General features: G+C 30.1%; 10 protein-coding genes across 24 annotated transcripts; 8 read left to right on the top strand and 2 right to left on the bottom strand.

Annotated features, from left to right (window-relative positions):
* Nucleotides 1-13,333: 13,333 nt before the first annotated feature.
* Nucleotides 13,334-15,520, top strand: LOC119609896 (protein bric-a-brac 1; the record flags this gene model as incomplete). The annotated part of the gene is made up of 3 exons (XM_037964921.1): nucleotides 13,334-13,391; nucleotides 13,457-13,878; nucleotides 13,948-15,520. Coding segments are annotated over 3 exons (1,602 nt in total), but the record flags the coding sequence as incomplete, so codon positions are not given.
* An 8,929-nt stretch (nucleotides 15,521-24,449) lies between these two features.
* On the bottom strand, nucleotides 24,450-26,013 carry LOC119609895 (oxysterol-binding protein-related protein 11). The gene is made up of 3 exons (XM_037964919.1): nucleotides 25,518-26,013; nucleotides 25,066-25,462; nucleotides 24,450-24,988 (listed from the first exon to the last, which is right to left on the bottom strand). Exons 1-3 carry the CDS (start codon nucleotides 25,603-25,605, stop codon nucleotides 24,802-24,804), a joined length of 672 nt encoding a protein of 223 aa, XP_037820847.1. The 5' UTR covers nucleotides 25,606-26,013; the 3' UTR covers nucleotides 24,450-24,801.
* Nucleotides 26,014-29,929: 3,916 nt separating this feature from the next.
* Nucleotides 29,930-78,280, top strand: LOC119609890 (triple functional domain protein). The gene is made up of 19 exons (XM_037964903.1): nucleotides 29,930-30,193; nucleotides 33,228-33,774; nucleotides 33,835-36,707; nucleotides 36,773-36,885; nucleotides 36,946-37,803; nucleotides 37,866-37,987; nucleotides 38,053-38,256; nucleotides 57,972-58,242; nucleotides 58,401-58,461; nucleotides 66,626-66,728; nucleotides 69,351-69,563; nucleotides 72,249-72,308; nucleotides 74,549-74,740; nucleotides 74,815-74,933; nucleotides 75,010-75,126; nucleotides 75,222-75,411; nucleotides 75,496-75,633; nucleotides 75,695-75,946; nucleotides 77,580-78,280. The coding sequence occupies exons 1-19, from the start codon at nucleotides 30,015-30,017 to the stop codon at nucleotides 77,850-77,852; spliced, it is 6,885 nt and encodes a 2,294-aa protein (XP_037820831.1). The 5' UTR covers nucleotides 29,930-30,014; the 3' UTR covers nucleotides 77,853-78,280.
* On the top strand, nucleotides 45,156-53,222 carry LOC119609891. 7 transcript variants are annotated; one of them, XM_037964906.1, is made up of 3 exons: nucleotides 45,156-45,218; nucleotides 50,112-51,037; nucleotides 52,808-53,222. In XM_037964906.1, the coding sequence occupies exons 2-3, from the start codon at nucleotides 50,570-50,572 to the stop codon at nucleotides 52,874-52,876; spliced, it is 537 nt and encodes a 178-aa protein (XP_037820834.1). In that variant the 5' UTR covers nucleotides 45,156-45,218; nucleotides 50,112-50,569; the 3' UTR covers nucleotides 52,877-53,222. The 7 variants fall into 7 exon arrangements, with proteins under 7 accessions (XP_037820834.1, XP_037820833.1, XP_037820832.1 ...); XM_037964905.1 differs by having other exon boundaries at nucleotides 45,194-45,691; XM_037964904.1 differs by having other exon boundaries at nucleotides 45,194-45,857.
* Nucleotides 53,194-53,775, top strand: LOC119609892. The gene has a single exon (XM_037964912.1). It carries the CDS (start codon nucleotides 53,266-53,268, stop codon nucleotides 53,758-53,760), a length of 495 nt encoding a protein of 164 aa, XP_037820840.1. The 5' UTR covers nucleotides 53,194-53,265; the 3' UTR covers nucleotides 53,761-53,775.
* Nucleotides 78,281-82,275: 3,995 nt separating the features above from the next.
* On the top strand, nucleotides 82,276-85,048 carry LOC119609887 (ubiquitin carboxyl-terminal hydrolase 5). Its single transcript, XM_037964901.1, has 2 exons — nucleotides 82,276-82,919; nucleotides 82,984-85,048. The coding sequence occupies exons 1-2, from the start codon at nucleotides 82,433-82,435 to the stop codon at nucleotides 84,933-84,935; spliced, it is 2,439 nt and encodes an 812-aa protein (XP_037820829.1). The 5' UTR covers nucleotides 82,276-82,432; the 3' UTR covers nucleotides 84,936-85,048.
* Nucleotides 85,049-85,192: 144 nt separating this feature from the next.
* LOC119609888 (alpha-1,3/1,6-mannosyltransferase ALG2) lies at nucleotides 85,193-86,849 on the bottom strand. Its single transcript, XM_037964902.1, has one exon. The coding sequence runs from the start codon at nucleotides 86,725-86,727 to the stop codon at nucleotides 85,441-85,443; it is 1,287 nt and encodes a 428-aa protein (XP_037820830.1). The 5' UTR covers nucleotides 86,728-86,849; the 3' UTR covers nucleotides 85,193-85,440.
* A 461-nt stretch (nucleotides 86,850-87,310) lies between these two features.
* Nucleotides 87,311-89,253, top strand: LOC119609886 (ribosomal L1 domain-containing protein CG13096). The gene is made up of 2 exons (XM_037964900.1): nucleotides 87,311-88,038; nucleotides 88,112-89,253. Exons 1-2 carry the CDS (start codon nucleotides 87,392-87,394, stop codon nucleotides 89,154-89,156), a joined length of 1,692 nt encoding a protein of 563 aa, XP_037820828.1. The 5' UTR covers nucleotides 87,311-87,391; the 3' UTR covers nucleotides 89,157-89,253.
* Nucleotides 89,254-90,374: 1,121 nt separating this feature from the next.
* LOC119609885 (hippocampus abundant transcript 1 protein) lies at nucleotides 90,375-108,045 on the top strand. Of its 4 annotated transcripts, none has more exons than XM_037964899.1 (9): nucleotides 90,375-90,984; nucleotides 101,033-101,128; nucleotides 101,201-101,533; nucleotides 101,601-101,792; nucleotides 101,855-102,063; nucleotides 102,136-102,222; nucleotides 102,295-102,392; nucleotides 105,065-105,334; nucleotides 105,416-105,542. In XM_037964899.1, the coding sequence occupies exons 1-9, from the start codon at nucleotides 90,904-90,906 to the stop codon at nucleotides 105,493-105,495; spliced, it is 1,446 nt and encodes a 481-aa protein (XP_037820827.1). In that variant the 5' UTR covers nucleotides 90,375-90,903; the 3' UTR covers nucleotides 105,496-105,542. The 4 variants fall into 4 exon arrangements, with proteins under 4 accessions (XP_037820827.1, XP_037820826.1, XP_037820825.1 ...); XM_037964898.1 differs by having other exon boundaries at nucleotides 90,380-90,984; nucleotides 105,407-105,568; XM_037964897.1 differs by lacking the exon at nucleotides 90,375-90,984 and adding an exon at nucleotides 95,520-96,794 and having other exon boundaries at nucleotides 105,416-108,045.
* A 3,718-nt stretch (nucleotides 108,046-111,763) lies between these two features.
* Nucleotides 111,764-134,990, top strand: LOC119609893 (prominin-like protein). Of its 6 annotated transcripts, none has more exons than XM_037964913.1 (11): nucleotides 111,764-112,050; nucleotides 130,881-131,460; nucleotides 131,529-131,673; nucleotides 131,750-131,878; nucleotides 131,974-132,161; nucleotides 132,220-132,384; nucleotides 132,447-132,571; nucleotides 132,680-132,703; nucleotides 134,371-134,536; nucleotides 134,638-134,807; nucleotides 134,877-134,990. In XM_037964913.1, the coding sequence occupies exons 2-11, from the start codon at nucleotides 131,151-131,153 to the stop codon at nucleotides 134,988-134,990; spliced, it is 1,536 nt and encodes a 511-aa protein (XP_037820841.1). In that variant the 5' UTR covers nucleotides 111,764-112,050; nucleotides 130,881-131,150. The 6 variants fall into 6 exon arrangements, with proteins under 6 accessions (XP_037820841.1, XP_037820846.1, XP_037820842.1 ...); XM_037964914.1 differs by having other exon boundaries at nucleotides 111,767-112,065; XM_037964917.1 differs by having other exon boundaries at nucleotides 111,775-111,853.
* The last annotated feature ends 10 nt before the right edge of the window (nucleotides 134,991-135,000 follow it).

Here is a 135,000-nt window from a genome sequence, read left to right as displayed (position 1 = left end):
AAAAATTCTGCCAGACATACTTTCGCGAAGTTTCATGCAAAATCGGATCATATATAACGAAGATATGAGCAAAAATCCTAGACAACTTCTGAAGATTTCATCAAAAATAAGATTTTTTTGTGCATGCTTCATATGATAAACACAAAACGGAGTAGAATCTAGGTATAAAGCTGTGTGTGTTTTATTGTTTTGTTAATGCTAAAATCAAAGATGGGAAATTCTGTGTGGGGAAAGCAGTGATGACAATGGGGAGTTATTTGTAACTCCGGTACCAAGAACTATTCTTTGGTACTTTTTCGTTCTTCAAAAGTACTTCTTGAATTTTCTATAATATTGAACTTCAAATTAAACACGTCGAGTCCAGAGTAAATGAGAACCTATAAAAGGGGACTTTTTGGTACTTTTTTCTTCGGTACTTTTTGAATTTTTCAATAATATTGAACCTAAAAACATGAAATTAAGCATTCAGAGTACTGAGTGAACGAAAATTCGTAGGAGAGGATTATTCTCTGATTGAATAAAGATTTATAAAAGGGGAGTTAATAATACTTTTCCTTCATTGAAATGGTACTTTTATAATTATTATAGAATCATACTTATAGGATCTTAATAGAATATAAATTAATAATAGTAAACTTTTTGGGACATTTTCATTCTTCAAATGTTACTTTTTGAAACTGACATTTTTTTTGTAATTAATTCCCTATACATGCGTATGTATGTATATCTATAATAACATCAAGTGTATGTATATGGTCGACAATGCCTCAATATACTTACTTATTTTTATATAGATGTGATCTGAAACAAAAAATTAAAAAATTATTAAAAATTAAATTTATATTTTACAAAAGGAATATATTTTCAATATAACAACTCAATATATATAGTTCAGTTCTAGTTCAGTTCAGTTCTAGTTCAGTTCTAGTTTAATTCTAGTTCAATTCGAGTTCAGTTCTACTTCAGTAGCTCCTATTTTAGTACTTATAAAAGGTTTGGTCCTTGTACTAATTTATTAAATGTTTACTGAACAACCCATGATCATAATATAGAACTCATTGTTAAAGTTTTAGTTAAAACCTTGAAAATTCCTAAATACTTCATGTTCATACCTCGTTTATAAATACTTAAATAAATACTTACATATAGTTATGAAAAAAAAAACGTGCATATTAAATCGGAAACAATAACAAAATGCATACCCACTCTAAAACTTAATACACTCGGAATACTCTTAGTCCAAAAGTAACAATTTTACCAGTTTGTTGCTGTTGTGTTCTGTTCACTTCTATGTCAGAGTGTTGGAGAGTAATAATTTTAAATTGTAACATTTGTTTGGTATAAAGCACGTAGTTGGCCTCAAGTTGAAAAACGTTTAAAAGGAACAAAAAGGGTCTTGACGAGCAAGTGAGTGAGTGCAAGAGTGTTTCTGTCCGTCCGTTCGCCTGTCTTTGAAAACAGGAAAAGTTATATAAAACAGGCAAGTAGCACTTAATGCAATTGTTTTATTATTTGTTAAAGTACATTTGAATAGTGTAAATCTTATACTACAAGCACACAAAGTCTTATAAAAATTCATAAATTTAAGGGTGCATGAGGTAAATTGTTTGAGTAAATAATATTAATAAATATAAATATATATGCAATATATGTCATGATTTATTGATTTTTTTAAGTCTACTGATTGTTCAATACTACCATCATTAACTGACTGCTATTACTTTTAATTTGTTTAAAGGAATTTAATGTTCCGTTTTAGCTTTGTGTTCTAGTTCAGTTCTAGTTCAGTTCTAGTCAGTTCTAGTTCAGTTCTAGTTCAGTTCTAGTTCTAGTTCAGTTCTAGTTCAGTTCTAGTTCAGTTCTAGTTCAGTTCTAGTTCAGTTCTAGTTCAGTTCTAGTTCAGTTCTAGTTCAGTTCTAGTTCAGTTCTAGTTCAGTTCTAGTTCAGTTCTAGTTCAGTTCTAGTTCAGTTCTAGTTCAGTTCTAGTTCAGTTCTAGTTCAGTTCTAGTTCAGTTCTAGTTCAGTTCTAGTTCAGTTCTAGTTCAGTTCTAGTTCAGTTCTAGTTCAGTTCTAGTTCAGTTCTAGTTCAGTTCTAGTTCAGTTCTAGTTCAGTTCTAGTTCAGTTCTAGTTCAGTTCTAGTTCAGTTCTAGTTCAGTTCTAGTTCAGTTCTAGTTCAGTTCTAGTTCAGTTTTAGTTCAGTTCTAGTTCAGTTCTAGTTCAGTTCTAGTTCAGTTCTAGTTCAATTCTAGTTCTGTTCAATTCTACTTATATTGTTGTCTCAATCACAACATCATTCAGATAATCGTTTAAATTAAAAAATGAATAATTTCTCTTATAGTTATAAGCATTGACCTTTAACCTCAGCAGTTGGGGAACTAGTAGCTAACTCATTATATAATGTGGGACTAATCCTATGGGCCGTTGTAAAACTTTTAACTATTAAAAACTTACACCCATATGTGTATGTCTAAATATTTACTCCTATTTGTTTTATATGTATGTATTTCTATGATCGAATAAACATTATTATCTGTTAAATCATGTGTGTTTTAATTTAAACAAAATCCCAGTAAAAAGTTAAGCTTTCTTTTCGGTCCTCTCCTCCCATTATTTCTTTGCCCATCGTCTCTTAATAGACGCAATAATAATGTACAAATCAAGCGAATAAAATCAGAACAAAAACAACAACAAGTCAGATTTATACAACTTTTGACTCTTAACTGCTGCAATCAAATTACGTAAATTATTATAGTTTTTTGTTTTTTAATAGTTGTTTTGTTTTGAGTAATTCGCAGGGAAAAAGTTTAAAAACTAATACAATTCCATAGATTTATTTATACAACATTTATACATACATTCATCATACAATATAAAACAATACAACATATGCATACTTAGTTAAACATGTAAAAATACTATGTTTATAATCAGAGTTTGTTTGTATGTTGGAAAAAATATGTACTTATGTTTCAATGAATTTCATCATTTTCAAATTAGAACTAAATAACAACAAAATGCGTTTAGATTTCCGAACAGCACACAGTCAGTAAATAGAAACGCATACATGTTCGTGTGTACAGAATAAATTACAGTATGGCAAAAAACATAACATGCTTCTCTTAATTTCCTTTTTTGACAATAAGCGAATCTTTCAGTATTAACTGATTATTATAGCATTTCTGATTTGTTTTTGTAAATTCTCTGTCAGATGTTCAATTGTTTAACTTTTAAATTTAAAGTGATTTAATTGATAGAAACATACCTTAGTTTTGACCACTACTGTCTACATAGTACGAGTAAAATCAACACGCGTATAAACAGACCACCTCATTTCTCCCTCTAACAAGTAATTATTCTCACACATACTCGTGCATACATTAAAGTACCGTAATTGCCAAAGTGAAGACTTTGAGAATAAGTAATAAATACGTGTGCAGTTCGAATCGTATGTAGAAGGGCTGCCCCCACCACTCAGATTAGGACTCGTAACTAGAAATCTAACTAGAAACAACTAATTTGAATTCGCAACTTTCTGCGCGCTTTAATACATGTGTTTATTTACAAAGTTTTAACTAATTTAACATGAAATTACAAATAGTTGAAACAAATAAAAAAAATAAATAAAAAGATATCAATTGTTTAAAAACAAAACATTACGAGTACCAGGCTATTAACTAGTAACTACTGTAATAAACTAAAAACAACGATAATTTTTTATAAGTTTCATGAGGTGGAAATTTATTATTAGAAAAAAATGTGAACTTTTAACTAAAGAACATTGTACACTAATTGCATTTAATTATTAGACTTAGTACAGGAATTGTTTTTGCCAAAAAGTTGCAAATGAAACCATAAAATAGCTTTAGAACTGAACTAGAACTGAACTAGAACTGAACTAAAACTGAACTAGAACTGAACTAGAACTGAACTAGAACTGAACTAGAACTGAACTAGAACTGAACTAGAACTGAACTAGAACTGAACTAGAACTGAACTAGAACTGAACTAGAACTGAACTAGAACTGAACTAGAACTGAACTAGAACTGAACTAGAACTGAACTAGAACTGAACTAGAACTGAACTAGAACTGAACTAGAACTGAACTAGAACTGAACTAGAACTGAACTAGAACTGAACTAGAACTGAACTAGAACTGAACTAGAACTGAACTAGAATGAACTAGAACTGAACTAGAACTGAACTAGAACTGAACTAGAACTGAACTAGAACTGAACTAGAACTGAACTAGAACTGAACTAGAACTGAACTAGAACTGAACTAGAACTGAACTAGAACTGAACTAGAACTGAACTAGAACTGAACTAGAACTGAACTAGAACTGAACTAGAACTGAACTAGAACTGAACTAGAACTGAACTAGAACTGAACTAGAACTGAACTAGAACTGAACTAGAACTGAACTAGAACTGAACTAGAACTGAACTAGAACTGAACTAGAACTGAACTAGAACTGAACTAGAACTGAACTAGAACTGAACTAGAACTGAACTAGAACTGAACTAGAACTGAACTAGAACTGAACTAGAACTGAACTAGAACTGAACTAGAACTGAACTAGAACTGAACTAGAACTGAACTAGAACTGAACTAGAACTGAACTAGAACTGAACTAGAACTGATAGAACTGAACTAGAACTGAACTAGAACTGAACTAGAACTGAACTAGAACTGAACTAGAACTGAACTAGAACTGAACTAGAACTGAACTAGAACTGAACTAGAACTGAACTTGAACTGAACTAGAACTGAACTAGAACTGAACTAGAACTGAACTAGAACTGAACTAGAACTGAACTAGAACTGAACTAGAACTGAACTAGAACTGAACTAGAACTGAACTAGAACTGAACTAGAACTGAACTAGAACTGAACTAGAAACTAGAACTGAACTACTAGAACTGAACTAGAACTGAACTAGAACTGAACTAGAACTGAACTAGAACTGAACTAGAACTGAACTAGAACTGAACTAGAACTGAACTAGAACTGAACTAGAACTGAACTAGAACTGAACTAGAACTGAACTAGAACTGAACTAGAACTGAACTAGAACTGAACTAGAACTGAACTAGAACTGAACTAGAACTGAACTAGAACTGAACTAGAACTGAACTAGAAACTGAACTAGAACTGAACTAGAACTGAACTAGAACTGAACTAGAACTGAACTAGAACTGAACTAGAACTGACTAGAACTGAACTAGAACTGAACTAGAACTGAACTAGAACTGAACTAGAACTGAACTAGAACTGAACTAGAACTGAACTAGAACTGAACTAGAACTGAACTAGAACTGAACTAGAACTGAACTAGAACTGAACTAGAACTGAACTAGAACTGAACTAGAACTGAACTAGAACTGAACTAGAACTGAACTAGAACTGAACTAGAACTGAACTAGAACTGAACTAGAACTGAACTAGAACTGAACTAGAACTGAACTAGAACTGAACTAGAACTGAACTAGAACTGAACTAGAACTGAACTAGAACTGAACTAGAACTGAACTAGAACTGAACTAGAACTGAACTAGAACTGAACTAGAACTGAACTAGAACTGAACTAGAACTGAACTAGAACTGAACTAGAACTGACTAGAACTGAACTAGAACTGAACTAGATCTGAACTAGAACTGAACTAGAACTGAACTAGAACAGAACTAGAACTGAACTAGAACTGAACTAGAACTGAACTAGAACTGAACTAGAACTGAACTAGAAAGAACTGAACTAGAACTGAACTAGAACTGAACTAGAACTAGAACTGAACTAGAACTGAACTAGAACTGAACTAGAACTGAACTAGAACTGAACTAGAACTGAACTTGAACTGAAATAGTACTGAACATTTTTGGAATAAAAAAATTTACCACTTAACGATATCTTCCAATTTAAGCTAAAGTTCGTTTAATCTCAAAGATTTGAGCTTGATTATCAAACTAATAATAATTCTTTAAAAAGAGGAAACAATATCCTTTGCACTGATGAAGTCAACTTAAAAAATAATTTTAATTAAATTAAACTTGTTTCGAAATAACAAAGAAAAGCCCTTATATATAAAAACTGCAATAAACCTGTAAATTCAAGCAAGAATCTAAAGAAATCGAACCAGGAAATGGGAGTTTTATGGTAAAAATTTGATGCTTTAATCAAAGTGCAATTGAAACTTCTCTTTTTGTCAATATCGCCCACCAACAAGTGAATTGAATGAAATTATGTACAATTCTAAACGCAAAAACAGGGAACTTAAAATTGTTTGTTTTTTTTCATGATAATAATCGTATCCATATTATAGGATACACCCACATAAACACAAACAGATTTCCAAAGAAACAAGCTTACACACATATGTATGTAGATATATATTTATTAATGTATGTATAAGAATGTGTATATATGTATCTGTAGCTACCCTAGTGACTCTGTATTATGTGTGTTTGTAGCTTTAATATTTACGCATTTATTGAGGCGTGAAACCAGCAATTGAGTGTAAAAAATCAGTGTTTTTTTTTTTTGTAATATTACGACTCTGCCATACTTAATAATTTTTCATCTTTTTCGCTTGACTTTGCGGTGATATTAAAGTGCACTTGATTGTGGTGACTGGCTGAAGTTGTTGTTTTTTTGTTGTAATTGTCGTTCGGTCGTATATTTATACAAATCTGCTTGTTGATTTTTTTACAACATACCAAAAATTGCCTGACAGGGTGCCTTAGGTAGTTTATATTTATGTGTAAGCTGTTTTTTTCGGAAAAAGGGGTTTATTCCTTTAGTCTGATGGCAAATACAAATTTTATTAATTCTCAGCAGGAAGCAACAATTTTACTATGACTTTAAATATCATTCAAAAGTATGAGAGTTATGTTTTAAAACACATCATCATACTTGTAGTTTTGCCAACAGTTAGTTGTTAGTTGTTGGTTAAAAAAAAAACAGCAAAATATTTATAAATAATAATGTTATTTCTGGTAATATTTATTTTAAAGAAAATTATTAAGGAAATTATCAAGTGGCGGTTTTTGGAATTATAATGAACATTTTGCACAAGAGTCAAATCTAAGAATTAATTAGCGTAAAAATATTGCAATATACAAACGTTGTTAGGCTTGGATAAACACACATACACTGTATACATACACATGTTTGTATATGTGTATTAGTATACATGACCATGTGTGTGTAAACCCAATTTAATGGGTAACAATTTCCTTCGGATATGACTAGAAAATGTCGAATTCTATATTTTCGCACTTTAGTAACTTGCTTATGTGCTTGTCATACACATACATAAATACATACATACACATACTGGTATCCACAGTCATACACACATACATATTCATCTACATATGTATGTACTTCCTTATGTATATAATATAATAATATAAAATCAATACCAGTATGAATCTTCATACATACATACACATTTACATATGTACGTATGTATGCCTTGCGAATACATTAATAAGTATTCACAAATATCCAATAAATATTTTGGTCTGAAATTGTACTTTATTCGCGTTAATAGTTTCTTCAATTTGTAATTACATAAAGGAAATTAAATTTTTGTGTTTTTATATATTGCGTTAATTTAAGTTTAATTATAAATATGTATATTAAAGACTTTATTTTGATTGTCATTCTTACGGTTACCACGATATCTAATTTCGCTGGTTCGAAGGACCATTAGGTATTAAAAACCTTAAGTTGGATTTACTGATTGCGTTTTTTGAAACGAAAACCGCATATTTTGTAATTTACTACACAATAAGTAATACTGTGGTTCACAAAAATATTAAGGGGATTGTAATTGAATAGTAATTGCTGTCACATAAAGTCATTATCTCAAGTTCTTATAAACAGTTGTTCAACTAGCGCCCAGAGAATTTTGTCTTTCAAAATATGCCTTTGTACTTAGGTTTTTAGGCTTAGGTTTATAGGCATTTTATGTTTGTCAGATTGCATGATCTTTATCCACTACCGCTGATCTACGAGTTCAAAATTACGCCGGCTGTTATATTAGCATTTTGCTTAATGATCGTACTACGGATCTTTGGTCTTGTGATGTGTCCTCCTAAGATGAATGTACATTGGGAATGGCAATTGTTTTCCCCATTTATCAGTTTGTAGGTTATCTTAAACAGGTCCTACTAATTGGTCTTGTAAATGTGAACTTCTTTAACTCCTATCTTCTTCCGTCTTCCGCTGACTTTTTCAGTCAACCAAACACGAGATCTGTCTTGTTTTTTCGCTACGACAGTAAAATGTGGTGAACTATTGGCATTTCGATCAGTTTCCATCCATATTGACCAGTCCTCCACAACAACAACAAACGGTTCCTATAATCAAGGTCGCTCGGTGAAATGAAAATGTTACGAACCCGTCAGTCTTTTTGATTCATAGGCGGACGCGTATTTAGGTCCATCCTTTCGGTGTCTACGTCCGATCATAAACTACCCTATCCAGTTAACCAAACACGAGATCCATCTGGTTAGTCGTAATCACAGTACAATCCTGAGTCCGAATTACCCCATACGTGATCTAATAAGCATTCGCATTAGTTTTCGAATTCCATGAACTTAAAAAGCTAATTCGGTCTCTATCCTGATTCCTGTGGTATCCGCGTGAGTACCCACGTTATTCTTCTCCATACCAAAGACACTGAAAATGTCGCTCTTTGTCCGTTACTGACTCTAAAGCAACTAATTCAGATGCATCCTGGATTTCGAAAATGGACTATCAGCCACCCTTAACATAGAGAAACAAACGCTGTCTAGTCGCCCATGACATAGAAAACAGACGATACTTTTTCTAGGTTAGGTTTTATTAAAAAAGAGAGGATTAAAAGCATTAAAACTAAACTAGAATGAAACCCCTTAGTAATAAATACATGACTAAAATTTGGGGTTTCTAAATCATTTGTTTAGAACTGTCTAATGTTTTAAAAACTCCGTATTTTTCTATTTTTATGCAAAAAATCTTAAAATTCTTAATTCGTATTAATAATAATTTTACAACAAAACACAAAATCCTTAAAATCTTACAGCGCAAATTTACTGTCTTTAAAGTCTATTTAAAAAGCGCTAAAAACAGCCCAGCGGCCCACATGCATTACTGTTATTAGTCCAGCCGATCTGTCGCCTATATAATGAGGGTATGAGTGATAAAAGTACGTGTGTGTATGAATGTATATGTCCAGTTACAAATACTACAGTATGTCGTATTCTCTAGTATTATTTAGCATATAACGTAATCATATACACTCACATACTATAGTATCTATGTATTGTGTTTTTTCCTAAGAGTAACCGACAGTGTTTGGAGTTTAAGAGGTATTAATCTTTAACATTCGTGGTTACTTGCAAAGTCTTAAAATGGTGTATTTAACATAGACATTTACTAGCTATTGGTGGCTGCTTGGTGGCATGTAATTTTTCAAATCATTGTAGGAAAGGAAATGCTGAGAGAAGTAAAGAATTAAAAATTCTCTAGGAAATCCTTTCGAAATATAGTTGTTGCTATAGCAAAGGTGAACAATGATATTTTTAAAACCTAACGGGCAGTTGAACACTCGAATTTACATATGTATGTCTGTAATATTATGTCTAATATTATGGTGTATTTGTATACGCCATTTATGTGACATTATTTGAATCGAGGTGCAATCATATTCGAGTGTTGGTTTGTAGAAGTGCATCTAAATCTATACGAAACTACATACATGCACTAGAAATATTTGGGTTCGTATGTGAGTGTGCATCGTGTGCATAATTTCGATAATTAGTGAAATACTTTTCTCTAATGGGCACAAAAGAGAAACATTCTGACTGTCAAATATGTATTTAAATGCAAGGGAATAGAATACAAATCTAATTCCATAAAGGGCCACTCAACTCTGTAACATTTGATTTATTCGTATATCACAACAAGAACAGACATGCATTAATATTTCAAATGTTATAATCCGTAGAAAATTTAATTATATTATATTATACTCTTTACTTAACTTTACCAACATAACTAACGCAACGCAACACATCACAGGACATCAAATATTGCCTATGAAGCCCCGTTCTGTCGTACAATTTCCGACAACGAATGCTTAAAATAAACAACAACAAATGCATAAATATAAATATATGTACAAATGCCCCTTTACATAATTTATATGTACATTTATTTATTAATATGTATGAATAGACGTTATATAAAATTGTATATGTTCGTATTATTTATGCAATATATTTACTTGATTCAAAGACTTCTGAATCCATCTTAGCGCACAACACCTTCTTTTGTGCTCTACGGGTGAATGTCAACTACAAATAAAATTATTATTACTATTATTGATGATAAATAAATAATAATATTAACAATATCTTATTATGGTTATATTAAGAAAATTAACATTAAAGCTGTACCCATATAGTTTAAAAATTTACGTAACAATGAAATGTCATGTTTAAAACTAAAGATTTATCATTATCCTTCCACATTTAGATTCAATTTGTCAAAATATATTCAATATACCAGCAAAAAACATACTTATTGCAAACGAATTGCTGCTATTCGTTATGCAGTAATTCGTTTGGATTATAGACTGATAATAGTCAGATAAATACAGAACTTTTAAGAATGCCGAAATGTACCGATATACAGGCAGCCCCATTGCCAAAGCTTCCAGACAAAGTAAATGAAGGGGCAGAGAAGCAACGTCTCAACATGGATGGATTGCATCATTGATATTATAATAAAAAATCTTCATTTGAATATAATAAATTAATTTCCAAATATATTAACCAATTCGGAAAAGCAGGACTCTACATTGAATACCCGCCTTTTATCTAGAACTTAAACATTCTCTGTCGATTGGCCAGATTAATGCGCAACTATAGGAAGCAATCTTCTATATGTGAAACAAACTTTCTACACAAGTATTTCCCATAACTTTTATATCCACAAACCTAAGGATTGATTCAATGGAACGTTTAATTCTAGTTCAGTTCTAGTTCAGTTCTAGTTCAGTTCTAGTTCAGTTCTAGTTCAGTTCTAGTTCAGTTCTAGTTTCAGTTCTAGTTCAGTTCTAGTTCAGTTCTAGTTCAGTTCTAGTTCAGTTCTAGTTCAGTTCTAGTTCAGTTCTAGTTCAGTTCTAGTTCAGTTCTAGTTCAGTTCTAGTTCAGTTCTAGTTCAGTCTAGTTCAGTTCTAGTTCAGTTCTAGTTCAGTTCTAGTTCAGTTCTAGTTCAGTTCTAGTTCAGTTCTAGTTCAGTTCTAGTTCAGTTCTAGTTCAGTTCTAGTTCAGTTCTAGTTCAGTTCTAGTTCTAGTTCAGTTCTAGTTCAGTTCTAGTTCAGTTCTAGTTCATTTCTAGTTCAGTTCTAGTTCAGTTCTAGTTCAGTTCTAGTTCAGTTCTAGTTCAGTTCTAGTTCAGTTCTAGTTCAGTTCTAGTTCAGTTCTAGTTCAGTTCTAGTTCAGTTCTAGTTCAGTTCTAGTTCAGTTCTAGTTCAGTTCTAGTTCAGTTCTAGTTCAGTTCTAGTTCAGTCTAGTTCAGTTCTAGTTCAGTTCTAGTTCAGTTCTAGTTCAGTTCTAGTTCAGTTCTAGTTCAGTTCTAGTTCAGTTCTAGTTCAGTTCTAGTTCAGTTCTAGTTCAGTTCTAGTTCAGTTCTAGTTCAGTTCTAGTTCAGTTCTAGTTCAGTTCTAGTTTCAGTTCTAGTTCAGTTCTAGTTCAGTTCTAGTTCAGTTCTAGTTCAGTTCTAGTTCAGTTCTAGTTCAGTTCTAGTTCAGTTCTAGTTCAGTTCTAGTTCAGTTCTAGTTCAGTTCTAGTTCAGTTCTAGTTCTAGTTCAGTTCTAGTTCAGTTCTAGTTCTAGTTCTAGTTCAGTTCTAGTTTAGTTCTAGTACAGTTCTAGTTCAGTTCTAGTTCAGTTCTAGTTCAGTTCTAGTTCAGTTCTAGTTCAGTTCTAGTTCAGTTCTAGTTCAGTTCTAGTTCAGTTCTAGTTCAGTTCTAGTTCAGTTCTAGTTCAGTTCTAGTTCAGTTCTAGTTCAGTTCTAGTTCAGTTCTAGTTCAGTTCTAGTTCAGTTCTAGTTCAGTTCTAGTTCAGTTCTAGTTCAGTTCTAGTTCAGTTCTAGTTCAGTTCTAGTTCAGTTCTAGTTCAGTTCTAGTTCAGTTCTAGTTCAGTTCTAGTTCAGTTCTAGTTCAGTTCTAGCTCAGTTCTAGTTCAGTTTACAAGACTTTAGAAGACTCCTTCTAAGTAAAGCAGACGGTATGTAGTAGTCATTGAAAAGTAAGTAACAAGTCTTAACATGTTTTTGCTAGGTAACTATAACCTCTTCTGGTTCCTGTTGTCCCTGAAAGAAACAAAGTTGATTAGATTCTTGAAAATAGTCCAAGCTTAATTTTACGAAAGAAATTTCGTAAATACTTTTTTTTTAATATTTACGAAAATTTTGTGAATAGCACGGTATAGTTATAACGAATTTCTATCAAGAACTTCAAGGTAGTTTTCTGTGATAAAGCCCAGCCAGAGTACTTTCGTTATTTCTCTGTAATATACATAGTTTCGTTCATGGACGATCCGTTAATTTCGTATTCGTTGGCAATTTAATTTCCCCGAATGCCCAAAGGTCCGAGAATCGATAGGAAATCGACAAACAATCGCCTGGTTTCCAACAGGGAGTGAATTAAATTTAGAGGATATTTCCTCCAGATAAGGTATCATATAAGTTGTAAGCAATTGATGAATCCATTTTTTTTTCTAATATTTCAACATTTATGAACAAAATGCATTCTGCTCATTGACGAATGTATTTTGTAAGCTCCCAGCAAACACTCGCGGACTTCAATTTGAAAAGTAAAAATTCGAAATTTTTTGCTTTTGATTCGAACACCCTTGAGTTAGATTACCTAGTTAAACGAAAATGCTCTTTGAAATATCTTTTTATTAACATTTAACTCAAATAATATTAAAATATTTATGTCTGCTGGGTAAGCAAAACTTTTTAGATTCGAACAAGTATCAAACTTAGATGACAAACGAGAGGAGTACACAATCACAACTAAACATATACATATTTCTCTTATAGAGTGTGCGTTCACGAAAGATTCCTTTTAAATACAGGTCAAATTAGCAAGTCAATATATTGAACAGTTGCATAAATATACATACATATACCAAATAGAGAAATATTCAAGGCTTAATTGGGTTTGAATTTGAATATTCTTTGTCTGATGTTGACTAAATAAGTTTTTTATAATAAATATATGCAGACAAACTAGATCATTGTTTAAAAAACTAAGAAAAACATTTTATTTTCAGGCGAAAATGTTGGAAAACTCGCATGCATGGATGGGAGCTTCAGGTTCCTCAATAGCAGGTTTGCATATTTAAGGAAAACTCTTGAAAAACAAAACATATTTTCGATTTTTTTATATTTATTAGCAGACAGTTATCAATATCAACTACAGTCTATGTGGCAAAAATGTTGGAACACCAATCAGAGTTTAATGCATCATTTGCGATTTCGTGAAAGAGGTCCCTTAAAGTCATGGCGACCTGAAACGATGGCAGAAGCAATTTTTAGTGTACTAAAAGAAGGTTTGTCACTTTCACAGGCGGCACGAAAGTATGATATACCTTATCCCACATTTGTTCTCTATGCCAATCGAGTGCACAATATGTTGGGACCTTCGATTGATGGAGGCCCCGATTTAAGACCGAAAGGCAGAGGACGGCCACAACGCATACTGCTGGGCATCTGGCCAGATGAACATATCAAGGGTGTCATAAAAACCGTTGTCTTCCGTGATGCCAAAGATCTAAAGGATGAAGGTCTGGCGCACATGCCCTATGGACGGCATTCGGTAGGTGATGTTGAAGAGACAATTCACTAAGAGCAGACATTGCATGCTAACTCTTGTTATTGTTTTTAGCCTGTTTTTCCATTTCAGGAGGGACCATTGAGTTATCCTGGTGTAGGTGGTCAATGTCCAAATGGAATGCCGGGGGCCACTGGTGATCAAATGTCGCAAGAGGCAACAGCCGCAGCAGTGGCGGCGGTAGCTCATAATATACGTCAACAAATGCAAATGGCGGCGGCGGCTCAACAGCAACAGCAGATGGGCGAAAGCCATGGTGGTCCAAATCTATTTAATCTTCCGCCTCATATGACTAGCGGTGGACCCATGTCGGGACCACCTGGTTCGGGAGGAGTACCTCTTCCCAAAGCCAGTATTTCTCCGGCTCTAAGCTCCTCATCGAATACCGCTAGTATGAGCGCAATGATGGGGCCAAGACATGTTCCTTCACCTTGTGGACCCACTTTACCGGGCATGCCACAACTGCCGCCTGGTATGGCGGTAGCTTTGCATATGGCCGGCAGTGGTCCTGGTGGTCGATGTGATCCCTCTTCCGTTTTAAGTCAACAGCAACAACATCAACTCCAACATTTGCACTTACAACAGCAGCACGCTCTTCACCAGCAGCAACAAAAACATCAACAGCAACATCAAATGGCATTTGGTCCACACGGCACTTCCTTGAGTCATACATCTGTTGGCGGCACTCCCTCACACACGGTCGTTCATCCCTCACTACAAAAATCAACGACGGCAACCTCAACAAAACCACACTCTTCCACTTCATCGCCGTCCAGACGTAACAGTCCCCACAGTCTGACGCCCTTACATTCTCCCCTCACGGAACTTGGTCTAGAAATGAGTTTTAAACCAACCCGACCATTTTCACCCTCCCGTCTATTTTCCGATGATATATCCGATATTGTTGGTGTTGCGGCCTCACCCTTACGATCTCCCTCAACGTCAACACATCCGTCATCCTCTCTAGCAGCAGTTACGACAGCAACAATAACTACCACTAGCAGTATTAATACAGCCACCGTCAGAGCATCTTCCTCAGAGCCATCAGGATCCGCGGCTACATCACAAACAACAACGGCGACATCAGCCGGAGCTATTGATAGTACAGCATCCGCATCAAGTAACATAAGTTCCACGGGGATTAAACTCGAACCTATTACGACAAGTAGCGATTAAGGAGATAGAAATAGATGATACAATACATACATATACATATGCATATTTATGTATTTATAAATACTTTTACTTATGTATGTATATTTTTTAACAACAGATCGAGCAACAAAAACAACAACAACTATAAATAATCATCCAGTTCCAGTATTTAAGTATTTTATACATCACAATTGTCCAATTCACTATCGGTTTTGCATCGTAGTCATAAAAATTAAAAACAAAAATGTGGAAACAAAACAATTATAAAAATATTATCGCCAACGACGATACAACGATACGACACCGATTGTGAATAGAACTAATAAGTTTTATTTGTATGTATGTCAGTTAAGATGTTTCGAAGATTTCTCTCTTTTCTTTCAAAATCTAAATTTCATATAAATATTCATATTTATAGTTACAAAAAGCCGAAAGACCAAATTTCTGACGAAAAGTCGAAATTTTAGTTTGAGTTCTGATTCAGTTCTAGTTCAGTTCTAGTTCAGTTCTAGTTCAGTTCTAGTTCAGTTCTAGTTCAGTTCTAGTTCAGTTCTAGTTCAGTTCTAGTCAGTTCTAGTTCAGTTCTAGTTCAGTTCTAGTTCAGTTCTAGTTCAGTTCTAGTTCAGTTCTAGTTCAGTTCTAGTTCTAGTTTCTAGTCAGTTCTAGTTCAGTTCTAGTTCAGTTCTAGTTAGTCTAGTTCAGTTCTAGTTCAGTTCTAGTTCAGTTCTAGTTCAGTTCTAGTTCAGTTCTAGTTCAGTTCTAGTTCAGTTCTAGTTCAGTTCTAGTTCAGTTCTAGTTCAGTTCTAGTTCAGTTCTAGTTCAGTTCTAGTTCAGTTCTAGTTCAGTTCTAGTTCAGTTCTAGTTCAGTTCTAGTTCAGTTCTAGTTCAGTTCTAGTTCAGTTCTAGTTCAGTTCTAGTTCAGTTCTAGTTCAGTTCTAGTTCAGTTCTAGTTCAGTTCTAGTTCAGTTCTAGTTCAGTTCTAGTTCAGTTCTAGTTCAGTTCTAGTTCAGTTCTAGTTCAGTTCTAGTTCAGTTCTAGTTCAGTTCTAGTTCAGTTCTAGTTCAGTTCAGTTCAGTTCTAGTTCAGTTCTAGTTCAGTTCTAGTTCAGTTCTAGTTCAGTTCTAGTTCAGTTCTAGTTCAGTTCTAGTTTTCTAGTTCAGTTCTAGTTCAGTTCTAGTTCAGTTCTAGTTCAGTTCTAGTTCAGTTCTAGTTCAGTTCTAGTTCAGTTCTAGTTCAGTTCTAGTTCAGTTCTAGTTCAGTTCTAGTTCAGTTCTAGTTCAGTTCTAGTTCAGTTCTAGTTCAGTTCTAGTTCAGTTCTAGTTCTAGTCAGTTCTAGTTCAGTTCTAGTTCAGTTCTAGTTCAGTTCTAGTTCAGTTCTAGTTCAGTTCTAGTTCAGTTCTAGTTCAGTTCTAGTTCAGTTCTAGTTCAGTTCTAGTTCAGTTCTAGTTCAGTTCTAGTTCAGTTCTAGTTCAGTTCTAGTTCAGTTCTAGTTCAGTTCTAGTTCAGTTCTAGTTCAGTTCTAGTTCAGTTCTAGTTCAGTTCTAGTTCAGTTCTAGTTCAGTTCTAGTTCAGTTCTAGTTCAGTTCTAGTTCAGTTCTAGTTCAGTTCTAGTTCAGTTCTAGTTCAGTTCTAGTTCAGTTCTAGTTCAGTTCTAGTTCAGTTCTAGTTCAGTTCTAGTTCAGTTCTAGTTCAGTTCTAGTTCAGTTCTAGTTCAGTTCTAGTTCAGTTCTAGTTCAGTTCTAGTTCAGTTCTAGTTCAGTTCTAGTTCAGTTCTAGTTCAGTTCTAGTTCAGTTCTAGTTCAGTTCTAGTTCAGTTCTAGTTCAGTTCTAGTTCAGTTCTAGTTCAGTTCTAGTTCAGTTCTAGTTCAGTTCTAGTTCAGTTCTAGTTCAGTTCTAGTTCAAAGATTCTCCCTTTTATTCCAAAAATTTAAATTTCTATCAGATATTTCTAAATAACTATAAGCCCACAGATCACATTATTGTGGAAAATTCGCATTTTTAGTGAAAATTCTGATATTTAGTGAAAATTCAGATTTGTGGTAAAAATTCAGATTTTTAATAAAAAGTCCAATTTTTTATGAAAAATCGGATTTTTAGTAAAAAGTCGTATTTTTAGTAAAAATTCGAATTTTTAACGAAAAATCGGATTTTTTAGTGAAAACTTTGGTTTACGTGAAAATTTGTATTTTTGAAAAATTCGAATAATAAATGAAAATTTTCATTTTTGATGATAAGTCGAATTTTTATCGAAAAGTCGCGTTTATGGTAAAAAATCGAATTTTTAGTGAAATTTTTTTTAGTAAAAATTATATATTTACTGAAAAGTTAGAAATTTTGTGAGAAGTCGAAATTTTAATGCAAAGTAATTGAATGAATCATTGAATGATGCTACTAATTTCGAATACAAAATTTAATTTCGGAACAATTACATACATACAAATTTACACAGACATATGTAAATATTTTAGCAATACTAATGCAATAGAATGATGGTGATAAGATGAGACCACGTAACTGACAATATATGAATGAATTTTCTAAGAAGAGATAATAATAAATCTAATGCTAGAATGAAATGAAAAATATGGTCAGTTACTTGAAATCACCAAATGACCATTCATCAATTAATGTAGATTCATTTCAAAATAAATAAATAAATATTTTTTAAAATAAACTAACCTAAAAAGAGATCTCTACAAAATGTATTACTTATTTAGTTAAAAATATAATTTTTATTTTATAAGCATTCCAACTTAATTAAACTGTAAATTAAGAAAAAAAATTTAAAAAAAACACAAAAATTTAAAAGAAAAAAAAAAACAAATTAAAACACGAATCAAAATGAATTTACGAAATGTGTGCCCAAAATTATACTTCTATGTATTTTTTTACTTATAAATTATTTTTTATATTTTTAAATTATTAAATTGAAAGAAAAAAAAACAAAGAAAATGTACAAAACTGAGAAAAAAATCTTTTTGGATAAAAAATAAACATTTAGGAAAACAAAATTAAATTTTAGGACATAACAAACAAAATTAAATGAAAAAATTAAATTAAACAACTAAAAATGCCTTTCGGAATAAAATTCAAAAATTACACACTAGAAAAATATAACGAAGAAAAAGTTAAACTCAAAAAAAAAAACAAAAACAAATATATTTATATTAAATCGAAATTTAGAATAAGTTTTATATTAAAAAAATAATATGTATGAGTAGTGGCGTGATAATGTTTAGTTGCTATTCCTTTAAGTCAGAGTTGAATGGATACCTTCGTTTGTGGAAAATCCTTCATTCGTCCTACATTCTCATCAAGCTGGATACTTCGGCTACTTAGATTAAAATAGACTAGACTATAGACTAGACTATAGACTAGACTATAGACTAGACTATAGACTAGACTATAGACTAGACTATAGACTAGACTATAGACTAGACTATAGACTAGACTATAGACTAGACTATAGACAAGACAATAGACTAGACTATAGACTAGACAATAGACTAGACTATAGACTAGACTATAGACTAGACTATAGACTAGACTATAGACTAGTCTATAGTCTAGTCTATAGTCTAGTCTATAGTCTAGTCTATAGTCTAGTCTATAGTCTAGTCTATAGTCTAGTCTATAGTCTAGTCTATTGTCTAGTCTATAGTCTAGTCTATTGTCTTGTCTATAGTCTAGTCTATAGTCTAGTCTATAGTCTAGTCTATAGTCTAGTCTATAGTCTAGTCTATAGTCTAGTCTATAGTCTAGTCTATAGTCTAGTCTATAGTCTAGTCTATAGTCTATCTAGTCTATAGTCCTAGTCTATAGTCTAGTCTATAGTCCTAGTCTATAGTCTAGTCTATAGTCTAGTCTATAGTCTAGTCTATAGTCTAGTCTATAGTCTAGTCTATAGTCTAGTCTATAGTCTAGTCTATAGTCTAGTCTATAGTCTAGTCTATAGTCTAGTCTATAGTCTAGTCCTATAGTCTAGTCTATAGTCTAGTCTAGTCTAGTCTATAGTCTAGTCTATAGTCTAGTCTATACTAGACTATAGACTAGACTATAGACTAGACTTAGACTAGACTATAGACTAGACTATAGACTAGACTATAGACTTGACTATAGACTAGACTATAGACTATAGACTAGACTATAGACTATAGACTAGACTATAGACTAGACTATAGACTATAGACTAGACTATAGAACTATACATAGACGAGACTATAGACTAGAAGACTATAGACTAGAATCGACTAGACGTATAGACTAGACTATAGACTAGACTATAGACTAGACTATAGACTAGACTAGACTAGACTATAGACTAGACTATAGACTAGACTATAGACTAGACTATAGACTAGACTATAGACTAGACTATAGACTAGACTATAGACTACTATAGACTAGACTATAGACTAGACTATAGACTAGACTATAGACTAGACTATAGACTATACTATGACAACTATAGACTAACTATATACTAGACTATAGACTAGACTATAGACTATATACTAGACTATAGACTAGACTATAGACTAGACTATAGACTAGACTATAGACTAGACTATAGACTAGACTATAGACTAGACTATAGACTAGACTATAGACTAGACTATAGACTAGACTATAGACTATAGACTAGACTATAGACTAGACTATAGACTAGACTATAGACTAGACTATAGACTAGACTATAGACTATAGACTAGACTATAGACTAGACTATAGACTAGACTATAGACTAGACTATAGACTAGACTATAGACTAGACTATAGACTAGACTATAGACTAGACTATAGACTAGACTATAGACTAGACTATAGACTAGACTATAGACTAGACTATAGACTAGACTAATGACTAGACTATAAGACTAGACTATAGACTAGACTATAGGACTAGACTATAGACTAGACTATAGACTAAGACTATAGACCTAGACTATAGACTAGACTATAGACTAGACTATAGACTAGACTAAGGACTATACTATAGACTAGACTATAGACTATACTATAGACTAGACTATAGACTAGACTATAGACTAGACTATAGACTAGACTATAGACTAGACTATAGACTAGACTATAGACTAGACTATAGACTAGACTATAGACTAGACTATAGACTAACTATAGACTAGACTTAGACTAGACTATAGACTAGAACTATAGCTAGACTATAGACTAGACTATAGACTAGACTATAGACAGACTATAGACTAGACTAATGACTAGACTATAGACTAGACTATAGACTTAGACTATAGACTAGACTATAGACTAGACTATAGACTAGACTATAAACTAGACTATAGACTAGACTATAGACTAGACTATAGACTAGACTATAGACTAGACTATAGACTAGACTATAGACTAGACTATAGACTACTATAGACTATACTATAGACTAGACTATAGACTATACTATAGACTAGACTATAGACTAGACTATAGACTAGACTATAGACTAGACTATAGACTAGACTATAGACTAGACTATAGACTAGACTATAGACTAGACTATAGACTAGACTATAGACTAGACTATAGACTAGACTATAGACTAGACTATAGACTAGACTATAGACTAGACTATAGACTAGACTATAGACTACTATAGACTAGACTATAGACTAGACTATAGACTAGACTATAGACTAGACTATAGACTAGGCTATAGACCAGACTATAGACTAGGCATTAGACTGTTTAATTACACTGCAGTATTTACACTGTAGTCTACTAAGGTCCAGAAAAGTGACTAATGAGATTGAAAAGTAAAGCGGCAATTGAAAAGCTTTGAACTGATTACCCTACAAAATACCTAAGAGCGGCAAAAGTGGCAAGGGAGTCTAAATAAATCATATGCAATATAAATTTTAGATCTTAAATTCGTTCAATTCTTAATGAAAACAGCAACCAAACGTTAAATCTTAAAAACACTCATACATATTAAATATTTTATTTAAATATAATATTGTATATGATTTTAATATAATTAAGAAAGTAAATTAAACAATTGCAAACAATTTGAGCTCATAAACAGTAAGCAATGTAAAACAGCTTATCTTTTAGATTTTTCGAAAAAAAGATTTATTTTAAAAACATTTTTTAGTATGACTTTACAGAGTCTAATAGGAAGTGCCTTCTTTTTCACATAAAATACAAAATAATTAATAAAAAAAAATATTTAAGTTTTTAGCTTAAGACGACTACTGAAGACGACTGCTTCTTTTTTTGGAAAATATTTAGAAAGGATAACTTTTTGAAATAAATTTTCTTTAATTATAAAAAAAGACCAAGACCAATTATTACACAGTTTACAGTTTGTTAGCACAAATTGTTTGTATTCCATTGCATTTATTTTATTTATAAATAATTAATTTTTATCGTTAAATAAAACTTTAGGAAATAAATTTTTGGCAAAATGTTGATATTTTATGTTAATTATAATTTATATAAATTATTTTCTTTTCGTAAAATGGAAATTAAAAGCACACAGTTTCTATTAAATCATGCAAACATTTTGTGAAACATATAACACATCTTAGGGGTAAAGGGGAGTATGCAAAACTTGAATTGAAAGTACATAATAGAACTCGTTTTTGAAAACTTGAAACTGAATGAACTGAAACTAGTTATTTAACTAATTACCTAGAGTTACTTCTGTTTACTTTTTTTTTATACATTTATAACTTTCGAATCAAGTTTTCGAAACTCTTCTAAACTCTACCAACACATACATGAAATAATATAACAAAAAAAATTAAAATAATCAAATAATTTGTAACCATTTAATTTAAAGTCTACACTTATCACAGTGTAAACATTTGCTCTATTCCTTTAATTTTCCGATTTCCGGATTTTAGTCAAAATTTCTTTATAATTTTTGTTTTCCATTAGTTTTGACTTAAACCTGCAAATTGGAAAAATCTAAAAGAATAAAGCAATTAATAGATGTTTCAATTTAAAACGAGAAAAACAAATATAAATATTTAACAAAAAAAATACTATTACATATTATTTTCAAATAGTCAAATTCCAATTACATTCAAATCAAAATAAACAATAAAGCAAAATAGTAAAAAACCCCAAAAGAAATTAACTAAAATATAATGTGAAAAAAAATGATCATTTAATCAAAGACATAAATTCATACTAAATTACATAAGTGCTTGTGTTAGTGTGCTGTGGCCGTAGGCTATTAGACTGATCTAAAATTAAAATTTCTTAATTTCAAACTAATCGGGTTTATTTTAAAACCACATTTAATAAAACTTCTCTGGACATAAACTTACTGCAGTCTAATTATTGACCAACCACGGCCCCAACACCTCCCACACACACCCACAACCATTTATGTAACATAAATGTATGAAAGCAATAAAATAGCCATAATTATTTATTATTATATTGTATACAAAATAAATGTAGTTTGTATTTAATATGTGGACTTTTGATTCTATTCAATTTGTTAGTATGTACGTTGTATCAAAATATTAATTGTCTCAATAATATGTATTCAGCATTCATGTATTATTACAATTATACAAAAGTGTAATTTTAAATTTTCTTTTATTTATTTCTAAAGCTAAACAAAAATAAAACAAAATTATGAAAATAATAAATAATAAAAATGTGAATGAAAATAAAACTGATTGTATTGCAAGAAGTACGTCATGTCCTACAAACGTACTTGTTGAGTCCTGCTAACAATTAAACACCAAAGTTCCTAAACAATATCGAAGGGCAAGAGGATTAGGATCGACTGACATAAAAGTTTAGCAAGAATAATTTTTTACAAACACAAATTGATTTCAATCACGCACGATCTTAGAGAATTTTAATGATAACAATAAATATTTGATTAACATTTTTTTAACTTTTTCATGTATATGGGTAAGTATCGTTAATTAAAAGTTTTTACACAGGTAATACAAATCAAATTCGACCACAATTACAATTTTCATTATATTGGGAAAGTAACTAGCTAACCAGTTTTGCTCTAGTTCAGTTCTAGTTCAGTTCTAGTTCAGTTCTAGTTCAGTTCTAGTTCAGTTCTAGTTCAGTTCTAGTTCAGTTCTAGTTCAGTTCTAGTTCAGTTCTAGTTCAGTTCTAGTTCAGTTCTAGTTCAGTTCTAGTTCAGTTCTAGTTCAGTTCTAGTTCAGTTCTAGTTCAGTTCTAGTTCAGTTCTAGTTCAGTTCTAGTTCAGTTCTAGTTCAGTTCTAGTTCAGTTCTAGTTCAGTTCTAGTTCAGTTCTAGTTCAGTTCTAGTTCAGTTCTAGTTCAGTTCTAGTTCAGTTCTAGTTCAGTTCTAGTTCAGTTCTAGTTCAGTTCTAGTTCAGTTCTAGTTCAGTTCTAGTTCAGTTCTAGTTCAGTTCTAGTTCAGTTCTAGTTCAGTTCTAGTTCAGTTCTAGTTCAGTTCTAGTTCAGTTCTAGTTCAGTTCTAGTTCAGTTCTAGTTCAGTTCTAGTTCAGTTCTAGTTCAGTTCTAGTTCAGTTCTAGTTCAGTTCTAGTTCAGTTCTAGTTCAGTTCTAGTTCAGTCCTAGTTCAGTCCTAGTTCAGTCCTAGTTCAGTTCTAGTTCAGTTCTAGTTCAGTTCTAGTTCAGTTCTAGTTCAGTTCTAGTAAATCTTAAATTTATAAATGTTGTAAAGAAATTGGTAATCAGGTACTCTGAATAAAAAAACAACATCTTCCAACTAGACCAATGGGATGCATGACGGATGGCAAACATTTTCATTTGAAAACTTTGTCCAATTTATATCTTTCTACTACATAATCCATCTTATCTTCCACTCATATTTTAAAAGCAACAACAGTTTTCAAAGACCAAACGTCACTGATAAAATGTGGTCATTTGTACATCTGTACAAAAACATTTGTAATAATCATTACATTAAGTAATAAGTTTAAACTATATTAAAATCTATTTACTATATATTATTAAATAATTTCAATCTTACCGACAATGCAACTGACTCCCATGAAAAAATAAAGTTACAATTTTAACACACAACATTAAAGATAACAAATAAAATATTACATGAAACATATACTTTTAATAGTTCTTTTACCGAAAAACATTAAGCAAACATTTATCATTTTATAAATAACCTTTTTTTTAATAAAAGCACTTTTTTCAAGCAAATATTAATAATTTAACAATTTCCAATAAGATTCACATGTTACTGACACTTTAATTAAAAATACACTAATAAACAGATCAAATCCTTTAAGAAATGGAGGGAAAAACAAATTGCATTTTTGTTGTTGTTATAAAGTGTCAAAAAGTAATTGTCGTGCTTTTAAGTATAAACAACAACAAAAGGGAAGTAAGAAAAAATTGCAATAACAGAGATGTTTTCACAATAAACAGTACGAAATAAAATACATTTTTTTATCTTACAATTTAGGGAGTTGATTTTTTTTATTAAAATATTAGTTTTTAATTAGGAGTGTTTCACAATCAAAATATGTGTACATTTGTACAAATGAAATAAATAATACATTTTAACATTTTAAGCACTTGATTAGAGACATTTCATTTTGTGAAATTTACAGACGTAACCAAACCGATACGTATTGCTTAAAATATGCTCTTGGAGATAATGATGGTGTTTTTTTTCGTTTTGTTTTGTTGTGGAATTGGGAACTTTAACTAACAGGTCAAAATTTACAAGTAGTTAAGACGTCGTAAACATCCTTATAGTCATATTAATCAGTAGTTTTGTGCAGTTTGTTTAACTAATTAACACTTGTTGTTTCGGAACGCGGCGTATTGATCTCTTGGTGACGTTGCAAAAGACTCAGGCACTGGTGCAGGCATTGCGTACTGGCGGTAGATATTGCTTTTAGTAAAAGTAAATCAGGATCCGTGGGCGAGAAGGCTTCACAATCGACATTTTCTATGGCACGAGCCAAAGAAGCATTGCTAAAAAAGATAATAGGTACAATAAATACAAATAACAAAAACAAAGATAAGCATAATAAAGAAAATGAATGAATCACCATTGTTCGGTTAAATAAAGTGCCTGGCGAGCAGAGACCATAGCGTCCGATGCCGCTAATAGCTCACGTGGAGGCAATGGTGTTGAATTGCTTATATCCATGGCCTTTGTGTGACTCTCTACAACAGCACGTAATCCATCTACCCATTCCTGGCGTGCTCTAGCATCGGCTGCTCTCAACTTAATGGTATCGCCTGAGGCACATCCAATAGAAAAAGTTCTAGAATCTTCATCACTGGGACAGACCACAGCGCCGGCTAAATGGACCTGTCCCCGTGGAGAGCTAGTTAGTACATGTGCTGGTGGTGGTACATCATCACCAGCGGACGTACAGTCCGATAAATAATAACTTAAGATGCCACTTTGGGGATCAACCGTAAACCATCTATACTGCCAACCTTAAATGGAAATCATTTGTTTACCCAGGTTCTGTAGTATATTTATCACCCTTACCTTTCATAACATTAGTGTATTTACACAGCAGACCATTTAGCTGATGTCGTACACCCTGGTTTAACACCTTATTTAGGTTTGTTTCCATGGCTTCTTCAAACACTGCTAATCCTTGGCCACCAGTTATCGTTTCTTTATCAATTATTTCTTTGTGATTGTCCTGGTAAGCACTTTGTGCTGGATATTGTTGCTGGAGACGATAATTTTCGCTCTCAGTCACACTTTGTTGTTGTAATAAATTCTGTGAAGTTGTTGTTCCTGATGCGTTTATTGATGTTGTTGGTTGCGTTGTAGTTTGAGACTTTAAACGTGATTTATTTTTACGATGTTGTAAAGTAGACTTTATTTTACGCAGAATTTTTGCAATTTTTTCTAATAACTATAACAAAAGAAAAAAAGGAAGGAACGAACGAACGAAACAACTTATCGTGTAAAAAGTTGTGTATGGCCTGGGATTCAACTTTTTTTTATTCTATCGATGATAATAACAGCTGTTACATTGACAGTTAAGAATGTCGTGTAATGTGAAAATGTCAAATTATTGCGGTTTCTGTATATAGATGAGAAGAGTAAGGTTGTGAACTTAGCTAAATGGGAAGAGAACGAAGAATGAATGTAAAATTATTACAGTAATGTCAACAATGTTATATCAATAAGAAAAAGAAAAAAATCAAATATGAATAATGAAAAGAGTTGAACAATATTCAATTTTGAAATCTAAATATATTGAATCATTTTAAATATAATTTTAAAAGTCTTACATTCTAATGAAATTTGAATTTCTAATAAAATTTAAATATTTTGAGAAGACTAAAATTTCGAATATCTACTAAAATTTAGATTTGCTATGGAATTTCACCGAAAATTTATCATTTCTAGTGAATTTTAGAACTTAAAGTAAAAATTTAAATTTCTAATGAACTTGAAATTTTTATTGAAAATTTTTACAGAATTTTCATGTCGAATATCGTACATCTAACGAAATTGTTAATACATAGCAGTAAATTTTATAAAATTTTGCTGAATAGCTAGAAAATTTTTACATATTTAGTGCAATTTTGATTTTTTAAACAAAAAGCACCAACTTGGCATTATTACAAAACAAATAAATACAACTCTGTGCAAAAATTTTGCTGTATATCAATCAAGGCGGCTTCACATAAGGTGGTGGCAGTTCGGCAACAACTATTTTTGTAATTAATTGACGTAGATGTCAAAACAGTAAGACGTCGAATATATTTTACGAACATTTTTGTGAGATTTGTATATTTTATTAAAAATAAAAATATTAAAATTTGTGAGGAAAATATATCTTAAATTGAATAATGTTTGTTTCAAAATTCTATTCTGGCAGATAAATTTGCAAACTTTAAGTATATATGTGCCTGAAATTATATAAAACTTAGTTTTTCTCTTAAAAATAAACGAATAGATAATTCTACTCCGGCGGAGCTGCCGGCGACCGGGAAAATATTTCATATGAGTTTCGTTATATAAAGCGTTCCGGAGCAGATTGTTTTTAGTTAATAATGTTATCTACCTATTGAGTATATAAAACAATACTGTTTAATTTGTTAACATTTAATAACGTAAAAGTGAGCTGCCACCGGCTGGGAAAATACTTCATATGTATTTTCTTATATAAAATGTTCCAGAAGAGATTTTTTTTAAGTTAATCATGTTATCCTCCAGTGTTAATGTAAAATACAAAGCAATATTGTTTAATATATACATAAATATATATATAATTAAGTACTAACGAAGTTTGTTTCTGTCTTAACGGAAACTTTTAAATATAAAAATGTAAACAATAACAAATTTTGACAGCTACGTAAACCAGGAGAATTAAGAAAAAATTATTAGTTAATTGAATAGCACTACCTTATGTGAATTTGCCTGGCAACTACGTGAACCAAATGCAAAAACAAAATACATGTAAAATGTTGTTGTTGCTGAACTGCCACCACCTTATGTGAGTTCACCTTGATGTCAACTCTGTTTTTTGTTGAGTACTCACAAAAAAAAACGTCTGTCAGACGTCGTTGTCGTCGCGTAGGATATTTTTGCGAAATTTAGCGAATTTATAATAATTTTAAATTGTTTTTTAGTGAAATATATGTGTTTACTTGATATGTATAACAGTTTTATTAAAATAAAGTGAAATATTCGTAAAAATTTGCGTGAAAATGTAGTTAAAAGTTAGTAAAGAAAGTACAAAAAAGAAGAAAAAAATCAATGAGCATCATTTGAAGAAGAACAAGCAGCGGGGCACCAACACTCATTCAAACACCAGTTTACACCAACACACAATAAGAAAAAAATTCTTGGCTTCTCTCGGTGTTTGTGTGTATGACTGTGTTTTTTCTGCCAGTGTTTGTGTGTGTTTTGTGTCTTTTTCCTTTCTTTTACAAAATCTTATTGAACAAGAAAAGAAAAGAAGAAAAATATGTGAAATTTCATAAAAATATTAAACAAAACTAGCAATTCTTGGAAGTTTAGTCATAACGTGTAATATTATAATGCAATTATAAACAAATAATGCATTGTTTAATTTCCATCTGCAAAATTGATTTTCATTGATTTATGACGTTTTCCCAGAGGGGACGCATTAAAGTGCTTGAATATTGGATTGGTTTGGGTAAAGAAGAGGAACCAGCAGAGTGACAAAGTAAAAAAATTATGCCGTGTATAATATGATCATCATTTATCTGTGTATATTTGCTGTAACTTTATTGTCCACTGCCATATTTGTGCCATTCTATATGGTACAACGAAATCACATGTATGTATGAATGAGTTCATACATCTGTATTCCATTTTAATTAAGTTCCCTTTTTCTTAATGGTCTTTCTTTTGAAATAATTATTTATACACATTTGTGCTTATTTTATAACCCTCAGACGGTCGGTCGGTCAGTTGGAATATTGAAAATGCACTTATTCTATGTGTGAGTGTTTGTATGCAAAGGGGGTGGATATTACAATAATAATGCACCATTTCGATAAATGTCAGCCATATCAATCAGTTGTAGAGGCAAGCAATGTTTGTTGGTTTGTTTGCTAAGTATTCCATCTTCTCTCCAAATCATGTCGTCAGCAGTGCTTTTTTCATATAGAAAGAAATATTAAATAAATTACTTGTGTGAAAGAAAAATTTAAAATATATTTATGTATTATTAAAACAAAAGAACAAAAACAACATACTAAAGTAATATGTAGACAATAAAATTTAATTGCAGAATTATTTCTGTTATTGTCTATAGCGAGACATTCAATACCCTACATCAATATTGTGAGTACTACACCCTCTTTAAAATATAGCAAACTATTAACGTAAAATTTTTTGTGAAATTTTAAATTTTTAACTAAATTCCAAATTCTAGTGAAATTTATATTTTCTAGTCAAATTTCTTGTACAATTTTCAATTTCAAATTTTGAGTAAAATTTTGAATTCTAGTCAAATTTCCAATTCGATTTTTTGAATTTCTGAAGATAAATCTAATGTCAAAAATTTTCAATTTTTAAAGTTATTTCTAGTAATATTTGACACGCAACGATCCTAGTAATAATCGAACAAAGATATAAATATCACAAAAACTTTATAACAATTGTAAAGTACTTTGCGGTCGTTCTTGACCTACCATATATTATAATTTGTTTTATTTTCTTTCACCCAACCAAACAGTATACTTCCAATAATATTCAATATTATAGATTAGAAAGTAATAGAAACAAACAATTAACAGCAGAACTAATTGAACAAATAACTAAAGAGTACTATACCACTACTACACTTTATTAAAAGCACAATAATAAAATAAAAAAATAAAAACAAAAGTATTAAAGAAAAGCAAATAGTTGCTGATGCACATAGATTCAGAGTGTTTTGTTGTATTGAATGCTGTTTGTTAGGTTTAAGCCCACATCGTCGTCATTATTTTTCTGAATACTGTTGTCGCTGACGTCGTCATTATAAACAACATTAACAAAAGCAAAAAATTAAAATGAAAGAACTTCATTGCGTGGATGGTGGTGTTGACTTTAGTCTGCGGTATTATTATATGTTTAAAAATTTTATGTCTTTCATTTATACTTTTTCATTCTTTTGTGATTTTTATTTTTGCAATAACCTAGTAGGTATTCAGTGTATTAGAAGCAAAATTAAAATTTCTATTTGGAGAAAGAACGAAACAATAATAACAACAACAACAACAAAAAAGAAACAAATGTTGACCATGAAAATGTTTGCCAAATATTTGTATAAATCGATAAACAACTTATCCTATGAGCTAAAACAAAATTCACAATTACTCTACTAATATAATTTTAAAATAATAATAACAACAACAAAGAAATTCTTAAGAAAGTGAAATATTAAAAGTATTAAGTGAAAAAATATCCAGAAAGAGAAAAAAAAAAACAAAAACAATTATCGTTTACAAGAACACAAAAAGTTAAAAGAATTTTTAACATCACCATTATTCCTTTAACGTCAAAATGGATGGTCAACGCGCTCGCGACATACTCACATTGTTGCAGGAGCGCGTCGTTTTCCTAACCGGTGGTCGTGATCGTCGTGGTGGTCCTCTACTATGTTTTCCGGCTACACCTAGACGTGATCGTTTGAAGCCAGATGACTTAAGGCGTCTTTTGAGTTATCTTATAATGATACCGAGGTAAGTGGGATTTTGTTTTTATTTTGCAATGTTTTTTTTTAATAATTTTTAAATATGTATAACGGAAGTGAATTAGTGGAGTACGAAATACATAGTCGTAATCCAAAAACAACAATTTTGCCATTACTGAATGAATGTATATCAATTTATATAGATTTCTTTGAATCGATTTAGCCGTTTGTGTCCAACTTTAATAATACTAAGCATCTTTTATGGTGTCAAAGGTGAAACCTAGAATACCATTTTCTAAATACATATCAATTAATCTCGTATAAATCTCCTTAAACAGAGTCTATGCATCCGTAAAATACGGTGAGGGTGAAGATAATCGTCACTTTAGTTTCCTCTTCGTAAGCGAGAGAGTGGACACTTGTATGTCTCTTCGTAATCTATGGGGTGACGACTGACTTCCTCGTAGTACAAGCACATGTTAAAATAGCTAGTCAACTGGTCAGTCGGTGGCTAGGGGAAACTGTCCGACCGAACAGCTGGGAAATATATAATCATCATAATCGATCTTTAATTGATCAAAGATATGATATGAGGCCCTTTCGAAAATATCTTTAACTCACATAGGTCACTATGTATGTACACGACTCCTACGATTTCCAAATTAATAACTTTATGTCGATGATCGATTTCACTTTCTTATCTGTTATGAATACACCTATTATTGCACTTCAAGTGAGTTTTAGCGGATAAAACAATCTAAGCAATTAATATGTTCCTGTCCTAGGTAGGAATCAAACTCTAAATTGCATATGTTTTGGCCAATCGCTTTATTGTTAATTGGTTTTAGATTGTTAGTTGGACTTATAAGGTCCAACATGCAAAAAAATTCATTATCTTAGGACTTCTCATTTAGGCCGTATAGTGCTCTCAATTTTGAGATAGAAGGAGGACCAAAAGTTGATCAGTATTAGCCGGGTTTGCCACGTATACTGTAATCGGTGCAGTATACTGAAACTTAAAAACATTGCTGTTTTTACCATCTCATTTCTGAATCGATTTCGTTTAACTTCTAGGGGATGTCATTCTTTTCGTTTTAAGAGCCGATTGCAATGTCTGTGAAAAGACAGTTTCAGAATTTTATAGAATTCAGAAGTTTTTTAACATATTAGGGGTCTATTATTCTTACAACTAATATAGAAACTCAGTGAAAGAAACAAAAAGTTGTTTAGCAATATCTATAGTTATACCAAAACGCAGAAAAACTACATACATATTATATTTTATAATATAAAAACACATTACTTGCTGTCCCTCCTTGTTTTGTTTTTCTTTAAAACACTCATTATTTATGTTTAATTTTGACTCTCCCTAATGTACTTAAATAAGTAAATGTTTGTATTTCTGCTTATTATTCATCGACACTATTCTAATTGCATCCCATTATTATAAGCAAACAGCAACTACGCGACATTCAGTTACATATGAATACATATTGTACTTTGTACTGCAAAGAAAACAAAAACTTAAAAATATGTACTTCATTTTATATAATAATTCAAAATGTATTTTAAAGCCATATTCAAAAAATTTTGTAAAAGGGAGATAAATACAAAATGCTTCCCTAACAGCTACAAAAAAATTCTTAAAATTATACTACAAATTTAAAATATTTTTAAATGAATTGCAAAATAATTGTATTTTTTGTATAAATTCTTTTAAAATTATTATTAAATATTTTAACACTTTAGTTTGCTGGGAAATATTTTATTATTTTTGTTGATGAAACTCTTAATGCCTTGTTTTTTTTTATATATATAATTTTATTGCAATGGCGACTAATTTGGCATATTTGCGACCAAAAATGAAAACAAAAGTTTTACTTTGTTTTTTAATTTACATAAATACTATGTGTGTTTATATAAAATGAAACTTACGCGTACATAAAAAGAATATTTTGTTTACTTATATGGAGTGGTATGCTTTTTTCTTAAAAAGAATTTATAAACAGTGCGTGACTCTCTTTAGGCTTAATTTTTTTTCCACATTTCAGAATCATTTATTTTGGTTGAATGTTGACAATGTTTGTCATTATATTATCATATATACCTTTAAATGTATATTTAAGTTAAATTTTAATTAACAAAAAAAAAAAACACTTTCCAATGCGAATATTTAATACCTACTATAGAATTTCATTTTTTTAAAACCAAAACTGTTTAAGAGATTTTTGATAGACGGTTGTTTTCTGTCTACAGTAGTTTTTTCTTTCTTTCCAAAAACAACTTTTCGAACAGTTTTCTTTCTAAAGATTGAACTTCGAACTATTGTCATTCTGTAGAAAAATAACTCTTATTAATTTTTAACCTAGAGACTTTTCTGAAAGATTCCAATCTGGCCTCAGAATTGCATCAGTTTTTCGACCGGGGTTTTGGCCATATTTAAGCCATTTAAAATGTTACATGTTTTGGTATTTCTGCTCCAGACAGGTTTCTGTTTATAGAAGTTTTAAAAACATATAGTTTTCATTATATGAGCTGTTTTCTTTTCAAAGGTTGCCTTTTTTAAAAGGAATTTTCGAAGAGTTTTCATCTTAGAGAAACATTCTTTTAAAAAGTACTTTTCGAAAAGTTTTCTAAAGACAGATATTCGAACACATTTCTTTGTATAAAAAGTTTTTCGACAAGTTTTCTTTTGACTAAAAAAATATCAAATATTCCAAAAGTTTTCATTCTATAGAAGCTATTCAGCAGTTATAATTTTAAATGATTCCATTTGCTTGCTCTTTTAAGGAAACCCTTTATATAGATAACTTTTAAACCTTTTCATTTTGTGTAAAAATTTTCATAAAGTTTTGTATAAAAAACTATTTTCCTCGTCCATATTTTTCTGAATACAAGTTTTGAAACAGATTTCTTTCAATAGAAAACTTTTCAAAACTGATACCTTTCTATTTTCATTAAAAGACATCTTGTTTTGTACATTTTTCATAAAAAACCATTTGAATTCATTTCCTACATATCATTCACCACATTCTGTACAAAACAAATTCTAAACATTTTTCTCACTTTTACTCCTCTTCCAGTGATTCGGCAAAAAATTTGGGTTTCACTGTCATTATTGATATGCGCGGCAATGGCAATTGTTCGACAAATGTCAAGGCCATATTGAAAGTGTTGCAAGAGCATTTCAGTGCCAACATACACAATGTTGTCATCATAAAACCGGATAATTTTTGGCAAAAACAACGCGCCTCAATATCCTCACACAAATACAAATTCGAAACTTCAACAATATCGATTGAAGCTCTAAATAAGATAGCCGAACCAAATCAGTTGACTACAGACTTTGATGGCAATCAAGTGTATGACCATCAACAGTGGACCGATTCTCGTTTGGCCATAGAGGATTTCTTTTGGCAGGCTAGTGATTTGGCCGATCGTATAGATGATTTACAGGAGGATTTGCAGCGTAATGACTTTGCCGAAGATGTTAATGGTGCGCGTCATGCTCTGGATCATCATAATGAAATGAAAAAGAAAATACTCAAGTTACCGATTGAGGATTTGGATGTGCAGGGCAAGAAGTTGTTGACAAAGATTAACATGAGCAGTGGCTGCAGTGCAGGAGCGGTGAGTTTGTTATAAAACTAAATTGTACCATGTAGTAATTATTTTATTCTAATTTTGCAGGGTGCCAGTGGTGGTGATTGTGGTGGCAGTGATTCCGGTACTTCCTCTCAGTCTCGTGTACCCACTAATAATCCCGATATGTCGGCCGCTATTAGCAAGGCCTTAAGGCAAATTGATCTTATACACTCTGGCCAGCAGCGTTTACTTACCTTGTGGCAGCATAAAAAGGTGAAACTAGATCAATGTTTCCAGTGGCGTTTATTCGAACAGGATTGTGAGAAAATGTTCGATTGGATTTTACACAATAGAGATGTGTTTCAAATGTCTTATGTGGAAATTGGTCACAACTATTCGGTGGCCAAGTCATTGCAAGATGAACATCAAAAATTTGCCGTAGCCTCTATGAATGTCTCGGTCAATATTGATCGCATATTGGCCGTAGCCTCTAGACTTATTGAAAGTCAACATTATGCCGCACAAAATATTAAAACTTTGGCTACACGTTTAGATCGCACCTGGAAAGATTTTGCTGCTGGCTTAGATGAGCGTACCGCTGTGCTACAACTAAGCGTGCTGTTTCATCACAAGGCTGAGCAGTATTGCAATAGTGTGGCATCTTGGGCTGCTGCCTGTCAAGCTTCACAACCATTGCCTTCGGATATACAAAGTTTGGAGACGGCTATACGTACTCATCAGTCTTTGTATGAGGCCATGTGTCAGGCTTATACCGAAGTTCATTCTACCAGCAAGAAATTACTTTATCAATTGGATCATTTAGTGCAGGTGTGTAATCAACCACCTCCACCTGGCGTTCCAGATCACCGCAAGAATAGTACTTACAACAAATATGGTCGTCAAAATCCTGCTGCTGATTATAGCGAAGGTGCTTCTCATGTTCTGGCAGTTATACATCAGATACTGGGTCATCATCGTTCTTTGGAATCCAAGTGGCATCAAGAAAAAATACGTTTGCATCAAACATTGGCTCTTAGACTGTTTCAGGAAGATGTAAAACAGGTTCTGGACTGGCTAAAGAATCATGGTGAAGTGTTTGTGCGTAAAAATACAGGAATTGGCAGAAATCTACAAAAGGCTCGCGTTTACCAAAAGTCCCATGAACATTTCGAGAATGTGGCCCAAAATACCTATAGTAATGCTGAAAAACTGTTGGCAGCAGCGGATGAACTGGCACGCAGTGGTGAGGCAGATCCCAATGAAATTTATTCGGTGGCCCATGAGTTGGAAATACAAGTTGCTAGTTTTGCCGAGCGGGTGGAACAAAGGAGAAGGCGTCTAGACATGGCCGTCATTTTCTATACACACGAGAAGGAGGTGACTGCCTGGATTGATCAATTAAGGGCAGATGTTTCCACAGATGAAACCATGTTATCTCAAGAAAATCTAGAAGGCATAGAAAGACTTTTGCAGCAATATAGAGATCAGCAGGATAACACGGTTAAAGGCTGTATGCAAACAATTGCTCAAGGAGAGGCACTGCTGCAAGAAATGCGATCTTTAGAGTATTCAGACAATACAGGTTCCCTATCGGCTTTAGAGGCGGCTCTTGAAAAGCTGTCAAAACAAAAAATAGAGCTTGAGGAATTATGGTCGGCACGCAAGTTTCGAGCAGATTTAATATTGCGTTTACGTTACTTTGAACGTGATGCCATGGAACTGTCTTCGCAGCTAGAAATATGGTCTGAAGAACTGCAGCATGCAGATCTATCACGTGACTACCAAAAAGCCGAACAACTAATACGCATGCACAACGAATCGGTTAGTGACATACAAAATGCCACCTATGAAGTGCTCGAGCAGGGACAGGAGCTTTTGCAAATGTTTGAATCTGCTGGTTTTATTTCCATGGCCGATGCCACCCACACAGCTCAAGCTCGCATAGAATATTTGCTAAACTTTTTACGTGAACGTGAAATTGATCTTGAAGAGTTGTCTGAAGCCAAACGCGCTAAATTAGAACAGGCTGTGCAACTGTGTCAGTTCCAAAATGATGCCAACCAAGTTATTTCTTGGATACGCAACGGTGAGGCCATGTTGGTGGCCAGTTTTGTTACACCCAACAGTTTGCAGGAGGCAGAGCAATTGCGTAAAGAACATGAGCAGTTTCAGGTAGCTATTGAAAAGACCCACACTTCCGCCGTACAAGTCAAATACCGGGCCGATGCTTTAATCAATGCCAATCACTATGATCCCCAATCCATACGTGAAATATCCGATGATGTCACAAAAAAGTGGCAACAATTGGTTACATATGCCGAAGAACGTCATAAACTGGTCACAGCCTCCATAAACTTTTATAAAACAGCCGAACAGGTTTGCTCAGTGTTAGACAGTTTGGAAAGGGAATATCGTCGTGAAGATGACTGGTGTGGCGGTGGCGGCTCCAGCGATAAAGCCCAAACAATTGTGCAACTAATCTCCAAGCATCAAGAACAAAAGGAAGCTTTTCTAAAGGCCTGCACCCTGGCCCGCAGAACAGCGGAAACTTTCCTCAAATACGCCAATCGATCACAACAGTACTACGAATATCAATCTCAAGGCAATTGTGAAAATCGTGTAAAAACCATTTTGGACAAGTTGCTTACTCAGGAAAATCAAGTGCTGGAATTTTGGACACAGCGTAAAAAGTCATTGGATCAATGTCAACAATTTGTACTCTTTGAGAGAAGTGCCAAACAGGCCATCGAATGGATACATAATACAGGCGAAGCCTATTTGTCATCACGCACTAATCTAGTGGGTAAAACTCGTGAAGAAACCGAAGGTTTGCTCAAAGAGCACAACGAGTTTAGGGGCACAGCAAAGGAGACAAGAGAGCGTGTTAAGCTACTAATACAATTGGCCGATAGTTTAGTGGAAAAGGGACATGCTCATGCGAGCTCCATAAAGCAATGGGTTGCATCTGTTGACCAAAGGTAAATATTCAACAAGGAATCTTTATTTTATGGAAATTTGTTTTATTATTTTTTCTATTTTTAAGGTACAAAGATTTTAGCAACCGCATGGATTCCTATAGGGAACAATTGGAAAAGTCGTTGGGTATGTCTATGGTAGCAGAATCTGATGCCAACACATCTATTAGTTCTATAACCGGTAAGTTCTTTCCTTTAAAAAGCAATGAAACAAATTTCCATAATAAAATTGTTTCTTTAGGTTCTTCTACATCAACCGACCGACACTCAGATCCTACACTTGAAGCAAAATTGACAACCTCTACTACAGTAGCGGCCAAGGAAATTAACGAAGAAAAACGCAAATCAGCACGCAGAAAAGAATTCATTATGGCTGAACTAATGCAAACCGAAAGAGCATATGTTAAGGACTTGGAGACATGCATTAAATGTTTCCTCGAAGAATTTCGTTCAGGCCAGGGTGCCCCAGCAGCTCTTTCTGGCAAGGAAGATATTATTTTCGGCAATATACGAGAAATCTACAATTTTCATCATAAAATATTTCTACGTGAACTGGAGAAGTATGAAACTATGCCTGAAGATGTGGGCCATTGTTTTGTCACCTGGGCCTGTAAGTTCGACATGTATGTACACTATTGCAAAAACAAACCAACATCGAATAATATGCTAGTACAACATGCGGGCACATTTTTCGATGAATTACAACACAAACACAAGGTAGAACATCCCCTGCCGGCTTATCTAATCAAACCCGTACAACGTATTACCAAATATCAACTGCTACTCAAAGATTTACTCTCCTGCTGTGAAGAAAGTCATGGTGAAATTAAGGAAGGTCTTGAGGTAATGTTGAATGTTCCGAAAAAGGCAAATGATGCCATGCATTTGTCTCTACTCGAGAACTGTGATGTTTCCATAGATGGTTTGGGTGAGGTAGTTTTGCAAGATGCATTCCAAGCCTGGGATACTAAGCAATTGATAAGAAAGGGAAGAGAAAGACGGGTATTCCTATTCGATATGTATTTATTATTTGCTAAAGAAGTCAAAGATTCGAATAATTCAGTAAAATATCAATTTAAGAGCAAGCTAATGACTACAGGTAACTATAAATATGAAATTAAAATAAAATGGTATTAATACATTTACTTTGATTTATTCTAGATCTTGGCATCACGGAACATATTGAAGGTGATGAGACTAAATTTGCTGTTTGGACTGGTAGATCACCCATGCTATCCGACTGTCGCATTGTACTTAAAGCCAATAGTTTGGAAACAAAACAAGTAGGTTTTAATTAATCCTTTAAATGTTTCACTTTACTTTATATCTTATTTTTTTTATCATTCAGATTTGGACTAAGAAACTGCGAGAAGTAATGCAAGAAACCTGCTTCTCTAGCACCTCACTTACTTTACCCAAATCTCCAGCGAAGAATTCTGGTTCATCACAACGTTCATCGAGAGATCTAGATGATCCTATGACCGAGAATGACCCCGATAGATGTTCTCTGGCTAGTTTCGGTTCTGGTAATACAACTGACAGTGACAATAAGGTATTTATTATAATTTTATTTAGTTTTTTTTATTATTTAATAAGTGATAATAAGCAGAAAGCATTAAAAAAAATAGCTCAATGAAGTAAAAGCAAACAAGATAAAATATTTCAATTGAAACGGTTGAATATAAACCTAAAATGGAAAAGTAAAGAAAACATACAAATTTCTATAAACATGAAAAATAAAAAACTTTTTAAAACCGTTCAATAACTCAAATAAAAACAAGTAAGAAAGTATAGTAGGGCGTGGCCGACCATATGATACCCTACACCAGTTATGAATATTAAATGTGATTTATTTTTCATAATATCGCATTTATCTTCAATATTCCCTTGTTCCGATACATTTAAGCAATTTATGGATGAAAAACTAATTTTCTGAAAGAGGCTTTATATGGGGGCTAGGGGCAACTATGGACCAAGCCCGATAAATTGATATTTACATAATATTTTATTGTGCTGAATTTCATCGCGATATTTGTGTTTATAAGTTAATTTGGGACATTCAAGTAATTTTCTGGAGGGGACTTTGTATGGGAGCTAGGGTCAAATGGGGCCCGATCTTTATGAAATTTGGCAGGATTATCAAGACTTCTATAAAACTTAGTTGTGCCGTATTTTATCGATATATCTGTATATTTAACATAATTATGAGCTTAGAAGCCCTTTTCGGGGAGTTCTGTTCTATGGGGGCTAGGTGAAATAATGGACCGATTTTAACCATTTTCGTCCTTGGGTCAAATAAAACGTCGGTGCCAAATTTCATCCAATTATCTTGAAAATTGCGACCTGTACCTTGCGCACAAGGTTTACATGGACAGCCAGACGGACGGACGGACATAGCTTAATCAACTCAAAAAACGATTCTAAGCCGATCGGTATACTTTAAGGTGGGTCTAGGACGAATATTTTTGTATGTTACAAACATCAGCACAAATCCAATATACTCTACCCACTAAAGTGGTGTAGGGTATAATCATGTTAAAGCAACTTTGAACACATAAAAAGTGAATAATAGCTTTAAAGATCAAATCTGTCTGAATTTTATTAACTGCAACATTTACTTTGAACAGTAAAATCTTATACACGATAGATCCTTCTTAAGTAAATTCTATAATATTGAAGGGACATTAATATTCGTTCAGTATTTAGTATACGAAATAATCAAATAGGCTTCGTCCTTGGGTCAAATAAAACGTCGGTGCCAAATTTCATCCAATTATCTTGAAAATTGCGACCTGTACCTTGCGCACAAGGTTTACATGGACAGCCAGCCAGCCAGACGGACGGACGGACATAGCTTAATCGACTAAAAAAACGATTCTAAGCCGATCGGTATACTTTAAGGTGGGTCTAGGACGAATATTTTTGTATGTTACAAACATCAGCATAAATCCAATATACCCTCCCCACTAAAGTGGTGTAGGGTATAATCATGTTAAAGCAACTTTGAACACATAAAAAGTGAATAATAGCTTTAAAGATCAAATCTGTCTGAACTTGATTAATTGCAACATTTACTTTGAACAGTAAAATCTTATACACGATAGATCCTTCTTAAGTAAAGTCTATAATATTGAAGAGGCATTAATATTCGTTCAGTATTTAGTATACGAAATAATCCAATAGGCTTCGTCCTTGGGTCAAATAAAACGTCCGTGCCAAATTTCATCCAATTATCTTGAAAATTGCGACCTGTACCTTGCGCACAAGGTTTACATGGACAGCCAGCCAGACGGACGGACGGACGGACATAGCTTAATCGACTCAAAAAACGATTCTAAGCCGATCGGTATACTTTAAGGTGGGTCTAGGACGAATATTTTTGTATGTTACAAACATCAGCACAAATCCAATATACCCTCCCCACTAAAGTGGTGTAGGGTATAATCATGTTAAAGCAACTTTGAACACATAAAAAGTGAATAATAGCTTTAAAGATCAAATCTGTCTGAATTTGATTAACTGCAACATTTACTTTGAACAGTAAAATCTTATACACGATAGATCCTTCTTAAGTAAATTCTATAATATTGAAGGGACATTAATATTCGTTCAGTATTTAGTATACGATGTAATCCAATAAATATCTAAAAAAAACTCTTTCTCAAAAACATCTTTACCCGGAGTTCGTTATAATCGAGTTTGACTGTAATTACACTTCTAATGTCAACATACAAATAAAAGGAGTATTTAAATATAACTCCTACTTTTGGAATGTTTATAAATTAGATTTAAAACATTGTAAATACCCATTTTAAAATGAACTAACCGAAAACTTCCCCACAAATTACAATCAAATTACAAACACAACAAATATTTATAATAAACACTTGAAATAAGAGCCTCTTTACGGATATGTAAATAACCGTGATTACAAAACAAAGGTGTTTGAGAATTAAACATTCTCTTCGATATAATGAATATAGTCGTGAGTAGAAATTATAACTAAGATTATTGTTTTATAAACTTTGAAAGTAAACAAATGAACAATTTGTAAGTTTACAATAATACAGTAATAGTTTTGTACCATTCAGATTTGCTGGTATTTAGTGATATCGCCATTATTTCTAGAACTCGTTCTCAGGAACATTGTTGTGATTCTATAGTAATTCTAAACCAGTTAACGGTACCTGTCATTTGGTAGTAGTTACATATTGATCCTAAACCTGTTTAAACAAGCTCCTCTTTATCAAAATAATTCAAAATTCAACAAAATATTCAAAATTCAACAAACAAATTCATAGATTCCCATAAATTTAACAACGAATGTTGAAAATACACCCCTATTCTGCATTTCGATTACGTTTTCGCATTCAGTTACGCTACGAAAAAAGGTATTCCAACAAAAAACGAAATCGTAAGAAAAACAGAAGCAATACCATTTTATTTCAATGCTTAACGATCGCGTGTTTTCTGCATTACGATCCTAACTACGTTTTTGTAAGTTGTTATTTCAGTGACGGAGCTTCAAATCGAAATGCAGAATACCAAAGTTGCGAAACGGAGAAAATTTCGATTTAAATTAAAGAGCAGAATAGGGGTGATTATAAAATATTGCTTTCAGTAACTTTTTTCAAACAACAATCGCTGAAAAACAAACTAGTTCATGATATGTTCCAAAGTAGATGTATGTGTTATATAAATCTTCCTTAGAACTAGGATGACAAATTCGAACAAATATAATTGATTAAAGAACTGGTTCCCGAACTGTTCCAGAGAACGAATTCACAACACTTCCATAACGACGCTTTCAAACAAACACTATAGATATCAATGAATAAATAGAACGAACAGAACTAATGTGGAACTAATAAATTTTTTTCTGGGAGTATGTGATGGATTTTCATTTCATTAACATGACTAGATTTCCAGCATTTAGGGAAAATTTTCCTGTTTTTTAAAGGCTTAACGCTTCTAGAGTTTTAATCCAGCTTATTGGTAATAATAAGCGAAGTTATAAAAAGATAACTAGGAAAAAATTCTTTTTTATGTTTCTTCCCTTTAAAATATTCAAATAGTTATTACAAAATATCTTAACAAATTTAAAAAATAAGCTTTTTTCGACATTTTCTTCAAAATGCAGCTTTATTGCAATTTTAGTTAAAAGTTTTCTTGATCAGATTACTTAATGGGCCTTTACACGATCACACTTTACGTACGTAAAGTCTAATGAAAAAGTAAAATGAAATTCCATCTGTATAATAAAAAAGACAATAAAAGTTTTATGATTTATATATTTTGTGTTTACACGATTGGTATAAAACAATAACAAAGTAAAATGGAAACAGCTGTTTCACTTTTTTTGTATATGCTTACATAAAAATACATCCCTGATCTAATGCGACTTGCTTGAGTTTTGAATCATTTAAAAAATGAAGAGAGCCATACGACTGTCAAATTTTGCATTCGTATTTCTCTCAATCATATCCCATGATCCCATCCGTACTCTTCTATACAAAATTTTTACTGATCATATTACTTGTGTGCTCGTGTAAAAGGGTCTTTATCAGTTCTATGTGAATGAAAGTTACAAGAAAAATATGCGTATGAGTAATATGCATATAAATTTAATTGTAAATTTTATTACTCATACGTTGACATCACGATTACAAAAAATACAATACGATGAAACGCTAACATATACTACAAATGTAAGATTTCTCTCTGTTACTTAACTTCTCCATTTAGTAAAATCTTCAATATGTTATAGCAAGGAATTACTTAGAGATTAAAAATATTCCACTAAGAACAGAGGTTATGTAATATAACAAAACAAAATTTTGTAATGAGCGGTCGTATTAGTAGATCTTAGTCAAACTATTTTGTAAGATACATATTTTGCAATCTATTTGTCTATAATAACTTTGACTTTTAACATCTTACTGAGAGAAGACAAGGATTCTTCTAAAAGTTTTAATGCCAATCGATGTCTACACATACTGATGTATGCCACTTTCAACCCTTCGATCACTTCGTTGAGACATCTCTATAGGGGTCTCCTATAATTTCTAATGTTTACCAAAATTCTATGTCCACACATTATAGTGCTTTCATTAACTTGTCTCTTTCATTTGTTCCTAAATTTTCATATGTCCAAAGCACTGTGTTGCGATAATCGTAAACTGTCAAAATTTGAGTAAGATATTATAAATTATATACCTTTCTTCTATAGTAGTTTAATATTTTATTGTACACAATATTTTATGATAAACGTTAGGTGTACACTACATAAATGTTTTCAATTTGAAGTTCATATATGAACATGTAGTTTCGTATTTAGATATCTAATTGAAAGAAACTTTGTGTAACACTCGAGCTATAATCGCTATTGGAATTGAAAACAGAATTAAGGCGACTTTGCGATGATTTGTATATAAAGTTCATATTACATCAATTTGAAATTTTTTAAACAGAAAAATAATTTGCATGCTGTATTTTTGCAAATACTTTTAAATTTATTTATGACTAATCTTCCGGCAATAGCTGTTACTGCAAATATTTCTATGAAAATTATTTAGATTCCTGTTCTATTTTCACTAGAATCATTAATGAATAAAAAACTTTACTATAAATAAAAAATTTTAGCAAATAAAATGAATAATGTTTTTAATGAGCGTTGTATGTATGTAATTAACTTGATATCAACTTAACAATTCTTAAAAGTGATTGGCATTCACAAGAAAATGTTAGATTTATGTATCAGTTGTTTATTAAAAACCATTTTATCCTTTTCATTTTCTCTTTTTCAAACATTCATATTTGTTTGCTGGGTAATTTATATAAATGTATTTTTATATACATTCCCGTTGAGTAAGACAGTAATAACACATATACATACATGCCTTACTTTATAAAATGTTGAGCTTTTTATATGTTTTTTGTGTATGTACTCTTTTATTGCTTAATTTACTCTCTCAGAATATTAAAGAGAATTTAAAAAAATGTCCTTACTTATACATACACATTATTGTTTATGAACATTACGCAAAAGGTCTCAATATAAAGGGTATTGTGCGAGTACAGGCAGTGATGTCTACAAGGTTTATTTAAAGTTGAAAAAAGGACGATTTTTTGTATGAAAAGGATTTGGATAAAAAATTTTTAAAGCTTTCAGATTAAATATTTTTGAAATTAAAAAAGATTATGTACCAGCCCAAGAACCGATAAAACGAAAAATATAAAGAGAACGCAATCGAAGCCATTGAAGAGATTAAATTCAAAACTGATTTGCAGCATAAAAGTGAAATTCCATGAAATACATCAAATTTACTTTCATAACACGATAACCAGAAATAGGTAATGATATAGAAGCCAGCTGACTCAAAACGCGGACTCTCTTGGTCCATGATGGATCCCTTTTAACTTATCTGTAACGGGCAAGTATATGTCTATCTTCGATGTTAAACAAATCTGTGATGCGAATGTCCATCTTCGTGCTGGTTTCTTAAAATATTCAGGCCAATGAGTGGTATAACATAAACTAAAATTCGGACGAATTCCAGCAAAACATGTACTTGTCCTACGAGGAAGTCAATCGTCACCCCATAGATTACGAAGATACAGACAAAAAGCTTAGGTTTGTTTTTTTAGAGGCCAGTCTCTCGCTTACAAAGGACATTAAAGTGACGATTATCTTCAGCATCGTTTACAAAGAGTACATCCGTGACGAAAGACGAGCCAACCAGGATGGTTAGACGTTAGTGCAAATCACTATCTTTTTCGGACTCATTAGATTGATAGCAGATTTTGAAGTTATCCATCATTCTCTCACTTATAGACTTGGATCAATCTATGTAGAACACAAATGTATAATTCTGAAAAGATGATGACCGATATATAAATCCTTAGTCAGGGCTGACAGTGATAGAGCAAACATCATAGCGGTATAACGCTTTTTTATAGCCCAAATTTGAACCTCTCAGTCTTAGCCTTAAAGCCTACATCTGACCTAAAACTATCGCAGAAGAGTATGTTTCATCCATACATTAATATTTCGAGAGCAAAGACAGCGAGAGAGTAATAATCTTGCTCCGACTTTTTGAGTTTAAGAAAAATTAATAAACATGAACGGAACTCGACGATACTTCAAAATACTTAATTATTAAATTGATTAAATCACCAAAATTTCCAAGTTGACATCACTGTTTAATCAAAATTATTTCTTGCAACTTTCTCTCACTCTCTTATATTAATCTTACGGTAGCTTTCTATTGTTTGTTATGCAGCAGAGCTTTTGTGTTTTAATAAATATTATACTATTTGAAAGCTTTTATCGTGTAGCTACTAAACTCTTATAAGAATATTTTAGATATTTTATTATACCTATTGGCAATATTCCCAGAAGAGAAACCCAAATAATAATAAAACACACAAAAAAGCCACCGCTACCGTCAACAACAACCCACCTATCACTTCTGTTAAATGCTTCCAGTCGCTACTCACCGTTTATAGAAAAAGGTTCAAATTGTTGAAAATAAAACAAACCAATTTTTATCCGTCCTCGGACGCTCGATAACATAATATCTTCATTCTCTCACGCTTTCTCAAAACTATGTCTCTATATATAAAGGACAGTCGGTTGGTCGGTCAGTCGGTCGTTTAATTTCTTAAAACTGTCACAAAACGAAAGATTTCAAAAAATACTATTTTATTACTACGTACTAATTTCACTCTGTGAACTAAAACTCTTACTGAAAAGCTCTTCAAAATAAAAACATTTTTATAGATAAATAAATATAAATAAGAAATATTTATTAAAAAAAAAATATATATATAAATTTAATAATTAAAAAAAAGTTTAGTGTGTTTCGTTTTCAAATTCAAAACTCTCGTATCTAATCTATAACCTTAAATAAAAATAAATAATCAAATACATACTGAAGGGAGACTAAAACAGAAAAATATTTAATAAAATACTTAAATTAATAAATGTAAATGTTTTAGCGAATGGTGTTTGATAAAATTCAAACCCCCCCTCGTCTATGTCGTTTGTAGTTTTTAAATAGTTTACTTTAATCTTAAATAAAGTGTTTATCAATAAATAAATTAATTACAAATAAAATAAAACAAAAAGAAAACAACAATTTAAATACACAAGTACAAACAATTTAGCGTTTTTTTATACTTATTATTTTAAACAAATAATTTCTTGCAAATGTGCATATATCTACATACACAAATCCACAAAAACAATATACATACATAGAAAATATAATGTAATGTAATAGAAAAAAAAATATCTAAAAGATGGAAATAGAAAACCTCTGTTATGAATGTTTGTAAAACCACAGCTTCTCTTTATGTAACCGTAAACAACAACAAAAAAACTCTATTCAGTTGATAAATCAAAATGAAACCGAAATTTTCATACAACAGTGGCGCTTTTCTGTTTACATGTGTTTTTTTATATTTTACGGAAGAAAAAAAAAATAATGGAAAACTGTTTATAGCCAGCCCATCTTCTCTTTTTGCTATAAGTATTTTCCACTTCATTTCAATGGCCCACAAGGGCAAACGATAAATTTCACACATTCGCACTTTGTTTGTATACATACGTACGTACATACATATTTACATATTTGAAATAATTAGGGTCATTTGAGTGACATTTTTGAAGTTCATTACAAATTTATAAGTTTAGCTACATTTAGCAGGATTTTGATGGATAAAGGTCAAGGAATTAATGTCTTAATAATGTCTTTTTGTTGTTAATATTTAAAAAGTTTCTAACTTTTTTATTTTTTGCCTAAGTTTAATAAGATTCAAAAAGCAAAATATCAAATTACTTCTGTTTAGTTTTAGTTCAATTTACATTTAGTACCTAATTACATATTTATAATCAAAATTGTTAGTTTCATGTCATACGAGTACCTATACAATTGTGTGCTGCTGGCCCTTGCCTGACAAGCTATTAAACAATTTTATTAAAATTTATATGTATGTTTAATATTATAAAGTAGTGTTGTGTGTACTCTCCACACCATACACTAAGCTAAACAAACTATAACTTATGAGGGGCAAATATATGGCTGCAAAAAAAAAAAAAAAAATCCCCTAGAGTGAATGAAGAAATAAAAATATTATTTTCTAATTGCAATAAACATGTTCCAAACATCAAAACAAAAAAGTTTGTGGTATATATTTTTTTCACTTTAGAAGTTATACATTTTAATATTTTTACGAGGGCAGTGCTGAAAGTCTTTGAAGAAGAGTTTTTATCAATATAATTAATTTACAAAATTTTTTATTACGAATTACTATGTTCACACGGCACATTCGTAATATGAATTCTGTATACTTAAAGTTGTTTATGTAAAAAAAAAAACTTTTTAGTAAAGAAAACTTTCTTTAACATAATTTTGCAAGTTCAAACTTTCAGTAAGAAATAGATAAAAAAAAGTTTCTAAACTTTTCTATTTCATAACTATTCTGAAGGAACTTTTCAATATTGAAATGTTTGTATAAGAAGCTTTTCAATATTATATGTTTTTTTATAAGAAACTTTTTAATATTAAATGTTTTCTATAAAAAGCTTTGTAATATTAATCGTATTATATAAGAAGCTTTTTAATAATTAACGTTTTTTTGTAAGATTTTAAATGTTTAAATTGTAGAGAACTTTTCAATTTTAAAAGTTTTCTCTAAGAAACTTTAAAATATTGAAAGTTTTATATAACAAGCTTTTCAATATTAAAAGTTTTTTATAAGGAAACTTTAATTATGGAAAGTTTTCTATAAGAAACCTTTTCAATATTAAAAGATTTCTAAAATAATCTTTATAAAGTTGAAAGTTTTATATATAAAAGTTTCACTTTCTTTTCAATTAGAAAAGTTTGCTGTAAGAAATTTTTCCATAGGAAAGAAGCTTTTCAATATTATTATTTCATAATATATCAATTTCAAAAGTTTTTTGTGTGAAAAGTTTTCTCAAAGAACTATTCAATATTGAAAGCTTTCTATAAGAAGCTTTTTAATATTAAAAGTTTTTTATGAGGAACTTTTTTATTTAAAGTTTTTTTTATAAAACTTATCAATGTTAAAAGTTTTCTTAAATAAGCTTTTCGAAGTTAAGTTTTATATATAAAACTATTCTCTATAGAAAATTTTCTTCAAAAAAACTGTAAAAAACTTTTCAATTCGAAAATTCGCTGTAAAAAACTTTTCAATATTGAACGTTTTCTATAAGAAGCTTTTCAATATTAAAAGTTTTTTTTATAATATCAATATTAAATGTTTTCTTTAAGAAACTTTTGCAATATTAAAAATTTTCTAAAAAAAAGCTTTTCAAAGTTAAAAGTTTTATATATAAATTTTTTTTGCAAAAAAAAAAAAACTTTCAAAAGTTTTCTCAAAGAACTGTTCAATATTGAAAGCTTTCTATAAGAAGATTTTTAATATTAAAAGTTTTTTATAAGGAACTTTTTTATTTAAAGTTTTTTTCTTTGAGAAACTTTTTCAATATTAAAAGTTTTCTAAAATAAGCTTTTCAAAGTTAAAAGTTTTATATATAAAACTCTGTAGAAAATTTTCTTCAAAAAAACTGTAAGGAACTTTTCAATTCGAAAAGTTCGCTGTAAAAAATGTTACTGTAGGAAAAAAGCTCTTTGATATTCCTATTTCATAATATATTGACAGTGTTATATAAGTTTTTAAATGTTATTGATATTGAATATAATATTAAATTTTTTTAATAACGAACTTTAAATATTTAAAGCTTTTTAAAAGTTTTCTTTAAAAAACTTTTTAATATTAAAAGTTTTCTAAAATAAGTTTTTCAACGTTTAAATTTTTATATATAAAACTTTTTATTATATTCCTATTTCATAATATATTAACAGTTTTCTATAAGCTTTTAAATGTTCAAAGCTTTTTTTTTTAACTTTTCAATATTTAATATTTCCATAAAAAACTTTAGGCAACTTTTAAATTTCAAAAGTTTACTCTAAGAAACTTTTTAATATAGAAAGTTTTCTATAAGAAGCTTTTCAATATTCAAAGTTTTTTTATAAAAAACTTTTAATATTGAAAATTTTCTATAAAACTTATCAAGTTTTCTAGAGGAAACTTTTCAATATTCAAAGTTTTTTTATAAAGAACTTTTAATATTAAAAGTTTCTCTGTAAAAGCTTTTCTTTAGAAAAGAACCTTTTCACTATTCAAAGTTCTTTTTAATATTTAAAGTTTTCTATAAGAAAACGTTACATTAATGAAAGTTTTATGTAGGAAACTTCTCAGTTTCAAAAGTTTTCTGTTAAAAATGTTTCAATATTCAAAGTTTTCTTTAAGAAACTTTTACATTAAATCACTTTTTCTTATTTTATGAGGATCGTCCCCCATATAAAGCCGCTTTGAGAAAATCGTTTTTCATCAATAAATTGCTTAAAATTTACATATTAATTGAATGTTGGGTTTGCGAGATTCGAATACTTGTTGTTTTAAAAATAGCTTTAGAATTCACTTTTGCAAAATGCAAATTCTCTACACACAAGTTCTTTTTTTTTAATATGAATGAATTTAAAAAATGTTCACAATTAAAATTAATTGTTTCACAAAATTCATTTATAAGTCCTTTTAAAAACGGAAATACCACTTGTCGTTGATGAATAAGCAAAATGTCAAAGTACTTAATCATGCCACAAACCAAGTGAAATGTAAATTTGCAATAACTTTTGCTGCCACCCTCGCATTAAACATTACATAGTAATTTAATGTAAACATACTCGCCGCACATGTACATTTGTGTGTTTATAAACAAAACACTTTTGTTACTAATTAGTTGTACTCAACTGTTTTGTATTCACAATAAAATAACATTTAAACAGAATGTTAGTGGCTGATTATTCCAATGAATTGCGGTAAAATCTATTTTCTAAATATTTAATTACTCTAACAATACCAAAAAAAAAAACGCGAAAAAACGAAACAACAAATAGAAACATGACAACAGAGAGATGTTAATTTTTTTTATACAAATATTTTTTGTTATAATACACCTGCTGCTGGTTTTGATGATGATTTTGTATAAAAATGACGAGAATAAACGAACGATACGCTGCGATGACGATTAAATCGTAGTATGTACGTACGTATGTACTACATATTACGAAGACTTAGATATACAAAAGATTCAAGTGTGAAACCACTTTGGAAAATATGTGAAAATGCAATAAATAAATTAATCATTGGATTTTGTGGGAAATACTTATTAGTTCGTTGTTTCCTTTGGTAAACATATGCATGTTTATAACAAAATAACAAATGTATATTGTTTATGTGTGTGTATGTATGTATATCATTCGAATGTCTTCTTTTAAATGTAATAAATTTTATATTTATTTTACTCTAATGTAGTATCGACTACATTATTTAGAATCCCTTAGAGAACGCACAACAACAACAAAAAACTTTAGACAACTTTAAAAATGACAAAATAAATAAATAACATCTATACAATTTGAATAATTAAAACGTTTTTAAAAACACTCCAAGTAAACACAAACACACATAAAAAAGTGCTATAAGAAAACAAAAAAAGAAGGACCCATAATCATGATGCCAAATCCCAATTTACTTTATTTTACATTCAAATGTTTACGACTGAGCTTTATAACAAGTCATAGTATAGCCTTAAGATAGAGTGATTGTGTCTGTGATTTATATTAGTGATAAGGAAATATAACCAAAAATAAAGAAAACAAACAAAAACACCAAATTTATGCCAATTGTGCTACAAAAAAAAAAAAAAAAAACAAATTTACTTGCCGTCCTAATACAACGGAGCATATAATGCTTTAAAAGGATATCTCATCATGAAGAGTGTTAAGAATTTCTTTATTGAACGTTTACATAGCGTAGACAATTCGGAGCAGACAAATTCGGGTAGCTGTAAAACCAAAGAGAAGACAACTACATCAAGTAAAAGCACTGATGGTAATTCAACACCATCGGCTAATTCTGTTTCGGGCGAAGAGTCACCCTCCAACCCCTCGTTATCGGCTCAAACTCCTTCGCATGAGGGTGTTAATTCAAATGTAACTTCACCCACCACTGATTTATCAGCTGACAAAACCATATCATGTCCTTTCGACTTCTCACCAACAGCAACAACAGCAGCTGTAGCATTAGCAACAAATCAAAAACAAAAAAATCGCCGAAAGATTTCTTTACCCTGGGGTCGTCAAAGTAGTATTGCCAAAAATTTGGGCTTAGCGCGTCAACATACCATCGATACGCCCAGTTCTTTTCGTATCTTTCGTCAGTCGAGTAGTAAATTAAAGGTTTGTTTGTTGCATTATTGTTTCTGACTTTAATCTTTAAATAAGATCTAAATGAATACTTGCTTACCTTTGTCCGTTAATCATGATCTTAGAACTATAATTATAATACTCGACCCGGTCTAGTCTATAGTCTAGTATATTGTATAGTCTATAGTCTAATACATTGTATAGTCTAGTCTATAGTTAGTCTATAGTCTAGTCTATAGTCTACCCGACCCGGTTTAGTCTATAGTCTAGTATATAGTCTAGTCTATAGTAGTCTAGTCTATAGTCTAGTCTATAGTCTAGTCTATAGTCTAGTCTATAGTCTAGTCTATAGTCTAGTCTATAGTCTAGTCTATAGTCTAGTCTATAGTCTAGTCTATAGTCTAGTCTATAGTCTAGTCTATAGTCTAGTCTATAGTCTAGTCTATAGTCTATAGTCTAGTCTATAGTCTAGTCTATAGTCTAGTCTATAGTCTAGTCTATAGTCTAGTCTATAGTCTAGTCTATAGTCTAGTCTATAGTCTAGTCTATAGTCTAGTCTATAGTCTAGTCTATAGTCTAGTCTATAGTCTAGTCTATAGTCTAGTCTATAGTCTAGTCTATAGTCTAGTCTATAGTCTAGTCTATAGTGTAGTCTAGTCTAGTGGTCGTGTCACTGTCCCACACAAAGTAATTATTTTACTCACTGCTTAAAAGTTGTTATTTATACCTTTAAAAATTAAAAAGCAAATTAAATAACGTTATTAGCTGATAGACCATACCATATCATGTCCTTTCGACTTCTCACCAACAGCAACAACAGCAGCTGTAGCATTAGCAACAAATCAAAAACAAAAAAATCGCCGAAAGATTTCTTTACCCTGGGGTCGTCAAAGTAGTATTGCCAAAAATTTAGGCTTAGCGCGTCAACATACCATCGATACACCCAGTTCTTTTCGTATCTTTCGTCAGTCGAGTAGTAAATTAAAGGTTTGTTTGTTGCATTATTGTTTCTGACTTTAATCTTTAAATAAGATCTAAATGAATACTTGCTTACCTTTGTCCGTTAATCATGATCTTAGAACTATAATTATAATACTCGACCCGGTCTAGTCTATAGTCTAGTATATTGTATAGTCTATAGTCTAATACATTGTATAGTCTAGTCTATAGTTAGTCTATAGTCTAGTCTATAGTCTACCCGACCCGGTTTAGTCTATAGTCTAGTATATAGTCTAGTCTATAGTCTAGTCTATAGTCTAGTCTATAGTCTAGTCTATAGTCTAGTCTATAGTCTAGTCTATAGTCTAGTCTATAGTCTAGTCTATAGTCTAGTCTATAGTCTAGTCTATAGTCTAGTCTATAGTCTAGTCTATAGTCTAGTCTAGTCTATAGTCTAGTCTATAGTCTAGTCTATAGTCTAGTCTATACTCTAGTCTATAGTCTAGTCTATAGTCTAGTCTATGATGATTTTGTATAAAAATGACGAGAATAAACGAACGATACGCTGCGATGACGATTAAATCGTAGTATGTACGTACGTATGTACTACATATTACGAAGACTTAGATATACAAAAGATTCAAGTGTGAAACCACTTTGGAAAATATGTGAAAATGCAATAAATAAATTAATCATTGGATTTTGTGGGAAATACTTATTAGTTCGTTGTTTCCTTTGGTAAACATATGCATGTTTATAACAAAATAACAAATGTATATTGTTTATGTGTGTGTATGTATGTATATCATTCGAATGTCTTCTTTTAAATGTAATAAATTTTATATTTATTTTACTCTAATGTAGTATCGACTACATTATTTAGAATCCCTTAGAGAACGCACAACAACAACAAAAAACTTTAGACAACTTTAAAAATGACAAAATAAATAAATAACATCTATACAATTTGAATAATTAAAACGTTTTTAAAAACACTCCAAGTAAACACAAACACACATAAAAAAGTGCTATAAGAAAACAAAAAAAGAAGGACCCATAATCATGATGCCAAATCCCAATTTACTTTATTTTACATTCAAATGTTTACGACTGAGCTTTATAACAAGTCATAGTATAGCCTTAAGATAGAGTGATTGTGTCTGTGATTTATATTAGTGATAAGGAAATATAACCAAAAATAAAGAAAACAAACAAAAACACCAAATTTATGCCAATTGTGCTACAAAAAAAAAAAAAAAAAACAAATTTACTTGCCGTCCTAATACAACGGAGCATATAATGCTTTAAAAGGATATCTCATCATGAAGAGTGTTAAGAATTTCTTTATTGAACGTTTACATAGCGTAGACAATTCGGAGCAGACAAATTCGGGTAGCTGTAAAACCAAAGAGAAGACAACTACATCAAGTAAAAGCACTGATGGTAATTCAACACCATCGGCTAATTCTGTTTCGGGCGAAGAGTCACCCTCCAACCCCTCGTTATCGGCTCAAACTCCTTCGCATGAGGGTGTTAATTCAAATGTAACTTCACCCACCACTGATTTATCAGCTGACAAAACCATATCATGTCCTTTCGACTTCTCACCAACAGCAACAACAGCAGCTGTAGCATTAGCAACAAATCAAAAACAAAAAAATCGCCGAAAGATTTCTTTACCCTGGGGTCGTCAAAGTAGTATTGCCAAAAATTTGGGCTTAGCGCGTCAACATACCATCGATACGCCCAGTTCTTTTCGTATCTTTCGTCAGTCGAGTAGTAAATTAAAGGTTTGTTTGTTGCATTATTGTTTCTGACTTTAATCTTTAAATAAGATCTAAATGAATACTTGCTTACCTTTGTCCGTTAATCATGATCTTAGAACTATAATTATAATACTCGACCCGGTCTAGTCTATAGTCTAGTATATTGTATAGTCTATAGTCTAATACATTGTATAGTCTAGTCTATAGTTAGTCTATAGTCTAGTCTATAGTCTACCCGACCCGGTTTAGTCTATAGTCTAGTATATAGTCTAGTCTATAGTCTAGTCTATAGTCTAGTCTATAGTCTAGTCTATAGTCTAGTCTATAGTCTAGTCTATAGTCTAGTCTATAGTCTAGTCTATAGTCTAGTCTATAGTCTAGTCTATAGTCTAGTCTATAGTCTAGTCTATAGTCTAGTCTATAGTCTAGTCTATAGTCTAGTCTATAGTCTAGTCTATAGTCTAGTCTATAGTCTAGTCTATAGTCTAGTCTATAGTCTAGTCTATAGTCTAGTCTATAGTCTAGTCTATAGTCTAGTCTATAGTCTAGTCTATAGTCTAGTCTATAGTCTAGTCTATAGTCTAGTCTATAGTCTAGTCTATAGTCTAGTCTATAGTCTAGTCTATAGTCTAGTCTATAGTCTAGTCTAAGTCTAGTCTATAGTCTAGTCTATAGTCTAGTCTATAGTCTAGTCTAGTCTAGTCTATAGTCTAGTCTATAGTGTAGTCTAGTCTAGTGGTCGTGTCACTGTCCCACACAAAGTAATTATTTTACTCACTGCTTAAAAGTTGTTATTTATACCTTTAAAAATTAAAAAGCAAATTAAATAACGTTATTAGCTGATAGACCATACCATATCATGTCCTTTCGACTTCTCACCAACAGCAACAACAGCAGCTGTAGCATTAGCAACAAATCAAAAACAAAAAAATCGCCGAAAGATTTCTTTACCCTGGGGTCGTCAAAGTAGTATTGCCAAAAATTTAGGCTTAGCGCGTCAACATACCATCGATACACCCAGTTCTTTTCGTATCTTTCGTCAGTCGAGTAGTAAATTAAAGGTTTGTTTGTTGCATTATTGTTTCTGACTTTAATCTTTAAATAAGATCTAAATGAATACTTGCTTACCTTTGTCCGTTAATCATGATCTTAGAACTATAATTATAATACTCGACCCGGTCTAGTCTATAGTCTAGTATATTGTATAGTCTATAGTCTAATACATTGTATAGTCTAGTCTATAGTTAGTCTATAGTCTAGTCTATAGTCTACCCGACCCGGTTTAGTCTATAGTCTAGTATATAGTCTAGTCTATAGTCTAGTCTATAGTCTAGTCTATAGTCTAGTCTATAGTCTAGTCTATAGTCTAGTCTATAGTCTAGTCTATAGTCTAGTCTATAGTCTAGTCTATAGTCTAGTCTATAGTCTAGTCTATAGTCTAGTCTATAGTCTAGTCTATAGTCTAGTCTATAGTCTAGTCTATAGTCTAGTCTATACTCTAGTCTATAGTCTAGTCTATAGTCTAGTCTATAGTCTAGTCTATAGTCTAGTCTATAGTCTAGTCTATAGTCTAGTCTATAGTCTAGTCTATAGTCTAGTCTATAGTCTAGTCTATAGTCTAGTCTATAGTCTAGTCTATAGTGTAGTCTAGTCTAGTGGTCGTGTCACTGTCCCACACAAAGTAATTATTTTACTCACTGCTTAAAAGTTGTTATTTATACCTTTAAAAATTAAAAAGCAAATTAAATAACGTTATTAGCTGATAGACCATACCATATCATGTCCTTTCGACTTCTCACCAACAGCAACAACAGCAGCTGTAGCATTAGCAACAAATCAAAAACAAAAAAATCGCCGAAAGATTTCTTTACCCTGGGGTCGTCAAAGTAGTATTGCCAAAAATTTGGGCTTAGCGCGTCAACATACCATCGATACGCCCAGTTCTTTTCGTATCTTTCGTCAGTCGAGTAGTAAATTAAAGGTTTGTTTGTTGCATTATTGTTTCTGACTTTAATCTTTAAATAAGATCTAAATGAATACTTGCTTACCTTTGTCCGTTAATCATGATCTTAGAACTATAATTATAATACTCGACCCGGTCTAGTCTATAGTCTAGTATATTGTATAGTCTATAGTCTAATACATTGTATAGTCTAGTCTATAGTTAGTCTATAGTCTAGTCTATAGTCTACCCGACCCGGTTTAGTCTATAGTCTAGTCTATAGTCTAGTCTATAGTCTAGTCTATAGTCTAGTCTATAGTCTAGTCTATAGTCTAGTCTATAGTCTAGTCTATAGTCTAGTCTATAGTCTAGTCTATAGTCTAGTCTATAGTCTAGTCTATACTCTAGTCTATAGTCTAGTCTATAGTCTAGTCTATAGTCTAGTCTATACTCTAGTCTATAGTCTAGTCTATAGTCTAGTCTATAGTCTAGTCTATAGTCTAGTCTATAGTCTAGTCTATAGTCTAGTCTATAGTCTAGTCTATAGTCTAGTCTATAGTCTAGTCTATAGTCTAGTCTATAGTCTAGTCTATAGTCTAGTCTATAGTGTAGTCTAGTCTAGTGGTCGTGTCACTGTCCCACACAAAGTAATTATTTTACTCACTGCTTAAAAGTTGTTATTTATACCTTTAAAAATTAAAAAGCAAATTAAATAACGTTATTAGCTGATAGAGTTTTTCCAATAATATAAAGTATACTATAGGGGATTACCGATAAGATTTTAATACCTAGAGAAGGTACACGTTTAATTAGTGTTCCCGCTAAAAAACCAAATATGTAAAAATATTGCATTAATAACATAAACGATATCACTAATTAAACCCCTAATAACTCGTGTGACTTGTACGGAAACTCATTTTTGCAAATTGATATAAAAAATTAAAAAAAAAAAATACAAGTGAATTTAGTAATTAGTTAACATGATAATACATATTTTCCTATATTCTTCCTCATTCATTCATTCATTCACTCACTTACTTGCTTTCCTTTATTCATACATTCGTTCCACTTGAATGCACAAGCAATTAAGCATAATCGAATACCAAGTATAGATAAATTCCTTCATACATATTTACATACATATTCATTCATTCATGCTTTCCTTCCTTCCTTACTTTGGAACATGTAGGGAATACTAGACAACAACAGCAGTGGAACTTTTCTAATGGTAATTCAATGTTGGTGATTGTCTTAACGACCAGCCAACGTTATCGACGACACTGCACTAATATATTTAATATATCATACATTAGGGTTGTCCCGCCCAAAGTAGAAGTTATTGAAGCTGATGCTGTTGCTGTTGTAAATGAAACTTTAATTGATTCTAAGATATTGTTTCTCAAATTTTTTGTCTTGATGTCAATATTTAGTGAACTGGATCCAAGGACTAAAAGCTCTTTTTTAAGGTGTTTATAGGCGCCTCTAAAGCCTCTTTCACATGATATCAATCAAAATTTCATATCATTCCTTTGCGTAAAACATGAAAAAATATTGAACCCAGGAAAAAAATGTTGAGAAATTATATCTTAAAAGAAATCTTTTATTTTCGGTATTAACATCAGCACCCTATTTTTTACCATATAAACGGTGCCAACCCATTGTACATACATACTTATACTTATTAGAAATTTTTAGCTTAATTAAACTTAATGCAATAAATATACTTATACAGACTAATAGATGTATGAAGGATGAATACTGTGGATTGAAATACCAAATACAAGATATAGTTTTTGACTTTAAGAGAATATGCTGATCAAATGTCTTTGTCATAGCAAGCATTTAATTTTAATATTTAAACAGATTATTAAGATTTTTTTCCATATAAATGAAATTACATTTATTATTTAATGGGGCTATTTATTTTAATAGCCCCACTGTGCCATAACTTATAACTAAACAAACAACCAATAGAAAATCAATAAATAATATTCCTTAAAAATTCACTAAAATTTCTATGAAGGATGAACGAACGAACAGCAAACAGAGGACAAAATAAAAAACTGGAAAAAGCAAACATATTTACTCGTATTATATGCAAATATACACAAGTTTAATGGCTTGTGTTAAAAATATATACCAAATATTGTTGGTCTCCTATAAAAGGATTGTTGCCTCAAGTATATTCTATACACAAAATATAAAATAAAAAAAAATATGAAAAATTAACAAATAAATTCATTAGAGCGATAAATATATTAGATGAAATTATATTTATATAATTTATTGATTTCTTCACAATCTTCCCATCCCATTACAGATTGGCACACATGAAGCTACTTGGGTTATATCCGATTACATTGCTTCGCCTGGATCGAATGAACTTAGTGTTAGTAAAGGACAACAAGTGGAAATAGTTGAACCGCCTACAGCAAATGAACCAGATTTCTGTTTAGTACGTCTCAATCCACAGAGTGATGATGCGGCTGTACAGGAAGGTTTAGTGCCAGTGTCTATACTTAAACCACCACCTGGTTCTCAGAAGACAAGCTCAAATCGTAAAGATAAAGGTGATGTCATACAAGACCAAAGTGAGTATTTTTTTTGTTAATGTTGTTGTTATTGTTATTGTTTGTGTATTTTTATATTATGGAAAATATTCTGTACAAACAATGCATAAGCTTGAACGGACAAATAAATATGATTGATTTATGTGTCTTTCTTTCCCTTGTTTTATTTTCTTTTATAGCCAATAATCGTAGTAAACCAGATTCCCTTACATCGTCCACTAAAAGGAGAGGCCTTGGAGGGTAAGTTGTTTATTTTTTATTTTTTGTTATTTATTAATATGTATTTTGTTTAACATAGTTGTAGTCATGTATGAATAAAAATCATTAAAATATATATTTACACTGTAAGAAAAGTATAGGGATCATTTTAGAAAAATTAAGTTTTAAAGTTTACAATTCGAGCCTTTTTGCAAAAATCTTTTGAAGATTTATTTGAAAATTATCGACAAAACTTCTATATGAACAAATTTAAGGCATCTGTTTCTTAACTAGAGAGATTTTCTTGAATATTTCTCCTTATTTATCCTCTTTGTGCTGAAACCACTTTATGACCTTCACTTTATATATATTTGAATTTTAAGTGGGTGTGGCACATCCCACAACAAGAAGAATGATGTTTGTCTGGGAAGCTACAAGCTAGCGTTCACAGAAATATTTGGGAAAAATTACGCTTACTATATGTAGTAAATAAAAAAATTAAATAGACTATAATAGACTCTAGACTAGACTAGACTATAGACTAGACTATAGACTAGACTATAGACTAGACTATAGACTAGACTATAGACTAGACTATAGACTAGACTATAGACTAGACTATAGACTAGACTATAGACTAGACTATAGACTAGACTATAGACTAGACTATAGACTAGACTATAGACTAGACTATAGACTAGACTATAGACTAGACTATAGACTAGACTATAGACTAGACTATAGACTAGACTATAGACTAGACTATAGACTAGACTATAGACTAGACTATAGACTAGACTATAGACTAGACTATAGACTAGACTATAGACTAGACTATAGACTAGACTATAGACTAGACTATAGACTAGACTATAGACTAGACTATAGACTAGACTATAGACTAGACTATAGACTAGACTATAGACTAGACTATAGACTAGACTATAGACTAGACTATAGACTAGACTATAGACTAGACTAGACTATAGACTAGACTATAGACTAGACTATAGACTAGACTATAGACTAGACTATAGACTAGACTATAGACTAGACTATAGACTAGACTATAGACTAGACTATAGACTAGACTATAGACTAGACTATAGACTAGACTATAGACTAGACTATAGACTAGACTATAGACTAGACTATAGACTAGACTATAGACTAGACTATAGACTAGACTATAGACTAGACTATAGACTATAGACTAGACTATAGACTAGACTATAGACTAGACTATAGACTAGACTATAGACTAGACTATAGACTAGACTATAGACTAGACTATAGACTAGACTATAGACTAGACTATAGACTAGACTATAGACTAGACTATAGACTAGACTATAGACTAGACTATAGACTAGACTATAGACTAGACTATAGACTAGACTATAGACTAGACTATAGACTAGACTATAGACTAGACTATAGACTAGACTATAGACTAGACTAGACTAGACTAGACTAGACTAGACTATAGACTAGACTATAGACTAGACTATAGACTAGACTATAGACTAGACTATAGACTAGACTATAGACTAGACTATAGACTAGACTACAGACTAGACTAGACTAGACTATAGACTAGAATACCAACTACATTTTGTTGAAAATATCTCCTTTTTTGCTACTTTTTTCCCCAAATTTTCCAACGCTAATTCTACTACTAAATGTTATTAAAATAATTAATAAACAGGGCATCAAATTTGTAACCCAAAATATCCTTGAATTAAAATTTCTCTTTCACATTAAGTTTTTGAAATATCGAGCCGTTAAAATGGGGGGTTTCCATTTTCATGTCAATCATCACAATTTCTACATTTATGAGTAGAAATGACATAGATAGTGACACTTTTATATTGTTTACGTTTCGGTTTAAGTACCTTTTAGCCAACCAGTATAAAAGTGGCAAGGTTTTAAAACCCTGATTTTCAAACATTTAAATTTCACCTTATTTAAGTAAACAGATTTTCCATTTACCAACTAGATTGAATTACAATTTATCGTTAATATTTTCCTTAATCAAAGCCAATGTTCCACTTAGATACAGCTGTTTATTATCAGTAAAAACACTTGTGTAAATAGTTTAAAGTGTTTTCTATAGAAATCAAAACATACCACCACCCTATAAATAATAATTTAACAAAGATTCATTGACAAAAATACAAAAAAAAAAATAATAAAATCATTTGTTACGTATTCAGACTACAGATTCCTTTCATTCGTAACAATTGAAATTAAGCAGTTATTATACTAACTATATAAATATTTACTTATTTTACGCTCTCACTCACCCGCTATATTATACTATTAAAAGAGAAGATTTTCTGACGGCCCTGAAATGTACATATATAAATAATAATTTCACTGTTTATTATTTATTATAAATTGTGCACGTAAATTATTTTAAATTGAAGACAATTCATTATTATTATTATAAAATATGAAAAAAAAAGAAGAAGAATTATTGTAGTTTTGTACATTATAAAGCAGTTTCCAAATATTTTTCTTCATTCCTTTAAATGTATGTCAGTTTACTATATGCAAACTGCCAAAGTGGGAGAGAAATAAAACTAAATATGAGAATTTTTGTTTTTGAATAGAAAAAAAAATCGGCATTGTTATCTTATTTTTTTATTATTGGTGTTTTTTTATTTTCATTAAATTCACCCTGTCCACATTTTTGATAAGTTATAAATGTTATTACTCATCGGAAAATTGTATTGAAGAAAATAATGTACTTACTTTAAGGCCTATAGTTCTATATAAAAATTTCAGATTTATTATTAAAAGAAATATACATATACATACATGTAGTAATTGTACTTAAACAATTTGTACCTATTATTATAAAAAAAACATATGTAAACCGCTCAATTTGTGATAAAAAAAAAATAAAAATTGTCATTATAACACAAAACAGTAGGAGTAGTCGACTAAGTACACGTTAAGAAATTTTAAATTGAGTGAATTGGTTAGACAAAAATGCAAAATATTGCAAAATTGCAAAAAATTTTGCAAAAATGCAAAAGAAAAGTGCAAAAAGTTGCATTTATTTGAAATATTATATCTAAAGATCTCATAAAATCATTCCAAATTTCTATAGTATTCAATATAAAGAATTTATATAGAAGAACTGAAGGTCTGTCTTTAAAAATATCACAAATTTTAACCATAAATATTAACTGTTCGGGTTAAAGTTCATATTTGAAAAGTTTTCCATGATTTCGTATAAATATGAAATATTTGCAAATGTTATATCGAATTTTTTAACGTGTAGACTAAGTATGACTAAAATAAGATTACGACGGCTCTCTGTTTACTCATAAACAATATATCTTAATACAAATATACATATTCCTGAACATATATACATATATATGTACATATATAATTGTAATATATACACTAGTATAAGTTTATTACTTATTGTTATTGTCGTTTATTCCTTTCGATTGAACTGCTTGGAGTGTTTTTTCTATATATTTTATTTTTTTAATGTTTACTCGTTGGCACACTCATTTTCTAATCAGTCAGTTGTTCTTTAAACGTGTTGAATTAAGGTTCAATGGAAATGTAAAGTGAAGAAAAGTTATTCAAGAAATTATATGAGAAATAATATATCCTTCACTGCTCAAACATAATTACAGACATTTTGTATAAATAAATAAATATTAATAACATAAGTTCGTAATAACGAACTTACAATCAACAATAAATATCTTGTTATAAAAGTAACAAACAAATAAAACACTAACTAACGCTTAAAAGTTCGATAAAATGTATGATAATACAAGTGTTGTCAAACGACGTACGACCGCCGTTTCCGTGTCATTAACCTGTGAAAATAGTGACAAATTCTCATGTTTCTGCTGTAATCAAAGTGAACAATTATTCGGTCATCACCAGCAACACCGTAAATCATGGTATCAAATTTAGAACTTATATAGATAAATAACAACTTTTATTAAGTGTTTTAACACGCTAAAATACGACTAAATCAAAAACAGTTTCATTTAAAACTGTGTCGCGTTTTATCTGTCTTATAGTGTCTTAATAAATTATATTTGTAACTAAATATGTACTAAAAACAAAGTATTATTTCACAACTGTAAAGGTGTTGGAAAAAAAATGTGGAAAAAGTTTCGCTATCGCATTTCTACGTACTCAATAATTAATCAAAAAAAGCCAAATAATTTGGAAAAGATAAAAATGTAAAAAAATATTATTGTTTTTTTGTAATCTTGTTTATTTTGTTTGAGTTTTTTAAAAAAATTTTGTTTAAAGAATGATTTAAAATTTAAAGCACACCAAATTATAAAATGCAATTGAAAATCCATTTAGAATCGTTCGTAGTTCATAACAATGACTTCGCGGCCAAGTTTTTTAAGTTTTCTAGATTTTCTGATTCTGTCAGGTTCGGATTCAGTTTCAATGTGAAAGGTTTTTAACTGAATTTTGGACTCGGTTCTTGAACAAGCACGGAACTCGAACTGACCTGGAACTAACTAAAACTGAACTTGAACTGAACTGGAACTGAACTAGAACTGAACTAGAACTAAACTAGAACTAACTAGAACTAAACTAGAACTGAACTAGAACTGACTATACTGAACTAGAACTGAACTAGAACTGAACTAGAACTGAACTAGAACTGAACTAGAACTGAACTAGAACTGAACTAGAACTGAACTAGAACTGAACTAGAACTGAACTAGAACTGAACTAGAACTGAACTAGAACTGAACTAGAACTGAACTAGAACTGAACTAGAACTAGAACTGAACTAGAACTGAACTAGAACTGAACTAGAACTGAACTAGAACTGAACTAGAACTGAACTAGAACTGAACTAGAACTGAACTAGAACTGAACTAGAACTGAACTAGAACTGACTAGAACTGAACTAGAACTGAACTAGAACTGAACTAGAACTGAACTAGAACTGAACTAGAACTGAACTAGAACTGAACTAGAACTGAACTAGAACTGAACTAGAACTGAACTAGAACTGAACTAGAACTGAACTAGAACTGAACTAGAACTGAACTAGAACTGAACTAGAACTGAACTAGAACTGAACTAGAACTGAACTAGAACTGAACTAGAACTGAACTAGAACTGAACTAGAACTAGAACTGAACTAGAACTGAACTAGAACTGAACTAGAACTGAACTAGAACTGAACTAGAACTGAACTAGAACTGAACTAGAACTGAACTAGAACTGAACTAGAACTGAACTAGAACTGAACTAGAACTGAACTAGAACTGAACTAGAACTGAACTAGAATTGAACTAGAACTGAACTAGAACTGAACTAGAACTGAACTAGAACTGAACTAGAACTGAACTAGAACTGAACTAGAACTGAACTAGAACTGAACTAGAACTGAACTAGAACTGAACTAGAACTGAACTAGAACTGAACTAGAACTGAACTAGAACTGAACTAGAACTGAACTAGAACTGAACTAGACTGAACTAGAACTGAACTAGAACTAAACTAGAACTGAACTAGAACTGAACTAGAACTGAACTAGAACTGAACTAGAACTGAACTAGAACTGAACTAGAACTGAACTAGAACTGAACTAGAACTGAACTAGAACTGAACTAGAACTGAACTAGATCTGAACTAGAACTGAACTAGAACTGAACTAGAACTGAACTAGAACTGAACTAAAACTGAACTTTCCTTAAAATATTAATCAAAATCATTACTAAATATGATTGTAAAATAATAAAATTGGTCTGATAAACAAACTAAAACAAAATCGATCGGCATATAAACTACGAAACTCAAACTATTCCGATCAAAATGTCTGATCGGTCAGTATCGATATACACTTGACAATATCCATAGTCTTAACAGCTTTAATAAGAATTTAAAAGAAATATATATGTTTCTTATATTCTCTTTTAAGTGATACTTACATATCAATTCCATTCATCATCTATTCCCATAGAGAAGCTATAAAACAAATTGACTAAAAATACATGTTTAAAGAGGGCGACATATCCTGGGGAGTGTATTAAATAAAAATAATGTGATTATTTGTCAAACACATACTTAAATGTGTATATATTTAGATATGTATTATATAAATAGTTTCATATAATACTATTAGCAAAAACATAAAATGTCTAACATATTATTTAGTTCCGCACTTGAAATGACATATATTAATACTTGAACCAAGTATAATAACCTCAATAAAAGAATATAATTAAAATTATTGAGGACAGGATATTCCTAGACAGGGAGCCTAACAATAATAAAGTGATAATTTTGAATATTTTAGAACAGACGTCATCTTCATATAAGAAGCTGTTGAGTTGACATCTATAATTTATTAAGAATTCTTAAATGAATCTTATAAATATTATTTCATAAACATTTTATATTTATTACTTGAATGGCAACTCTAGTTATAAATAATAAACTCACACTCATTACCAGACCTGGGATAAATGCATTAAATATGTTAATGCATTAACAATTTTTTCTACATTAAAAAAAATTAATGTTAATGCAAGTTTATTGCATTAACATTAACATGAGTACATTTAATGCATTAAATTTGCATTAACATTAAATATTTTTAAATTTAATGCATTAATTTTACATTAACATTAAATATTTGTGAAATTAATGCATTAATTTTGCATTAACATTAAATATTTTTGAATTTAATGCATTAATTTTCCATTAACATTAAATAATAAATAATAAAATTAATGCATTAATTTTCCATTAACATTAATTTATAAAAATAAGAATACAGCGCTAAAGACCTCGGTCTAACTAAATTCAAGTAAAATTGAATGTGTTAAAGTCCTTTCTAATAAGTCCTATACTCGATAATACATATTAGAAAAATAGTATGACTTCCCAGATATTCCTTTTGTAGTTTATTTTGATAAAGTTTTCTAATAAGTCCTATACTCGATAATACATATTAGAAGAATAGTATCACTTCCCAGATATTCCTTTTTCAGTTTATTTTGTCTGTGGAATCTTATATAAATATCATATTTAAAACACACAAGTTTGAATGGAATATAGGAGTTATTAGAAAGGACTTTAACCTATTTAATTTTAGTTGTATTTAGTTAGATCGACGTCTTTTGTGCTGTATTTTTATTTACGTTTATCAATTTTTTTATATATTAATGTTAATGGAATATTAATGCATTAATTTTATTGCTTATTTAATGTTAATGTAAAATTAATGCACTAAATTCAGATATATTTAATGTTAATGCAAAATTAATGCATTAATTTCAAAAATATTTAATGTTAATGTAAAATTAATGCATTAAATTCAAAAATATTTAATGTTAATGGAAATTTAATGCATTAAATTTTATAAATTTAATGTTAATGTAATATTTTTTACATTAAATTAATTTTTTTTTAATTTAATGTTAATGCAAAATTAATGGAAATCGCCCAGGTCTGCTCATTACTGACCATTTCAGTTCGTTAGCAAAAGTTCGTTCGTTCTATATAGTCTCAAGTATTGTTCAAACAAATAATAAATGTTTGTAAAACAACTTAAAATTTATAACTACATTTATACAAGTTTCCTTTTGTATGCAAACAAAACGATAAAGGATATAGAGAGAAATAAGCGTGTTATAATATTTGATTACAAAACAAAATAACTATAATTTGTAGGTATTTTGTTTAAATATTGTTCAAAAAGTTTATTTATTGACTAATGTCAGCGACCCACTTGTTGGCGAGAACTTATTCCTTTATTTTCTTCTTTTTATATTTTAATGAATTTAACACAACGTAGAGGAAATGCTTAATTTGTAACAAAATTAATCTTTCACACGATGAAATATTTACGAATTTTTAGTATGAATATTCCAGATATTTTATTTCATATTAAAAATGTATTTTTGGTAAAAGTTATGAGTGATTTTAGAGATTGAGCTTATTCTTTTGAAAACCGAGATTTTTCGTTTTAATTTCTTTGGTATAAAATATGAGTAACCATAGATATACTGGGATTATTTTCAATAAAACCGAGATCTTTTCATTTTTATTATTTTTTTTTTTTTTTTTTCATTTTATTATTTATTTAATCTTTGTTTCTGTTAATTTGACTGTTCTAGTTTTAGCCTTTTTATGTTTATTGTCCATTTTAATAACGACTTCTTTTTTTAATATCTTTAAACAGGCGCAAGTGGCTACCGCAAATTGGTCGTAAACCAACACAAAACAAAGTGGAAAAAACACCCGAGAAGTTATTGGTCAAAAAATTATCCGAGAAAAATTTCAAGGTAAATGAAGTTTTAATACACAGATATCGTTATATAAATACCCAATACACAACTAGTTCTAATACAAAACTAGAATTAATCTACAACTGATCTAACTGAACTAGAACTGAACTAGACTGAACTAGAACTGAACTAGAAACTGAACTAGAACTGAACTAGAACTGAACTAGAACTGAACTAGAACTGAACTAGAACTGAACTAGAACTGAACTAGAACTGAACTAGAACTGAACTAGAACTGAACTAGAACTGAACTAGAACTGAACTAGAACTGAACTAGAACTGAACTAGAACTGAACTAGAACTGAACTAGAACTGAACTAGAACTGAACTAGAACTGAACTAGAACTGAACTAGAACTGAACTAGAACTGAACTAGAACTGAACTAGAACTGAACTAGAACTGAACTAGAACTGAACTAGAACTGAACTAGAACTGAACTAGAACTGAACTAGAACTGAACTAGAACTGAACTAAAACTGAACTAGAACTGAACTAGAACTGAACTAGAACTGAACTAGAACTGAACTAGAACTGAACTGAACTAGACTGAACTGAACTAGAACTGAACTAGAACTGAACTAGAACTGAACTAGAACTGAACTAGAACTGAACTAGAACTGAACTAGAACTGAACTAGAACTGAACTAGAACTGAACTAGAACTGAACTAGAACTGAACTAGAACTGAACTAGAACTGAACTAGAACTGAACTAGAACTGAACTAGAACTGAACTAGAACTGAACTAGAACTGAACTAGAACTGAACTAGAACTGAACTAGAACTGAACTAGAACTGAACTAGAACTGAACTAGAACTGAACTAGAACTGAACTAGAACTGAACTAGAACTGAACTAGAACTGAACTAGAACTGAACTAGAACTGAACTAGAACTGAACTAGAACTGAACTAGAACTGAACTAGAACTGAACTAGAACTGAACTAGAACTGAACTAGAACTGAACTAGAACTGAACTAGAAACTGAACTAGAACTGAACTAGAACTGAACTAGAACTGAACTAGAACTGAACTAGAACTGAACTAGAACTGAACTAGAACTGAACTAGAACTGAACTAGAACTGAACTAGAACTGAACTAGAACTGAACTAGAACTGAACTAGAACTGAACTAGAACTGAACTAGAACTGAACTAGAACTGAACTAGAACTGAACTAGAACTGAACTAGAACTGAACTAGAACTGAACTAGAACTGAACTAGAACTGAACTAGAACTGAACTAGAACTGAACTAGAACTGACTAGAACTGAACTAGAATGAACTAGAACTGAACTAGAACTGAACTAGAACTGAACTAGAACTGAACTAGAACTGAACTAGAACTGAACTAGAACTGAACTAGAACTGAACTAGAACTGAACTAGAACTGAACTAGAACTGAACTAGAACTGAACTAGAACTGAACTAGAACTGAACTAGAACTGAACTAGAACTGAACTAGAACTGAACTAGAACTGAACTAGAACTGAACTAGAACTGAACTAGAACTGAACTAGAACTGAACTAGAACTGAACTAGAACTGAACTAGAACTGAACTAGAACTGAACTAGAACTGAACTAGAACTGAACTAGAACTGAACTAGAACTGAACTAGAACTGAACTAGAACTGAACTAGAACTGAACTAGAACTGAACTAGAACTGAACTAGAACTGAACTAGAACTGAACTAGAACTGAACTAGAACTAGAACTGAACTAGAACTGAACTAGAACTGAACTAGAACTGAACTAACTGAACTATAACTGAACTATAACTGAACTAGAACTGAACTAGAACTGAACTAGAACTGAACTAGAACTGAACGAACTGAACTAGAACTGAACTAGAACTAAACTAGAACTGAACTAGAACTGAACTAGAACTGAACTAGAACTGAACTAGAACTGAACTAGAACTGAACTAGAACTGAACTAGAACTGAACTAGAACTGAACTAGAACTGAACTAGAACTGAACTAGAACTGAACTAGAACTGAACTAGAACTGAACTAGAACTGAACTAGAACTGAACTAGAACTGAACTAGAACTGAACTAGAACTGAACTGAACTGAACTAGAACTGAACTAGAACTGAACTAGAACTGAACTAGAACTGAACTAGAACTGAACTAGAACTGAACTAGAACTGAACTAGAACTAGAACTAGAACTGAACTAGAACTGAACTAGAACTGAACTAGAACTGAACTAGAACTGAACTAGAACTGAACTAGAACTGAACTAGAACTGAACTAGAACTGAACTAGAACTGAACTAGAACTGAACTAGAACTGAAATAGAACTGAACTAGAACTAAACTAGAACTGAACTAGAACTGAACTAGAACTGAACTAGAACGAACTAGAAAAACTAACTAGAACAGAACTAGAACTGAACTAAAACTGAACTAGAACTGAACTAGAACTGAACTAGAACTGAACTAGCACTGAATCGAAAGCATTTAATGGCCGATATACAAACATATGTACATTCCATAGAAAGTTTGCTATTCAATGTTGTAAAGTGCTAGTTATTTTAAAACTATTTTTTAATATTTTCCTTGATAAAACTAAAAATGTATTCAACATTTATTAACAAATTGGTATTTTTCTCTTGTAGTTGCCACCGAAACAAGCAGAAGATCCCAACACATCACAATTGGCCTCAGCTAATACAACATCACAGCTTAATATATCACAACAGGACTATGAAGCTGAAGAGGAGGTTGGTCTTGAATTACCGCCCCCCATGAAACCCATACAAGAGCCACATTTGATGTCAAATGGACCGCCAACATTTACAAAGGACATGAAGGATAATCCATCGGCAATGGTAAGTGCGAAAGTTATATAAACAAACTACATTTTTTTATATGTAAGTAAACTAAGTATACTACGTGGAAATTTTGTGTTCTTGAAAAATTTCTCTATTAGTTTTTCTTATTTTTTTAGTTTTTGTTTTCTTCATTACGAAAGTTTTACATGTTTATCTTAAAACCATATTTACCATGTTTTTGAATACCCTCTTTTGAATAGAATAAAATGTTCATCCATCAATAAAGGGGATGGTTGAACATTTTTTTCTGTTTACAAAATGTCAATGCTTGCTCGCGGTATTTACTATAACAACACAATAGTAAAATTTTTGTTAAAAACTTATGAATATTTAATACTTGAAGTACGCACCTCTATTTGAGATGTTGAGCAAAAGGTCATCATTATTGCTTTTAAATAATGACAAAATTGTTAGTAGTTTTTTTTTGAAAAGTAGAAGATGTTTAAAATGAAAATGCTTGTATTTAAAGAAATTTTGATATTTTTAATACAAATTTAAGGACATCATTTATCTTAAGCTTTAAAGAGCTAAAATTATTATTGATTTAGAAAATCATAAAAACTATTCTACAAAATTTTATTTAACTTTGTTAATTAGTTAGTTGAGAACAAAATTGTTAACTGAATTTTGAACCATTTCAGATGTCAATTTCAGACATCATTATGAAGATTTCTAAAAGAACTTAAGAATTTGAAGAATTATTATAAAAAGTTTTAAATTATTCAAGTATTTGCTTTATAGTTACTAAGAGCGGGTTTTTGAGATGATAATCAAATGCCATTTAATAATCAGATTAGTTAATCTAAAAATAAATTTAATCTTATGTTAATTCCCTTTGATGTTTTTGAGTACAAGATTAAACTTCGCAGTGTTGCCATACAAAAAAAAACAGAAAACTTCACTGTTTGTTATCAAAACAATGCATATTTTATAAAAAGAAGAAGACAATTGTAAATTTAATATGAAAATTAATGAAAACTTAAATTAAAAACAAAAAAATGTATTTTGAAGTGTCCATAATTTATACTAATCAATAAATAGAACATTTTAATGTTTATATTTATAAAAATTTTATTAATTTTTTTGCATCAGCTGTTTACACTTTTGCATTTCGTGCTTAAGATTAAACCACCTCCATTGGGCGCTTAAACTTGCAAACAAAATTAACTAATTGAGTACTCAAAAACATCTTTCGAGGATTAATTTTAATTTAATCGCTAATCTTTCACCTAAAGATTGGCCCTAAATGAATATAAACATTAAACGCATGTTCGAAAAAACTCTTAAAGTATTCATCGAATCATAACGATTCATAAAAACAATATTTTAGATTTGTTTCGAATTATGAACTTTAGAGATTACTTCAGAATAAATGCTTATTGAGATATTCGAATATAAATACAAGCTTAAGTTCAGAATTTGTTAATACAATTGGATTTACTAAATATAACAACCCAAATGTGTAGCGCAACTTATACAGCAACCACTCAAAATATTTGTGGAAACATTGCTCGAGGAAAATAAACAAAATAACATTATATATATACAATCACTCATTTGCTGCACAAAAGCGTCATAACTAAAAAAATATAAAAAACGTAAAAAAAACTTTAAATTATTTAATTTACTTAAATTAACTTAAAAAAACGTTCAACACAAAATTCATGACAAAATTAATGAATTCCAGAATTTTGTACAATTTCGTCAGTATTGTGTTATCTTAAAAGGTTTATTTGCGAGAAACAAAAAACAGTTTGCAAGTTTTATATTTTAAAATTTTAACTTATAACAGTTTCCTCTTAAAACAGCCACTACGATATATAATATGTAAAATGAACAATAGTTAAGTTAAAGACGATACTTTATTCTATTATATACTCATACTTAATACGCGTATTCTCAAAATAAATTTAAATAATTTGCAGAAAACAACATTGAGCGAGTATAAAACGCTTCACTTCATTTCATTTCAGTGTTTTGTTTGAATTTGTTAAGTTGAAATGTGTACAAAATAAAGTAAATGCCTTCTTTGTGTAGTTTCGCGAAAGAAAACAGAAACACCCAAAGCTCTTATCTAAATAACAATTTAATTTCTTTAAAATTTTGTTTATTCATATATAAGTATTTCGGTGCTTTTTTTTCGTAATTTCTGAAATTGTAGATAAATAAATAATGAGTTTTTTTTGTTTTCTTCTTTTCTGTTTGAGTGTTGTGGGTAAAATTTAAGAACTTCCGTAATTTTCATTAGTTTGAATACGTTTTTCCTATTATGTACACATTTGTGTGTATATTTTTTCGATAATTAGCTTCAGTTGTTTTATAAAATTGTTTTTTTTTTTTAATAATATTACATAAAAGTAGACAACAAATAAAAAGTGTAAATTTTTGGCAAAATACAAATAACTTTGGTGTTGAAAATAAATTGAATTTTATGCTTTTATTATTTATTAACTCTAGAGTAGCTGAAGTGTTAAGTTGTTTTTTTTTTTATTTATTAAACAATTTCTAACTTTTACAACATAAATACATTAGTAAAGCCATAAAATAACTAAATTTATGACAAGTCAAGCATAAAGTCTACAAATATTGCTTTTAATTTACACTTAGTTATTAAACAAATAAAATTATATTAAAACTAAAGTTTAACATTTATGAAAACTTTAATATTTTTTATCACTTTAGGCCAGTACCGGTAAAATGGATGGACTCTCAGAAATTGAACAAATTGTAAAAGAAAAAACGGTAAGTAAATCCAATAAATTGTAAAAATTAAGCTTTTTACAAAGCTTAAGTAAACTTTTATAGTTAAATAGTACTAATTTTTGAAACCAAATCTCTTAGTCCTAATAGTCTGTGTCAATGAATACCCCTGATGTCAAGGAAGTATTATATTCGAAAAGTTTTTAAAGCTTTTAAAATAATCTTCTGAACATGAAGTTTAAAAAAATCTTAAAATTATGAAGATTTCGAAAAAAAAAGTTTGAAATTTTTTCAGAAAATTTACAAAGTCAAAGTAGTTTAATAAAATAAGCTTTTTAAGTTATGTTCGAAAATTTGAACTTAGTTCGAAAAAATTTTAATACTATTAAAATTATCTCTTAATAATGAGGATTCATAAAAATATAATTTTAGTTTTCAATTTTAATTTTCAATTTCGCACATATTTTCAATTTCAAACTTTAAAATTTTGAAAAAAGTTAAAAACTTTTCATGAGTTTTAAAGTACTTTCAATGTACTATAGGAAAATACGTTTTTTGAGCTATGTTCGAAAATTCGAACTTAAGTTCGAAAAAATTTTAAAACTGTTAAAATTATCTCTTAATCATGAAAATTCATAAAAATATAATTTTAGTTTTATCTGAGGCCAATTTCGCATATATTTTCAATTTCGAACTTTAAAAATTTGAAAAAAAATAAAAACTTTTCATGAGTTTTAAAGTATTTTCAATATACTATAAGAAAATAAGCTTTTTGAGCTATGTTCGAAAATTCGAACTTAAGTTCGAAAAAATTTTAAAACTGTTAAAATTATCTCTTAATTATTATTTAACTTTTAAAATTATCTCTTAATCATGGATTCATAAAATTATAATTTTAGTTTTATCTGAGGCCAATTTCGCACATATTTTCAATTTCGAACTTCAAATTTTTTAATAAAAATTAAAAACTTTTCACGAATTTTTAAGTATTTTCAATGTAGTTTAAGAAAATAAGCTTTTTAAGCTATGTTCGAAAATTCGAACTTAAGTTCGAAAAATTTTTAAAACTTTTAAAATTATCTCTTATTCATGAGGATTCATAAAAATATAATTTTAGTTTTATTTAAGGGCAATTTCTTACATATTTTCAATTTCGAACTTTAAAATTTTGAAAAAAGTTAAAAACTTTTCATGAGTTTTAAAGTACTTTCAATGTACTATAGGAAAATACGTTTTTTGAGCTATGTTCGAAAATTCGAACTTAAGTTCTAAAAAATTTTAAAACTGTTAAAATTATCTCTTAATCATGAGGATTCATAAAAATATAATTTTAGTTTTATCTGAGGCCAACTTCGCATATATTTTCAATTTCGAACTTTAAAATTTTGAAAAAAATTAAAAACTTTTCACGAATTTTAAAGTATTTTCAATGTACTATAAGAAAATAAGCTTTTTAAGCTATATTCGAAAATTCGAACTTAAGTTCGAAAAATTTTTAAAACTGTTAAAATTATCTCTTAATCATGAAGACTCATAAAAATATAATTTTAGTTTTTCCTGAGGCCAACTTCGCATATATTTTCAATTTCGAACTTTAAAATTTTGAAAAAAATTAAAAACTTTTCACGAATTTTAAAGTATTTTCAATGTACTATAAGAAAATAAGCTATTTAAGCTATGTTCGAAAATTCGAACTTAAGTTCGAAAAAAATGTTAATACTTTTAAAATTACCTCTTTATCATGAGGATTCATAAAAATATAATTTTAGTTTTATTTAAGGGCAATTTCTTACATATTTTCAATTTCGAACTTTAAAATTTTGAAAAAAATTAAAAACTTTTCACGAATTTTAAAGTATTTTCAATGTACTATAAGAAAATAAGCTATTTAAGCTATGTTCGAAAATTCGAACTTAAGTTCGAAAATATTTTAAAACTTTTAAAATTATCTCTTAATCATGAGGATTCATAAAAATATAATTTTAGTTTTATTTAAGGGCAATTTCTTACATATTTTCAATTTCGAAATTTAAAATTTTGAAAAAACTTAATATTTGTTCATGAATTTCAATTTTTTTTAAAAGAAGTTTCAGAAAATAAGCTTTTTAAAATATGTTCGAAAAATTTTAAAAGTCGTCGAAATTGAAATTGAGTTTTTTAAAATATGTAATTTAAACCAAACTTGATTTCGAAAATTTATTTTTTAAATTAAAAGCTTGTTAATAATACATGTCTATAAATTTAAAAAAAATATATATATAATTTTACATTAATTTTTGCAGGAAAAACATGAAGAGAAATCGAAAATTTTCAGTGAAAGCAATGTCCGTAATACAAGTGTTGGTGCAGGAGGCGGCAATAGCAGTAGCAGCAGCTGCAGTGGCGTTGCTGGTGGTGGCATCAATGCAAGCGAAAACGCCGAATTTGTTTATCCAAACAGTGAAAGCGGCGTTAAGGCAGAAAATAATGGCGAAGTAAATTCTAATTTTTAAAATATAATTTTAAAAATAATCATTTTAAAAAATAACTCTAAAAACCACACACACAGAACACACACACCGAAGCCAGTGATAATGAATCTGTACAAAAGCACAGATTTCCGGCACTAGCCGAACTTTTATCGACGGAAGAAATGTACATAAAGGATTTGGGCGATATTGTCAATGGGTGAGTAAACGCAAATAACTTAAATACAAATGGGAAATATTAAATAAAATATTATGTAAAATGTTCCACTTTTTAGGTACATAATGGAATTGAGGAATGTGAATAGTGATATACCATTGCCAAACGATTTAAAGGGGCCCAAAGGACAAATTGTTTTTGCTAATATAGAAGCCATTTATGAATGGCATAGAGAGTAAGTTAAATAAAGTTAAAATAAATAAGTAGGATTTGGCGCTGCAATTACATTAAATTGTTTATAATATAATTAATTTATTTGTTATTATTTAGTTATTTCTTAAAGGCCTTAATACAAAGTCAAAAAACACCAACCGAATTGGGATCAATGATCAAACGTTATTCCAATAAATTTCAAATGTACATCACATATTGTAATAATAAACCAAAGTCGGAGCATATTGTAACCGAACATGCCCAATACTTTGATTTGGTGCGACAGAAATTGCATCATCGTTTGGATGTAAGTATTACTTTGCAAGTCTTCAAGACATTTTAAACTAACTAATAACAACTTTTTACTTTTTTTCTTAAAAAAAACACACAGTTGAGTGATTTGTTAATAAAACCCGTGCAAAGATTAACCAAATATGTTTTATTACTACACACCATAACCAAACAAATCGAGCAGGCTGGCCTAGTCGAAGATGTACCCATTATGAAGGAGGCCTGCAATGTTATGAATGTAGGTGTAGCAATTTAAAATCATTAAAAGTATAATTCTATTTATATATTTGTTATTTTAGGCCATTTGCAAAGATGTTAATGATATTATGGTCCTGCGTCGCCTTAAAAATTTCGATGGCAATATAACAGCCCAGGGTAAATTGCTGCTGCATGGTCCTCTAACTTGCATTGAGAATGGCAAAAATACCGCTGAGGGCAAAATGCGCGAATTGCATGTGTTCCTGTTCGAACAAGGCATTTTCTTTACCGAAAGACACAATTCTAAAGTTCAATTTTCCAGCCCAACCTACATTTATCGTTCACACATTCAGGTGGGTTTTTTCGTTTTGTTTAAATAATTAGTTATTTTATGATACAGTTTAAAAATATTTTTTAATTACACGCTGTGTTATTCATACTATACTTTAGTATTTTTTGATATTGAAATATACCGCCGTACCCCCGCAATATGTTCGTTACTTTTAGTCTAGTCTAGTCTATAGTCTAGTCTATGGTCTAGTGTATAGTCTAGTCTATAGTCTAGTCTATAGTCTAGTCTATAGTCTACTCTATAGTCTAGTCTATAGTGCATGGCATTTAAAGTACTAATCTAATTTTCCGCGAGACTTACTATAAACTAGACTATAGATTGCAATACAGACTATAGTCTAGACTTTAGACGAGACTATAGACTAGACTATAGACTGAACTATAGACTGGACTATAGACTAGTCTATAGACTGGACTATAGACTAGACTATAGAGTAGACTATAGCCTAGACTATAGATTAGACTATAGACTAGACTATAGACTAGACTATAGACTAGACTATAGACTAGACTATAGACTAGACTATAGACTAGACTATAGACTAGACTATAGACTAGACTATAGACTAGACTATAGACTAGACTATAGACTAGACAATATACTAGACTATAGACTAGACTATAAACTAGACTGTAGACTAGACTATAGACTAGACTATAGACTAGACTATAGACTAGACTATAGACTAGACTATAGACTAGACTAGACTATAGACTAGACTATAGACTAGACTATAGACTAGACTATAGACTAGACTATAGACTAGACTATAGACTATACTAGACTATAGACTAGACTATAGACTAGACTATAGACTAGACTATAGACTAGACTATAGACTAGACTATAGACTAGACTATAGACTAGACTATAGACTAGACTATAGACTAGACTATAGACTAGACTATAGACTATAGACTAGACTATAGACTAGACTATAGACTAGACTATAGACTAGACTATAGACTAGACTATAGACTAGACTATAGACTAGACTATAGACTAGACTATAGACTAGACTATAGACTAGACTATAGACTAGACTATAGACTAGACTATAGACTAGACTATAGACTAGACTATAGACTAGACTATAGACTGGACTATAGACTAGACTATAGACTAGACTATAGATTAGACTATAGACTAGACTATAGACTAGACTATAGACTAGACTATAGACTAGACTATAGACTGGACTATAGACTGGACTATACACAGGACTATAGACTAGACAATAGACTGAACTATAGACTGGACTATAGACTAGTCTATAGACTGGACTATAGACTGGACTATAGACTAGACTATACACAGGACTATAGACTAGACTATAGACTGAACTAGACTGCACTTTAGACTAGTCTATAGACTGGACTATAGACTGGACTATAGAGTAGACTATAGATTAGACTACAGATTAGACTATAGACTAGATCAAGATTTTAATCAAGTTATTTGCAGATTTTTCACCTGTAATCACAAAATAAACTTGTTTTTCAATTCAAACATGTTTTAAAGAAGTTACAACTAACTAAATTTATCTTTTCGACTAAAAACTTGATATTTTAAGGAAACAAATTTAACGACATGTTCTAATAACAAATACTTTCCTTTTGCTTACTTCTTTACAGGTTAATAAAATGCAACTGGATGAGTGGCCCAACAATCGTTTTCTCCTCAAATCAACTGATCCCAATCGTCCGGATTTAAATATGATTTGTTATGCCGCCACCATTGATTCGCACCGTGAATGGCTCGACACCATACGCAAACAGTTGCAATTTCAAAATGATTTTCTCAACGCCTTAATACGACCCATCGCCTATCAACAACAACAGCAACAACAACAAACAAAACACAATCATAGCGAATTGAAACATGAACACAGTCGAGAGCAGCTATAGCCAGATGATTAAAAACTAATTTATTGTGGTAAAAATTAAATTTATAGAAAATTTTTCACTACAGCAAACATTGTGTACTAATAATACATATTCCAGTGAAGTCAAAACAAAAATTAAAATCTTACAACTCTGGTATCCTAGAAACAAAAACAAAAAATTATAATAAAGAGAGACAAAATACAAAATTATTAAATTAACAAAACAAAAATACACATAACTTAACATAGCAAACATTATGTGTGGGCTCAGTTATTATACTCAGTTAATGTGTAACAATCTAAAAATTAAGAAACAAAAAATGATAACAAACAGACAAACAAACATACATATATTTTTAGCAAAAGTAAATTGTAATATACTATATATATAAAAAAAAATACAATACAAAAAACAAATAATTAAATATATATATAAATATAAATTTAGTTGATCAGATGGGAACGGCGGTTATATACAACAGCAGCAGCAGTAAGCAGCACAGCAAGCACATTTTGAAATATTTGTGTATATTTCAAAACAAAATCTGTTTGAATTTAAGTTCTTTTGTGTTTCATCAACGTGTGTATGTATCATCAGTGAAAAAAAAAAAACATCAACTCTTTATAAGATATTAATTATAACGTCATTATGATGGAAATGTAGAGAGAAAGAAAAAAGTATTATTTCTGCAATGCAAAACGAAATTAATTTTATTTTCTTGTTTTTTGTTTTATCTTTTAATTATTCCTTTAAAAAACAAACAAACGCCAGTCATAACAATAAGAAACGTTAGTTATTTTATTTCTTATTTTTACAAATACAATCAAACGAATTTTGTATGTTTAATAGCCGGGCAAAAAGTTACATGTTTTTTGATGTTTTGTCAAAATATTTTGGATTTGAAATTGGATTTTGGATTTTTAACCATTTGAAGTTTTTAAAGTGCAATTGGAAGAATAACAGACTTTACACAGAATTCCATTCCGATTAGAATTATTTAACTTTTTTAGAAATCGAAAATTTCTTTCGCAGTTTTTAAAGTGGAATTGAAATTTCTTTATAATTATAGGAATTAGCAAAACTTTTTAATCTAAAACATCACTAAAACCAAGATTCTTGTTTCAGTTACCAAAACAGAGTCGGATAACGTAATAAGTTTTTTGCTCTTTAAAGAGTCTGTCTAATAAACATACATATTTTTAATTTGTCTTAACTTTATAAGTTGCATTTGCATACAACAACAAAATGGAAAACTAAATGATCGACCAATTATTATTATTATTATTACTATTATTCAAAGCAATTTGTTTACAAACATTTTATTTATAGTTATAAATATACACATTTATTTTAATTTCATAAATATATATTTTTTAATTATAACTTTTTTAGTTTTTTTTTTAGCCAGTAATGTTGTCTAAGTGCTGTTTGAGTGATTCTAAGTAATAAGTATTTTTTCATATAAAAATTACATCTACCTTTATACAAACAAACAAACATAAAATCAAATAAATGTACATTTTTTTATTTATTATTATTATTTTTAAAAAAAAAAAAATTTCAATAATTATACTTTTAATTTTTATATAAACATACTTTCATACTCATATTAAAAACAAAATAAAACGAAAAATAATTAAAATTCTTACAATTAAATGTAATAAAACGTATTGAAAAACAATTCGCAGAAAATAAGATTAAATAGTGTTTAAACTTAAAAAAAACACAATAAATATGTTAAAAACTGAATAAAAAAAAAATAAACATTTAAAGAAAAAAATCATTCATCCAAAAAAAAAAAAAACATTTTTATTTAATTTTGTCAAACGTTTTTCTTTTTTCAGAAACACTTGCTTATAAATACTTATTTAGTTACAACTTGACAGCTTTCTTAAACAAAAGCATTTTATGATTTCTTTTGTTTTTAACCACACTTAGGCAAAAAATGTAAATAATATGTTGTGATTTATAAAATCTAATAATAAGTTTTATTATGATTTTAATTTTTCTTTTTTAAATTTAAATTTATGTTATTAATGTCTCTGTCCCCCTTAAAAAAGGCAGACAATTTTACTATATTCGCAACAAAATTCCATAAACAGATATTTACGAGAAACAAACAAAAACAACAAAAAATTAAATTGATATTAAACCTACAAACTAATTAAACTGTATAATTAAATTAATAATAAAAAAAACTATAATATAATTGTGACATAAAAACATACATATTTTTCTGAGACGTACTAAATAAATAAAATTAATAAACAAAATAATATTGCATAAATATAAATATTTTTCATACAAATTCCAGCTAAACTAAAACAAAACAAATCAACAACCACAACCAACTCTCCTTAATACCACAATCTTCAAGGTTTTAAATAAATATCAGCAATATTTATTTTATTTCTTTTTAAGGTATTAGTAAAACAGTAAAAGAATAAAAAACAAAAAAAAGTAACTTTGTTCAATTTCAATTCCCAAAATACATAATAAATTTAAATGTTTTATTACAGCACAATTTATCGTTTCAATTTTTCAAAAATTCACTACTATTGCACTTTTTTCAATAGTTTTTGACATCGAAAAATATCGGAAAATATTTAGAACTTTTAGAGCGGGTTTTTGAGATGATAATCAAATGCCAATTAATAATCAGATTAGTTAATCTAAAAATAAATTAAATATTATGTTAATCCCCTTTGATGTTTTTGAGTTCAAGATTAAACTTCGCAGTGTTGCCATATAAAACAACAAAAAACTTCACTGTTTGTTATCAAAACAATGCATAATTTATAAAAAAGAAGAAGACAATTGTAAATTTAATATGAAAATTAATGAAAACTTAAATTAAAAACATAAAAATGTATTTTGAAGTGTCCATAATTTATACTAATCAAAAAAATAGAACATTTTAATGTTTATATTTATAAAAATTGTATTAATTTTTTTGCATCAGCTGTTTAGACTTTTGCATTTCGTGCTTAAGATTAAACCACCTCCATTGGGCGCTTAAACTTGCAAACAAAATTAACTAATTGAGTACTCAAAAACATCTTTCGAGGATAAATTTTAATTTAATCGCTAATCTTTCACCTAAAGATTGGCCCTTAGAAGTAATTTATAAACTAGCCAAAAACCCAGTTGATGTACTAGTCTATATGTTAGTCAATATACTAGTTAATAGGCTTTTTCATAGACTAGATATAAATCAGTCCGTGGAGTAAACAAGTAAACTATTTCAAGGACTAATCAATAGAAAATAATCCGAAAAATAACTCTACTCTTAATCCTAAATAATTTTACATCAGAGCATATGATTAGGGGGCCTGTTCGGTAATGCATCACTGTATTGTATCTGATTATTAGTCTGCGGTACTCATGCAAATCGGTTGAGCGTGTTTCGACGTTTTTTGTGCATTATATATTTCTGCGCATCTGATGCGCAGTACGCTCGGATGCAGCGCAGTAATGCATTTCCAAAAAAGCCCAAGGTACTGATAACTTTGAAATCAACGTTGCAATACTTGCATTTTTAACATAATTCCGTAATTTACTATAATTCCGCTTTGAAATTTAAAACGTTCCTCAGAAAAGTAAAAAAAAAAAAACATATTTACTTTTTCTTTGTTAGCACAGATTTCAATCCAAATTTAAAAAATAACCTAACTTTCTTTTAGAAAGTGTTTATTCTTTAATAAGTCGATTTAACAGAAAAATTTTGTGAATTTGAATAACCTCAGTATACGTATCGATTTCGCCTTTTTTACGAACAAATTTTCAAAGGTCGATATCTTCGCAAATAGAATGAAAACTAGAATATTATTGAATTTATAGTTGTTTAAAATTTTAGGTTATAATATCCAATGAAGCAATAAGATATAGCATATATTAGACCCTTATTTTGAAGATAACAGATGTGATTTTCCGACATTTATATATATGTTGTATATATTATTCCTATTTACCATTAATAAATAAGTAAAACTGTTGAAAACCCGTTAATATTACAAAACAAAGAAATCTATTCTGGCAACTCTGTCATCAAGGCTACAAAAATACACTACATTTTTTTGCAGCTCTGTTTGATTTGTCATTTTCTTGCAGTAGCAGCGCAAACAAATTTGTATGATGCATCAAAATAAAAACAAAATTCATGGTATATGACGATTCGTAACGTATAATAAACCGTTAAAGGTCGAAACGATGGAGAATTACAAATTAATAACTTTTCCCTTTAATTTATTACAAAACTGTTTGCAATTTAAAAAATACTTTGAAAAAAATTTTTTAAAATTTGAAAATCCAAATATATGTTCTTACATATGTATGTATGCCTGTATATGCATTTCCTCTGACCATCATTCTGGCAACGCTATCATAGTCAAAGCAAACCATAGAGTAATCGTAAATAATAAAAGCAAACAAAAACACACTCCCCAATTTTTGCAACTCTGTTGAATGACGGTGAATAAAAAATAAAAAATATCTTGCAATTCTACATAAGAAAATACAAAAAAGCCGATAAAGCTAACAAAAACTATTAATAATTTTCAATATTATTAAATTATAAATAAATTATCAACCATCACGCATAAATGGATGCCTTATGCAAGCATTTATCAAAAATTCGAGTGCCTTGTGACAATCAGGCCATCTACAAGGATGAGTGTGTGTACTCGTACGACAATCCGGAATCGCCCACCGGTCTATATGTAAGTTTGACAAGTTTTCTGGGTTTTGGCGAGGAATACGTTCAAAAGTATGCCGAAAAAACTGGTAATTGCGTTTTCCTGCATATATATCGCGAAAAACATCTCAAGGAAGATGCAGCAAAAGGCGAGGATGAGACCGGGCCTGAGCGTAAGATAACACGTCTTGCTATTGGTGTCGAGGGTGGTTATAACGACAAGGACACCAAGAATTATGAATATAAAGATAACTATAGTATTGTGGTTATGCCGGATATTCAAAATAAATTGCCTTTTCCCAACAATGATTTCCCCTTAATAATCACACAATCGGTGGAGAGTATTTTGGCCCAGGATTCTGCTATTTCCAAACTGGAGAAGCAAACGTTAACAGGTACTAATTGGATTAAAAGTTGTCTAAGCTTTTTGTTTACATATATTTTTATATTTTGCTATAGGCACTTGGGATGGTGAAGTGCGTCAGGTTTCCAAATTTTCTGAAAATCTGCAGCAATTAAACAATGGCAAGAAAATTCCTCCCTCCGGTTGGAAATGCGAAAAATGTGATCTTACTAATAATTTGTGGTTGAATTTAACTGACGGCTCCATTTTGTGCGGCAGAAAATTTTTCGATGGTTCTGGTGGCAATGACCATGCCGTGGAGCATTATAGAGAATTCAATTATCCCTTAGCTGTTAAACTTGGCACAATTACAGCCGATGGTAAATCTGATGTATTTTCTTATCCTGAAGATGATATGGTTATCGATTCGAAACTGGAAGATCATTTAGCACATTTTGGCATAAACATGGCAGCTATGAAAAAAAGTGAAAAATCAATGGTAGAACTGGAGCTGGAAATCAATCAACGTATAGGCGAATGGTCTTTGCTGACAGAAAGCGAAAGTGAGTTGCAGCCCATGTCGGGGCCTGGTTATACCGGTATGCGCAACTTGGGAAATTCTTGTTATATAAACAGTGTCATGCAAGTGCTTTTCACCTTGCCCGATTTTATAAGCCGCTTTGTGGGTAAAGGAGCCGAGGTTTACTTCAATCAGTTTCCCGCTGATCCGGCCAATGACTTTAATATACAGATGTCGAAATTGGGTAATGGTTTGTGGTCGGGCAAGTATAGCAGCATTACTGAGAATAGCTTAGACACTACCGGCATATCGCCAGCAATGTTTAAGAATATTATTGGTAAAAATCATCCAGATTTTGGCACAAAGCAACAGCAGGATGCTTATGATTTCTATTTGCATTTGCTTAATTTATTGGAGCGCAATTCACGCAACCAACCTAACAATCCCGTAGATGCTTTAACATTTAGCATAGAAGATCGCGTTGAGTGCATGGCAAGTAAAAAGGTTAAATACACACGTCGTGAAGAATTCTGCCTGCCTTTGGCCATACCTTTGGAGAAGGCCACAAATCTGGATGAAGTTAAAGAATATTTGGAGAAAAAGGCAAATTGTCCGGCTGGAGCTAAAAATGACAAAGACGTTGTACGTCACAAGGTGCCGTTGCAAGCTTGTTTGGAACGCTTCTTTGCTGCAGAAGTCATTGATCAATTTTATTCGTCAGCTATAAAGGGTACCACAACTGCCAAGAAAACAGCCCGTCTGGTCAACATGCCCGATTATTTAATGATGCATTTGCGTAAATTCACCCTAGGCGATGATTGGGTGCCCAAAAAACTTGATGTAGAAGTAAAAATGCCAGACGAATTGGACTTGTCTAACTGGCGTGCCAGCGGCAAACAAGCACATGAAGAGGAATTACCAGAGACTGATACAGCCCCAAAATTTGTTTTTGATGAAAATATGGTTTCATCGCTAATGCAAATGGGATTTCCCCAGGAGGCTTGCAAAAGAGCAGTATTCCACACTAAAAATGGCGGTTTGGATATAGCTTCAAACTGGCTGATGGAGCATATTGGGGATGCCGATTTTTCCGATCCATTTGTAATACCTAATGAGACCGCTTCAGCTGAAAGCGCTGCTGCATTTGTGCCCGATGCAGATAGTCTTTTCATACTCATGAGCATGGGCTTTGATGAACGACAAGCCACAAAAGCCCTCAAAGCAACTGACGGTAACGTTGAACGCGCTGCGGACTGGATATTTTCTCATGCTGATGACATGGATGTTACCGAATCTGCTCCGGCTGGCACTGAATCGAATTCATCAAGCTCATCTTCGCAGACAAAAAAGAATGGTCGTGATGGTAGCGGTAAATATAAGTTGGTGGCATTTATCTCTCACATGGGTACATCCGCACAGGTTGGTCACTATGTGTGTCACATAAAGAAGGATGGCCAGTGGGTAATTTTCAATGACAGCAAAGTGGCTTTATCTCAGAATCCACCCAAAGATTTGGGTTATCTCTACCTATACAAGCGCGAAGAGTGAATAACAAAAAAACAACTCGAGTGTTCGATACACTAGTCCTCCCCCTTTCATAAAAATTATGCTTTTTTTATTCGTAATTGTATAAATAAAGTGAATTTATTAATAAACATCCAGTTTTTACTTTTTAACTGATTTTAAATGATGGCTTAGGGGTTTAAACATAATCGACTATAATGAATATAAAACAATGCAGGACCACTTCCCTCAACCCAGAAATATTCATAATTGAACTATTTTCCCATTAGCAGCGGTAGTTCTTGAGTTTATCGAACACGAACAAACAATAATCTTTTATTAATATAAGAAGTTATTTGACTTTGAAGTCAACTTAATTCATAATAAACATTTTATTAGTATTAATCTTTGTTATTATTCATTGAAAATTCTTATTATATTAAAAAAATTACAACAATGGAATTTATACGCTATCACAACAACTTTTGTGAATTTACCAACTTTTTAACTTTTTACTTCATTTTAAATCTTCAGGAGTAGTATTTCTATATTATTCCTCTTTCTTTGGGGTACTAGTTGTGCCACGATTTTGTGTTTTACTTATAATATCCTTTACTATAGTGTCCAATTTTTGTGTAAATGCTTCAAAAGAGAATTTCTGCTGAACACGTTTGTGACCCATAACACCCATACGTTCGCGCAAAGCATCATCTTTAAATATTTTACCCATAGCGGTAGCAAAGTTTTCAACTCCTGGTTCGCATAGATAACCAGTCAAATTGTTTACTATGGTTTCAGTTGGTCCTCCAGAATTAAGAGCAATAACTGGTTTTGACATGTACATGCCTTCCAAAGGCACAATACCAAAATGTTCGTTAGCTGGTGTGTAGAGAAGGCAATTTGCTTTCTCTAGCAGCATAAACTTCTGTTCGTCCGAGGGGGATTGTAGCATTTTTACTGTCTCATTTATGTTCATCTCCTCAATTAAGCCTTCCAACTCATTATAATGTTCTACATTTTCTACTACCCGCTTATCGTAGCCTCCAGCTATTACTAGGCGGCAGCGTTTCCAATCATTTGGGTTTAATATCTTTTCCAGTTGGCAGAAAGCTTTAACAGCTAAAGGATGATTTTTCTTACGTTCATATCGATTAATATCAAGAAAAATAAAAGCATTACGTGGAAAATCCACGCCCTGTAAAGCATACGTGTCTTCTTTGCTTGCGGCATGCTTGACATGCATATCATCGAAATATTTGGTGTTAATTGAAGGATACAACACTTCCGGTACTGTCTTCAAACGTCTAAATGTCTCATGGAAAACCCTTAAGGTAAACTTAGAATTTACCAAGGTGCCATCGGCCATACCTATTGTTATCTCCTCCAAGTAGTTTATGGGCGCTCGGTATAAAGACTTAAGATAACCACCCTCAGTGCTCAACAATTGATCGGGAAAATGGCAATAAAATAAGATTTTTGGTCTACATTTAGCCAACTTTAATATGGGTATGCCTATGGAGATTTGATCACAAAATATAACATCCAATTGTTCATGACGCGACAGGAAGAACGAAGCAAAGAAGGCAGCATACAACATTCGAAAATAGGCACAGAAGGCATAAAAACGACCAAATATCTTTCTGGGCAACCAATCGCCAACAACTTTCACTTTCAACGTACCATCTCTGGTCTCTTCAAAGCAATGATTAGGATCATGATGATTCGTTAAAAAACTGACTTCATGACCACATCCTTTTAAAGCTAATGCAGCGTCAACCACCAGACGCTCGGCTCCACCTATTCCCAAGTCGGGATGTAAAAATAACACTCGCACCATGGTGATTGAATCATAAACACGGTGGTAAAGCACAATAAAAATAAATGCACCCGGAATGCACTTATCAAAGAAGAAAAAATAATAAAAAATAAATTTATGACAACACAAGTGCTTCTTCTTCATAAAAATGTCAATTCAGCTAAAATTGATTTACCGGCTTATTTTGGAGACTTTTAACGTTTGTAGAGTAACAGCTTAATCAGTTTACAATTGTGACCGCTGGCGACAAAATGCATTTTTATGTTTAAAACCAGCTAAGTATGTATGGAGTTCATTGAGATTTTCGAAAATTTACTTTATTACATGGGAACCATGACTTATGTTTGTTTAATTGATTTTTGGAAGTGACCTTATGCCATATAATCTTATATTTCAGATGCCATGGTAATTTTAATGGAAAGTCAACACAAAATTCCCAAAAAGTTTATATTTTCTATGAGTGAGTACTCAATAATAAAATTAATTCGAAAAATTTACAGCAAAATTAATTCCCACATTATTTTGAAAATGAGAGTTGGCAGCTCTAAAACTTAAAAACAAGCCCTGGCAATCCTAATATGCTTCATGAAAATATTTTTTTTTTTCATACTACAACTCTCTGGTCTAGCTGCACGTGTTTTTTTTGATGCTATTAGAATTATTATTGTTTTAAAGTGAAATAAAAATGGTAAAAGTACAGAAACCGAATCCTAAAACCCTGAAAAAGGATGTTCCAGAAAAAACAAAAAATATCCAGAAGAAAAAGGCAACAGTAAATCCCGCCAAGGAAAAAGTTAAAGTGATCGGTAAAGCATTGGAAAATGTGGCTCAAAAAAACAAAGCTGCAAAAGCGCCACAACCAAAAGGTAAAGTGATCAGCAAAGCATTGGAAAATGTGGCTCAAAAAAACAAAGCTGCAAAAGCGCCACAACCAAAGGAAGATGTTCTAAATAAAAATACCAAGAAAGTGCCACAAAAGCAAGAAAAGCCTGCCCAAAAGAAAAAGCCAGTAGTCGTAGGTAAAGTTGAAAATAAAACACAAAAAGATGAGGGCGAAATTAAAAAGAATCAAAAGAAACCACAAAAAAAGAAAGTGGAAGCAGACAAGAAGACCACATCGACGTCACCCCTTTTTGAACCGTCTGATTTCAATGAGCAACTGTTCGAACAAATTGTGAGTTTGGATAACATTAAGAAAATAACAAAGGCCTTAAAAACTTTGGTAGAAAAAGAAGTTTCGGAAAAGAAAACTTCCATTTTTAGTGACTTCAAATATTTGTTGAATGTTGGCAGTTATAAAATTCCCAATTGTCCTAAACGTATGGTGAAATTGTAAGTACATACATACATATTTAAAATTTTTTAATTAATAGCAAAATATAATCAGCAAATAAATTGTTTACAGAAATGTTAAGCATTCATTGGTGGACACGAAATTGGATGATGTGGTTATCATTGTACCCGATTTGCAAAGAGGCGCCAAAGTTGACTACGAGCCCACCGTTCAACACTATGAGGATTTATTCCGCGAAAATGGTGTGGATAACATTAAAGTAGTGCCATTTAATCAGTTGCGTCAAGAAGTCACAACTTTTGAAGCTAAAAGGAAATTTGCCAACACCTATGATTATTTCCTTTGTGATGGTCGTATAGTTAGTCATGTTGTAGGATTTTGCGGCAGTAAATTCCAAAAGCCACGCACAACATTTCATGCAGTACGTTTGGACAATCCTAAAACTATTAAGGCTGACATAGAACATGCACTTAAACGCACCGCCTACAAACAACTTCACAAGGGTGATCTCGCTTCCATACCCGTGGGTAATCACCGTTTTACCGTTAATCAAGTAGCCGAAAATGTCGAAACTGTTATTGGGCAATTGAAAACAATATTTGCTGGTGGTTATCCTAATATACGTAATATTTTCTTGAAAATTGACATTAAAGGAACATCTGCTTTGCCAATTTATGCCAATCTGATGAGTGCACCACAAGAAACTCCCAATATAATTGGTCCACGCGAACAGAAAATGCTTAAATTGAAGAGACAAGCCAACGAAATATTATCCAAATTTAGCATGAGCAAAACGGGAGAATTTGTTAAGCTTGACAAAAAACAAGTAGAACGTAAACGGCAGTTACGTGAAGCTAAAGCTGTTTTATTATCTAAAGAAAAAGAAGCTGAGAAGGAAAATGAAGACAGTGAGTTGACGACACCACCAGCTGCCAAGAAAGTTAAAAAAGCTAAACAAGTCGAAGTGGAAGTAAGTAAATCTGAAGATGAAAATGAAGAAGAGGACGTGGAAGATGATGATGATGAAGAAGATGATGATGAAGAAGATGATGAAGAAGATGATGATGATGATGAAGAAGATGATGAAGAGGATGATGATGCTGAAGAAGATGAGGAGGAGGATGATGATGAGGAGGAGGATAGTGATGAAGAATAAGAATAACAATTAATACATATATATTTTATGTACGTTAAGTTTTGTATATACATTTTTCTTTATACATACATACATATTAAAATTATAAACAAATTAACAAAATTCTTTTATTTAACTTGTTAGTTTTTTATTACCCTCCCCATCAGAGGCATGTAAAATTCAGTACCTAAGTTCTTTTTGTAATCGAAAAATACCGCAAAACCCCCACGATAATTTCGGTACTTTATCTTCTTTCGAAACTTTTGATAAACAGTCCAGTTTAGTCTAGTCTTAGTCCAGTCTGTAGTAGGCTTTAGATTAGTCTATAGACTAATATATAGTCTATAGAATAATCTACAGTCTAGTCTATAATCTAGTCCATTGTCTGGTCTAGAGTTAAGTCTATAGTCTAGTCTATTCTATTTTTTAGTCTATAGTCTGGTCAATAGTCTAGTTTTTTTATAGCCTATTCTATAGTCTAGTCTAAGGTCCTGTCTATTCTATAGCCTAGTCTATAGAATATTCTGCAGTCTAGTCTTTAGTGTAGTTTATAGTCAATCTAAAGTCTAGCGAAAATTAGTTTAGTACTTTAAAACCTATGTAAATCTATATAAAATTTAAATTTTCCATGCCTGCTCCCCACTATAGTGCTGTTGGATTTATAACGTGTCTTGTCTATAGTGTAGTCTATAGTAAATCTATTTATAATCTAGCGAAAAATAAGTTTAGTACTTAAAAACCTGTATAAATTGTATAACTCCCCACTATAGTAATCTTAGGTTTAAAAGGTGTAACCATTTAAAGATTTTTTTCCATTTCTATTCTTTTGGGAATTGGTTCTGACCGCTTTTCCACAAAATTTTTCCATTAAAAGAATAACATAACTGGCCCAATAGCGGTCTTTGGGCCGCTTGAATTAATTCCACAAGAATTTACAAGTACAATTGAATGGTAATAATTAACAATTCAATTCTTTCAAATGTCTGTGCCAATTATTTTCAAAAATACATTGGTAATCAGAAATCCTTCTATCTCGTTTTTTCGAAAAAGAAAGAATTCTAAATTGAACATAAAATTTGAATTTCAACCACAAATACACTTTGAATATTACAATTTATATTTTAGTTTGATTTGCAAATTATAAACGACCTACCGAATAAAAGCATTTGGTAATAGAAATTGCAACTATGCCTAAATGTTCTGATAAACTACTACGAAATTAAACAACCCAGCACTTTGTTCTCACAACTATTTTTTGTGAGGTTTTGTGTGATTAAGAAAAAAATAAATAAAAAAGTAAAATAATGTAAAAAACCCCTAAGAAATTTATAAAAATTCAATAATTTCGATTCACAGAAAATCTCCAAATTATCCCATTTATAAATTAAATAAAAGTTAAACACAAAACTTTTGCAACAGATCGAAACCGACCAACAGACACACGGAATAAATGGAGCAGACTATACAACAAATAACCTGTGAACAGTTTTGGAATATTGGGAACTTTATTAAATGTAAATTTTAGTGTGTAAATAATAGTTGAAAACAATAAAATTATTTAAATTTATACAACCCTAAGTGTGAGTCTGTTTGGGTATAAATAATTAGTGCTTGTGTTACTTGAGTTCTTCAACAATTGTACCCTTATGTTTATGTATCTTTAAAAAAATCTTAGTGTTAAGACTTTACATACATTTTTTGCTTGGCCTCAAAAGGCTATTTAACGAACAAACTTATCCTCCAAAAAGTAAGCAGCTAATGTAAAAGGATGCCAAAGATATATATGAAAAAACCATTGACAAATATGGTCATTCGAAATAGAAATACCATCAAAGATGTTGTTATCACGGTGAGTTTTTAATTTTATCATTTATGCTTTTGTTTGGATTTTATCTAATAGAGAGTCATACATGTACGATATGTCTAACAAATCGTTTAATCACTTTATTCTTATCAGTGTGACTAGTTTAATTTAATTTTTTTTTATTACGCATCATCACGTTGTGGTTGGTAATCGATGTGTATCAAGATATTTTGTAATATACACTTGGGGCTTATCTTAAAACAATGAAATTATTAATAATATCATTAAAATTAGTAAAATAAAGGAATTGACCATAAAACTGTTAGATAAATAAAGATATCTTTTTATCTTTAACTTATTTAAAAGATTAGATTTGTTAAATTTATTAATTTATGCTGTCGTACTTATTAGGATATAGGTATGTAGCTAGAAGTTATACGCTTTTTAGAATAAAATTAATAACTTGAAACAGACAGACTTGTTATTGTATTAAGGCCACGTATTAATTTTGTTTTAATATATTTTTAAGTTAAAATTTATTTAACTTTACATAGTAAGTACTAATGCAAAGCTTAACAAACTTTTGTCGTGTCTTCTAATAGCTTTTTAAATAACTACAAATAGTTTCGATGATAGACAATTTTATTCTTTCAATTTAAACTATTTAAAATTAGATAAAATCGGAGCCTATTAGGTTTATGGATTTCATAAAAGTAAGAACATCAAACCGATGATCTCATCCTTTATTAACGCCCTTTGCTTATGTATTATTATACATAGTTAGAAAATGTAAGTGATCATAGGAACAAAATGTACAGTTATAGCAACAACTATAAAAATGTCATATGCAGGTCAGGTTTCTTTTCAGTTCTAGTTCTTAACATCAAATTATACTGTTCTAAAGGCCTGAGCTACGCTAATCAGGCCTCATGTTTACGAGATGTTATTGTCCTCTAGTTTTATAAAAACTCTTTTTGATAATATTTAAGATATTATAACAGCATAAAAATACCTATATTTATAATGTTTGTTTTGCTATATGAAAACTCAATCTGTCTACTTTAAAATAAAGATTTAACTAATTCGAATAACTTTTAAACAAATCCTGGAACTTAAAAAGTGATTTAGTTAATAACTATTCGTTCGAGTCAAAAAATAAAAACTTTTCAATGGCGCATAATTTTTGTAACCTTGTTCAAAATTTACTAAAACTTTCTAATAAGAATTTGATGTTTATAAATTAAAATCAGTTGAAAATGTACAAACTGCCCGTTACCGTAAAGTTAAAAATTTGAATTAATAAATAAATAATAAAAAAAAATTTGAATTAATAAATAAAAAAATAAAAAAAAAACAATGTAACAACAAATAAAAACCAAATTCGATTATTTGATTGATAATGATGAATAACTTTAAAAGCTCCAACCTTAACAATGGAAAGAATTCGTCATTCTGTGTTAACACCAATGAAAATATAAAAATATAAATTGGTTATATGTAATTGGAAGTTTTATTTAATGGAATATTCTAGGATGGTAACTTTTTACGGGGTGCAACAGATACAAACTGATCTTTAACACATGAAGATTTCCGTTCATTCGTCCGTTTCCCGTTGAAAATACGATAAGGTCCAACCCACAGATAGGTGCTGTAGTTTCTGAATTATATTACGATATATATATAGATAGATAGATAGATAGATAGATAGACAGATAGATAGATAGATAGATAGATAGATAGATAGATAGATAGATAGATAGATAGATAGATAGATAGATAGATAGATAGATAGATAGATAGATAGATAGATAGATAGATAGATAGATAGATAGATAGATAGATAGATAGATAGATAGATAGATAGATAGATAGATAGATAGATAGATAGATAGATAGATAGATAGATAGATAGATAGATAGATAGATAGATAGATAGATAGATAGATAGATAGATAGATAGATAGATAGATAGATAGATAGATAGATAGATAGATAGATAGATAGATAGATAGATAGATAGATAGATAGATAGAAGATAGATAGATAGATAGATAGATAGATAGATAGATAGATAGATAGATAGATAGATAGATAGATAGATAGATAGAAAGATAGGTAGATAGATAGATAGATAGATAGATAGATAGATAGATAGATAGATAGATAGATAGATAGACCAACAAATTTTTATCACGGAAACCAATGTGTACTTTTATAAAGGGTTTAACTTCGCTGAATTCAAGTTTTCCTGAAGCTAAAAATAAAACCAACGTTACAATAGTGCGAATGCACCTTTATGTATAAAATCCGTTGTGTCAGCTGAAAGTCAAATTTTTTTAACTTGTTTTGTATATTTTTCTACTTTGAGATGTCTCTCGTGTAGGTATCTCTTTGAGTTTCAAAATTCAATTCGGTTCAAAATTAGTTACACATTTGGAATTAAACTATATTCATAAACTAAAAAAACAAAACAATTTTCTAAGAAAAAGAAAAAATCTGGTAAAAATATAAATAAATAAAAACACAAATTGCAAAGTTATACTCATTTTGTTTAAGAGTAAATACAATGACAATAAATTTTCCAACCCTGTTTTGCGGAAAGAGCTTTTCTAACATTATTATGATATGAGATTGTTTGTACAATTTAAGAGAACAATATTCACAGAAATACACGCATGTTGAAATATTCTCAATTGTAAATAATCAATTTGTGTGTTGTGCTTTTAATAAACAAAATTAGGTGTATTTATGCAACCATTTCGGTTATTAGGTATGTGGGCCATGGACCATAATAAGATAAAAACAAAAAATAATTTATAAAAATTTAAATTTATAAGAATTATGATTTATTTTCATTATTAAACTAGAAATAGATAACATTTTAGATAATACTAGGTAAACAATAATTACATGTGAGATGAACAAAGTAAAACAGTAGCATTTTAGAAAAACAAAAAACTAAAATATGTAGCAATGCGTGGTTTCATTTATTTACAACTAATAAGTATTAGAACTAAATTCTAATCTTTGTTATGTTATCAAAAAGTCAAATAAAGCTTTCTGGCGTTTACTCTCAAAAGCTTAAATGAACATAATATATCTTTTTTTTTGCTTCTGTTTCTGTTGAAAAGTGAAAAGTAAGGTGAACACAAAAATATTTTCCCAAACTTTCATCAGATGAAAATGAAAGATGTACGCGTACTATTATATTAAAACGAACTCGAGTAAAAATATTTTTTTGTAATTTTTTTTTTAGTTTATTTTTACAATGAAAATACATAATAATAACGAAAAATCGTTGGTGTTTATACTAAATAAAAAGAAAAATATGCACAAATCATGTTAAATATTTGTTTAAACAGATTATTTAGAAAAAAGTGTTAATTTAAACAAAATGTTAAAACGTTTTTGTAAGTTTTGTAACAACAATAACGTTTAAGAGATAAAAATTAAAAGAAAATAATGAATGAATGAACGAGTAAAGTCACAGTGACCAGAAAGTGATGATATAATTTATTCAATTAAAAGAAAATGTTTTTTTTTTGCAGCAGACTGTGTTTTTTGTAATATATGCACATTTTAAAAGAAAAAAAATAATAAACAATTTTATTAAAATTTACTCTGCCAATATAAGCAAAATGAAAATTTATAAAAAAAAGTATTGTATTAAATTGATATTTACAAAAGAAAAAAAAGTAGTATGTACTGCTAAGGACAATAAAAACACAAACAAAGACACTACTTTCCTGTGCTAATGTTACATTTTCGTTTTATTTAAGGACAAGTGTACTTGCTTTCGTACCGTCAACTTATAAACGAATAAGTATTTCTGCGAAAAGCTTCAATATGTGAAAGTGTTGGTTGTGAAAAACATACACTAGGATATTTTTTTCATTCTTACTTTTTCTTCAAAACACTTTCTCTATCGTTAGAAACTTAAAGCATAAAACTAAAACTAATAAATTTAAGAATTTAATAAAGAAAATCTAAGGTTTTAGTTGGCTTTAAATTAGGCCCATTTACCTCAGTGTTGTATTGAGTAGATTTTTAGTTTAAAACTTCAATATTGTTTATCAAAATACCAAACAAATAACTTTACCGATAAATGTCCTTGAAAATTCAATGTGTGTGTGCAAGCACAACGAACCAACCACCAACACCAAAGAAGCAATAACATGCATTTGTTGTTGGCAGATTTTCTTCTTATCCAACCAAAAATTTTGCACCATTCATAATTTTTAGCACAGAATTTTGGCTGAAATCCAAAATAAAAAAATCAATGCATATCTTTTCTTTTTTTTTAAAGGAGTATGTGGTGACATTGCTAGTGAAATTATTGCTAGAGACAATTAGTTTTGACCTTTATTCAAAATTAAAAACAAGGCATATATAAAATAAATTCTCTAAACACATTAAAAAAAGAGACAATATCTAACTAAATGTGCATATAGTTACAAAAACTGCAAAAATATTGTTCAATCCTAACAATACTTTTTATTCAAAACTTTAATGCAAAAAAAAAGGTCTGTGATTGCTTAGAACATTACCAAAGAAATAGTAATTTAAAAAAAAAAACTAAATAAACATAATAAATATAAATTATTTTAATTATTAACAAATATAATAAAATAATAAAAAAATACAACTCTGTGTGATATATTTAAAAAAACTAAACTATACAACCAAACAACATGTGTACGAATAACAGTAATATGTTGTATAATACTAATACTACTTACTCTACCTACAATAAAATTGTGTGCAATTAATAATCTTCAATAATTCATTTAATGGACATTGATGTTTTTGCTGTTGTTTTGGTTGCGTGACGTTACTATAACATAAATATAATATAAAAATCATATGTTAGATACTAAAGAAAATCGTGCAAAAGGAAAAATTCAATATATCGTTAAGAATAAAACATTAACGTGATGACACGTTCCTATGAGCCTGCACCGTCCATAGAAAAAGACGAAAGTCAACTGAAAACAAATGCAGACGATGATAATGATACCAGTTTCGAAATAGATGAACCAGAAGATGAAGAAACTATATTTGTGGTTAAAGGACATAATGTCTATACACCTACCAATGAAACTAATGAAAAAATAACTTCACGTTTAAACAGTCCCTCAGGGACTAATGAAGATGAAGATCAAATTTCTCTACAAGAAGAAAAATCAAATGATATAACCCCCAGTACATCTGTTTGCATAAAGGATAGTCATCTTTCTGCAAAAACTAATAATCGCGATGAATCCAATGAAGATTCAGATTGTTCATACGATTCTTATACTTATTCTTCCACGCCCACAACCGCAGATGTGGCAGATGTCACAACTGTTACTTTATACCATGGCGGCAACAGTGGTTGTAGTAAAATTATTAGGCAACCCTGTAGGCGACTGCCACCTTCAGCTAATGTTCTAGTTATAGCAGTACAAACGAGTCACATGAATGATATTGGCTCGGTAGCAGAAGATACTTGTTCAGGTTCTTTAGAAACAACAACGACTGATCTCGAAACGGAAAATGCACCCTCTATAAGTCCCTATAACAATAGACGTCTTCAGTCAGTTACGAATTCGTCTAATCTAATGTACAATTCCACAATACATTCCATACCCTCAGTACTGTTAACTCATCCCACTGCTGCTTTCCAAGAAACCGACTCAAATGCTATCGAAATACCTCCTACGCGTACTAATCGCCATCAGCGTACTATGTCTTCAACATCACAACGTTCAATAGCCTCACAGCATTCAGTACATACCGCTAATACAACATTGTCCATAACTCAGCCGAAAAGTCGAATCTGGACGTGTTTAAGGTGGATTTGTTTAAGATTTAAGGTGAATATTATGGAGTTTTCTTTTATTTTATTCATTTTTTGAGTTTGTAAAAGGGGTTTAAGTTTCCAAGATCCTTCCCAGCAAAAAAAATTTGAAGTTGTTAAAGAAGAAGGGATATTTTCATGATTTCTTTTGTACGTATTCTATTTAATGCGTTTTAAATACATGCCTAAATTCTAAAAAATTTGTCATCAGTGAAGGCATGAAAAATGCACCCAAATTCACTCATGTAACTCCACTATAGGAATTGTAATATTTTACTATAATTTGGTATTCTCTTAGGAGATTTAACGAAAACGTGCATTTCATACAATAAATATTAAAAATTACATTAATTTTTTTATTAGATTTTTGTTTTTGTAGGTACCTACCTACCTAGTAATATTAAGTCCATTTTAACATTAATAAGAGAAGGAAAAAACCAAGACTGTTTAACGGATTTTAAAACACAATGGGTATTTTTCCTCTGCATGAATTTAAATCCAATAAAAATCAGTTAGTTATGTTTTATCTTTTTTTATTGTTATCAATATCACACAAAAAATTATTTAAATATTGATAATTAAATCGAAATACCATTATTAATGCATTTTTAAATAAATATAGTGCACCAATGAAAATTCGCTTGAGAATCATCGAATATTCATTGGTTATAAGAACTCATTTAAATGGCGAACTATTTTTCCAAATACGAACACATGCATGCCAATGACACGCTAATGTTAAAATCATGCATGTTTCCCCTAAATATGAACCAGTTCATTATCAGTTCAACCCATGCATTTACTACTTTTTTTGCACGTCTTTTTTTGCTGGGTTTGTTTTGTACATTTTTAGATCATATCATTTTATTATGTATAATACATATAGTGTGTAAAATAATTCTGTGATTTCATCGTCATATGTACGTATAAGTATTAGGAATTTATAATTAATTGTTACTCATACGTCATGATGTAGATAAACAAATATCCATCGTATAAAAGATAAAAGATTGTTAACGATTTTATCTTCGATAAGCAACTGATTGTTGGAGGGTTAACGTTCGTCCTTGAATAGGTCTCCAGTTCTAAAGTGTGATGCTTCTGATGATTATTGAAATGGCTTCACCATTTTGTAGACAACATGTATTTAGAAATAATTGTATTTCTGTAGTTACGTACGAAGTTTAGAATTATAATTAAACTGTTAAGTTTGTTGTTTGAAATGTAAATTTTAAATCCAAGATTAAGGACTAAATTGAAAACAATATTGTTGGTTTTGACTTTCATATTAGTTTGTTTTGCTTGTTAGTGTTTATGTCAACAATAAAGGTGGTTAAACTTTTGACAAAAATGGTGTTGAATAGTGTTGAACAGTTGAAGCAAAATCATAAATCAATTTTTTATGAAAATAAACATTAAAACAACAAGTATTAACAACAAGCATTGTTCTGATTGCAAAAAGGTAAATTTTTGTTGTTAATGGCAATAGTACTGTAAATTGTATATTTCTCTAAATGCGAATTAGTACTTTCTTTCTAACAGCTAAAACTATACAATAATCTAGTTGGGGGGTCTACATCAATGTCCAGGCCGAAAAATTGTGGATCTTCAACTGGATGTGTCTATATTGACGTCGTTCAGATACGATAAAATCGTTAGGCCGATCCAGACAAACTGTAATGGGAAAGTGGTCTGATCCAAGAGAAACGACTGCTCTCCATGTTGTGCAGTTGAGCACAGCGCATATACTCATAGTCCGTGTGGGGGCATCATCATTCAATGAGCAGAAGGTGGACTCGTCAATATGTTTCGCCAGCAACGCGTCACTCTAGCCTTCTCCTAAGCAAAAGTGCCAGATCTGATGGTGGGTGTTGAAGTCATCTAGGGCCAAACGCATATCGCCGTCTAACAATCTCCTAAACGGGACAGAAGTCTGCTGGACAGCTGGCTACCGTTGGAGGCCATCACAGTTAATATGCAATATTGATATCATCCCAGGTATCGGGAGAGCAATAGAGGGTGTAAGCGGCGTCAGTAAATGTTGTTGCTGCTGATTTTATTGTTGTAACAGATTGGCTGTGACATGATGTTCTTCCCTGGGGAGACAACTTCCCGTTGATACAGCTGTTGCTAAGTTGACAATCTTTGGCCGATTGGGAATCGGATCGTTACGGAGCAGATATGTTGTTGTTGTAACAGATCGGCTGTGACAAGATGTTCTTCCCTGGGTAAAAAACTTCCGGTTGATACAGCTGTTGCTGAGTTGACAATCTTTGGCCGATTGGGAATCGAATCGTTCCGGAGCGAAGATCCAATTGTCATGGGAACGCTTCATGCTGATGTTGTTGCGATTGAAAGGGAGCATGGGGCGACAAAGTTTTCTGACAACTCTCGGTGGTGATTAAGTCCGGAGCAGTTCTTGGTAAACGATGCATAACCATGGTTTCTGATTTAAACATGTTGCTGGAGGAAATTGTATTATTTTTACAGGGGTTAAGAGCCCTTGGCCGAATAATTCGTGTCATTGTAATTGTAATTCTCTAGACTGTCTCTATAATATGTTACTTATCATTAGTGTCATAAGGTAACTAGAGTAATTGGACCAAATCAGTAATTTGTGTGATTTGGGATAATTGCAGGAATGTACTGTGTCGTGAGGGTTTAAAAGGCAGGCGGCGCATAGTAAATTTGGGGGAAAAGTAGTTATTTTCTACTGATCAAAGTCAAGAAATCATGGTATAAGTCTGCAATACTTTTAGGAAAAAGTAGTTCATTCCTGCTGATCATAGTCGAGAGAGAAACCAATCAATCAACAAGTTAAATAACTAACAAGCGAGTAAAGAGTATGAAAAGATGATAGGGCTGATGCTTCTTCATCACGATTATTTACCCTTAGATGTGTTTTGAGTTGAACATAATGTTTCCAACTTCAGAGAAAGTGAGACAATAGATCTTCGTCTCGTTTAAGATTTTCCCCAACTTCTGCGAGGTTTAACCTGACATTAGCTTTGACACATAACGAAGTAAATATAAATTTGGACAGATTGCATTGCTTTTAGTCACCTCCTACAGTTGGAACATATTGCCCGATTTGTTTTTTATGCTAAGTTTGTTCTATTAATACGAAAAACATTAGCAGGCAGTAAAATTGTTGATCATTTGTTGTTATCGGATGTCTTACTTTAACTATCATACATTTAAAAATATTTCGATGTCCATTCAGTTCTAGAATGAGAGGTATCGAACTGAATAAAGGATTACCAGAATACGAGTTCACTATCCTAGAAAGCTTTCTACTAGTGTAACGAGAACTATGAATGATGTATATCAATTGCAGGTCGACTGCTACGGGCCATCGCATTATAACTAAATAGCATAAATAGCTCTGCAACGTGTTAAATCGATTAGAAATGATTTGTTTTATTATTAAATATAATTCATAACTTAAAGATACACATTTTCTTAAATCTGTGGAATAATTCATTACTAATAAATACACTAACCAAACTAACTAATATTATGTACATTTTAAAGCCTTGATCTCTGATTATGCGAATAAACTACAATTACTTGCTCTATATTTAGAATACTTGTTGTACAGTAGTTGTGTGGAAAAAAATAGAATCTGGACTGACATGGTCGTTTACATTACTTAATCATTGTGATTATTTGATTGTACATTTGTATCATTTTATCACCAACAATGGAAATGAAATGATAAATGTGCTCACGAATTAAACTTGAATGAAAGCTTTATTGAACGAGTAAAATTATTTAAATTTAAATTTTTTTAAATTGTTGATTTCGATTTGTTGTAGACATTAAATTACCTAAAAATATGCACCCATAAACACTGACGTGTGAAATGAAAATGAGAGAAAAAAAATCAAAATAAGTTTATTGTCCAGCCGGAGCAAGCAAAGCAACTAAATAAGATTTATTTTTAAATTCACTGATGCATCGATAAACATTTTTTTTTATTTTCATATAATAATCCTGTGTATAAATAATGTTCTAGGTTCTGTTACGGCAAAATCTATAAAATAATTTAATAAACTGAGTAGGAAATACCATGTGTGTGTGTGTGTCTGACATAGAAATATTTATGTGTGGGAATACGGACAACTTAATATTAAAGATTTGCCGGCAAAGATATAACATGTGGTGCCTCAGGAATTATTTTATACGAGTGACTATTTTTTATGGGAAAATAACAAACTTATCTTTAAAATCTTTATTGTTTTCTCTTTTCAGAGTTCCGGCATAGGAGAACCAAGTGTACATCATGCTTTGGTTGTGATCTTTTTAGAATTTTTTGCCTGGGGTTTGCTAACAATGCCAGTTATATCGGTATAGTATATCTTTTAAAATGTCTATTGCTCGTTATTGCTAATCAATATAAATTCCTTTTTGTTTAAATAGGTGTTAAATCAAACGTTTCCCGAACACACATTCCTAATGAATGGTCTAGTCATGGGAATTAAGGGTATATTATCATTCCTAAGTGCACCCCTGATTGGTGCTCTGTCAGATATTTGGGGTCGCAAATTTTTCTTGTTAATAACAGTATTTTTCACATGTGCTCCCATACCTTTAATGACAATAAACACATGGTGGTTTTTCGCAATGATCTCAATAAGTGGCATATTTGCTGTCACATTTTCAGTTGTATTTGCTTATGTAGCAGATGTGACCACAGTGGAAGAACGATCACGTGCTTATGGTTTAGTATCGGCAACATTTGCCGCCAGTTTGGTAGGTTTTTTTTCGTTAATAATATTTATATAAAGTTATATTCTTAAATTGTTTATGTTTTATATAGGTAATCTCACCTGCTCTTGGTGCTGCTCTAATGGAAAAGTACAGTGATACATTAGTCGTTGCTCTAGCTACAGCAATCGCCGTATTGGATGTGTTCTTTATATTAGTAGCAGTCCCTGAAAGTTTACCAGATAAAGTGAGAGGCTCCTCTTGGGGTGCTCCCATTAATTGGGAGCAAGCAGATCCTTTTGCAGTAAGTGTTTTGTTATCTTTTATATCTTCTCAGCATTAAATTTCTTGTTTATGTTATATCAGGCTTTGCGCAAAGTTGGTACAGATCATACCATTTTGATGCAATGTGTTACCGTATTGCTGTCGTATCTACCAGAGGCTGGACAATATTCTTGTATATTTGTCTATTTAAAACTAAAAATGGGCTTTAATACCATGGAAGTGGCTATTTTCATTGCTGTAGTTGGTATACTAAGTATTAGTGTTCAAGTAACTCTTGGTTATTTAATGCGGTAAGTTAAATATTGTTTTAGAATTCTAGTTTTCTTCTAAACAATGTTCTTTTTTTTAATTTGGTGTTATAGGAGGGTTGGAGCTAAACGCACTATTGTTTTGGGTCTTATATTGGAAATGACACAACTATTTTGGTACGGTTTTGGCAGTCAAAAGTGGTATGTTGAATTTGATCAATTAAACTTTTGGAGGGAATTTTAACTTATGTTTTTTTTTTTTGTATAATTAAGGATGATGTGGGCTGCTGGAATATTGGCTGCTTTGGGTTCGATTACATATCCAGCTATTAGTGCATTTGTCTCCATACACTCAACGGCAGATAGTCAAGGTAAATAATGAATGCTTTTTAAATTATAAACAATTAACTTTTTAAATTATTAACAATTAACCTTTATTAAGAATTCGAGCAATGGGAGTAAAAAAAAAAACTAAATAATAGTTACCTAAATATAGCTTAAACTTCAAAAAGAGCTTGTTTTAACAAATTAATTTTAATAATTGTTTACTAAGTTTTACAACTATTTCAACTTTTCGTTAACCCAAAATGTATTGATTTTGCCCAATTTTAGTAAATACAAATTTTTGCTTAAACCCCAATTAGCACTTATTAAAAATAGATCTATTTATTTAACAATTATGTTAAAATTAGAGAACAATTAACAAGTTTTTAATTTTTTTACTATTTTTAAATAATACTTCCATTAATAAATTAACACGTGTATAAAAATAAGAAAAATTATTACTAAAAAGTGAAATTTTTTCAATTATTCTAAAGAAAAGACTAAAAAACTTGAGATATTATAGACATAGCTATATTGGGTTTAACGGTAGTTTAATCATTCATATTAATGTTCAAGCAATTTTAATTTGTAAATCTCTTGAAAGTTTTTTGGCATGATTTCAAATTCGATTTTTCAAATTGCAAGATTATCATTTTACTCACAAAAGGATCTTTTAGACCAAAGTGGAGGGAGGGCCTGTTTGGAACTGTTTGTGCATCTATTTCTATGATGCATTTTTGAACGTACTGCTCACATCAGGTGCAACTCTGTAATGCATTTCCGAACAGGTCCGGAAATTTAGCGCATTACCAAATTTTTCTCTACAAAACTAATAACTTCTGATAAAAAATTTTTAAAAATTTTTCTCGAATTTTTCACTCAAAATCGGACTTCCACCAAAAATCCATTTTTTATTAAATATTCGATTTTTCACTACAAATATGACTTCACCAAAAATCCGACTTAAAAATCATAGATTTTTGTACTAAAAAACGTTTTATCACTAAAAATCGGCTTTCACTAAAATACAAAATTAGATTTATCACCAAAAAATTTTTTTGTCACTAAAAATTCAATATAAATCCCACTTTTCACTAAAAAAATCGATTTTCACCAAAAATTCGAATTTCACTAAAAATACAAATTTTCACCAAAACTCTAAACATCTCTAAAAGCTCAAGACTTCACCGAAAATTCCACTTTTCACTAAAAAAAATCGATTTTCACAAAAAATTCGAATTTCACCAAAATTCAAAAAATCGCCAAAAACTCAAGACCCAAAAAGTAACATTCGAAATTAAAAAAAAATCTGATTTATTATTTAAAATCCTACATCATACTAAACATCCGATTTTCACAAAAAAATCTGAAATCTGAATGAATAAAATTAAAATAAAAAAAATATAATTTACCACTAAAAATTCGACTTTTCACAAAAATCCGACTTTTCACTAAAAATTCGACTTTTCACAAAAATCCGACTTTTCACTAAAAATTCGACTTTTCACTAAAAATTAGACTTTTCACTAAAAAATTTGATTTTCACCAAAAATTAGAGTTTCGCCAAAAATTTGTATTTCACCAAATTTAAAACTTCAACAAAAACTCAAGATTTTATCAAAAAATAAAATTCGAACTTTTCAAAAAAATCGATTTTTTATTTAAAATCCTATTCCGTACTAAAATATCAAATTTTCACTAAAAAAAGACTTTTCACTAAATCACTGAAAATCCGACTTTTCACCAAAAAATTTGATTTTCACCAAAAATTAGAATTTCACCAAAAATTTTAATTTCACTAAAAATTTGAATTTCACCAAAATTTAAAACTTCAGCAAAAACTCAAGATTTCACCAAAAATTAAAATTCGAACTTTTCAAAAAAAAATCGATTTTTTATTTAAAATCCTATTTCATACTAAAACATCATCAAAAAGAGAAATTTCACCAAAAATTTGATTTATCACTAAAAATTCTATTTGTCACTGAAAATCCGACTTTTCACTAAAAATCCGACTTTTCATTAAAAAATTTAATATTCATCAAAAATTTGAATTTCACAAAAAATTCTAATTTTCAACAAAATTTAAATCTTCAGAAAAAACTCAAGATTTTATCAAAAATTAAAATTCGAATTTTTATTTAAAATCCTATTCCGTACTAAAATATCCAATTTTCACAAAAAACTAAACATTTGCTTTATCATTAAAAATTCTATTTGTCACTGAAAATTCGACTTTTCATTAAAAATCCTACTTTTCACTAAAAAATTTGATTTTCACCAAAAATTAGAATTTCACTAAAAATTTGAATTTCACCGAAAATTCAAATTTTCACCAAAATTTAAAACTTTAGCAAAAACACAAGATTTTACCAAAAATTAAAATTCAAACTTTTCAAAAAATCGATTTTTTTAAATCCTATTTCGTACTAAAACATAAAAGTTTTACAAAAAAACGACATTTCGCCAAAAATTTGATTTAACACTAAAAATTCTATTTGACACTGAAAATCCGACTTTTCACTAAATTTCCGATTTTTCACTAAAAAATTAGATTGGCACCAAAAATTCGATTTTCACTAAAAATTCAAATTTCGCCAAAAATTTAAATTTTCACGAAAATATTTATGTCTGAAAATCTTTGACTTTCGCCAAATATCGAAAAAAAAAACATTTACGTATTAATAATTAAAAAAAATCTATAATATTTTCTTCACAGGTGCCGTTCAAGGTATGGTCACTGGCATGCGTGGACTATGTAATGGCTTAGGACCGGCTATGTTTGGTGTTATATTTTATTTATTCAACGTTGATTTGAATAATGAAAAATCACTACAAGAGAATGTCGACAATGATAACTGGTTTCAATTTCCGGGACCGCCATTTGTCTTCGGTGGTTTTATGGTCATACTTGCCATACTCGTAGCACTGTTTATACCAGAGGTACATGGTGATATGAATTTTATACGTACTCCCAATGAGAAAAAACGTAAGTTAATGGAAATTAAATAAATAATATAAATATTAATTGAATTTATTTTTTTTTTTCTACCCGGCAAAGGGGCTTCAGTAGATGTACAATATGAAGTGGAAGGTGGTATAAAACCAACAAGCCCTTTAATGCGTTCAGATTCATTGGCGCAGCTGTAGTATTGTTACCTAATAATAAGAAAATTATTGTGTTAAATTGTAAGCTTAAACAAAAACAAAAAAACAAAGAAAACAAACCAACCAACACACACACAAAAGAGAAAATAACTAGAATGCTTTTTATATAAAAAAAAATCAAATAATGTTTTAACATGAAAAAAAATATGGTTCTTATTATCAACAATATCTTTATTATTTTCAATCCTGCCATTTATAGTTACAATAATTCTTATTTATAAATTACTGCATTTGCTAAAAGAGGTATATAACTCAAAAAGAGGTTTTATTTTTCGTTTGGCTAAATAGTTATCTAATTAAATATTTAAAAAAATTCTTAAAATCATAGTAAAGTTATATTATGGGAAATCGTTTTTGCGTTATATTCCTTGTTTTGGCAAATGAAGGCTATGAGAATGCGCAAAAGTGAAAGGCAATAATATATTTTTGATTAAAAGACTCTTTTTTTTAATGACAAAATTTAATTTAACTGATTTATTTATTATTATTTATTTAAATGTTTAATTTAACAATTTATATTTGAAGCTTTTGTTTGTTTTTTTTTGTAATGAAAGTAATACATACATAATAATTTGAATTTACAAACTTCTTTGTTGTGGTTATCATTCATTACATCTTAACAGCTTTGCTGCTTCAGATTTTAAACTGCTGTGTCCTTAAAAAAAAGCTTTGCATATAGAAACTAACATATCGTTATCTAAAATTGAAAAGTCTTGCAACTAATAATTCAATATTTTTACAGAAACAAGTAAAGTAATTGTTCGGCTGTGCCGAATCTTTTAAACAATTCTTTAAATGTTTATTTTTGGAGCAACATATTTCTTGGGTTCATTTTTTTCTTTACATATTTTGCTTAATTATTGAAATGTTAGTTGTTCTTTTTTTGTGTGTTTTAGATAGAGAGATATTACTGTTAGGTTAACAGTTTATTTAGAAAACTTTCAAACCCAGTTTTTGTCTATTAAGTCCTTTTATACTTTAATTTTGTGTGATTTTCCAATATATTTACATTTCACAAATCTTTATAAATAATTGCCACAATCGGAATCAGCCTATTAGATTTTAGTTTACAATATGTAACCAATACATACATATATTCTAATATCGATTTTATTTTGCTGTACAGCTTTAAAGAAAAGAACAGTTTCTGGCTTTTGAAAACCAAATACTTTGTAATAAGAAAGTGTTTCTTTATGATACTTTTTAACATATAAATCTAAACATCGATTTGGTTTAAATTTAAGACTTTCAAATATTTATATTTTTTTAAATTTGTAAAAAGAACTACTTTAATATAATGATGCAACATCACATACATACAAAATACTTGCCATTTGTTTATTTAAAACAAAATTGAGTCTTGTTTTATTTCCTTCTCTTTTTCTCCCCTACTTTCTTTTAATCTTTCATTTATTTATAACTAAATGTTACTAATACATACATACATATGTTATTTTCCTAAAAAAAAAAAATATAATAATTTAGACAATAAGCTAATTTGTAATTGTACATACATTTGATATATAATGAGCGAATTAACAATCTGGGCGAATAAAGTTGTTCAGAGAATCTTAAACCATGTAAAATGTAGAAATTGAATGCTTATAATTCTTGTTTCTTTATAAATTTATTAGTTTGTAAACATACACACACCCACACAAACACAAATTACACATATATAAATATATAAAATTATATAATTAATTAATAAACTAGTTATAGCAACTGTTATGAACTGTTAAAGAAAACAACAAAACAAAAGTAAAGAAGAAACAAAATATCCAATTATTTTTATCAAAACGCATAATCTTCGAAAATTGTGTCCAAAACGGTTGGCATTCACATACTACATACATACATATGTAAGAATGTAAGTTTATCAAACTGTGATGATATGTTAGAAATGGTAACTAATAATGAATGGTGATGATGATTTTTTTTTGTTTTTTGGTTTGTTCTTATTTTATTTATTACGGAATGATTATCAAGATATATATATATCTAACTACATATATTTTTGTGAATTGTTTTTGTATTAATTCGAATGATAATAAATGTGTAAATAATCTTATAGTCTGTCAATCGTTTGGATGTCAATTATCAAATAATATACATACCTTTCTTTATATACATACATACAAACATACAAATGATAAGTTTTTTAAAAAAAAAATAATATGTAACAATATGTAGAGTATTTTGTATTTGTTTTGTTTTTGTCAAAACTAAGCTCATCTAACTAATAACAAATCCAATTCGTAGTCCTTCAGTAATATTTATTTGTATTTGTCTTATGTTGGTGCTAAATCAATTATTTATTAATTACTTTAATTTATAATACTTGGACAAGTTTTTAATTGATTACGGGTATATGCTTATAAGCCGATTTGATATCAATAATATCTTTCAAGATTTGGTTAGCAATTTTTATTTAATTAGAAGATCCCTGTTTACATTCCAACATACGTTGGCTATCTATAATTCTGTATACATTTCTCTATAAATAAATTTAAGTTATGAAATTCTAAAAAATATTATTTGTTAAAAGAAATTTAATTTATAAAATTACATTAAAAACAAAATACACATAAAATTTCCTGTTTTCGCAAAAAAAAAAAAATGATTTTATTTTTTTTTATTTAGCATAACATTTTTAGTGTAAAACAGGCATGGAAAATTGCAATTTTAAAATACTGCTGACTTATAACAAAAAGAGTACATCTTTTTAGGTTATAAAACACTAAACTAATTTTCCGTTAGACTATAGAACATACTTTAGACTAGACTGTAGACTAGACTATAGACCAGACCTTAAACTAGACTATTGATTAGACTATAGACTAGACCTTAAACTAGACTATAGATTAGACTATAGACTAGACTAGACTATAGACTAGACTATAGACTAGACTATAGACTAGACTAAGACTAGACTATAGACTAGACTATAGACTAGACTATAGACTAGACTATAGACTAGACTATAGACTAGACTATAGACTAGACTATAGACTAGACTATAGACTAGACTATAGACTAGACTATAGACTAGACTATAGACTAGACTATAGACTAGACTATAGACTAGACTATAGACTAGACTATAGACTAGACTATAGACTAGACTATAGACTAGACTATAGACTAGACTATAGACTAGACTATAGACTAGACTATAGACTAGACTATAGACTAGACTATAGACTAGACTATAGACTAGACTATAGACTAGACTATAGACTAGACTATAGATTAGACTATAGACTAGACTATAGACTAGACTATAGACTAGACTATAGACTAGACTATAGACTAGACTATAGACTAGACTATAGACTAGACTATAGACTAGACTATAGACTAGACTATAGACTAGACTATAGACTAGACTATAGACTAGACTATAGACTAGACTATAGACTAGACTATAGACTAGACTATAGACTAGACTATAGACTAGACTATAGACTAGACTATAGACTAGACTATAGACTAGACTATAGACTAGACTATAGACTAGACTATAGACTAGACTATAGACTAGACTATAGACTAGACTATAGACTAGACTATAGACTAGACTATAGACTAGACTATAGACTAGACTATAGACTAGACTATAGACTAGACTATAGACTAGACTATAGACTAGACTATAGACTAGACTATAGACTAGACTATAGACTAGACTATAGACTAGACTATAGACTAGACTATAGAATAGACTATAGACTAGACTATAGACTAGACTATAGACTAGACTATAGACTAGACTATAGACTAGACTATAGACTAGACTATAGACTAGACTATAGAATAGACTATAGACTAAACTATAGACTAGACTATAGACTAGACTATAGACTAGACTATAGACTAGACTATAGACTAGACTATAGACTAGACTAGACTATAGACTAGATTATAGACTAGACTATAGACTAGACCTTAAACTAGACTATAGATTAGACTAAACTGTAGACTAATGGTCTATTCACTAATATGCGAACTATTTATCAAAAGTTTGAAAAAGTACCGAAAATGTCGTTGGGTAAGCCGCGTTATTTTTCGATATCAAAAAGTACTGAAAATAATATTAAAGTACTGAATTTTCCATGTCTGGTATAAAATATATAAAAGATCTAGTTTTTGTTAAACGATTAGTGAAATTCTTAAATTGTCATTATCGCGTTTTACAAACTGAAGTTTATATCTCATGACCAAAAATCTATTATTAACATAGGAGTTTTAAAAAATTAACGAATAAAATTTTGTTAATTTACTCGCTTGGCTTAACCTATTTATCATCTCGTAACTATTAATTAAAATAAAACTTCTGTATAACTTATCATAGTTGGCAGTCTAATCTCAAACAGTAGTTAGTTGTTTATCAGTTACGAGTTGGTTCTTTTTAAATTGTTATAGATTTATTTCCTTTAATTGCTTTTACTTTATTTTAAATAGGTTTTGTATGATCTATTGAAGCTAATGTTAATCTGCAGTAGCATGTATTTTAGTTAATAAAATGCATAAATTTTTGTATAAACACAACAATAATTTTAAGTATAACTTTACACAATAAAATTATAATTGCTAAGAAATTAAATAAAATAAAAAAAGTTTAATTTCGTTTAAAGCTTTTTTTGCATTTTTTCGTTTTTTAGTAACTGGCGTCTGTGTTGCAGATCGAAAGTAATTAGATTTGGTGTACTTTTTGATGATGAAATATCCGCTATTTGCTAAAATATCATCCTTGATAACTTTCAGATGACATAACAAAATTTAAAATATAAAACTAACTGTTATAACCGGATGCACTATTACATCATGGTTATGACGATGTTAAGTGGTTATAACATTCCGTACCTATATGGCAGAAAACGAGAATTTTTTTCAAACTTGTTTAAACGAATTACGAATTAAGTAATTCAAGTTGCCATGAGAACATGGTATAAGACATCTTGTAAACCTGATGTGATAGAGAATTTCTGAGGTCAGATTCGAAATAAACGAAATGAAGAATACATACAATGGGAAAAAATGTTTTGAAGATTTGAGAGTAAGTATAGTGAAGAGTAGAAGAAGAAAGTAAGAGGGATTATATATATGTCCTCATGACATTTGAAATATTGGAAAATAAAGCAATTAATAAATTCCAAATCGAAAATGGCCAAATGTTGACAGGTGATATGTAGGAGACATCAAATGTTCATCTGAACCCCAATTTTTTAGTTTTGGATCATTGCAGATTTGTTCTCATAATGAGATACGGAAACTAAAAGGACAATATCTTTGATTGCATAAAATACCCATGGAACAGCTTTTTAAGGGATCAAGTAATGCTCCGGAAGACTTCTATGACTCCCAGATGTTCTTTTGCTATAAAAAGCATAGATACACTGTGAATTATTATGTTAAAAATTAATTTAAAAACTGTTTATGAAGAAATTTCTTTAGTTTTTGCCAATTCAAATCTAGTATGAATTTCTTTCTGTGTATTTAAATGATATTTCACGAAAATAAAAACAAATTTGGGAAATTTTCTTATTATTAAAAAAACAAATTTTAAATATTTTCAACGTGGAGAATAGACGTTTCCACATAAATATAACATCAGTTGCTTTAGTTTCGGCCACTAGTGTAGATACGTTCATTTAATGAACTTCATTATTTTAAAGTTAATTAAAAATCTGTAACGATTAGATCAAATCTATAAAGCCAAATTTTAAATTTATGTAAGTGAATTTATCTGTTAGCAGTATTACTTTTTAATTTTATATTTAATATAACGGTTCTAATAATTGACCGTTTATCGTTTTTTACATTTAAAAATCTTTTCAGAAAATTTGTATTTTAATATGTTCATAACTACATTTTTATAAATAAAACGGTGGCATCACTAAAAACACAATGAACCAGCAGTGATGGGATTTGTGGTACAATTAGTTCAGGGTAATTTATTTATGTACCAGAATTCCATCACTGCTTTGTTTTGTTTATTTGTATCAGACTTGCCATATTTATGACAGTATACATATATAGAGCTTGAAAGGCTATTGAAAATTAATTATATATTTTCTTTCTATAATCTGTGAGATTCCAAGTAATATTCTTAAGGAATGTAAACATATATAGGATTTTGCTGCCAAAATGTGAACAAAAATTAATTAAAAAAAATTATAAGCAAAAATCTTCTGGCAACCTTTGTTTAGTCTCAATTTTGTTTCGTGTTTTTTTTTGTGTTCAATTGTATTCAGTTCATTTTGTTCATTCGTTGGAAAAGGTTGTCAACTCGGTTAAACGCTGCGGTTGGATGCAGGTCTTTCTGCATTTGAAGTGTGTATGTGTTGTGTGTGTGTTGGTTTCTCCAGGAAAAAGCAAAAAATAACATAAATTTCTATAAGATTTTTGGAAAAAAGTGATTAATTTATGAAATTGATTAATTAAAAAGCAAAGAAAGAAAAATTAAAAGAGAATTTCAACATTGTAATAGAATATATAGTGGATATAATTTCCATAGAGAAATATAAATAAATGGTGTGTATACAAAATGTGTGTGTATATTTTACAAAAAAAGTTAATTTAATAAATCCTGTTTGTAGTAAAAGTAAACTTAAAAATCATGAATTAATGCTTGATCTAGTTATAACCAAAAAGAAAAACGAATAAATTAAGTACACATTCATTCACTATTAATAAATTGACGAGACATAAAAAAACATAAAATTGTCGAGATCGCCCTAACTTAAAAATTATGCTGTGTTTTGTAAAATTTCAGAATTTTTTTTGTGTCAGTGATGTTTTTTTGTGATTTTTAAACCTCCTACTGCGCACATCTCTGAGATTTGCTCTCAAATTCTATTAAATTTATTTTCCAACTTGTTTTCTTTGTTTAGGTTTTTTGTTGTTGTATGTGAAAAAGAGAGATAATTGGTAGTTTTTTTACAGTGTTTTTTTTCTTCTTGTATATATTAAGAGTTCAGAATTTTATGTACATACATAAATATATACATAACTACTTAGAAAGCCATATAAAATAGAAACATTGTCCACACATCATATGTACATACATAAACACATAAACATAAGAATATGTAAACATTGCTGAGTGTGTAATGAATACTTAATAAATAAATACATAAATCTGTGCTCATAAATGATAACCGCATAAGTTCTGTTAAAGAACGAATTGGGTTATTTGTGCCACCATATTCTTAACAAAATCTAGGTGGAAAATCCCATTTTTATATAAAATATATTATTTTTAATATGCAACGATAAAACTTTGTTTTATTCCTATTGTTGTGTTTGTCTTAAATCAATGTCACCGGCTCAGCTGATTGCTATTTTAATATTTTGCTTTATTTTTGCTGGGAACCTATTATGTATATAGAAGGTGTATTCTACTCTCCACTAGTTTAAAAGTTATTGGCCTACAAAATTACATTTTTCATCATTTTTCTTCATATACAGCGGCAACCGCAAATATTTTGATATATAAAAATTTCTTTTGGAAATAATTTAATATAGGAGAAAGCTTGAAGATCGCCCAAATATGAATCGGAAAAGACATATCGCCCATTTACTACAAGACAGTTATAACTCCATTATTTCGTTTTAAGAAAAGTTTCTTTGAATGTTTTATGCTATTTTATTATTTCTTAAGTACCTACCTATAGGTATTAAATTATGTGATTTAAAAATAAATTTTACTATGATGGAAGAGATTTAATGCAAATTTCGAGTTATGCCAGTCTTGTAATAAATGAACGACATGTAAACTGGCTTAAATCAAGGCCACCAATTTTGTTTTTAAAACACTAAAACACTCTACTACATGGAATAATGAAACAGTGGATAGAACTACAAATTGGCGAAACTTATAATGTAAAGACTGCAAACACTCTGTAAACATTGATTGGAATAGTTTAAGAAATTACGTCCAGAAGTTTTTGAATTATCGGATGATAATTGACTTTAAAAGATGATATCATCGGCAAAAGAAAAAAACACATCTAAAGGAGGTTTAATCAAAACCGGTTGTGGCCTAGGTGTATATATTCATGATAAAATATGATTAAAAACAGCTCACCAATACAAAATCGGTTAACAATTATAAAATTTTAATTTTTGTACGAGCTAACCAAAGAATATATTGTAATGATCTAATGAAATAAAGACCATGATTTAATCTCTGTAAATAGATCTTATAGAGCCTATAAGGAATGAAATCTACTTATTTAGATTTCCTAATCCTTCATTCTGTTTAGAAAGTTTTAAGAATTAATTTTCTAAATTAAATTATAAACAATGTTATTAAAGAATTTATAACACTTTAAAAGACAATTGAATGCAATAAAGGAGTTAACTCTTTCGAGGCTTTGCATACTGTTTTGTACTTTTAAAAAATTATATTTTTTCTAAATGAAAGACTTCAAGTTAGGTCGTTATTTCATGTAACTATAGAAAAAGTTTTTTTCTAATTGATTTAGTAGATTTCTTGTTAAGCCAGTGTTGCCAGTTAAACTGAAGGTTTTTTCAAGCAGAGTTGGAGAACTTAACTTAATTGCAGAAATATTACAAGATTTATCAAAACAAAGTATATGTTGGATATCAATATAAAATGTAATTAGTAAACAAGTTCATTTATAAAAAACATAAGTGAATGGATATTGTATAAAAGAAACTCTCTGAGCAAATTCTACTAAAATCAAAAGTTACCACATAAAAGTCAATGAGTGTGGAAAAAGAAAAAAATAAACTAGTTAGTTTAGTTTTAATTTTATTCTATCTGACTAATGCAAAAAATTTACACTGAATGAACATTTAATTTATTACTTAGAAAGTGAAAACAACTTTTTTAAACTGGCCATTGTTTATATGAAAAAAAAAATATTATTTTCTTTTAGTTTTAATGTGTTGTTTCTAGATAACGTGTGAGTAGTTTGAGTTAAAATTTTACTTGTATTTTGTTTTTGTTACAATAACAAAATACAAGTAAAATTTGTGCTCAAACTACTCGCTCGTTATCTAGAAACAACACATAAGAAATAAAATATGCACTATACTCATTTCATTTGTATTCTAAATTAGAAAAGGTTGGATATTATTGTTTATTGCAAACAAAATAGAACAATATAGTCGGTAAGACAGACTAGCCTCATAGACAATAGATCAATTAAGTATAATTTCATTTATATCGTATTTCTTCTTAATATAAACTTTTCAATTGTTCACAAATTACCTCATCGTACTTATCATTAGAAATTATTAATATCGATCCTTATCATTTTTAACACTTTAGTTGTGATAATTTAATTTCTTTAGATAACTTAAAAACCCATATCCCTCAAAAAATATACATTTTATCACATAATAGGAAACAATATTTTTTTGTAAATACCATATGATTTAGAAATACATATGTACATATTTAGAAAAAACCTAGAGGTAAACATTTTCTCTAATATGAGGGTCTTTATCGCAAGCGTTTTACCTGCAGTAAATGTCTTGTCTTGGTAATCAAAATAAGATTATTGAATACATGGGAATTATTTTCTATTTAAATCGTCTGTGAGAATATACTATATAATTAACATTTTGAAGATTTTAGATGAGTTTTTAACAAGTCGACTTTAAATGAATTTTTGTAAACTTTATCCTAATTAACTCATTTCTTTGTGGGTTAGATACTATGGAATGTAGGACGGTATTAGCCGGATATGAACAGACAAAATGCCAGATATTGAATTTCTACATATTGTCTACAAGAAAAAAAACCTATCTATAAGTTGTGTTTATACAACATCTCACTTGGCCCTAGAATACAAAACATTCCACAGTAGCACTGTAGGGGCTACCAGGTCATCAATAGTTGCCTGGCAATGCTATTGCGGACTCTTGTAAAAATGGGCTTATCGATTCGAGATAAACTCATCGAAGTTGGGCAACACTGATAAATTGAAGATCATGAGACCGTTGTACGACTCACGAAGATCACAAACTCTACTTCAATTTTCTAGAGCAAATCTATGAAATTAACTACAGTGGTGACTGGCCACTGTAGAAATTATCTAGATGAAGAGGAAGAAGAGAGTATCACTCACTTTCTCTGTCAGTGCATTGCTATAGCTGAGCACAGATGAAATCTTCTAGGAGCAAATCTCCTACACGATCTAACGGATCTATCTGAGACTGATATCCGAAAGATAGACTCCTTTATTCGTGCGACAAACTCGTTTGGATAGGAACCCAGAATAATTAGGTCAAAGTGTACTAATACGCTGACCACTTTTCTCTTTCTAGGTATCACAAAGAGATCAACGTAATACACCCAAGTGATAACAGCACATGGACATTCTGATAACATAACCTAACATTTACTTTTATAGGTACTTGCTTGCATGACCGATTTCAAGGTTGACTTTTTACTACTTTTGCACTCTCTGCAGTAAAGACAGCAAAGCACTTTCGAGTCTGATTTGCCAGAAATTAGAATTGCAATTGTCTAAGGCGATCAGTGCTCAATCGAATCAGTGATATTTGTTTACTTTCTATGCCTGTATTTCGTTCGATACAGCTGTTAATATTAAACTACTATTACTATTTACAAACAAATATGACTCAGGTCGTTCCGGATTAATGATTACTTTCTTGTGGGTATATGGAGACACATTTATCCTGTGTCAACATATGCAAACATATATCTAAATCAAGTTAATTTCGAAAGCATGCCAAGCAATTATGGAAACCTAGATGCTTAAAATATATAACGTTTAATATGTTGTTGTTCAGGTTGTTGCCGATCTGATTCGGATTGTTCTAAATAATAATGCCATCTTTTTTGAATATTAATATCTATTTTAAAGTAGTATCAAGCATTTTTCCAGACCTGTACATTTTTTTGAACTTTAATTTTATACAAAAAGGCATTTGAAATAATTAGGGTCACACAGTAGCCACTATATAAAAATAATTCCATAGAATGTCTAGAGATTTTAAACAATTATCATTCCATATAAATGTATTAGATTGGGATTAATTTATATAATTACAATTTATAATTTAACCACAAAGTTTAAAAATCACAGCATTAAGAAATGAAAACTATTCAACATACATTTTTTGGGGTTCACTACACTTCACAGCATCCTGTAAAGGGTCAGTGAACATTCTCTATTTTGCAAAGGAATTCTAACTAAAGCGCATGTGTATTTTTATGTTATTTATTTTCAATTTTTTTATAATTCAACATTTTAGTACTTTTCCTTTGGTCAGATATGAGTTTACACGTTTAATATGCGTTAATTGTTAAAATAAAAAGTTGTTTAAAATTGTTTTAATTATTAAAGAATTATATTTAATTCATAGTAAACAACTTGAAAAATATACATTTGTTATGGTGCAAATATTGAAAAATTAAATAATTCGCAGTTGGAAATTGTTGTTTAAAATTGTGTGTATAATATAAACAAAGTGAAAAAATTAAATACAACTTTTTTATATTTTGTTGCTGTTTATAACAATAATACGGTATTCCACTTAAATAATTAATAAATTGTTAATTTTATTAAAAATGTAATGTAATTATTTGATTTTGAATAACAAATACATATTGTAATACGAGTATTAAATGCATAAATTATTTTATATATTGAATTTTGTGTTTTTATATTGTTAAATGTTTTATGTTATACATGGTACATGATACAAAAAAATAAACCTAAAGAAGTAATGTTATGTGGGCAAAAACAATTTTCTATTTTAAAAATGAAAAATTGTTAGCAGCGCTTTAGGATTGCCCTAGACATTTTGTATACGAAACATGTTATGGGCTTAGGTTGTGCATAGAAATTCAAAAGATTAGAAAAAATCTTGACTCATACTTTTACCAAAAATTTATTAGAAATTATTCAAATATTTTTGAGAGTCTTGGGAAAATATTAATTGCCTGATACTTTTGGTGTTATTTTTGTTAGTATTACTAACTTTTCAGTTAAAAAACTTTAGGAACAAACTTTTGTTTGCTTTGGAAATGTTGATTATGTACCAATATGCGGGATGTTTTGGTCATTTAATTTGTAATATTGGGCGACGAATTACTCCAATTGCTCACCAAAGCTTGTGGTGAATTGCTGTACATCGGTTTCACCAGAAGTGGTGATTTTAAGACGGAATACAAACTAGCCCAAAAAGTTTGAAACCCTAAAATTGGAGGCATTACTCCATGAAGCTTGTGTCGATCTCAACAAGGAATTGGATAAAACGAAATAAAAGGTTTATAGAACAAATTTTGTATGAAAAAAAGTAAAGCCCCCTTCACACGAGCACACAAGTAATATGATCTGTCAAAATTTTGTGTAGAAGAGAACGGATGGGATCGTGTAAACGCAATATGTAACGAAATCATCACACATTGAGAGAGAATATGGATGGAAAATTTTACAATTTTGAAATTATTAAAAAAACAAGCAAGTCGCATTAGATCAGGGATGTATTTTTATGTAAACACATAAAAAAGAGTGAAACAGCTGTTTCATTTTACTTTATTATTGTTTTATACCAATCGTGAAAACACAAATAATATAAATCATACGACTTTTATTCTCTTTTTTGTTATACGGATGGAATTTCATTTTACTTTTTCATTAGACTTGTCGTACGTAAAGTGTGATCGTCTGTAGGGCGCTTAAGAATTTATAGTAGGGCATGGGCGACCATATGATAACCTACACCAGTGAATATGTTACAAATATTGATTATTTTTTTTAATAATAAAGCATTTAATTTCATTTTTACGTTAATTCAGAATTATTTTAACAATTTGTTGACAAAAAGAAAAGGATTTTCTAAAAGTGGGGTTATATGGGGTAGGGGGTTAATATGGACCTATCCTTATAAATTTTGGTAGAGGGATTTTCGCCTACATTAAAATTATTTATGCAGAATAACATCGTGATATTCGTGTTTATAAGTGAATTTTGACCATCAAGTCATTTTCTAAAGAGGACTTAATAAGGGGGAAAGGGTCAAATGAGGCCCGATCATTACGAAAATCAGCAGTATCATTAAGACTTATATAAAACTAAGTTTTCCAGATTTTTGCAGTGATACAAGAACATTTAACTTATTTATGAGCTCAAAAGCGCTATTCGGGGGGTACGATTGTATGGGGGCTATGCGAAATAATGGACCGATTTTAACAATTTTCAATAGGCTTCGTTAAATTATATTGAAAATTGCGACCTGTAGCGTGTGCACACGGTTTACATGGACACACAGGCGGACGGACAGACGGACATAGATGAAACGATTAAGAAAGTGATTCTGAGCCTATTAGTATACTTTAAGGTGGGTGTAGGACCAATATTTTAGGGTGTTCAAACATCAGCACAAATGCATAATACCCTTCCCACTATAGTGGTGCAGGGTATTATTAGTTTTTTAACACTTTTCATAAATTTTTAAAAATAATAAAATTAGTTTTTTATTCATTCTTCCGAAATGTTCATACAATTACTCTTACGGTTGCCCTAATGGAAATTCCAACACACATGATTACATTTGTTTACATTTTTGACTTCGTATTTTATTTTTAAGTAATTTTTAATCTTTTATAGTTAAATTGTTTTAAACATAAAAAATGAATTTCAAATTTGAACTTTTAATAGGAATCGGTATTATTGCAGTAAAAAGATTTTATTATTTAAAAGCTAAATAATTTAAACGTATTTTATCACTAATGAATTAACTAAATATATGGTGGTTTCTAGTTATTGTTTTAAAACCACATTTTGTAAAAAATGTGTCTAAAGAACTCAGATCAGCTTAACCAATGGCCACAAAGAATAACATGTTTTTAATAAAAATTCATTCATTCTTGAAAAAAACATTTTAATTAAAAGTAAATTTAATTTTCTATTTATTTCAAATACCTATAAGTATTAGTAAAATAATTAGCTTTGTTTCTTTACCTTTAATTATTACTTTTCACTCTAGCCAGCAGTGAAATTAATATTTATTGAATTAGAATATGATGTTAAATAATATGTTTCGTCCTAGCAAAAGGTCAATCAGCTAATGGTGAAATTAACACACCTAGCTTTTTGTTTTTAATACAAATTTTTTTTCACGTTCATCTAATATTATTATGCCAAACCTTTTTTACTATTCTTATTAAATAATGCTAAACATTATTAGTTAAAGAAAAGAATTTGTTAATGTAATTAATTCAAGTAATAATCATACAACGGGATAACAAAGAAAATATTAACTATGGTGGTTATTAAAAATATTTCGCAAAAGAAGAAAACCACAGGATAAGTAATTTAAGTTTATTTCTTTCAAAATGCATTATATATCATTTTTATTAAAGGTTTAGGTTATAAATTATAATAAAAACAAGAAATTTTTTATATCAATTCTATCTTAAAGTGATTTTGAGTCTCAAATTCCTAATAAGTTATTATTCTGGAAGTTATAAGTAATATAAGTAACTGAAATGTATTAATAGATTCCAAATAGAAGCTTCCATTTATTCAATGTATAAAACCGGAATGGAGCCATACGTCCACACCGACTAAACATACCTCAAGTTCTGTGTTAGTAGTTCCCCTTTCGCTAAAATATTTACGTCTTATTAGGGTCTATGAAAGTTTTTTTTAGAAAAATTCGTTGTTAAAGAAGATTTGAAAATAATTGCAAAAATGAAGACTGCAAATATCAATCAATTTAAGAGAAAGTTTGTTTTTGTACTATACACTAAAATGTTTGCTGGTACATTTATGATTGGACAATTTTCCACTTGAATGTATTTTATAGACAAAAAGAAGGTTTTTTATATAATAAAATTAATATTTTCAAATATTTAATAAAACAATCTAATGCTGTGTAATGTACTTTTTGTACTTTTATTCGTTATTTAATAGTAGTAGTTATTTAATAAAAAAGAATTAAATAAAAATGTCTCAGTGTTATAAATTTGTAACTAGAGAATGTTTTCCGGAAATTTGAGAGAGTTTTTCAAATAAAAATGTTTACATTTTTAATCTATTTATATCCGGCAAGGGATTTTAGCTTCGAAATTTTAAGAAAATTTTCGCATGTTTAATCGTACGGCACGGGAGAATAGTTTCGAAATCGTACCTTCGAACTTATGTTAAGATATCTTAAAGAAGGACCCAGATATAACAAAATTTAAACCAATATTTTCAAGGCAATGGTAAAGCTTTCAGATGACACAACTTTATAAAAGAAGTTAAAAAAGGAATTTTCTAAATGAGGGGATATATGGGGCCAGGGGGTTAATTTGGTCCTATTCTTATAAATTTTAGTAGAGGGATTTATGACTACATTAGTTATTTATGTTGAATATTATCGTGATATTAGTGTTTATAAGTGAATTTTGACCATCAAGTTATTTTCTGAAGAGGACTTTGTATGGGCTATAGGGTCAAATGAGGCCCGATCATTACGAAAATCAGCAGTATCATTAAGACTTATATAAAACTAAGTTTTTGAAGTGATACAAGAGCGTTGAACATATTTATGAGCTCAAAGGTCCTATTCGCGGGGTACTGATGTATGGGGGCTATACGAAATAATGGACGAATTTTAACCATTTTAAATAGGCTTCGTCCGTAGGTGAAAAGAAGAGTATTTGCCAAATTTCATTGAATTATCTTGAAAAGTGCGACCTGTAGAGTGCGCATATGGACACACAGACGGACGGACATAGATAAATCGACTCAGAAAGTGATTCTGAGCCGATTGGTATACTTTAAGGTGGGTGTTAAAAATATCACCACAAACGCATAATACCCTCCCCACTATAGTGGTGTAGGGTATAAATATTAAGTTGGGAAATCTGATGTGGCGGTCATATTCTACGGTTTCAGTGCATCTGAAACTTTAGACATGTAAAAGTACTGAAGTAATTAAAAATCTCGAAATCACTTGTACCGAGGATGCTATTCTATAACCTGCAGTGTTTCTGTTTGCATTGAAACTAGAACAAATTCTAAAATTTATGCTGGCTTAAAGTATTTTCAGTGTAGCTCTCTAAATTGGAGGGAAATATAACAGAGTTAGTTTAAAACTTTATTTTTAAGTCGACAGATTAGACTTTCAGACGACATAAGAAATTTTATAAATATAAATGTATTTGCGCTGTTTTAACTTCTCAAATATGGCTAAAAGGAGTTTTATTCAATCTTAATGACACGATTTTTAAAAAAACATGATGTGAAGGAGGAATTCGGATTTTCACAGCTCAGTCCTCTAGAAAATTAAACTTTGGTTTTAGTTCTTGTGATTGTATACTAGTGAATATTGAATTTTTATAGAATATTGATCGCCCCTGCAACTAAACTTATATATTAAGTTATACAAATATCATATGTTTCAGCACTTCAATAGGCATAAAGTCAAATTGTCAAATTGTAAAATCATGTCAAGCTTTTTTTGATTATTTGCTTATTTGTTTTTTTATGAATCATAGTAAGTTACCATAGAAAACATTTATCAGACAATGGTTTCATTGTTAGATCCATAAAATTCGCACATCTGATAATAAAAATTGTCAGACAATTGTCTGGTAATTGCTACGTAATGTGTTTACACGATTGTTAGATGTCTGACAATATTATTGTTTTACAATATACTGGCAATGCTTTTTCTCCCAACGTTGTATGACAAAAAATGTAAGATCACACGGTTGTAAGACATTTTCTGAACATTTTTCTGGCAACGTTGGAAGATCTGGTAACCTTGTATACATAGCTTAAGTTCACACGGTTGTTATACATTTTTCGAACATTTTCTGCCAAAGTTGTAAGATTTGACAACCGTGTATATATAGTTTTAGACATTTTCTAAACATTTTGCTGCCAATGTTATAAGATCTGACAATCCAGTATACATAGCTTAACACTAACATTTAGTATTTCTACATCAATGCTAAAAACCCCAAATCGTGTCAAAAGAGGTCTCAATGTTAACCGTTTTATTTTTCTTTTTATTATTGTACATATCTTTTTTACACATGTTGTTGTGTTGTGTCTGTCGTTTCGAACTGTATTTATGCCAAATACAAGATCTTGCTCTTGCTTTATTATTTCATTTTTTTTTCTATTCTCAGTTGCTTTTTATATTCTTTCTTTGTTTAATTTCTTTTCAATGATAAAAAAAAAACATATTAAAACTTCAGTTGACTAACAACGAACAACTTGATTGTACGTACTCTCTTTTATCTTACGGATATATCAGTTGTGTTTAAAATTTAAAGTGTAATTGTTAATATAAAAATATGTATATGTATACTATAATATTTTCCTAAATTATTATTAATTAACAACAGAGCGTCATAAAGTGTGTATTGAAGAAAAAAAAAGTCCCGTTTTTATTATTTCTTTAAATTAAATTTTGCTCACAAATGATTGAAATGAGAAAATGAAAATTATGAATAAAAATGACAATGTATATTTACATTTCCGTTTGTATCGTTGACTCATAGAAGAGATGCAAAAGTTGATATCAGTTGTGCTAATAAAACATTAGATAATTTAACAAATAACTCTAAAAAAAGTAATAAAATTAATAGAAAGACATGGTTATATAAATTAATATTAATACATACATACATATTTGCAAATTTTATTAAAAGTTCTCAGAGGTGAAATCTATTAACTTTAGTACTCACAATATCTTGCTAATTTAAATGCTAAGAGAAACTCGCAGCTTCTTTAAAATTCCAAAAAATTATAAAATTTTTATACCCTACACCACTTTAGTGGGGAGGGTATATTGGATTTGTGCTGATGTTTGTAACATACAAAAATATTCGTCCTAGACCCACCTTAAAGTATACCAATCGGCTTAGAATCGTTTTCTGAGTCGATTAAGCTATGTCCGTCCGTCCGTCCGTCCGTCTGGCTGGCTGGCTGTCCATGTAAACCTTGTGCGCAAGGTACAGGTCGCAATTTTCAAGATAATTGGATGAAATTTGGCACGCACGTTTTATTTGACCCAAGGACGAAGCCTATTGAAAATGGTTGAAATCGGTCCATTATTTCACCTAGCCCCCATAGAACAGAACCCCCGAAAAGGGCTTCTGAGCTCATAATTATGTTAAATATACAGATATATCGATAAAATACGGCACAACTAAGTTTTATAGAAGTCTTGGTGACCCTGCCAAATTTCATAAAGATCGGGCCCCATTTGACCCTAGCTCCCATACAAAGTCCTCTTCAGAAAATTACTTGAATGTCCCAAATTAACTTATAAACACAAATACCGCGATGAAATTCAGCACAATAAAATATTATGTAAATATAAATATATTCACAAAATTTTATCGGGCTTGGTCCATATTTGCCCCTAGTCCCCATATAAAACCTCTTTCAGAAAATTAGTTTTTCATCCATAAATTGCTTAAATGTATCGGAACAATGGAATATTGAAGATAAATGCTTTATTATGAAAAATAAATCACATATAATATTCATAAATGGTGTAGGGTATCATATGGTCGGCCACGCCCGACTATACTTTCTTACTTGTTTTAAAATGGCAATTAATACTTAGTCATAATAAATTTTGTTTATAAACTATTGTTAAAATTAGAAGTTGGAAAAAAAAATTATTAATTCTTGTTAAAAATAATTGTTATTTTTCTTAAACCCCCTTAATGTTTATTACTATTTTATAAAAATATACTTATAAACAAATATTTCCACAGATTTTACTGCACGTAATTAAATGTATGAATAGTTTTAATATTATTGCTAACAAAACTATAAAAAAATATAATATTTTCCATTTTTAAAATAGACTAAATGAATAAATAAACAAGTAATTGTAAATAGTTATGTGAGTATGTACATTGTGATATTATTTATTATGATAAGAATTGTTCACTTAAATGTGTAATGTTTAAAACAAGTTTATTTTTTTTCTTCTACCTGTTCTTAAGTACCACTTAGATTGATTTTTTTTTCTAAAGAATTCAATTCATTTAAGTTTTATATTTTTAGAGTGGAAAGTGATGTAGTGATAAAGCTAATTAATGGGAAAATATGAAACAAATAACTTTAGAATTTTATTATTATTTATGGAATAGGTATTGCAATTTAATTAACTCTTATGGAGAGTCTTATGGGAAAAGGGCGAGGAAAATAGTTTTGAGCGTTAGTAGGGGTTTTCAGTTTGAATCTTGAAAGCCATTTGGAAGAACCTAAAAGAATTATTCAGATTTTTTGTAGAATCGTATGTATTTTCAGTTTGAATCTGAATTTCATTTGCATGTCATACTGGCCCCTAATACTGGGCCATTGACAAGTATTTTGCGTCAAGAATCATAAATTTTTATCACTTTACAAATGGAAACTTTACACATTAGAAGGCGAGGTCTTTTGAATAATTTACAACGTTTTGTCATAATAGGTCGATTTATCTTGTCGCAACCCACAGACTAGATCTGGACTAGAAATTTAGAAGCAAAAGCAATAATCTCCATTTTTTATATTTGGCTAAATTTGCTGTTTTTTTATAACCTACACCACACCACACCTTTTTAAAATATATAAAATCGGTCCATTAATTCCCCCTAGCCCCTATACAACCAGACCCCGCAGAGTAGCGCTTTTGGGCTCATAAATATGGTAAATGTTCTTGTTTCTCTCCAAAAATCGGCAAAACTTAGTTTTATATAAGTCTTAATGGTACTGTCGATGATAGGGCCTCATTTGACTCTAGTCCTCATACAAAGTATCCTTCAGAAAATGTTTTGATGGTCAAAATTCTCTTATAAACACTAATATCAAGATATAATTCTGTATAAATAACATTAATGTAGACCTAAATCTCTCTACCAAAATTTATAAGGATAGGCCCATATTAACCACCTGCCCCCATATATGACCGAATATAAATTCTTACTTGTTTTATTTTTAAGGTTTTTCATTAGTAATCAGTCGTTTAGTTTCTTCTGTAATTCATAGTATCTTTGCGCGAGGAGACAAATGTCATCTGTATAATTAAGGTCCCCCAGACGCCAGTTTATACCCCAGACTAGGCCTAAGCAGAACTACATCTATTACAATGTTGTCTGACGCCAGCTTTGACATCAATTGTCTCGCCGTATTTTACAACCAAAGGTGTAGAATACAGGTATTTTATTGCGTATCGATTTCTTTAGATAGAAAAGGAATAGAATAAGGAATAGTGTTTCACCCATGTATCCATCGTCCCCTGTTTAGAAGTTGCCAGTTTATAATTGCCCTTCTGCAATGGTTTGGTCGAAGCTATGCAGATTTTGTGGCTGCTAGGAGAAAACCTTTGAACACATATTGTGCAATTGTCTACGGACTCGTCGGGAAAGAATCTTAGGCCCCTAACCCGTTATTTTCATACATGAATTAAACCTGTTATTGTGAACTCACGGGCCGCACAAGAGATCCAAAACAGGGTCGCAGGGTTTAGGGCCCTCTAATCTAATGGTTTGCTGCTGGCACAGTTGCTGCCGGTTATTTATAGCATATGGTTCGGCTTCCATCCCCAGGCTACTGTACAATCTTCTCTTATCCTCTGGGGTAATTTTCTTAACTAGTTTATCAAGTGCATTATACTCTTTGCGTATTCACATTTTTTCGCCGCATATCTTTGCCACCTTTAAAATGCTCTTCTTTCTTCTCCTTTGGTCAATTGTTTTCAGTTATCCAAAGCTTTCTATTTGCCTCCTTGTAACGGATATGTTCCTCGGCTCTCCTTAAAAAGTGGTGTCTGACATTGTTCAAGGCTCCCACCTTCTCCAAGTTATCACTTCCTACACAGAGGGAAAAAGAAATATACACGCCTGGTACCATATTGACACCAAACTGTTTATAATTTTTCAATACCATCCGTTGACAACAACAACAACATTGCAACAATTCGTTGTCGAAATCTAAATTTTATACACATCCGCTGTCTAAATGTTAACAAACGTGGTAAGCTCACTATTGGCAACGGATTGTTTGTCAATAGTGTTGTCGTACGTATGTATATACTTTGACAACGGATGTTATTGAAAAATTATAAACTTTTTGGTGTCAATTTGATACCAGGCGTGTATATTTCCTATTCCCTCTGTGTAGTTGAGCGTTGAAGTGGCCCATCACTATGATTAGTTGTAAAAGTTCTCCTTGACAGACAGATCAGCCAAATTGCGATAGTTATATTTCTGGCACTGTTCCTAAATCTGGCTGTTATTATATGATACAAGGTTTCTACTCAAAAAACCGTTAGTGTAGTTTGCTAACTTTGCTTCTAAACCTATGCAAATATCAATTCTTGCGCCATACTAAAACATTAAAGCTGTGCACAGAAAACTAATAACACCAAATCGTCAAGTGACATACCTACTATGAAATTGAGGCCACCTTAGGTTAAGAACATCTAGAATATAGAACAGCAAATAAAACAGTGAATAAAAGCAAAGTGAAAACATCTTATAAAAGTGAAGTATGTATGAACAGTAGCAAAAAGAATGTACCGTAACTAGGTAAAATCCATAAAAGTAAACAAAAAATAGGGTTCAATGTTTTTAAATCTTTTTTTTATAAAATTATTTTAAATTTTACATTGAGCTTATTTTATGTTAAATAAATATTTTTATATTGTAGATGACGAATTATAGTTTTTACAAGGCCTTTATTTATATATTTTAAACTTGAAAATTAATTTGATGAGTTTTTATGCTGACAAAGTGCATTTTAGTAACGACTAAAAGTAATTCTTGCTTTTAAAATTACAATGAATAATAAAATTTTTCATATTTTAAGATGTTAATGAATATATTTTTACATAAATTAAAAATAATTAGTACTTAATTTAAATAAATTAACTGAAAATAAAAAATTTCAAATAATTGCAATTTGGTTTCTAATTGGTTATTGTAATTTAGATTTTCTTTTTTTTTTAAACCGACTTTAAGAACTTTCGTTTAAAATTTCTTAATTAAACGCTTTATTAACGATCTTAGTTATAAAGTAATACTTTTCTATTTTCGGTATTTATAGGTCAATTGAAACACGTTTTTATTATAAACGTGCCATTTTATGTATGTTCATTACACGAGAGTTACAAAGAGAGCATACATACATACATACATACATACATACATACATACATACAACTTTTATATGAACTTTTTAATTCTTTTCAACCATCCAATAAAGTTAAGTCTATAAATATGTTATTTTTTGAACTAATCGAATTCATGTCCACATACAATTTATCACCAACGGGTGTTACTTTCATCACTAGTAGCAACTATTTTAATACCACAAGTTTGTTGGATAGTTTATTCGTTTGTTTGTTTGTTGGTTCGTCAGTAGGTGGTTGGTTGTTTGGTTTATCGTGTTGTAAGCTAGTACATGTGTAAACAAATAGTATAAAAATGATAAAAATGACAAAGCAGTTTCAACATTTTTTCATGTACAAAAACAGAAACATTTTTTTCTATAAATAAAAACCAGAAAAAGTGAAAATATTATTTTGTTGAACAAATCACTTGAACTGTACTTTATAAATAATAATTTTGTATTTCAGTTATTGGTAATAAAATTATTTTGATATTTAAAAGATATGGTTATTGGTAATAAATAAAAATAATAATATTTTATCTTTTTTTTATAAAAAGTTTTGTGCATTTTTGGTAATGTGACGAATAAGCACCAAAAACCTTAGTAACATATTTCGCAATTCCCTATATTCCCGTTTTAACTGCAGACCCCTTCTTCATTCAACTTTCTTTTACGATTTAATATTGATAATATGTTTAGCAACAGTTGTTGGTCATTCAAAATAAAAATTAAGTTTGGCTTTTCAATTCTGATAACCACAAAGTTCTATTCGAAACATTTTTATAATTACACTGAAAAAAATTTATTAATAATTTTAAAGAATAAATAGTATGCAACAAATATGAATTTTTCTCAAACTATTTTCATTCATAATAAGTAAGAAATAATATCTCAGCAAAAGCTCGTTAACGATTTGTACTTATATAACCACTTACTTTTCAATGACTACTATATACAGTCTGTATTACTTGTAAGTACTTTTTTTATGACTTACATATAATCAGATACTTAAGTACTTTATTTTGAGTTTTGCCGTTTTATTTGCATATGTTATTGGATAGCTCTCTAGCAACTAGCAATACACAGAAAGAAAATTGTTTTTCTGTGTTAAAACCATTATTTGACGTACAATAAAATAACTACCCAGCAAAAACTTACATTGAATAGTAAGTGAGTTAAAAGCTATTTACTTATCTGATTACAGACGATATTTAGCAGACATTCCTCGATAAAGGGCCCTCATCTTGGTGTATTGCACTCCCGGGGTAAAGAGGTGCTAAAAGTACCTCTAGTCTGCCGGAACTATAAACTGGTGATGTCACTTCGGTCCTCGTCTAGTCCTTGGTATGATTTGACATGGGGTCTAAACAGAGAGCCACATAATTTGACACTACGGGTGGCCAGTTGACCGCAGGATTTGTCCTGGCTGGTCAGTTGGTTGAGGTTCCTTCGGGATCCACGTAGTGGCTGTGGTTTAAACCCAAATTCGCGGGAAGAATGAGTTGCAGTTAAAAGACTGATGCACGGTGAAGTCTATATTTCGGGATAAGTTCGGTGCTGTTGCCGAATGACAACAGATACCTCACAGAGGAGTGACTGTGGGACTAAGCTTTGGAAATGAGTTGGTGTTAATTGTATATGATACAGAATACCTTGTTGTTCCTTTATGAGTGTGTAGGATAAATGAGAAGTGCGCTGGGTGATGGATGGTGATGGCTGAAAGTTATCTTATACAAGTGATAACATTGAATTTTTCTTCCTTGCCCAGGTATGTTCAGAGTAAACTCAGTTCATACCAGAATTACCACAGTGTGTCACTGTGAGTAAGAACAAAATATCGGCTTATTTGATGGATTCGTATTTCGGTCTACCGGTTACGTCTCTAGCTGCTGTTGCCGACTCAAGAGAGACCATCCCATATGCGTGGTTGTAAACAGAAGTGATGTTTTTCCATCTCGAAAGTTAAGCAACGGGGCAACAATGGTTAGAGATTAGATAGCTCGAGCACTCGAGCAAAATGCACGTATACTGGACCGGAAATTGCCACCGGCGTGTAAGAAGCACAATGGGGCGGTGGTGGGTCGTTGCAAAAGCTCACCCAGTGGTTGAAAAAGACCACCGTGAAATAAGGCAGGTATTCACGTAAAGCACTTCGACAATGAAAAGTATGTGGTTATATAAGTACAAGTCATTACCGAGTATTTGCTGGGTAAGCAGTGGTGTTGTGAGTAAGACAGCAAACTAACGAACAAGAAACCCAGGTTCGTATTTAGTTTAAGGTTTCTTTTTGTGCTTTTAAAACAAAGCAACTTTTTAACTCTCTATTTGTAAGTACTTATTAACTCTCTATTTGGTAAGTACTTGCCTACAATATCATCACCGTATTAAAATAATGAGTTCAAATGCTAATGAAGAAGTAGTGAAAAGCGGTTTTTTTAACTCATTACTTTCCAATGCAAGTTTTTGCTGGGATGTTTTTGAAAATGACGAACTTTTTTGTTTGGTTATTACTTCCCAGTGCTTTCCAGACCGCGATTTTCGCTAACGTCTAACCAGCTGAATGGCTCTAATTCATCTTTCGTCACGGATGTACTCTTTATAAACTAGGGTGAAGATAATCGTCACTTTAGTGCCTCTTCGTAATCCATGATGTGACGATTGTCGTTCTCGTAGGACAAGCACATGATAAAATAGCTAGTCAGTCGGTGGCAAACGGTAATCCTAAGCGGTAGGTTAAATAGGTATTTCGGTACTGTCCGACCTAACTGCTGGATTATTTTCTTTAATTTTTCGAAAATAGAACTTTAACTTAATTTTCGATTATTTTCTAATGTCGTTATTTATAAAAATTAAAATTATTTTGTTGTTTAATTTACAAGATTTTTAAGTTTGGTAATTCCGAAACTCTTTATCACAATTAGTCATCATAAAAAAAATAAATGTAGATTTTTTATATGGTTGTTTTCTAGGAATTAAACTTTTTATTTTTCATTATTAAATTAAAATTAAATATGGAGAAAAATGTTCCTAATATCTCAAACAAAAACCACAAGTGGAACCAATAAAGATAAAAATCTTTGAAGTATGTAAACGTAAAATATATACAAACTCACTCTACAATAACTTAGCAAAATTTTCGTTAATTTTTAAGGGGTAAATTTGTTCGCAAATTAAAACTTAGTTTTTATGGATGAATTTACTTTAAATTTCTAAATAATTTTATTTAAATTTTTCTCATTTTAGTTTTTTCTTAATGGCTACATTGATCGTTTTGACAACAGCCTCCACACATTGCCAAATGATTTCAATAGAAGGAAAAATTAAAATTTAATTATTCGCGCTAGGTGTGCAGCAAGCATCTCCTCTCACACTCATCTCAAATCGAATAAGAAACAAAATAAAAAAACTAAACATTCCTTCAACGAATAAAAAATTATAATAAAACAAAAGCAAACTGAAAAAAAGACAAGAAAAAAACCATAGTTTCACATAAAACATAAAATTTTTACAAAAATGACATTGAAAACTTTAGATGTTTATCATCAGCATTCAAGATTAAGTCAAATCAAGTCATCATCATGGAAGACAATGAGCTTTAGTTTATTACTGCTGCTAGTAGTAGTTTGCAGTTTGTGCAAAACAAGTTGTGCATTTGACATGAATACCAAATTAAATTTAAAGCCTACAAAATATACGGATTGGTCAAAGAATGTAACATATAAAAGTACCACAGATTACAATGCACGTGGCATGAAACCTTTATATGAAATCACTCAAAAAGTAATGTGGCTTTTGATTGGTGGCGAAACTCCAATACCAGATGGTGAGTAATATTATAGTAGAGTTAACAGTTTTGATTTAAAGTTCTAATTTATTTTTGTTCTATTACAGGCTATTTAACATTTAAAGATTCTACAGTACAGTTGGGACCCAAAGTAGAGCGCAATGAATGGGGTGATTTGATTCTACATTATTGGCCTATTTTATTGATTGTTTTGATAGTAGGAGTCCTAGTGGCTTCTATGCCTATAATAGGGTAAATTTTAAACAAATTGTGTGTTACATAGTTTTATATATATTAATTTTGTTTTTTGTTTTTCTTTTCTCTTTAGCTTATGTTTCTGTTGCTGCCGTTGTGCTGGTGCATGTGGTGGTCGTTCTGAGCCATTTGATAAAAAACATGATACCTGCCGCCGTGTTTTTCTAGGTTTCTTTTTAATACTTTTAGCCACAGGAATATTGTAAGTTTTACTATTAATTAAGCTTTTTTGCAATTTACATTTTTATAAACATTTACCTAAACTAAACATGCAACAAATTATGAAATCTTTTAAAGGTTTGGTGTTATTGTGGCATTTGCCACTAATAGTTATATGCAATATGGTATAGATGACAGCACTGCTGTGGTACGTGCCGGTAGCAATGATACTCAAACATTCTTAGAAGTAACCTCAGAACAATTGGAATATGTTTTAGTTAATAATTACAAACAGTTATCCGATCAATTGGAACTGATTTTAAGAGGTAGTTGTTGTTTAAATTAATTAAATATTAATTTTTAATTTATTAAATTTCTTTTTAGAAACTTCTGACTTCATTATTACTCAGTTAGAACAAAAGTCTATGGCTGTTTCGGTGGGTTATCTTACTGATTTTCTTAAAAAACTGCCAGACTTGCAGAGAAAATTACAGAAAATGAAATTAATAACAAATGATCTAAGGGTCTATGCTTCTCAATTAAGTGATGGTAGGAATTTCTTTATAAAACTTCTTAAAAATGTTTTACTATTAATATTTTTATTGTTTAAGGTTTACGTGGTGTTAAACGCGATTTATTAGTTATGCTTAACAAATGTTCAGATCAGTCTTGTAAGGAAGTTTTGAATAGATATGAAATTGGAAAATTAGATGCTAATGGTATCCATTATGATCAGGTGAGTTAAGTCAAAGTGTTATGTTTTAATTTATATTAAACATTTGCTTTTGCAACATTAAACTAATTGTATGATAATATATTTAATGCTGCTTATAAATATCAAAAGATGGTAGATCGTTATTTTCCTAAGGTATGTTTTTTCAAAAGAAATTTGCATTAGGCATCTCTAAGAACTTTTATTAAGTGGATTTTGTTTTATATTATTTTAAAATTTGTGGCAATTTTCGAAATATTTTTTATAAAAATTTTCAAAAATTCTCTTGTTTAAGAAAAATTTTGAAATTTCTCTTTAATAAAAAAGAGAATTTTCTTTTTTTCATTTTTCGAACAATTTTCTTTTTTAAAAGATTTTTGAAAAAATTTATTTTTATAGAAATTCCATTTTTTAAATAAAATTTGCGAAATTTTTAACAAATTTTGTATTTTTTAAAGAAAATTTTCGAAAAATTTTCTTTTTTAAGGAAATTTGCGAGTAATTTTGCAAAAATTTTTCGAAATTTATTTTTTTATAACAATTTTTTCGAAAATATCGTTTTTATATTTATTTTTAAATTTCTTTTTTATAGAAAATTTTTATAAAATTTTCATTTTTTCTAAATTTTCATAAAATGTCCTTTTTTTTATAAAATGTTCCATTTATTTAAATATCTCCTTTTTTAAATTTTCATTACATTCATAGAATTTTCATAAAATTCCCTTTTTTATAGAAAATTTTCAAAAAATTCCCTTTTTTAAATAATTTGCAAAAAATTTCGAAATTTATCTTTTTTTATAACAATTTTTTTTCGAAAATATCGTTTTATATTTATTTTTAAATTTTTTTTTTATAGAAAAATTTTCACTTTTTTCTAAATTTTCATAAAAAAGTTCTTTTTGAAAAGGGCAATAAAGATATTAATGCAGGAGAATAGAAAAAGTCCCGGGTTAGAAAATAAAAATTTTTTTAAAGAAAATTTTCATAAAATTTCCTTTTATAGAAAATTTTCATAAAATTCCTTTTTATAAAAAATTTTCAAAAAATTCCATTTTTCTAGAAATTTTCATAAAATCTCTTTTAATAGAAAATTTTCAAAAAAAATCCCTTTTGAAAGAAAGTTTTTATAAAAATCCCTTTTTAAAAAAAATGTTCAAAAAATTCGCTTATTAAAAACAAATTCATAAAATTCCCTTTTTATAGAAAATTTTCGAAAAAAATTCATTTTTATAGGAAATTTCAAAAAATTCCATTTTCTAGAAAATTTTCATACAATTCTATTTTTCTAGAAAATTTTCATAAATTATCTTTTTATAGAACATTTTCAAAACTTTCTTTTTATATAAAATTTTTCAAATTCTCCCTTTTTATAGAAAATTTTAATAAAATTCTCTTTTTATAGAAAGTTTTCATAAAATTCTCTTTTTTATAGAAAATTTTCGCAAAATTCTGTTTTTTTATAGAAATTTTTCATAAAATTCTGTCCTTTTATAGAAAATTTTCATAAAATTCTTTTTTTATAGAATATTTTCATAAAATTCTCTATTTTTATAGAAAATTTTCATAAAGTTATTAAAGTTATTTTTAGAATTTTTTTTAATTCTCTTATAAAATTTCCATTTTTTTATTAAAAAAATTCTTCGAAACATTTTTAAAAATTTTATTTTTTTGTAAATTTTTGAAAAATCCTTTTTTTAGATTAATTTCGAAAAATTTTGTATTTTTATAAAATTTCGAACAATCTTAATTTAAAAAAAAAACAAAAAAAATTTCAAAAATTATCTTATATATTTTAACCTTTCTTACAACTTTCATTCGTTTAGCTGCCTGATGTCACTTCTATAATTGAAAATTTAGAACAATTAATAAGCGATGATATAGCCTCGGCTGGAGAACGTGGTAATAAAGCTTTGAAAGCCATGCGTAAACATTTAAATGATACAATTGCCATATATACCCCACAAATTGTTGATGCCATTACGAAAGCCGGTAAGTTTGTTCGTACATTCTCACTGTTACATCAAGTAGAATTATCTCTACTTCTTTAGAAATATATTTGTAATTATTTTCTTGTACTTCAAAATTTACAGGTGAAGGTTTGCTTAAAGCTTCAAATGATATTAAAACAAATTTGCAAAAGGTTTCAAAAATTATTGGTACAAATACCCATAAATATACCAATATTGCTGATAATTATCGTACCGAATATGGTCCATATCGTTTCTATGTGGGCATTGCTGTATGCTCAGTTTTATTATTAGTAAGTTTTTCTTTTTGTAAAATTTTGCTCGAAATTGTATGTGTAATTGATTTTGATTATGTTATTTAGGTTTTAGTTTGTTTAGTGGCAGCATTATTGTGTGGCATATGCGGAAAACGTCCAGATGGTTATGGTGATGATTGCTGTAATAAAGGTTCTGGTTCCCGATTCCTTATGTTGTAAGTTTTTAAAT

This window comes from Lucilia sericata, unplaced genomic scaffold (genome assembly GCF_015586225.1).
Source record: "Lucilia sericata isolate MDLA Ls3-8-SP2 unplaced genomic scaffold, ASM1558622v1 Contig001081F_arrow, whole genome shotgun sequence".
NCBI lineage: Eukaryota > Metazoa > Arthropoda > Insecta > Diptera > Calliphoridae > Lucilia > Lucilia sericata.
This window is presented reverse-complemented; position numbering and strand designations above follow the sequence as displayed.

Bases quoted from the DNA above. Each gene is read 5' to 3' on its own strand.
- LOC119609895 (XM_037964919.1), bottom strand. From the start codon at position 25,605: ATGGAAACAAACCTAAATAAGGTGTTAAACCAGGGTGTACGACATCAG. The intron at 25,463-25,517 runs GTAAGGGTGATA...TTTCCATTTAAG, and splicing joins ATACACTAATGTTATGAAAG to GTTGGCAGTATAGATGGTTT. The intron at 24,989-25,065 runs GTGATTCATTCA...TATCTTTTTTAG, and splicing joins CTTTATTTAACCGAACAATG to CAATGCTTCTTTGGCTCGTG.
- LOC119609890 (XM_037964903.1), top strand. From the start codon at position 30,015: ATGGATGGTCAACGCGCTCGCGACATACTCACATTGTTGCAGGAGCGC. The intron at 74,934-75,009 runs GTGAGTAAACGC...TCCACTTTTTAG, and splicing joins TTGGGCGATATTGTCAATGG to GTACATAATGGAATTGAGGA. The intron at 75,412-75,495 runs GTAAGTATTACT...AAAAACACACAG, and splicing joins AATTGCATCATCGTTTGGAT to TTGAGTGATTTGTTAATAAA.
- LOC119609891 (XM_037964906.1), top strand. From the start codon at position 50,570: ATGAAGAGTGTTAAGAATTTCTTTATTGAACGTTTACATAGCGTAGAC. The intron at 51,038-52,807 runs GTTTGTTTGTTG...ACTCTAATGTAG, and splicing joins AGTCGAGTAGTAAATTAAAG to TATCGACTACATTATTTAGA.
- LOC119609892 (XM_037964912.1), top strand. From the start codon at position 53,266: ATGAAGAGTGTTAAGAATTTCTTTATTGAACGTTTACATAGCGTAGAC.
- LOC119609887 (XM_037964901.1), top strand. From the start codon at position 82,433: ATGGATGCCTTATGCAAGCATTTATCAAAAATTCGAGTGCCTTGTGAC. The intron at 82,920-82,983 runs GTACTAATTGGA...ATTTTGCTATAG, and splicing joins GGAGAAGCAAACGTTAACAG to GCACTTGGGATGGTGAAGTG.
- LOC119609888 (XM_037964902.1), bottom strand. From the start codon at position 86,727: ATGGTGCGAGTGTTATTTTTACATCCCGACTTGGGAATAGGTGGAGCC.
- LOC119609886 (XM_037964900.1), top strand. From the start codon at position 87,392: ATGGTAAAAGTACAGAAACCGAATCCTAAAACCCTGAAAAAGGATGTT. The intron at 88,039-88,111 runs GTAAGTACATAC...AATTGTTTACAG, and splicing joins CCTAAACGTATGGTGAAATT to AAATGTTAAGCATTCATTGG.
- LOC119609885 (XM_037964896.1), top strand. From the start codon at position 95,874: ATGACACGTTCCTATGAGCCTGCACCGTCCATAGAAAAAGACGAAAGT. The intron at 101,534-101,600 runs GTAGGTTTTTTT...TGTTTTATATAG, and splicing joins CAACATTTGCCGCCAGTTTG to GTAATCTCACCTGCTCTTGG. The intron at 105,335-105,406 runs GTAAGTTAATGG...TACCCGGCAAAG, and splicing joins TACTCCCAATGAGAAAAAAC to GGGCTTCAGTAGATGTACAA.
- LOC119609893 (XM_037964913.1), top strand. From the start codon at position 131,151: ATGACATTGAAAACTTTAGATGTTTATCATCAGCATTCAAGATTAAGT. The intron at 131,461-131,528 runs GTGAGTAATATT...GTTCTATTACAG, and splicing joins CGAAACTCCAATACCAGATG to GCTATTTAACATTTAAAGAT. The intron at 132,385-132,446 runs GTAGGAATTTCT...TTATTGTTTAAG, and splicing joins TGCTTCTCAATTAAGTGATG to GTTTACGTGGTGTTAAACGC.